Here is a 123,151-nt window from a genome sequence, read left to right on the forward strand (position 1 = left end):
GGAATTACTATCACTGAGAACCTATCTTGGTCATCACACATCACCACTCAGGTTAAAAAAAAGCGCAGAAAAGGCTCTACTTCCCATGGAAGCTTAGGAAGGCTAAATCCCAGAGCAAGATCCTGGTTAACTTCTACGGAGGATCAATAGAGAGCATACTGACTGAAAACACAAATTGGCATGGTTCATGCACGGCCCAGGACAGGAAGACTCTACAGCATGTCATTAAAACTGCCCAGAACATCACTGGTTCCCATCTACAGAGCATCAGTGACCTCGGCGAAGTGAGGTGTCTGCACAGAGCCCAAAAGATATTGAAAGACAGCAGCCACCCCAGCCATAGTCTGTTCACCCTGCTGCCATCTAGAAAAAGATACAGAAGTATACACTGCCGAACCACGAGACTAAGGAGCAGCTTCTTTCCCCAGGCTGAGAGACTTCTCAACTCCTCCTTCGATGTCAAAAAGATGTAGCAAGATTTAGGATCAACTTCAATTGAATTTCTTCTTCTCTTTTCTTTTCTTCTCTAAACCACATTTAAGAAAAATGACAACAAATGTACCTTGTACCTTGTACCTTTTTCTAGAGTGGGCATATTCGGCTAAAATTAAAGATTATACACCTGTCAGTAGAATCTTGAATTACCTGACAAAGACTAATTTTAACAGTTTGTTATCATTTTTATTAAAATTTGTATACTTTCAAAGCCCCCATTATGGTATATCTGCAGTTACCTTGTGCACCTTGTGTTTCACTCAAGATGCATCATCTCTTTAAGTTTCTCCAAATCGGACCGGTGGCATAGTATTTATGGCCTTTGAAAGTTTGATATTTTGACCTTTAATTAAGGCACCCCCTGCCAGGCCAATCAGTGGAATGGCGGAAGCCAAAATATACCATCAGTCCCGCTCAAGTCCAAATCTAAGCAGCAGCCTGATATCACATTTGTGTTAAAAAAATGTGACATTTAATCAGAGCGCCCTCATTAGGTCAATCAGTGCAGTTGTAAAGTGTGTTGTAGAGTAGTTTTATGTCAACCATTTTCATTAGAATAATGAGGGCTTTTGAAGTTTGTTTTTTTATTTGACAAATAAAACAAAAAGGTCAACTTTCCAAAATGTCAAAAATCTAAGTGATAATAGTGATGTGATATCACATATTATAACTGAAGGTCAGTTTGTATAGAATGTATTACAATTACACATTATATGTATTTTAATCAAATAGATTTTATCATACTAGTATTTTGTATTTTATGATACATTTGATAAGCAAGTGTTTGTAATTTGTAACAAGATACATAGTACTTTATGACTGATATTTGTGCCCATCTCATCATCTCATCATCTGCTGATGATTTGATCTTCTTACATAGTGGAGCTAAACATGTAAAGTATGCTATGAGAATGGTACCACAGGAAAAGTCAAAAAGAAAACATCCACAGCAAATGTGAATGCAGTCATCCTGTTGACTACTTTGATACTTAGTGTAAAAGTGAATATTTTGGCCTGATGGTTGCACTGAAAGGTAAAGGGGTCACTAAAATTGATAAGATTTACCTACTGGGGACCATGAATATCCACAGCAAATTGTTCCTCGAAATATTTCCAGAAGTTGTTAAGGTTTTTTAATCCGGTCCACAGTGATGGGGATGACAGTAGTATAAGTATACAAAGATATCGTGTCAGACTGAATTTAGGGGAATGTGTCTTAACTGATGCTGTATGGAGAGCTATTATCACTTGGAGGGGCACGGCCATAACAACATGGACTTTTGACTTTGAATATTTCACTCTGTATAACATTGTAGAGCTAAGTGAACAAGCAGACAGATAATATATGATACTGTCAAACAGTGTGGAAGAAGATGATTTTGAGAACCTCACAGCTCCTTAAACAGGAAGGGTGTGTGTTAAGAGGTTTTAAAGAGAGCCAACCAACTGTAAATCACAATGAATGTTTGAATGAAATATTACATGTGATGTGAAACAGTATAACAGCAAATCTGATCCTAATGGACAGATATGTAAAACCTGGATTTCCCTGCATCTCCTGTCTGTCTGTCCGTCCATCAGTCTGTCTGTCTGTCCGTCCATCAGTCTGTCTGTCTATGTCTGTCTTTCTGTGAACTCTGTATACTGCATATGAACATGGAGGAGGACTCAATAATTTAAGTGAATATGCACACAAGCACACTTTGCATGCCTGTGTGTGTGTGTGTGTGTGTGTGTGTGTGTGTGTGTGTGTGTGTGTGTGTGTGCGTGCGTGATTACGTGCCATGTGTGTATGGATGTGTGTGTATTGCCACAGGGGTTTGGCTGGCACTAAAGATAGGAATTGGGTGGGCAGTAGTTTGTATTGTGTGTGTTTGTGTACATGTGAGTTTGTGTGAGTGTGTTTGCGTGTGTTCGTATTGTATGTGTCCAGCTGGCAGGCTAAGGCCTTTGTATAGCCGTTCATATTGTCTTATCATTTCACAAATAAACTGACAAAGGGAAAAAAACTGTGTGTGTGTTTGTGTGTGTGTTCTGCAAAGCTCAGCTCTGGTGTCTCAGAGGTCTGGATCCGGAGAGAAAACATGACATAGGACCTTATCAAAGCCATGCTTCTATTTTAAGTGATCCCACATTATGTTCTTTTTCTCTCACTTTCCCCCTTCACCTCTGTCTTTCCAACATAGATGCACACATACATACATACACTTTTCTGAACTCCAAAGTGATACAGAAGTATGTGTTTAGGGTTTTCCGGTCAAAATAAAAAAAGGGACAGTAAAACGTATTACTTCTGCTTACTATTTTGTATTAAATCTGGTTATTATCTGAGATGAGCTGCTGAGGTAAAGTGAAATTTCTTCAAGGATGGAAGGTAAATCAGGTTTATGAGACTCCTTTCTCTCCATTTTTTGTGTGCTTTATTGTTGAGAGGTGTAACGTGGGTAAATCCCTCATGGAAGAGGCTATGAGCTACTTTGTCTTAATTACTGGAGGAGGAATAAGTCGCCCCAAAAGCAATCATCTCTGTTTGCTCAAGTAGACTCTACCTGCCCAGACACATTACAGTTTGATCGTCTTTATAGTGTGGAAAAGGAGGACAAGAGACCTTAGGAAAAAAAAAAAAACAGGACAGGAAAGGAATGGAACGTAAAAAAAGAAAAACAAGAGGAGACAAAACAGGACATGAAGGAATGAGACAAGATGAAAAAAGGCCAGGTGACATGATGGAAACAAGAGAAATTAAAAGAAAAGCAAAAACAGAAAGTAAAAGAAGACGAGTTAAATGTGGGGGATAAGAGGCAAGAAAGGGAAGGAAAAGGAGGAGAGGTGACAGAATTACAGTACAGGAGAGGGGACATTAGATGAGAAGGAAGGAAGGAAAGAAAAAGACAAGAAAGGAGACAGTAGGAAAAGAGTTGAGGTAGTGAAAGAAAAGGAGACAAGACGAGGTTAAAGGGAAGGATACAAGGCGAGGAGAACATAGGAAGCTTCCTTGGTATCGCTCTCACTCTCTGTTATCTGACGAGCCTCGCTCAGTCCGTCATGGCTGACTGATTGAGGCGGCCAATCACTGTTGTCACCCCCCCACCCCTTCCTGATGTAAATAACCTCCCCGCTGGTTCAAGGTGGGATGTCACTCCAACTCCATTAGTTTATTTTATGACCACAGAAAGGCTGGGGGTGTAGGATGCATGGGGAGAGGGTGTGGGGGTACAAGAGGAGGGAGAAGATTTCTCCTACAGTGGGACTGAGGAAGGATGGAGATGGGCGATAGAGATTAGCAGAGACAGAGGAGGAGCGAGAGAGAAATAATGCAGAATGATAGAAAGAAGTAATCTAAAAGAGACAGACGGTGGTGGAGGAAGACACGGAGGCTGACAGTTGTTGACATGAGAAGGTGTGTGTATGTATGTGTGTGATGGTGGTGGTGTATCCATGTGGCCGTGGTATACCCGCATCATATATTAATAAGATTCACTACGGGCTGTGTTTGCATATATATTCATATATATATATATATATATATATATATATATATATATATATATATATAATGATTTGATTGATTTAATTTGAGATATCTTGAGTGCATGAATTAACCACAACAAAGAAATAAATAAAACAATCCTAAGGCTCTCAATAGTGCACTCTGAAAATGCAGGGTTACTTGTGGTTCCCGAAGTTTCCAAAAGTAGGATAGGAACCAGAGCCTTCAGCTAGCATGCTCCTCTCTTATGGAACCATCTTCCAGTTTCGGTCAGGGAGGCAGACACCGTATCAGCTTTTAAGGGTAGACTTAAGACCTTCCTCTTTGATAAAGCTTATAATTAGGGCTGGCTCAGGTTGCCTGGACCAGCCCATAGTTAGGCTGACATAGGTTTAACCTGCCGGGGGACTTCCTTTGATACGCTGAGCTCCTTTTCCTTCTCTTAATGCCGCCATCGGAAAATCATGCATGTCTGTTAACTGCATTGCCGTTTGCAAGCTTAGCTTAGCCTCAGTAGTTTAGCTTAGCCTTACATCTGTGATAGCCATGTGGTACTGTCACTACCTGGGGCTTGCGATTACGGAGCCTGGGTCTGTTGAACTGCACTACGCTAATCCTGTTGCCTCTCGAGAGCATTCCTGCTCCCTTGTTTCCTAGTTTTCCCATATCCTGGCCGTAACCTTGGCTGTGCCTGACCGTGGTGATAGCTGTGCTGGTGCTGTGACCCTGCCTTTGGTTGTGCTCGTGCTGTGGCTGTACTGATACTGTGCCCCCCGCTCGCCCTGATCGTGGTCTGGTCCTGGTTGCGCCGGTGCTGTGATCTTGCCTTTGGACACCTCCCTATCAATATATGCATGAGACTCTTATCATCACCCTCAACATCATCATAGAGTGCAATTAATAATTTCACACCTATCGTTATTGTAATATGACATGCATCTGTTTCCACTATTGTTGTGCCTCTCTCCCCCTCTCCTCCCCTCTCTCTTCCTCTTTCCTTTTTGCCATGATTGTATTTCCTTTGTTATTTATCTATTTCACGTCTGTCCGTCCTGGAAGATGGATCCCTCATCATCCTCTGCCGCTCTTCCTGAGGTTTCTTCCTTTTTTTTCCCCCGTTACAGGGGTTCTTTTTCGGGAGTTTTTCCTTGGGTGATGTGAGGGTCTAAGGGCAGAGGGATGTCGTACACTGTAAAGCCCTCCGAGGCAAACCATGTTTTGTGATAAGGGGCTCTATAAATAAAATTGACTTGACCTGACTTGACTAGTAAAGCAAGGCGTCGTTTTAGTAAAACGATGTCAATTTACACGTAATCTCATCTGTTGCGAATGGGTCAGCAGATCAGTTATCCACCCCGCAAGTGGTAAACTGCAGCAGAGGACAAAGAAGACATGGAGAGCACTGTTTTCAAAAACCTTCAAATTTAGAGGGAGGACATAGAGTTAAACATAGTGTCACAGAAAAACTGACAAAAAAGACATCAGTGATTATATATATATGTATAAATATATTTACATTTATGCAATCAGCGTTCACACCTGGGTTAAATGACAAAGGTTTTTATCACCTCCGGCTACAATCAGCATGGATGAGAACACAACACCTGGGTGAACGCAGTAATTTCAGCTTCTTAAATGGCGAGATGCAATGACATGCCATCACTAATTACTGTCTGTGTCCTTCAAAGCAGCGATAAAGCACCGATCCAAATACATCTGCACCTCAAAGACCTCTGTTCCTGCTGCTGTCTACAGTTTACCTGCTCTCCTGCCTGTCTGTGACGTCGCACGGACACACCAACAAAACAACCCACACACACACAAAAAAAGCTGACAGAAAGGCAGACTTGTGCAGTGTTCACTGACAGTGGGAATTGAGTGTGGAAAGCCAGCATTTAGCAGGTTTACCCTTGCTTGAAAAATGCATGTGCACATGCTTATTTTGGTGGAACAGTGGTATTTGTCATGATCAAGTTAAATCAGAATAACTATCATAGCTATCACTTAAAAATAATAGGGTACCACTTAGAATTTTTAAGTTGCAACAACTTCAGAAAATTAAATAAATACAGCTAAATTTAAAGTAAATTTAACAATTAAATATAAAGTCAACATAAATTATGATTAATAGTTATATTTATTTTCCCTTTTCAGTTCTTTTCATCCATGTCCATAATTAATTCAAGCAAGATCAACTTGTCAGCTTTCAGAGTGTGTAAGCCGAAGCAGCGCCCCCATAATGAAAGAAAGTTACAGTAGATCTCTTTGTCTAGTTTCTCCGTCTCTTTTATCACTTTCATGAATTCTGACTATTTATTCTGTTCTAACTGGTCTATGTTATTTATTTTTATATTTATTAACCTTGAATGTGTATACTATTTGATCTTGTCATGTAAAGCACTTCGTGACTGTGTTTTGAAAAATGCATTAAACAATTTATTATTATAATGAATGAACCTACTTGGCATGGTCTGACAGTTTCCACCACTCAGTGTTTACATCTCCTCTCTCTGCTAAATCTTTGTTATTTCTGCCTTTTATTTTACTGATTAATGATTGCTATGTGTTCTAATATAGAAGTAGAAATCTCATTTTCAGATTCAGTGGTACATTGGATCAAATGTGACGACTGGTAACATGATGGTGTGACGCTCTGCTTGCTGTTAGCTGGAAGGCTTCATCTGTGTGTGAAACAGAGGCTGTGAAACACGGCTGCAGCGGAGTGATCATGGTGCTGATAGTGTCGCTCATGCTTCACCTCTTCCTTACTGTCTCTCCTGGCCTGTAATTTATGTTTTTTTTTTCTTCCTCTTTGTGTCAAAGCACAAAGAAATGCCTTCAGTGGTCAGATCTATCTGATCCCATCTTTTTTTTCTCGCTAGCTTTAATGTAAGCAGATTCCCAATCAGCCAGGATCAATCCAATCAAGGCAAAGGGGGAGGCGCAACAATCTAGGGCACTTTTCCCAATGACTGCTGCAGGCCATGAGATTAGAGGACAGAGAGGGTGAGACAGAGGGAGAAGAGGGGAGGGGGTGTAGAGAGCCAGAGTTTCTGTCATGAAAAGGAAGCCTTTCATTGAGCCATGGAACACTAAATCACACATGCATTCATCACCTTCACCTCTATCTGCCCCCCACACCTCCACAACTGCTCTTAGATATAGGAATGCAAATGTCCCTCCTCATCCCCTCCTCGTGTCTTTTTTAAAATTATTTCTGGCATATGGACTCTGGTGAGGATGACTGGGGGTACAGTTTTTCTCAATATCAGCATGGCTACTGGTTGATTTATCCTCAAACTTTTCTCCCCCCCTCTCTCTTCCATCTCTTCATCCCTCCGCCACCAACGCCTGCTGACGGCTCTCCTTCCTCTCTTCTTTCTCCTATTTCCAAAGCTTAACTTCATTGTCTCAAGCCCCACTCCGCTTTCATCTTAAGACAAAGATTTATGTAAATCTTTGGGCCGGGCGTTAATGCGGAGCGCCGTGTAAGAAATAGCATCCCTAAATCGTGGCATTGTTGTTGAAAATGACAAGGCAGGCCCGTTAATCCTACAATGCGATCATCCAAATGTGTCATAATGCCGTGTGTAGGCAGGCGAATCTGAATATCAAAAAGACGCCACGCACCTCTTATGCGCGCCTTCAGTACTTCCACCGCTAACACACTACTTCCCTCTATCTCCCTCTTTCTTTCTCTCTGTCTCTTTTTAAAGGACTCACCCTGCTTGTCACCACGCTTGCATTAAAAAAAGGAATAAAACACATAAGATGCCACAATCTCAAGTTTGTTGCAGAGCAGAAATCACTGTCGCATTTAACTTTCTCTTTATTGTTTCACTTGTTTTCTCCCACATGTGAAAGCTTTGATTCAATCCCATAATAACAAACTCCATGAGCGTAATTGTCTAAGAGGCAGCAATTGTGAGTTGAAATAAATCGATGGCTTCTGCTTTGTCACAGAGATGTATTTATTTCAGAAACAGTGATATGAGGCTTTGTGTTGGAACAATATGCAGATTCAAAGGGAAACAAAGGGCTGAGTCACGTCACTACATGTATGGAGCCTTTCCTAACAATCACTTACCTTGTTTCCTTTATTTCGGGTGTGAAGAGGAGCTTATTTGTGTGCAGTGGTGCTCTCTGGGATCAAACTCAGCCGAGGAGAAGTCAGATGATGATTCATTTGCTTAGGGAAATTGACAGTGGAAGTGAGGCAGAGAGCGAGGAGCATGATAGCTGCTTTTTGGGGAGAGCCATGAAACAGGCATGTCAATCAGTTGGACAGGGACGAGGCTGCTGAATAATAATGTTAATAATTAGCAGCCACGCCAGGGGACTCCTTCCTGATGGGCCATGAAACCTCTGCAATAATGAAACAGCCCGCCACTAACCTTTATATCCCTTTTCTCCCAGCTATACCTCCTGACATTATGACACCTCCTCCTCTGACCCCTTCTCTCTTTCTCCTCCAAACCCCCTCTACCTCCCTCCTTCATTCCTCTGCCAGTCGGGGAGGAGCCCTGCGGGGGGATTTTGTCAGGGAGAATAGCAGCGTTGATCTTGAAGGCTTAAGACCCTACTGTACCTGTCAACAGTGTGGCTTTGGCGCTGACGACCAGCGGCTTAAGTCATTTGAAGTTGCTTCTTTTTTTAATGAGGAGGGGAGGAGGCGCAGCGAGCGCTGACAGCCAGTCAGGGTCTTGAAATAATTCCATACGTCTGAATAACCAGAGGTGTCTGTCTGACTTAATCCAACCCCCCACTCTCTCAAACAAACACGCGCACACACACACACTTTTGAGGTAGTGGAAATAAAAGCAGGTTGCAGGGCTAATAATGGTGGCAGAGAGGAGGTCATCCTCGTCCTGTCACACTGCATGTTGCAGCTCTGCTGGAGCTCTGTGGTCTCACTCTATGAATCAAAAGATCCTTCACCCTTTGCTACCTGAGGAAACTAGCCTAATTTCTTTCAAAAACAAGGGAAGAGGGTGATGAGAAACTTAAACAAAAAACAACAAGAAAACGGTCTCAAGAAAATGCCGATTTGCCAATTTTCAGATCTGGGATCCAAAAGGACATAAACCAGGGCTGCTACTTATATTTTTCCTTTAATGATGGATTCATTATTCAGATGTCTAAGAATACATCTTCAAATGTTGTGTTTTGTCTGACCTACAGTACAAAATCCAAAAGATTCATATTATCATTATCAACATTGAGGACGAAACCACAAAATTGGCCATTGGCTCTCATTACTTCCCACTCACTTTCTTTCTGTTGGTTGGGATAATCCCCCCCTGTACGGGACTTCAAAGTGCAGGCCAGCCGGTAAAAGCCTTAATTAGCCATTTGCCTTCAAACTCAAGCCAAATCACAACTGACTCCGTATTCCTGCCTCCCTCAGACTAATTCTGGGTCTGGATCTCTTTTCCTTTGTCATCCACCACTGTGAAAATAGGAAGATGAACTTAAATTAAAATAACAGAGAAAAATTTGAAATGTTATGACCTTATTTTGGGGTGCAGATTTGACTCCACTTATATTCTTTTCTTTTTTTTTTTTATCAAGACGCAATACTTTGACCCAAAATGTATTCAATGACCCCATCTTTCGAAATTCATGGACTGTGTTGTCAGTCAAACACAACCATAGCAATGGTTTATGCCGCCACAGATGTGTCAGTGTTCTGGTTCTAAGTTGATCCTGAGATGTGTCAATGATACTGAGAATACTTACTGACTATCAATATAGATTTTTGTATTTTCATGGTAAATGATGCTTGAAATGTCATTCAAGTTTTTGTTTTTTTGTTTTTTATTTAGTTTATTTATTTATTTATTTATTTATTTATCTAAATACTATTGGTAATGCACCGTTGAATGTCCCACAGGTCTGGCCTCAGCAGGTTGTGTTTCTATGTAAAAGCTTGACCAGATTCAACTGCATTTAACTTTTGGCAACTATATTCTAAATATATATATATGTGTGTGTGTGTGTGTGTGTGTGTGTGTGTGTGTGTGTTCAATTTGACAAGTTCTGAGTGAGAACGAGCTGGCTGAGTGAGAACGAATGAGTGAGAACGAGCTGGCCGTGAACACAGCTCTGGTCTACTGGCAATGGGAAAAAAGTCTATGGCCTTTTTTAAGGGATTTTCCTGTGTTAAAAAACTCATGTAACACATGCTAAATGTGGTGGAAAAGGGGTAATAGAGACAGACAACCAGTCACACAATAGTCACGTCTACAGGCAATTTAGAGTCACCACCTGACATGCATGTCTTTAGACTGTGGGTGGAATCCAGGCAAAACCTGCCCTGACAATGAGAGAACATGTAGACTCCAAGCATCAAGCATCTTGCGCCTTGAGCTCTTACAAAAGGCAGTTAATAAACAAACTAGAGGAAAAGATCACTCCTGATTGAGCCTCTCTTCAGTAGTTACCAGTAAGTTTCAGAATGATTTTAAGATTTTACTGATTACTTTTAAAGCTCATGATGGTTTAGCTCCCCAGTTATATTGCTGAGAGTCTGCTCCCTCATGAGCCAGTGGCTCAGATCCTGAGGCTGGACTCTGCTGGCTGGCTTTTTAAATAATTTTAATAACTTCAAGGACATAACGGACTGGGATGACCAGACCTAGAAAACAGAGTAGTACTCTGTAGTAGTCTTCTCTGTAATGGGACTGTTACTGTAGGTCTAGGTTGTCTTGAATAAGCTGTTGTGTCATGTTTGTCCATTTGTGTAATTGTTTAATAACTTCTTTATTTTTTTCTGTAACCACAAGAGGATGCCTGGGGGTTGGTTGTGGGTTGGGTGAGTATTTGTTTTATTATGTACATGTTATCTGTTAAATATAAATAATAAGAATATTTAAAAACAAATAAATAAAAATAAAAAAACATTGGGGTCTGTGGGGACTGACTGTTTTTTTGGAGCCAGCCTCAAGTGGCCATTATAAGAACTGCAGGTTTTGGCTCTTCCATGTTGGTTTCAATCAGTCCACAATGACTCCTGTTGTGCTGACTTTTGGAAAAAGTTGACAGATGTGTGTTTTATGGTAAAGCTGACTGTGATAACTGTGATCACTTAAGCTGACTAGACTTTATTCAATTTCACATTCAATGATCATTATTTTATTTTATTTTTTTATGGTGGCCTTTAAAAAAGTTGAAGCCCCACTGATTGATGGCAGGTTCAACATGTTATTGAGCAGCACTTGCTGACACCTTTCAATCAGCGCAGTCAACAAGAGAAAAGACACTGATTTGGGAGGATAAGTGTGTTTACAGTGATTATAAATGAGATGTATAACTGTTTTCACTGAAGGTATCAGAAATACTTCCAGGCACCCTAAAGAAATTCGAATATTCTTACAGTATGTACGTTGACATTATTGCAACTAAGTGTAGCCATTAACAAGAGAGCAGTCCAATGAGATGTGTTCAAGGTCACTGCTCCTAACTATCTGATCAACACGCTGTTTGTGATGTTTTGACAGAGTTTCAGGTGTAATTGTGGATTTCAAAAGAAAACTGAAATACTTACAATATATGTAAGTGAACTGATAGTGGTGGCATGAACTAATTAGTACGATGTTTTAAAGTTTACTGAACTTGGTTTAAACTGGTCAAACTATTGGATAAACAGGAAGTTAAAATAATTTCATTGTATGTTTCTGATTCAGTTATAGAGGTAAGTCAGTCATACTGGTACTTGCCATGAAAACACAAGTATCTGATAACAGTCAACTAAGATATGTTCAATTTGCTTCACCTGGTTTAAATAGAACATATCTGAAAAAATAAAGTTAAGACTTAAAATGTTTTCTCACTGAGGGATTCAGAGTTAAACCTTGGAAACTTAAAATGACATCACTTTTTTGGCGCTTCTCCCAAACACTTTCACAAGTATTTAAACCTCAAACACTGGGCAAATTGGTGCAATTGCTTTTCAAAGCATAAATAAAAGGCAATGAGCAACTTGGCAAGCAAGATAAAAGAAATTAGTAGATTTAGGCAATTATTAAAAAAATTATCAGATTACATATTTAAAAGTTATGTTACATAATTATTAAAGCATTTTTTTTGTCTTGTTTGCCTTTCTTTTTTAAAAAAAAAAGTTTTTTCTTTCTTTAAAAAAATCATTTTCAGGTTATTGTCTTGCTCTTTTTTTTTTTTTTTTTAATAATTTCTCGCTAATTTTTGGGTCATTTCTTCTTTCGCTACTTTTTCCCATGTTTTTGAAAGAAATCAAGTCAATTTGCTCTGGTTCCAAAGGGTTAAATAAGGTAAATTATATGTTTAAAGGAATTCAGTCATACCTACAATAAATATAAAAAGATTTAATTACAGATCCACTCAAGACATTAAAATGTACTTACAGTGTATTGAGTTAATATCCACACTGCAAAGTTAACATATGATGTGCAATGTGAAGGTGCTTTAAAATGCTCAAATTTAAAATATTTATTTTTGCTTTAATTGGAGAGGGAATTGTGTTGATAATGACTGCACCATTCAGAACATGCAGTGTAGCTCTGAACAGGATAACAGTAATCGTGGGATGTGTGAAAAAGCTTTGAGCAGACCAAGCAATCTGAAATATTCCACAGACTCTTCTTCTGTGTACTCATTTGGCCCTATTTAGACAATCTATAGCGTATGGTCTAAAGCGCATGGTCTAAAATACATGGCGCAAATGCATTTAGGGCATGCCAAAGTCCATTTTGCTAGTTAAACAGCGGATAATCTGGGTGCCAGGTGGGGCACACGGCGCAGAGGGATTGTATTTAGACTCTGAATTAGTCATGGGTGTGTTTTGGGCGGAACATGAATGAACCAATCTGTGCATCAGCTCCCATTACTCCCATTATTATTAAAAGCCTAATGCGCCAGGAATCGGCGGATTGCAATCTAAATGACGGATTTGGCGAATTACAGATGTGAGAGGTGTTCTGCAGAAGAAACCAATCTGCTTGTGTGCCAGGTGAAGGCGTGCCAGCAGATAATTTGCGGAAGCAGCGGATATCCACCAAAAGCAGCAGAGGTAAAGCAGGCATCAGAGGACGTGGCATGCAGGTTCCATCATTTTTTTGGAACCTCCAAAACGGCCTTACAATGCAGAAAAGTGTACAGTGATATGAGGAGGAGGGGTAAACAAAGCTAGGCGCTCAGCATACACATGTAGCCTATATATATATGTTATTTAACAAGATAAGAACCCCACTGAGATCAAGATCTCTTTGAAAACAAAAGCAGAAACAGGAGGAGCCAGCTGATCTCTCAGTGTCCCTGTTGCTGCTGGCATATTTGGGTTAACTGGCATCAGCACATGTAGTTCAGCCTGGCACCTTCCTGCATCCTGTAATGTGCCCTAAGTGTGCATCTTGCTTTCTGAATAATCCGCCCTTTAAATAGCAGGAAGCAGACTAGGCTTTTAACTTCAGACCAGGTTTTATTTGGTCAATGGCGCATTCCCTTTCTGTTGCCTCAAAATAGACCAGGGGCGCACAGATGGGCCCAGGTACATTTGTTATTTAAAGGACATGAAAATGACAACTGCGCCGGTCTGACACTGGCAATGACATTTGCGTTGCGCCGTGTACTGCCTTGCGCCAAGCACAAAATAGAGCCCATTGTTTTTATTCTACTGCATTTCTGTGCATCCTGTGTGCTGCTGCAGCCACCAACATTTTATGCTGCACTTCATAAAAAAAGGAGGAGACAGGAGACAGCAGGAGTCTCAAAGTGGTGTTTACTGTAACCAGCCAGTGGTGTCCAATGGCTGCACCTCAGTGACATCATAGAGAACATAAGCAGCCTGTAGGAGTCAGTTCAAGTATTTAAATAAAGTGACATCACAAACAGTATTACATCTCTACTCCAGAAGCCCCTTCCCCCCTCCTCATTATGGAACAGTACAGATTAAAAATGATTAAATGATGATGATTAAAAATTTTCTCAATTTTGGCTAAATGCTGCTTTTTATTTTGATGATTTTTTTAATACAAACATGAGGGATTCTAAATTAAGCAGACTTGGAATGTGGGAGTTTGATTTTTATTGAAGAAGCTTGTGGGAGAGCCAATAAAAACAGGACAGAATTAAGTAAATGCAGCCATACTGAATAAGCTTCTGCTTCTTTTCGAGTGGCGCTGCTGATGGGAAACTTTCAGGGTTTTATCTAAAGCACTAACTATCACCACCGCCATCCTATGAGTTTTAAAAAGCACTATAGGAATGGAATATAGTCAGGCTGTTTCCTTCTTCATCTCGGCACTTCTTTGATTTGCAGGTGTTCACTTGACTGTGGGTTTCGTGGTCAGTGTCAGCAGCCAGAAATGTGTATTTCGCACTAAATAATGCCTGAAACCTCAAGCAGAATTTCAGAGTTTGTGAACAATATTTCAGGTGTCTGTCCCTCAGTGTATGTCTCTGCTCCCTCTCTGTTCAAAAACAAAATGAGACAAACAAGAGGAGGATGAAGAATTGTAACAGCTTGTATTTGTGCTCTGTTCTCATGCCGAGAAATATCAAGGGAGGAGGCATGTGCTTGAAAACTGACATGGAGGTCACAAAGGTCAAACAGAATACCCCACCCCCAACCCCACCCTCAGACAAAGGAAGTCACTGCCAGTGCCAGTTAGAAACCACAAACAAACAAAAAGAAAAAAAAAATCAAACAAATTGAAAACAGCGTAGTCATAGAAAACTATGTACAACCAATTGAGCAGTAAACAAAACATTGTCTTGTGATTTTGTCGCTAAAAGGTCGTCAAACAACCTTTTGGCCCCCTTCTGTACAATGTGATCCATTTCAACAGTACAAATTCACCAGGTGGATCCTGTCCAATGAGAGGACAGAGAGCTTGTGGCAGCCTGTGAGTTGTATCTCATCCCCCTCCCCCCTGCACCTGATAGAAGAGCAAGATGTCCCGAGGTACTCCCAGTACCCTTTTCACAAAAGGATGCACACAGCCTAGAAGTTAAAAAAGACAAGCTCCTTAGGAAAGACAGTAAGTGCCTACACATGTATTTCAAACCATCCATGAAGAATAATCCATTCCAGAAGAAGAAAAATAGATACAAGTCAGGATTCTCAGTGTGTTTTTCCTGAAAAGCAGAATAAACGTTCTGTCGTTTCTCAGGGACAAAACCCATTCACCCACACCCACCCCAACAGCCAGTCCGCCACCAAATCCAAGTTTGTTACAGCACAGTCATTTTTTTAATTTGTTTATTTTTTTTATTTCATTACACCCAAGGCAGAATAAAAGTTACTAAAACTCAAGACTTTTACAGTTACAGTGACAAAACAGTTTAAGAGACCCACAATTTAAATTGGACTGCAAAATAAAAAATAAAAAACAATCTTTTTTCTAGTTTTGTAAAATGCCCAGGCATTCTCCAATATTACAAATACTGGTATACTTTTACAGTAAACAAGAAAAATGTAATATATATTCATATATATTTATATATATATATATATACTAAAACCCCGTCACCAAAAAAAAAAAGAAAAAAAAGGAAAGAAAAAGAATTTACAAATTGCCACTACGGCATTCAGAGAAACTTTAGAAGCAAACCTGGAAAAAAAATAGTTGTTTGTTTAAAACACACATACACACAAATATTATTTTACCCTTGTACTTGTTTCAATACTGTAAACTTATTTTAAGACAGAGTGCACTAAATCCTTTTTTAGTTCTGCATTTCCTGATTTTGTGGAGTCTCTTCCTTTACTTTTTGTGTGGCTTATGTCCACTCCTGAAAATGTCTGTTGTGGGACAGACTCTTGTCCTTATGAATGGAAGTTGATATATATCTATATATAGGTTTGTGCCTTGATATGTACATATGCAAACATATATACACACACAGACACGCTGATATTGTGCTGGGTACTCCTAAACCTAAACTCAGCATTGTTTCATGTGTACCGATTTAAATATTTCTGTTGAAATGTCAAATTTCAAGTTAAAGTTAACACAAATTTCCTTTTTTTTATGGTTCAATTTGATGCTTCATAAAACGTGTTGCATTTGTCTGAGACATTAAATAGAAAGATCATTATTCAAGGCACACTCATGTCAAATTGAATGGCAGTACAAAAACTGTCCCAAATAAATATATATATTTTGTATTTATTTTTTTTAATTTATAGTGCCAGCATTGGGAAAGCCTAGCCTAACAACCCTGGGCACTTCAGCGTCGGGAGATCCCAAGCCCTAGACCCTATAAGTACCTTTTCTGTCCAGCTCTGTGTGTGTATGTGTGTGTGTGTGTGTTGGACGGAAAAATCATAAAGTGCGGGTCTGTTGTTCAGAGCTCTGAATGTATACATTGACAGCATTAAAATCAGATCAGATTAAAAAAGAAACAAAGTGCCATGATGAAGGTGGATGGGGCCTGATGAAAACTGGGGTTATGATATTTAGAAGAAGGAATGGATGGAGCCAACTGATGCAGCCTGTCTAACTATAAGTCGCACTACTTCAGCACACACTGATATTTATATATATTTCCTCTTCTACACAAAACTGTCCCACAACTAACAGTGAAACTTTGAAGGATTCATATTCCTGGAGAGGGAACTTCATTAATCAGATCACATAATGATAGAATCACTATGACAATGTAAGTCAAATTTACTGTATCACTTTTTAAGAACTTGTAAGATATTTTAGCACAAAAATGCATAGGGATGTTGATTATTATAAATCTCAACAATAAAATCTGAGAATTATGAATTGTCTTCAAAAACCTAGTTAAAGTAGTGCCATCTCTCAGATATGCACATACATTTAACAACTCATTCAGTAATAATTAATTAATGTTATAATTTTAATTTAAATGAAAAGTCTAATCACTTGGAATTAAAGATAAAGATGGGCATTAGCCTGATGTGGTGGTGGGGGTGGTGTGTGTGTGTGTGGGGGGGGGGACTAGACGTAAACTGATAGTGTCAGGTTGAAATGCTGCTGGTAACGATGAAATATAAGGAGCATGAGGGTGCCCGTTAGGCGGGCGAGAAGGGAGATGGATGCATCAAACAAACCCAGACTTTGATGCAGGAGTCCAGTGTTTGATTCCTGTGTGAATGTGATGTTTTTTTCTATACCTTTGCCCCTAATCGTAACCATCCTTGCCAGCTCATGCGTATGTTGACATTCTGGCATTTGTTGCCACGTGCTTTTGTTGTCTTAACATGACCATGTGCAGCGTCATGCCACCGAACAAAAAGAAGGATACCTAAAGCATAATATTTAGATGCAGAAGTCCAATGCAAAGCTGCAATATGGGACAACTTGGGATGAGAACGTGTTGAAATGGGAATGCTTCTGAAAGCAAAGGAATGAATGGGTAAATCAAGAAAAGTAGTATAGTTTACCCTGAGATGCCCCTGTGCTAACTCTTTTGTTTCATTCTTCTATCTATCTGAACGCATACTCATATTGCATGGCTTCATGCTCACATTACTCCAAATAAATAATATAGCCTCAGTCATATGGCTGCATGCAAAATATAATACATGGATGTATGAGTGTTGATAAGATGGGGGGTGGGGGTAGTAAAATGAGGGACGGTTGTCATAGCGTAGTCAGGGCTTGGTACGACATACCAGTCAGCAGCTGCCTTATCTAGAATCTTGTGGCTGGAATGATGTTTTCAGGAGGAGACAGGGTTTTTGAACCTTGGGATCCTCTTTGATTTAATGTCAAATATGACGCTCAGTGCTACATATCCAATTATATTAACATGTTTTAAACTTAGTTCATGCTACAGTGCCAAAGGATTGTTGTCCGCGTATCTTCATCACACAAAATAGACTAATTCTAGCATTCTGAGATAACGCCACTTTCAAATTGAAGACTGAATTCAGCTTGTCTTCAAGAAATCACTTAATAGCTTAATATACAATTTCCTACAAGCAGCGGCCAAAAAAGATTACTCAAAATTGACTTTTGTCTTCTAAAAAAATCTCAGGATATCATGTGGGTTTTTAAAAAACAGAGTAACACAAATTTAAAGTAAAACAAAATTTAAAGAAATGCCTAAATAATAATGTACCTGCACATGCCAAAATACAAAATCCAATAAATACAGAAATTATTGCACAGTTAAAGGCTCCACACATGTTATAACTCAACTGACTGATTGTAAAAAGGAACTCCAAATGAGGCAGTTTAGACAGCTTCAAATGGTGTTAGGATCTCTGTTTTCATTTTTTTTTCTCAGTTGGCAGTTTCTTAAAAACACAAAATTAACCCAAAATTAACATTTCAGAAAAAGAGTATCCAGCTACCCCATTTATTTTTTTTTAAGTCAAAGTGTGGCGCAGAGTATGGAAAAAGAGAATCTGGTTTAGGTTCTCTCTGCTTGTTCAATTTTGACCTCATTGGTCATCAAATGTTCTCCATGCCACTTTTTCATATGTTTTTCCAGAGTGCTGTACACGCTGAAGGGCATTTGGCAAATGTCACAGCGGTAGACCTCCTTACCAAGCTGGCCATGTGTCTTCATGTGGCGTGTGAGCTTGGAGCTCTGGGCACAGGCATAGTTGCACAGCTCACACTTGTAGGGCCTCTCGCCAGTGTGACTGCGCCGGTGCACCGTCAGGTTGCTACAGTTTTTGAACACCTTGCCGCAGTATTCACAGGTGTCACATCTCCTGCCATCCTTGGAGCTGGGCCGGCCTGGACCTCCACCCAGATGAGGAGTGCTGCCTCCGCTGGCGGTGCCGCTGCGGCCCGACAGGCCTCCATCCAGCAGGTCACCCGGAGGCGTTGAGAACCGCAGGCTGCCGTTCTCAGACGAGTGCTCAGAGGAGGTTGCGAAGGGCGATTGTCTGGAGTCAGTGAAGCCTAGGAAAGGGTCTTTGATGAAGTGGCGTGAGGCAGCATAGCCCACGAGCCACTGGGAGTAGACGTTCTCAGAGGGAATGTGGGGCGCTGGGGGAATGTCCAAGTCCTTCTCAATCTTGATGCGCTTGTTTGAGGAGTTGGACAGGCTGGGGCTGGTGATAGGGGTTGGCTTACGGGGAAACAGGCCTGAGAATGAGTCGCCAGAGCCACAGTTCCGGCCATTAATGGTTGTCCTCTCTTCCTGCTGGTTGTGGTCCATCTCCCCAGCCACTGAATCCTCATCCCCAGTGTCCCGCTGGCCATCTGAGCCCCTCTTGGAGAAGGGCATCCTTTTACGATTGTCAACTATCAAATTATTGTACTGCTGTATAGAGTGGAGCCCCCCACCTTCCACCATCTTCTCAAGAGATAGTGATGACTTCTCCTCTGAGGGGGGTTTAGAGCCATTCTCCCTGTTTCGGTAGAACTCAGACTCCATGCTGAAGTTGGATTCTGGTCGACTCTCATTCTCAAGTTCCTCCTCTTCCTCCTCTTCATCTTCTTCCTCATTACCTTCCCCCTGGAAGTCCCCATCGCGATTCTTCATGCCCTCCCCTGTGACATCACTGGTGCCTGGCTCTGGGGAGCTTGTGGTGGACAGTCCATCATCTGAGCGCCCTGTCAGTGATCCAGCCTTGTGCATGTGGGTCTTCATATGGCGCTTGAGCTTACTTGCCTGGGAGCAGGCGTGGTCACACAGCTGGCACTTGTATGGTTTTTCTCCAGTATGGCTGCGCCGATGCACCACCAAGTTGCTCTGGAACTTAAAGGTCTTGCCACAGAACTCACAGGATTTGACCTTATTCTGTGTCTGGGGAGGGGTGGTGCTGTTTGGGGGCATGGGTGGTAGGGGAGGGGTGCTCAGAAAGGGTGATTTGGGCCCGGGCTGGAAGGGGTTGGGGTTCAGCAGTCGGTGCATAGGGTTGGCTCTGCTGGGTGACAGTGGTGGAGTGGTGCTGTTGTTGTTCCCCGCCAATTCACGTAACCGCCTGGAGAAATCCATTGACTGGGACTCCATGGCCATGGGCGTGAGCCGCATCACTCTCTCAAAGGCACTGGGGTGCTGTGAGATGAGGCCCATTTCCTCTGCACTAAGGCGTTCCAGCCTATGGGGGTCCAGGTGGTGACGGGGAGGCGGGCTGACGAATGGAGGTGTGTTGGGAAGGCGGTTCTCCATGAAGCCTGGAGGAGGCTCCCGGAGCAGGGGGCCCGCCATCCTAAGCAGATGGAAGGGGTTGTTGTCCCCAAGAAAGTTGGTGAGAGGGGACTGCGGGATGGAGTCGTTGCCCATAGGTGGAGGCATAGTGATGCGCGGGGTGAGGGCAGTGCTGGAGGGATTGGACTCCAGGTATATGCGAATGCCGTGGGTGTTCTGGGCATGCTGCAGCAGGAACCAGGCACTGGGGAAGGGCTGCTTACATGTGGTACATATATAACTGGAAGGCTCATCCCTGCCACCTGCAACACACACAGAGGGAAATACACTGAATATTTTATTTTACTACTGTCTTAAAACAGCAATGAACAAGCACATCTGAAATGAAAAGCATTTTCAAGTTAAAAATCAAACATTAACTAATTTTTTAAAGATTATTAGGTAAAAGTAAAGTGGACTTCATGCAGCAACACTGCTTTTTAAATTTCAGTTTATTATTTTAACACCTGGATTAACACCAGTTTTCCTGTGCTGCGTTCGGACGTCTTTGATGAGCATTTAAACCTGTAAAATGTGAGAAAATTAGTTTTTTTCTCTTAAAAACACGGGAGAAAAGGTAGTGAGCAACCTAACAAGAAATGTCCTGCACATTGCAAAAAGAAAAGGAAAAAAAAAAACAAGGAAGGACTTAAATTTAGCTGGAGGGATTACAGGATATTATTAAAAATGTCCAGAAAACTATGTTAACATATATATTAGCACTTTAAGGTCTTTTTTTTCTTTTTCTTTTTCTTTTTACTTATTTTTAGGTCATTTTCTTGTAACCTCTTACTAATTTCTTGCCCATTTTTGGGCCATTTCTATTTAAGTTGCCTTCCTCCCATGTTTTTGAAAGAATCAACCAAATTTGCTCAGGTGTCAAAGGGTTAAACTTGGTTAGAAAGGCACTGAGATAAGTGTGCATTCTTTACAGTTGGATATTCTACCTAATATACCTCGGAGCTGGAAAGGCCTTGGCTCATCATGTTGTCATATAAATGCTATGTACTTATCATACTTTTGACAAGCGCATTTTCACAGTCACACTGGATCCACATTTGAAGAGGTGCTTAATCTCTTGCTTAGTACAGAGTGAATCTCCCTCTAAAAACTGCTGAATTATTACAGTGTGTGACAGTGTGAGTTTGTGTGCATCTGGGCTTACACATACAATACACATGATGGCAGGGATGTGTGTGAGTGTGAATGATTTTAAAAAGCTGGGAACCCCTCCAAGCAAAAAGTCTGTAACATTTGCCGAGCTAGAGATGCCAAACACATAGTGGTGAAGATGTTGGATATACAACTTAAAACATTATTTAAGGAAGACTAAACACACACCAGCAAATAAAGATTTCAGCTCTTCTGAGAGTGACATTTTTTAAAAATCAGGCAAGAGCAAGAACATAAATGAGCTAAATAATGTATCAAGAATTTTTTTTATTTTTTTTTATTACCAACATCAAAAAGACAATTGTATTTACATTATGAGCTAGTTCAAATAAACAAGTCACAGACTGCAAAAAATATATTTTTGCCAGAAATCATAATAATCCCTTTAGTAGTCTTTAAAAGTGAAACATGTTTAACTCTTTCCTGGGCAGCAGAGGACAGACATCAACACACACAGAGTTCAGAATGGCAAGTTATTTTCAATCATTTGTAATAAATGAGGTGGAATCACAGAGAAAGACTAACCTAATATCCTCCTAATATCGCTCTGTTTAGTACTTAAACCACTAATAAATGCAATTGCTTTTATGTATTACACACAGATTGTTACTATTCAAAAGGGACTATTCAAAAGGCTGAGGAGCATTCCTACAGGAATTACACACACACACACACACACAGATAATGGTAATTGTGCTCTTGTTCTTGCTCTCGTATTTATTAAATGAAAGCGTGTTGTCTTGACCTAGTACACTAATTTCAGATACTAGGGGAAACATATGCTAATTGTTTCAGTGCTTTGCGTGTGCATGTGTTTACATGGTTGTGGTTATTTCTAGTTGCAGCACACGCACACACACACACACACATGCACATAAATACAGAAATGTATGCTTCATACAAATATTGTTTTCATTGTTACATTTGTTGATGTGTTTATGTCAGAGTGCACGACTATAGGAAGAAAATGTAATTTGGTCTATGCACACATCTAAGTTTCCATGTTTCTTTCCATAAGTGCTAAAAAAAAAATACACTGATATTAAATTCACATATAATGCAAAATACAAATGACCAAATTAATAAAATGTATATTTATTAAATATGTATGTAGTAAATTTAAATCCCACATGTTTGAATTGTAAAACTCCCACCAACGTTTACTACAAAATAAATTCGTTTAAATACATGAGAAAATCCCAATAAATTGCCTATCAAAAAATAATCACCAATCAGTGACATCTAATCTATCTAAAAATCTGAAGAAAAAAAATCCAAAATGTTTCCTTGATAATTCAACACTCTGTAATTCAATAATTTCTCTCTCTCTCTTTCTCTCCCCTCGCATGCTCTCTCCTTCCATGTGTGTGTGTGTGTGTGTGTGTGAGAGAGAGCATGTGTGTGAGTTTGTGTGAGTGTGTTAAGGAGGACAGGCAAGAGGCGGAACAGCTGTTCACCTCCACAGTCCTTTTGAGCCTTTTGACTTAATTATAGTGGACAACACACTCACACACACACACACACACACACACACACACACAATGAAAATAACAGCTCCCTATGCCTCAGCTTTTGTATTCACCTTTCTCTCTATGCTTTCACACACACTCACAACACAACACACAAACAAGCTGTTTTACTGCTGAATCTTGAGACCCTGAACACTTCAAAAAAAAAAAAAAACAGCCCCCTCCTCTTTGCTCCGTCTCTATGTTCACTCGACCCATTGATCCATGAGTAAAAAATGGAGGGAGAGAGAGAGCAGCGTCCCTCCATCCTCGCCTTTCAGCTGAACTTCTTGTCTGCTGACAGAAGTCATCGGGGCCCAACAATTAAGAGCACAGGGGGGTGTGTGAGTGTGAGAGGAACACTGACACAGTGTGTGTTTCTGCATTGAAAAGCCATTTCTCTCCGGCCGCGACGGAAGGAGCGGGTTGTGGTTTTGGTTTGGGGGGTAGTGTGTGTCAAGGTCTGTGTGCGTGTGTGTATGTGTGTATGCGCCCTCCCGGGGGAAGGGAGTCCAACGCAGATGGCAAATAAAGTATGCAGCCCGAGGCGAAAGCACATTATGCTAATTCTAATGTCAGCTGTACTTTAATATACGACTCTATTTAATCACCCCATTATTTCCTATTTCCATATGAAAAAACAGAGAGAGAGAGAGAGAGAGAGAGAGAGAGAGAGAGAGAGCTGCTCATCACTTGATTTGGTAAGATGCAGAGACCCATGTTTTATGGAGTCTGTGTGTCAGTGTGGGTGCACTCGCGCATATATATAACAGGGAACATACTCATCGTTACACAGTCACCAACAGGGAACGGCAAAACTAACAGGGGACATTTTTTAAGTCCCCACTTGGACACGCTCTAAATCATCATAAAATCATGTGTTATGGCCTCTGGTGAAATTTTTCAGATTTTGCCAAGAGGGGACCAAAGTGTGTGTGAGTGTTTATATCCATATTCAGAGCTCTCCCTCCTGGTTGGAGCTGGTATTTGAACGACCCATTCACACACGTCGCTTTTAACACTCCTCTCCCCAGCAGCCTTTCAGACTGCAGATGGGCCGTTAAACAGGCTTTAGTAATGTTAATGTGGGTGACATGAAGGCCACAGAATGTAATGTATCAAATATGATACAAATAGCATGATAGGGTTAATAAAGACACCAGTCTCCTGAAAAGTGATTTGTTATTAGTCTTTGCATTAAAATTCAAGGCTTGGCTTTAGGTGATTTCATAAGTTTTAAGCTCTATACTGTATTAAAATAAAGGGCTACCCAGAAGGCAGGAGAGAAATCAGTATTTTAGAGCCTTAAAAAAAGCAAGAAAACTATAATCCAAGCAGAATAAACCTTTACATAAAATGATCAGCAGTAAGATTTTTTCTTTTTAGGTTTAATTATAGCAAAAATGATGTAACATCAGACCTTGACTAGACCTTTAAAGTTGTTCAGTCCCTAATGCGATACTGAGCCTGACCAGTTTTCACGAGCACTGAATGTCAATCAGTTTTTCAATATACTTCAATATACACTCTCAGTCTGTATGCAGCATAGAAATGTAATTTGTTTGTGGGTGCACATTATAGAAAACATGTCCAAACATAGGATAATGCAACATGAGTCCACTGTTGGCTGGTACATAATGACAATTAGTTCCCTCTTGGATAGCATGGAGTGACGTTCACACTCCACCATGTAAAGAATAAATAAAATGAGATAGATAAGACTTACACAACAAGAATCTCACCTAAATAATTCAAAAATTGTTCCTCAACTATGATTACAATGACTGTGATTATTATAATTATAACTAATATTTTATAACAAACTATAAAGGCTCAGTTTTTAGTGGATGGCTTAACCATCTAACTTGACACTGTTTTACAATCACGGCTTCCCCAGAGGCAAGAAATATTTTAAATCTAAAGAAAGGAGAAATAACAATAACAACAATAATAATAATAATAATAATAAGGGTAGGAAGAAAATGTGGAGAGAAAATACCAGCAAGATCTTTACTAATTTTAATGAATTGCTTAAATTAGTTTATTATCAGAATTTAACTTAACCTTGAGATTAGCTCAATCCTCCAAAAACTCCCTTTGAGTTTTAGATGCACTAGAAGCACTAGATTTCTGTCAATCTTACAATGTACATATGTTTTTTCTCTATAATCACAGGAATGCATTTTATTTGCTGATCTACTCTACAGGCAAAGGGTCCACACTTGTGTAGTATAAAGCAACAGGGTCCACAGTTGGCTGGTACATAATGACACAAGTTACTTGTAAATATATCTAAACTAAATCATGTAATTTTTTTTTGCTTCTAAAAGGATCTGTAAGTATGTATTTTTGTAACTGAATATAAAGGCTCAGCCGTTGTGGATGTCTTTACCATGTTTATAGCTTGACACTGTGTTTAAAAGGAGCTACCCCAGTCCATTCTCATTGTTAACTTTTCAAATACATTCCCTCTGTCAGTGCTTTTGGCATACCTGCATCAATCTGGATCATGGCAGGATGATGTGTGATGAGAACATAGCCGGACAGAGCCAGCGGCATTGTTATTATATGTCAGTAGACAGCCAGACAGCACGAGGCACATCTGCATACATCTTGCGTGGCTAGCATCACTTGAGAATATGTATGGACGTACTCAAAACTTCCATTTAACAGTTTTACAAAGCAAAAAAAATGCCATGCAAGTTTTAGGTTTATTTTTTGAGGATTTAAAGTTTTTTTTTCTATTGGGAAAAAGAAAAATAAAAAAAAAATGTTATTTTTTTTTTAAAAAAAAAGGAATAAAGTTTCATCATCATTGAATGATGCCTTTTCAGAGCCAATATTTGCATAAAATGAAGCAAATAATTTAAAAATAGCTTTGCTGGTCCAAAGTCTTCTTTGTAAAACATCAGAGCCACTCAGAAATACTTAGAGGGCAACTGAGGAACTTGGAGTGGATTAGTTGTGGGCAGACATACAGTGAAAATCAGATTTTAACCGGTTTAAATAGTTAAGAATTCTGTATAGTTGCAGTGATTTGACAAAATTGCAGGGTCTCCCAGAATTCACAGGGAATCAGCTGAATTTGGCATTTATTGTTATGGTTGAAATCCAATGTATGTGTGCCCATCTATAGAATCCATTTTATTTGTAGCTCCACATTACAGAAAAGAGTTCCACGCTTGTGTTGTATAAAGTGACATGAGTCCACTGTTGGCTGGTATATAATGACACAAGTTCCATCTTAGATATATAGTATGAGTGACATTCCCATTTCAACATGGATAAATGACAAAGAATAGGAAAAAAAGTTAGATGCATTATTGTTCAAGAAAATAATCTTACAAAATGTAATAATAAAATTATTTATTTTTTAGGAAATTGGAGATAGAAATATCATTTTAGTTTTTTAGGTACATTGCTTTTTGAATCGTGCACCTGAATAAGTTTTTTGAGTTGCTGTTTAAGAGTGTGCTCCTTTTTTACCTTGTGTTGAAAACATTGACAACCATCATGATATAAATGACTAGAGCAATCTTTAATGGTATTTATAATATGGGAGGTTTTGTGAGCAATCAGTTTGTCTCAGTTACAGGGATAAGTCAGTTAGAGGAATGATTAACCTCTGAAACCCTCTGTTCAACTGCTGAGATGAACTATTTCAAATTCTATAGGTTTTGGCTGTACTTTTGGCTGTACTTTAACTTTAAATTCTAAAAAGGAAGAGTCAGTCCACACTTTTAATCCCCTCTTGGCCTGTACAAAATGACACTTCTTGTTTTGTTTTGTTTTGTTTTGTTTTTATATTTTCTCCAATGTTTTAAATTAATCTTAAATCTGCATTAGACAGACAAAATTGTATATACACATTACTAGGTCTCAAGAAAACCAAAACAACTACAACTACTAAAACAACTAAAGAAATATAAAACAGCCAACAATACAAAAACTGCAGAACTATGATCAAAATAGGATTCACTTTCAAGTAAAATAAAAAAAAATAACAGCTGAGAGATTTGGATTGGATTGTCTGCTGTGTCACGACCTTTAAAGTCTTCTGTTGTAGGAGAGGGAACTGAGAGTTTTTAAATGGGTGTACTGGCATGCAAAATTACCAGCACATTTATGGATTGTGTCTTTAACAGAGGCTGACTACTCATTTTGTATTGGATTAAATGATTTGCCATCTCTCTGTGTGCATGCTGCAGTGTCCAGAGGGACTTATTATTATTCAACACAGTTTTGGTTTATGTAAGAAGAATTTCAAATTCCTTAAAGGGTTTTAGTTTATGATGTAAGCATTAAACAATCCTCCACATTGACTGAGTGGAGTGTCCAGCACCCATGTGCCTTTAAGGTTGCCTCTGAGAAATGAGTGACTTGGAGAGGGTGAGGGGTCAGCGTGTGCAGCTCTGTGCCAGGCCTTGATTCTCTGCAGTGTGGGGGTTGGTTTCTTTGTTGTTGTGATGGTCAATAGGCCATTCCACATTAAGCTTCAGAGATGCTAATTTATATTAGCTAGAATGTTACATCCAACTCTGACTGCCTGAGACATGGGTCTGTCCCCTGTCCTGGGTTAAGCAAGTGGCACACAGTGCTTATTTAGCTAGTACAACATCTCTGGATTATTGGGAAGAACATCCTAAAAGTTTACAGATTGGGCATATAATTCTCCTCAAATTCCACTAGCTTGAATACTGATACAAAAGTAGTACTTTTTTTACTGGATAGTTAAATATTTGAACATATTTAATCACCTATAATTACATGAATTTCATGATTGTTACATAGTTTATTTGTGCCAAGTTAACATTTAATTGTTCTAATCATAATAAAAGGTTTGGTTTCAACTATAGGAGTAAAACAAAACTAAAGAGTAAGAGTGATCGTCTGATCATCATGTTAAACATATTCAGGAAACAGAAATAAAATGTCAGGAATGCAACATTGAGCCAAAAGAAAAACATGGTGGATTATTGTAGTTTTTGTAACATAGGTTTTGTTATTGATCTGTAATGTTGAATTTATGTAGTCCATTTTTCACCTCCTGAACCCTTTTCATTTGAGCTGCAGTGATATAAATTTAAAAGGTTTGGTCATAAATCAGTTTGAACTTATATATGAAAATAAATAGTTTTCTAACCTATAAAACATTTAATGGGGAGGCAAGCGTGTATGCATGCTTAACACAAGCGCTGAGAAACAAAAGCATTTTTTAAGTGACTGTAAGATTTAAAACAGCAAATGCAACTTTAAAATGGCCTCCCAAATAATATGTCAAGATCCACTACATGGTATTTTTTAACAGTTTAACAATATACCATCAGTAGTGTATCAGTGTATCAGCGTACCATCAGTAGTTGCAATTTATTTATTAGTTATCAAGTAGTATTGACAAAAGTGAAATTAACAGTCTGTTAACAGCCAGCTTAGGAAAGATGACACTGACATGTAAAATTACCAGCACATTTATGGAGCGAAATGCATCCCTAAAGGAGGTTAAATATTCATTTGTTTGTGAAAAATGTTGTTCATCTCTCTAAGATGTTAAACATTTGATTCAGTGGTGCTCTGCATTATTAAGTAAGCAATCACATGGTGTTATAGATATATTGTTAGATTTATGAGCCTTCAGTTGATGAAGCTGACAAAAATATGTAATTTCCTCTACACTGAAGAGGTGGAGTGACCAGCACCCATATGATTCTCAGATCCTAACTTTGAATGTTGAACAGTGGAGACTGCTGCCACTGAGAAGTGAGTGACCTGCAGTGAGTGAGGGGTTTGACTCTGTGCAAGTGAGTCTGTGAAAATCTGTCAGGCCTTGATTCCCTGCAGTGCGGGGGATGGTTTCTTCTAGCTGACGATGGTCGTTAGCACATGACACATTGAGCTAAAGGTGTTGCTAACTTCTCATATCCAAGATGCTGTATCTGATTTAGACTGACTGAAACGTGGCTTATTCCCCATCCTGGGTTTAACAAGTAGCACACACTGCTTATCTTGGTTAGTACAACATCCCTGGATTATTGGGAAGAACACCCTGAAATTATGCAGATGAGGCATACAATTCTCCACTTTAATTCCCATTTTAAATACTGGTTGTTTTTTTCAAAACTTGTACTATTATGGATATTTATGTAGTTGAACATATTCAGTTACCTAATGATTACATCTGTTATTTCATGACATACCATTTTGATGTTGCACAGGTTATTGCCTCAAGTTTACATTTCATTATTCTAATTATAATAAAAGGTTCTGTTTTAACTAAAGAGGTAAAAAAAATACTACAGAATTAGATACTCTGTAAAGCATCTACAAACATTATTTAGATAGTTAAAATGTTGTCAATGGTCATTGATTGTATGGAGTAAAACTAATTTGGCCCTTTTAAATGTTTTATAGGTGAGCTACATAAAGAGTACATATATGTGTCCTGATTGTGTGATTATCATTTTAAACACATATATGAACAGAAAGTCAATGTTGACATGCAACTTTGAGCCAAAGATAAATGTAGTGGAGTTATTGTTGTTTTGCAACTTTTGTAACCTATTAAAAATTTAATGAAGGGCAAAACATGTATGTATACCTTACAAAGTGCTTAGAAAGACATTATTTATTAAGTGACTCAAAAGATTTAAATAGCAACTGCAACTTTATAATGGTCTTCCAAATAGTATTTCAAGATCTGCTACATGGTATTTGTTAACAGTTTAACAGTTTATTACCATTAGCAGTTTTAACTATAGAAACCATCAAACAATGTTTATAAACAGTTTCAAACCAACTATTAATAGTTAACAAAGTGTTATAAATATTTGGTCTATATCTATCAAGAGATATTTATATTGTATAATTTACTTTTTTTGTTTTTACAAAGGTTTACAAATTAGTTGGAAACCATTAATACTTAGTTTATGTATTTATACAAGACTGTATAAGTCTTGGTATTTGACTAATAAAATAACAATCTATAACATTACTTATAATGGGTAAAAGTTAATTAGTTATCATTTCTTCATTGGTTATCAAGGAGTATTGACAAAAGTATAATTAACAGTCAGTTAACAAATTATTAATGATGCCTATAATACAGTATTGCCAGCTTCAGAAAGATGATACCGACACGTAAAAATTACCACATTTATGGAGTAAGATGCATCCTAAAAGAGGCTGAGTATTCATATGTGTGAAAAAAATGTTATTCATCTCTGTATGATCTATGTACATTTGATTCAATGGCTTTGTGCATTCTTTGAAAGCAATCTGTCTTTATTACATTCACACAGTTTTATAGATATATTTTATATTTACTTGGCCTTCAGTTGATGAAGTGGACAAAAATATGTAATTTCTTCTACACTGAAGAGGTGGGTGACCAGCACCCATATGATTCTCAGATCCTAACTTTGGAGTGTTGAACAGTGGAGACTGCTGCCACTGAGAAGTGAGTGACCTGCAGTGGGTGAGGGTTTGATTCTCTGCAAGTCAGCCTGTGAAAATCTGTCAGGCCTTGATTCCCTGCAGTCACGGGGGATGGTTTCTTCTAGCTGGCGATGAATTCGTTTAGTCGTGAGGACATTACACATTGGGCTTCAGGGTTGCTTACTTCTCATATCCTAGATGTTGTATCTGACTGAAACATGGCTTTTCCTCTTTCCTGTGTTAAACAAGTGGATGTTGGGTAAGATAATGTTAAACTGTAAAAGAGTAGAAATACAAGCAGAATTCCACATTTTATGCGTCAATTGCACAATTGACTACAAGCTATTCAAAAAAGGAGTTAAACATGTTTTTCACGTGAAGAAACATCTGCTGGGAAGTGACATAATAACCACATGTATGTAATATCACTGAAATAATTGAAAGGTAATTATTTATTAGTGGCCCTCTAAAGCAGTAGGGCATCTTGGCTCTCAGTGGCTCTGTTTGTCTGAATTTTAGCATAATGGCCATCAGAAACACATTAACATTAGTTAAACTTTAGAAGTGCTAAGAGTTGTTTCAGTTGACAACACTGGAATGTAAAGACCTGTAAAGCTGAGTGTCAATGCAACCAAGCTTATTTTAGCAATCTCACATGCCTTCATGCACACTCTCTGTGCCGCTTAGTGACAATGCTGTATACCAGCCCTGTATTTGCCAACTAATTTACAACTCTATGTGTTACCAACTATAGTTATCAAAAACAACCAAAAATAGATATAACAATAATAAAAACTTAGTTCTGGGTTGCACAAACCTCTTTGAATGGGGTCAACAGAAGATAACTAGTGAAGGCCCATTCATAGATGTGTATCCTGCTGTGATGGTTTTGAGATGAGGTGTTGGTGGCTCATCACCATTTCAATGCCATCAAAACACTAACATACCAGTTAAACTTTAAGTGCTAAAGAAAGGTTTTTAGTTCACAATACTGGAATTTAAAGTCCTGTAAAGCTGAGTGTCATTGTGAACTTATAGTATTATATATTATTTATTATGTGCCTTTCACTTCATGCACACTCTTTGTGCACTGTGACAATGCTGCATGCCAGTGTGTGTAGTATATGTTATAGACTGTAGTCATTAAAAACAAACATCTTTGAATGGGGTCTAGATTAGATAATGCTAAAATACACTTACAAACACAGGTGTTTCATCCATCACTAAAAAACTATTCATTTTTGAACACAATGGAACACATTACAAAACAAGATATTTGGTGTTCAAATCCATTACCTATCATAATAGCATGAAAAGGAGCCTTGAGAAATACATAAAAGAGACAAGGCTAAAACGGCCATGACCTTTGACCCATAAAGCTGCACTGCATTAAATACCAACATGACTGAAAGGATATCACAAAAATGAGCTCGGGGACACTAAAACCACTGACAGTGGACACAGTTTATCACTGTATCTATAAATGCAAATTAAAGACTTAACTATGCAAAGTGAAAGCCAGATATCAGCAAAATCCAGAAACACTGCCAACTTCCCACGGACCTGAGCTCATCTGTCACGTCACAGTGAATATAAGTTATAAGTTATAATTGTGTTCACATTATAGCCTTTATTTCAAAAAGCTACAATGGCAACATTTCTGGTGCCAATTTACTAAACAATGAAGCTTTACTGAATAGATACATTTTTTGTATTAGATATTTTTCTCTTTACAAAATGCACCTTTCTATTTCTTTTCATTAATCTATGGTGGAGTGTGAATATCACTCTGTCCTATCAAAAGGAACTTGTGTCATTATGTACCAGCCAACTTGGGACCACCGTCGCTTTTATTCTATATGTGTGGCCCTTTTTTTCTGTAATGTTGATCAACAAAGAAAATGCATTCTTATGCATATAAATTGAAAGCAACACATACATTGTAAAAAGAGATCCTGTGCTTGTAATAACTCTTAATGGGAATTTCCAGTAAAAAGTCTGATAATAAATCTATTTTATGATTAATCAGCAAATACTGTTGCTGACCTTTATATCGTTTTGGTCCTTTCGCAGGAAACCCTTCATTGTAAAGGTGAACATCTAAAGTAGGAATTCCAGTATGTTTTTTCCATGGCCAAGGATCAGCCAGTATGTGATATCTCTGATCTAGACACTAGAGAAAGAAGTCTCAGACTTGTAATGTCATGAAGTATAAAGTCTGGAGCTGCTCCTTCTGCTCATCGAGAGCCTAATTTTGGGGACCAACAGAATGTTTGTTATCCCTTAAACCCAAATGAACTTTATTATATTGGTGTTGTCAGTTCTGTAACAGAAAATGTTCCCATATACTTATAACATTGTTCTGGCTGTTCTCAGTGTCATCTAGAAAATCTTTCACAATTTCATGTCAATGAACAACTCTACACTTTATATCACATGACATCACAAGCACTCCAGTTTTTGGATATAGGGGCAGGTTGCCCATGTTTACTAATATTTTAGACTGCCTTAGATCATAGAAATAATATGTATGTATTTTAGAATGGGCATAATTTCCCATTAATGCAGTATCAAGCCATAAAAGGTTAAGCCAGCCACTAAAGTTGAGCCTTTATATTCTGTTACACAAACATACTAACAAATCATATTTGAAGAAGAAATGTAACATTATTCAGATGATTTTTTTTCACAAGTATTATTAAATATGTTTGTATGTGCTTTACATGGTTGAGTGTGAATGTCACTCCGTGCTATCTAAGAAGGAACTTGTGACATTATGTACCAGCCAACAGTGGACTCATGTCATTATATCCTACTCAAAGGGTGGACCTTCTTCTGTAATGTGCACCAACAAACAAGTTGCATTTCTTTAAGTACAGACTGAGAACACAAGTATATTGAAAACTTGATTGACATTCACTACTTGTGAAAACTGGTCAGGTAAGTATTTTGAAATTGAACAATTTTAAAAGGTCAAGTCAAAGTTTGATGTTACATAATTTTAATTTAAAACTCCTTTTTAGTTTTCTTACAAAAGGAAATGGAGTTAATGGACATTTTTTTTCTTTTTAGAGTGCAAAGTTCAAAGAGTACAAACAGAAGTTGACTTATGAAGGCCCATTCATAGATGTGTATCCTGTTGTGATGGTTTTTGAGATGAGTTGTTGGTGGCTCATCACACCATTTCAATGCCCATCAAAACACTAACATACCAGTTAAACTTTAAGTGCTAAAGAAAGTTTCAGTTTACAATACTGGAATGTAAAGTCCTGTAAAGCTGAGTGTCATTGTGAACTTATCGTAACATTTATTATGTGCCTTTCACTTCACGCACACTCTCTGTGCACTGTGACAATGCTGCATGCCAGTGTGTGTAGTATGTGTTACAGACTGTAGTCATTAAAAAAAAACAAACATCTTTGAATGGGGTCTAGATTAGATAATGCTAAAATACACTAACAAACACAGGTGTTTCATCCATCACTGAAAAACTATGTGAACACAAAGGAATACATTACAAAACAAGATATTTGCTGTTCAAATCCATTAACTATCTGCCATAATAGCATGAAAAGATTTGAGAACCTTGAGAAATCTCTGCATAAAAAGGGACAAGGCTAAAAACCAAAATGAATGGCCATGACCTTTGACCCATAAAAGCTGCACTGCATTAAATACCAACATGATATCACAAAATGAGCTTGGGGACACTGAAAACCACTGACAGTGAACACAGTTCATCACTGCATCTATAAATGCAATTTAAGACTCTACTATGCTAAGTGAAAGCCAGATTCAACAAAATCCAGAAACACCACTGACTTCTCTGGACCTGAGCTCATCTGTCATGTCACAGTTTGATTTCTTTCTTTTGGAAGCAAACAGCTTTTAAGGATTAGTCACAGACTTGTGTTAAATCATTTTATAGTGATTAACTAATTAAAATAAATATATTATTTATTAAAATAAGTAATTATATTGCTGATCATTTTATGTATAATGTTACTCGTTTATAGATTTATTTTTCTGAATTTTTGGTGATACATTGGTAGTTACAATTGGTCTGGTCTAAATATACATATATATATATATATATATATATATATATATATATATATATATATATATATATATATACATATATAAAACAAAGACAACAATAAAGTTATTAACAGTAAATAGTAAGATAAAACTGAATTCACAGGATTATGGGAGCCTTCTTTAAAAGATATACTTTGCTTTGGCAAGTATTATTTCTGTAATATTTATTATCACAAAAAATGTTGATATATTGCAAGCAATAAAGTTTACATACCCATTTTTAAAGATACAAATGAAGTTTTAGTGAAAAAGAAGCACTCTATAGGTGAGAGAACCAGGATAAACCAGTTTGACTGCAGTATATGGATGTCCCCCCTTTGATAGGCAGACGTCGCTCAAGGCTTCAGGTCCCCTCTTGGCAATTTCTTTAAAAAATTGTAAAAATCACATTTGCAGTAATATTGTGAAAGAAGACCTCAAAAGTAAATGTTCAATTCTAGTTTTGTATTTTTAAAATGACTGCTAATAAAGGTTCCCTCTTGGATAGTACACTTAGATAGTCCCCTATTATTCATGTTCGCATGTATGTGTGTGTGTGCGTGTGTGTGTGTGTGTGTGTGTGTGGGGGGGTTAACAATTGAGACAACACACTCCCTCTTCTGCATCTGCATTCAGCATGGATACTTTTTTCCTTTCTCCCTCTCTCTCTGTTTCTGTCTTACACACACACTGAATTATGACCTACTGTATGTGTATTTATAGTAAGGACGCAGCTTTGTGTGTGTGTGTGTGTGTGTGTGTGTGTGTGTGTGTGTGTGTGAGGGGGTAGTTCACTTTCTGTTCCTCACATCGAGCTTTCTCTCTTTAGAAGTACCAGTGATTTCCCTCACAGACATACAATCATTCAAACGAGTAAAGACAAATTATAAATTATTATCACCCTCTGCACCATGTCAAGACCTGCACCTCTGTCAGTAAAATGCGAGTTGCCTGAAATGCATTTGCTTCTTATTTAGTCTTACTTTACAATTATTTACGCCAAATGAATAAAGTTTAGCACAATGTTCTGTCTTGTATGGCACTGACTGTATAAACCCTTTTCACAGCTGATATTTGAACTTGTCCAAGCAGATAAAGCACAGGGGTAATTCATACTGACTAAGGCTCTTTTTGCATTAAAAAGCCCCAGGACACCACAGATTATATCTCAAAACTTCTACTGACAAATCTGATCTTGCAAATGAATAATTTGGATAGAAAGGAGAATTTTACAAGATAAAATAGCCTATATATATATGTGTGTGTGTGTATATATATATGTGTGTGTGTGTGTGTGTGTGTGTGTGTGTGTGTTATGGCCTTTTATTTATGTATAAAGCAATAAAGCTGAAATGATCTAAAAATATAAGTAGATAAATGTTGCTTTCATATTTTTCTCAACAGCCTTGCTGACCCTTGTGGTTAAAAAAAATGCCAAAAGAAAGCATTCCTGCATGGCAAAAAGATGTAAAACAACAGAATAAATGATAGAAATCTTTTATTCAGCATATAAACTACTTACTGAAAATATTTGTTTTCACATGTAGCCTTTGCCTTTGTAATTACCAACATTTTTATCATTACTACATTAATTAACATACTTTTTTATAAGCAACTGAAACTGATTTACATTATTTTGTCATTTCATTACAGTAAATACTTACCCATATATATATATATATATATATATATAAATGAAATAATAAATAAATAAAAATCTGTCTACTCGTATTAGTTTATACACTATTTGATATTTGCTATTTATTAAATTTGTTAATTTCAAAAACAGTCTATTATGGTCTTTCTGTCTCTTTCCCAGCATCTCATTTAAATGAAAATACTAGAAATACAAGAACCTTTACTCTTTTAAAACTGATGTAAATTACACAAGTCTATCATAAACTTGAAAAAATTACTTATATAAATAAATATGAAATAATTTATTTGATATTACTGGTACAGTTAACCCCCACACACTTTTGCTCACACAGGTTTGGATTTTCAGATCAGTCCTAAAAATCAAACTCAACTCACCCTCAAATGACAAGGAAAACACACATATACAGATGCTGACAAAAACAAGAAATGTAACATCACATTCACATACACACACACTCACACACACACACGCACGCACGCACACACACACACACACACACACACACACACACACACACACACACACACACACTGCAAACATTTTAACAGCTGAAGTTGTATAAAGAAGAAAATGTGATAACATGTAGTCATACTGTGTATGAATCTGACATTATGGATACTACTTTAGCATTCTGATTTGTGTGTGTGTGTGTGTGTGTGTGTGTGTGTGTGTGTGTGTGTGTGTGTGTGTGCGTGCGTGCGTGCGTGTGTGCGTGTGTGTCCTTCAGCAGCAGCCATATGGAGGATGCTCCTTCAGATGAAGGAGCATTTGAACAGAAACAATATGCGGTGACAAACATACTGCTTTGTTTCCAGGTATCCTCTCCTCTGCGTTGCTCTGTCCTAGTTCAGTTTCATACAGTATAAAACTCTCATTACTGACTGATTCCAGTTTTCACTATGATTCAATTTGCCATAATTACTGAGGCTGCGGCTAATAAAAAAGGGAAGAGAGGGAACGGCTAGAAATCGGTGCGAAGGTCAACTGGCAGTTAGCAGCGTTCATTTTCATCTCAGTGTATTCATCTGGGGCGGCTAATGGCCCAATTCCCACCCTCCCACTCCTCAATAAATATTGCTGGAATTACAGGTTAAATAGCTAAATTAAATCACAGCTATTACAGATGAGGGAGGGAGGAAGAGAGAGACAGAGGGAGGATTAGAGAGCCAGTCTAATCTGTGCAATTACAGAGGAAGTGCAGATCTCCGCAAAGTGTTGGAATAATGTAGCAAGTGTCGGAGAAGCAGTGTCGGATTATTGTGTCAAATTATCACAAACATAATTTTTCTGTTTATTGTGGCCGGCAGCTGAGATGAAGACAGTGGACTAGTGGACTGTGAAAAGCCAGAGCACAGTAAAAACTAATCTTTAATCTCTGACTCCATTTTAACATTCAATATACAGTTTCACTTTTTTTTCTCCTCTTTGCATTTTGGGTTCTCTTATCTGGTCTTTTTTTTTGACAATTTAGTTCAAGGTTTATTGTTTTTTAATGATACAGACAGCAATATACTGAACTTCATCTCTTGGATGTTAATAATGATATCATATGACTCTGAATCACTCATCATCTCCACACTGTCCTCCTGCTGAGTTTGCAGCCTGGCCAGTCAAAGTTTTCTGATGTAAGTAGCAGAGGAAAGATTGAGGAAACAGGACGAGAAGACAGGCACCAGCCACCATCCATGTTATCTCCTGCATCTTTGCAGCCGTATCCACACATCTGCATCAGAGGAAGCGCCATGGGAGCCAAGGCATTAAACACGGGGTTCAGTATCTACCAAGAATCCTGCTAGCCAACGTATGTTGGATAATAAACTGAATGGCTGTCATGTCAGTTTTCAAAAGGATATCAAAAATGCTAATATCATCTATTTTGACAAACATCCCCGAAAAATCCTAAAATACCGAACAGTGCCATTCAACCAGCTGACTCTCTTTTCATATACCGATCAGACATAACTCCACACATCTGCAACCAGATAAACTTAATTCTGTGTTCATTTAATAACTTTTTTCCTCTAAGTTTAGTATATTTTGTCACAAGTTTGACTAAAGTGTTCTGTTCCTTAAACATAGAGACAGTCCTTGCGGAGGGATACACTTGTAGCTCGTTGCTTGAAGTTAAGGGATTTAATATACTTTGTCTCTTATCTTGGAAATTTCACTGAATTGGTCAACCAGGGCACTAGGACTAGGTTATATAAAGGCTAATTGAAATAATTATCGAAGTATTAAGAAAGATATTTTCTACAGACTTACTCCAAACCAGTCGATGAACACATGCTAATCCACATTTCTTTTTTTGTGACATTTCAAAAATTCACTTAAAATTGACAGTTAATTGGAACTTTGACTCATGTATGGAATTTGCTGGTAATTAGCCTAGCTGCATACAGTCAGTACGTTTTCATGATGTGAGACAATGTCAAACTATTGTGTCAGTCCAACTAAAACTGGACTTTTAAACATGTTAGTCTGACTGAAATCAGACTGTGTGAATGTGTGAATCTAATTTCTCAAAGTCGGACTAACACACCTAGATAATGTGGTTGGGGGTGAATGTGCTCTTTCATGTATTCGTCTTAACAGATCCTGAACTGGCCTAGGCGTTCCACGCGTGCTCCGGGCTTTGACCCGGAAGTCGAATTGCATGAATTTGTAGAAGAAAGTCAGGAAAAAACAAAAGAAGAAGAAGGTGGAAGGAAAAAAAACAAGATGAAGGTAAAAAGTAAAGCACAGAGTACATACAAAATTTACAGCACCGAATATCCATGTTGTCACTGTTCGACATGCAACTTGTTTGGTATGTGATGTAATAGGTCAACTGGACATACTTCCATCAGTAAATTGAATCTCCTCTGTTGCTTGTATACTGGGACAAGGACAGTAGTCCAGTGAAATGGCATAATGGAGCTAGAATTGTAGCCCCACTAAACTGCACATGGAAACATAGTGAGTGTCTCTGTCACTGTTCATACACAAACTTTAGATAACCACGGCCACGTATAGAACTGATCACTGCAAAGAGCCCAGCCATAAAGGCTTCAGTATGACAGGTAACCGTGAGACTATGCTCTTTTTTCCCCAGTAAGGGGATTCAATACAGTGAGCATAGCTCTAATCCTGATCCATCAGGCTTTTCCTCTCTCTCTCTCTCTCTCACTCTCTGATTCATCCATCTCTTTCATTGTGTCATACTGTACTGTCCTCCTCCTGTATCCCTTCACCTTGATCTCTCAATCAAGGAGGCTTATGAACACAATGCTGTACAGTAGCTCCCACTGTCCAATCAAAAGTAGATTAGGTGTGCATACAGGAAGTGCAGCAGCAGAGCAGGTTTTGATGTAAGGGTGGCAGTGTCAGCACTGCTGATGCATTTACATACAGAGCAAAGCTGACATGAGCCAAGGGTACAGTGTGTGTGTGTGTGTGTGTGTGTGTGCGTGTGTGTGTGTGTTTTCCCCTCTTGGTCTTTTGTCGCAGTTGTAAAAAGTTTTCTATTTTTTGCATGATTAACCAGCAGTGTCATTAATGTGTAGTGTATGATCTGGAGGTGCCTCACACCCCCACCCAGATACACACACATACACACACACATATGGACCAAGATCCTCATCTTGCATGGCTAATGTCTTGTTTATCATCATCGCATGGCAACAAAAATCACGTGTGTTTCCATCTCTGCAGACAGAGTACACAGTCACACACTGTACATATATCCATGCTACAGTGAGAACTAGAGGAATGTTTTTCTTGTATGCTTGTAGACTTAAGAAGTGTTTATTACGTGTACATGTCTCCTCCTAATGAGATCATTTCAAAAAGCAGAGCTCATTTGGCGCCAGGTTCCTAGTATTCTTTAAGCAGTCTGTTAGTTTTGAATGAAGTGGTTTGTGAGCAGGGTTTTAACGTCATCCAACTGGCTTTTTAAATTGGCTTTAATAGCTCTCAACTAAAATCGCTACAGGACCACACAGCAGCTTTAATTAAATCGCCCTAACAGTACGGAAATGAAAATCTTGCACTTTTCCTCCAACAGCAGAGTCAGTGTAGGCTTTATCTGCTGTCTGAGTCACTGATTCACTACCGCTACTTCACAGCTCCCGAAGCTTCGGTCAGCCAGACGAAAAACTCCTTCTGGGGAAACTGACTCATCTCTGAGCCCAGCTCACCACAGATGCTGTTGGCGTCAGACCAAGAGAGGCAAACCCCAAACTCTTGCTGCTATACAGGCTGTTACTGTCAGCCCACATGCCACGAGCTGGGTTCCTTTCCAAGTTTTTTTATTTTATTATTTTTTTAATTTCATGTGAATTATGATGTGTCGAAAGTGAAAAGCTGAATGGAAATTTCAATACTTGGTTTTGAAAAATATTCTGCTCATTCAGAGTAGAGTTTAAAATTAAGGAGTCTGGGAGCATAAAAAGTAGCGTGTGCGTCTTAACACAAAAACTGAAAAGTGGTTGCTGTATGTTTTTTTCCAGCACAAATCTCCCTTACATTAACACTAAACAGGCCACAAAAGTGAACCCAGAATGTCTGTGTTTCAGAGACTTCGTTTATGGCCTGACCACATTTAAAATTTGAAATTTTGGCTGTTGCCTTTATTTGAGACAGGACAGATACAGCAATGAAAGGGGGAGAGAGAGTGGGGATGACATGCAGCAAAGGGCTGAGGCTGTAATGGAATGCGCGGCCACTGTGACGAGGACACAGCCTCTGTACATGGGGCGCCTGTCCTACCAACTGAGCTACTGGGTGCCCCAATCCTATACCATTTGTGACAGAATTATGAACACAATGAATTAGAATACAAAATAAAAAACATTTTCTTTTAATATTTATCTTATTAGTTTCCATTTCCAAAAAGCACCAGTCTTCTGCAAGTTAAAAGTCACCAGCTTTCCAATGAAAAATGAATGCCCTCAAAGTCATACATATCCCACGTATAGGTGATAGGCTGTGATTATGTGACCAATGTATGGGATTACATGTAAGTGCATGCAAAGGACACAATGTCATTCATGGGGTGCTAATTCCTGTAATATCATACGAACTGTTGTGTGTGCAATTTCAGAGGCTATTATACGAACCTGTTTATGAGAATGCATTGTGAGTGGATATCATGGATAAGGAGAAAATAGCAGTTACAATAATAACTTTTGCTCCATCCCTTTGCTAAAACGATAGTCTTTAATGTCTCACTTTTTCAGATAGAAAGAAACATTTACAAAAGTACTGAGCTACACAAGCTGGAAAAAAAACAGCGGCTAACCTGATTCTTGGACTCTTTCTTGCGTTTTCACTTCATTATTCTGTCTAAAATTCTGTTTATGGTAGTCATTTTGAAAAAAGGGCTTGTTGATCCCTCACTAACAGTAGTGACTATCTCCTACCAACAGCTGATAAAGAAGCAGCAGTAACGGTTGCTAGCTGCATGTTTTCAGAACAATCTAACGTGTTATTTTTTACTACTGTGAGTCAACTTACAAGAAGTGGCAGAGTTGTATTGATCTAATGAATGCTTGGTACCATTTTTTTGCCACTTTCAGCCACCATCTTGCTATCTGTAGAATTTCAACAGCAAAGTTCTGAATGTCTTAGCTGTTTTTCAACCTGGAAATAGCAGTCAGTGAGTACAACACCAGACCTACTTAAACCACTTTTAAAAAGTAAATGCAGGGGTCTAGAAAATTCTGTCATGGTGATAATGGTAGCAGGAAGATTCTGGGACATTTTTCCCCCCAGGAATTTTTTTCAATTGGCTAAGCTGATGGACACCCGCTTAACTCAAAGTTCAGTTTTAGCAGCGTCTCAAAAGTTTTCATCAAACTGACATGACAGTTTGGTGGTAACAAAGCGGGTGTTGGTATCCAGTGGAGCCCACTGATCTCACCAGGACTCGCTGAAATAAAAGGGTTAACAGGTAGCATCTAAAGACTCAACATGAGCTGCATTTATTTTCATTTTCCCTCTGTAATTCTGTCCTTTAATCATTCTCTTCCACACTCCTCGCAACCTTCTTTCATCCCAACACGAGGTGAATTTTAGCATTAGCACATCTTCTCTGCATGTTGCCTCGTCAACAAAGGATCATCATCGTGCAAGGTGTGTGTGTGTGTGTACACAAGCCCTGAGAGTCAAGGCAAGACAAGAAAGAGTGGGAAGAAGGAAGAGAGGGTTGGGGTTTGGTGATCATAACCAAATTCAACTTAATTTAGTTCATGAGAGGAACGGAGGAGCAGCAGGAAGGAGAGGAACTCTGTCTCACATAACATGACAAGAAACCAGCCAGCCTCAGTGCTACCGTCAAAACATGCTGTTGAGATGCAATTCAAAACAAACAGCCGCAGTATATGTGTGTGTGTGTGTGTGTGTGTGTGTGTGTGTGTGTGTGTGTGTGTGTGTGTGTGTGTGTGTGTGTGTGTGTGTGTGCGTGCCCTGTTCACAAATTAGAGGGATTACAAGAACAGAGTGCCAGAGCACACCAGCTAATCCCACACACTGGCCTGCACCACTGCACCTGGGGAGTGTGTGTGTAGAAGTGTGTGTGTGTGCATGTAGGGGGTGTGGTGGCAAGGAGGACTCTGTAGGGACATGGTCCTCCCAAAAACACACCCCCTGGTGCCAATGACCCCCCTTATCCTGGACACACATACACACACCAGGCAGGATGCACCTGATATATGTCAGTGTGTGTGTTGCTGAGGAAACAGTGAGGCTCAGGTCGGGCAGTGGGGCAATATTACAGTTTTAGGGGCCTTTGATTTTTATCTCCACGTGCCGCCTTACAATTATAAGGTTTTATCTGCCTTCTTCTTTTGAGATATTGAGCCAGTCAGTCAGTCATATTCTGTAACCGCTTGTCCTTGTAAGGGTCGCGGGGGGCTAGAGCCAGCCAGCCAGCTGTCATCGGGCGGAAGGCGGGTACACCCTGGACAGGTCACCAGACCATCACAGCACCGACACATATAGACAGACAACCATACATGCTCACAGTCACACCTAAGGGCAATTTAGAGTACCTGAGCTGCAGGTCTTTGGACTGTGGGAGGAAGCCGGAGACCCCAGAGAAAACCCACGCAGACATGGGGAGAACATGCAAACTCCGCACAGAAGGGCCCCCGTCCGGACCAAACCCCGATTTGTACCAGGGACCCTCTTGCCCAGGGACCCTCTTGCTGTGAGGCAACAGTGCTAACCACAAAGCCACCGTGCCACCCAAGATACTGAGCTTCAAAGTTTTTCCATTCCAAATGACATTAAACTTCTTTTTTTTTAGTCCAAGTCCAAAAATGCATATAACTTATAAAAAACGTATTATGTAAATAAGTCGTCACAAAATAAGAATATGCGAATTACTCAGTTTGAACGAACAATGTCAGCAAGAACCTTAGGTGACAAGAGGTCTCTTCCAAAATAAGCAAATGTGAAAGAAATTTAGAGTTTGCAAGGTGTAACCAATTCATGTATGGTATTGTGCAACCAAGAAAGAGGCTATAGAGCTGAGGTTGGTGGCATCTGATGAAGAAATTAAGACCTCACTGCCAACATGGGCAAATCTCAGCCTGGAGCTGTTTTTCATTTTTAGTTGAGGCCATTTAGTTCCAACAAATAGAAAGTTTTCTCCATCTGGTGTGGAAGATCTGGACTTGCCTGCAGAGCCCTGAAACCCAACTCAACACTTCTGAGATAAAGCGGACTGTGAGCCAGGCCATAACACCCAGCAGCAGTGCTGATCTCACCAGTGCTCTTTTGGCTAAATGGGAGCGAATTCCTGCAGGCAGGTTCCAACATCTGGTGGAAAGAGAGGAGGCTCCTTTTGATTTTGTCCAATGCCAACATGTTTACATTAACAATGTTCAATGATATCATGGCAGTCATGTTCAGTTAGGGGAAGACTGTGCAAATCTGTGACATAATGCAAACTCTGGTCTCCTGCATGGAGGTCAGATTCTCTACCATCACCCCAAACTTCATGTTCTGGGGGAATCTACGTCTTACACTGGCTTCAGTTACATGCACACCAATATTTCACTATTATTCAGCATATGACAAAATTCTGAGCTTGATGTGGTTCACATAAACAGCATACTCCATTGAAATACGCTGAATCAAGCTGTTTCGGACTTTAGCATTTTCATGTTACAACGTGGGATATGTATGTTTTTTCAGGTTTTAGGAGCATTATTAGAGTATGTATATAGTCAATTAATATATACATGCTATAATGACACTATAATTAATTAATATTCTTCTCAACTTGTGTTTTCACTGCAGTGTTCAACACACAGTCTGTTGTCTATTTACAGTGGCTCTGTGCGTTGTCATGGATACGCTGTATACACACCAACTCACCAACAGTTTGCAAGGCTGTGAGGTAGAGATGCATGCAAAGAAAATCCAACATTTCTGGTCAAAAGGAGAAACACACCTGCATCTAAGCTTCATGAAAGACTTGAATATCAACAGGTTTTTGGATATGCACAAATGTCGCAGCACTGACCTTTTCAAGAAGGTGAAGTAAGGAAAGAGAGAGTCCAGCAAGTCCGCCCCCATCAGGAAACTTTGAACAAATTCTATTTTGATGTATAGAAGCAAAATGACAAGTTGCGCCAGCTGTTCTATTCCTTCATATTTTGATGTTATGAATGACATGTTGGGGCACATTAATCAGAGTATACTCAGCTGCTAACTGGCTTAGTGGAAAATTCATTTTCATTAGACATGTAAACAGCTTAGTAGGAATATTGTCTTTTCTGGAATATGGGCAAAAACCCTATTCTGAATACTGACACTGGACATAAATTACAAGATGCAGTGTCATCCAATTGGACTTCAAAACTAAAATGCTGGGTTCAATCTTTGGGTGTCCACATACAGTGCACATAAAGTGTTGATGGATGAGGATGTAGGCTGTTCCTTGAACTATGAAATTATATGATGAAAGTGAATATATTTCTTTAATTTCTTTTTAAAGTTGGGGGAAAGCAATGCTATGTTTTGACAAAAGTATATTTTTAATGATGTAATGCAGGTAACCCAAACGGGTTTGAAAATGATGATAATCCTTTTTGATTGTCTAAAGAAAGCACGCAGACTCTCTTGATGAAGTCGGTAGAGATGAAAACATCTACAGTGTTGACTGGACCTGATTGTAACTCATTTTAATGGCAGAATGTATAAGCCGATGGCTCCCTTCTTGGGCGTACTGAGGCAGATGTTCCAGCGAGGACGGCTCCTCTGTGAAGACTCAAAGTGTTTTTGTCTTTTGAGGCTCAGTCATTGACATGTTGTCAGGTGAAGAGTTGGCTTGCTCTCTGTAGCCACAATAGAGAAACTCTGCCATGAGCCTGATTTGAGCAGGACAGCGCTCCAACACATTTTTGGATCCCCCTCTCTCTCTCCTCTATGTCTCCCTGTCGCCTGTCCCGTCCAACTCCTCTCCCTCCTTCCCTCCCCTTATATAAAGCTCGTCCAAATTGCTCACTGCCAAGTGGGAGTCTCCTGGAACACACCACACACACACACACACACACACGCCAGAGCCCCGTCCCAGACTTGTGATGTAGCAGTGCCCCATCCTGTCTGAATAAGACATACAGTATCAGAGCGCTGCCTGACACCGCCGTCCACAAGAAAAGATGTCTCTGTTTTTCTTCCTCTCTCTGCTGCTCCTGCACCTCTCTCTCTCTCTCTCTCTCTCTCTCTTTCTCTCTCTCAATTTTCAATTCAATTCAATTTGCTTTATTGATATGAATGTTTGTAAAACAATATTGACAAAGCCTCAGATACAATTAAATTATGATACAGATAAATACAAGAAAAAAATCAATAATGATATTCAAATCAACAGCAATCCGTTAGATAAAAAAAAAATACATGCATAATTAAAAAGAGCAAGAACATTTTGTTTTTTGTGTGTGTGTGTGTGTGTGGTATGTCTACTGTATAAAGATGTAACAAGAAAACAAAATTTAAAACAAAAAGTGAGACAGGAGTGCAGGAAAAATGGAGTCTAAACGTCATGTCAGGTTGTTGTTCAGGTTGCCCTGTAGGCTGTGACAAGCACCAACATACCTCACTGCTTCTATGACACAGACACTGTTTTCCATCAGTAGAGATGTATTTTTATCTCCTTAGTGAGAGCATCAAAATCTTGGCATTTACATATAATTTGTGTGAAGAACTTTGTTCTAATATCATCATATGTGCTAGTGTGTAATGTAGCAGGAAATATGTCTCTGTCTCCACCTCTCTCTATGGACAGAGCTGACACAACCTGTCTTCACGAGGCAGCCAGGTTTGCCTGTGTCTGCCGCTCTCTATAGCCAAGCTCTCTCTCTCTCTCTCTCTCTCTCTCTCTCTCTCTCTCTCTCTCTCTCTCTCCACACTGCTCCATGTAATCCCATGTTTATGAATTCACATTATGCCCTCTGACCAGCTTCACTTTTCAGCTCTCAGAGCAAAGCACCAATCTTCACTAGTCCATGCATTTAAATCCTGTCCTCTCTCTAGAGGAGCAGATTGGAGCAGACATGTTGGAGCTGACTAACCTCAGCCGTGAAGACAGAAGGAGAAAGAAAGGCTCTGCTCTGCTTAGGTGAAAAGTGAGGTGGAGCAGGGACGGGAAAGTGGGCTGAGAGTGAGGGAGTGTAGCCCGGGTCTGAGTGTTATGGTCAGACTCCACTTGTTTAGACAGAAATGGCAGCAAGAAGTAGGAGCAGGGAGGGAGTGGGGGGCGGAAGGGGGGCAGGTCGGGGAAAAGATCCAGACCAGATGGAGGTTAGAGGAGGGCATGGATGGAGGGATGGATGGAGGGAGAGATGAGGGGACAGGTCTGTGCTGGAGGTCCTTATAAGGCTTGGAGGACTGCAGAGAGCTATGAGGCAGCAGAGCCACAGCAGGACTGTGTACCTGCAGACAGGGACACGGGGACGCCACCTAAAGACCATCAGACTGACAAGTGAATTTGGGATTACCTCCTTTTTTAAATCATACAATCACACAGTGTACTGTTGGATCCTACCTCTTTCAAAATATCATAAACCAACTTAGTTGGAAGTAAAGTGCAGCCAAAATCTGGGTGATCATGTCTCATTGTTCAGGAAAAGTGTGTCTGCCCACCTGTGGCAAGTGTTTTTCAAGAACATCCTCCCATTGGAATGATACATTCTCACGATACATTCAGATTATAATGCTAATAATGCATCTTATTGATCATGTTCACAGAATATTTATCTCTGGAGGTTTTCAGGGGATACTTATAAAAATTACTTAATACTAAATACTTATGAAATTGCTATAGTGCTATATAAAATATAAATGCAATGTGTGTCAAAGCATCACTTTATTTATTGATATGAGTTAACTCTTCGTGAAAAAATAGACTTGAGGGTTTTTTATTTGTTTTATTTGTTTTACTGTTTGGTATTTCTTCATTCAGATTCTAAGTCCATTTGGCTGGACAAAAAAGAACACAAAATAAAGTGTCCTGGTCAAACAAAAATTCTAATTTTTGAGTGCATTAAGATTATAAATCCACCATTACAATGTGTGTGTGTGTGTGTGTGTGTGTGTGTGTGTGTGTGTGTTTAATTGGGCTCTGAATGGGTTAAGGAATGTCTCCAGTATAATGTTATTATCGGCAACAGAAAAAATAAATATGAAATATTGTTAAATATTAATAATGTTAAATATCTTATACATTTCATTTTCTTCCATGATGCTTTAAAATGTGCCTTTTCTGGTAAAGGATAGCTTTCAGACATTCTTTCAGTTGGGAAACAATGTCAGCACTAGATTCACCCAGAAGCACATAGAGTTCACCCATTTATTCATTTTTTTTCTGAGGACCTTTAGTAAATATAAGAAAGTAAGAAGATGCTGGCAGTTGCAGCTCTGATGATCCTTCAAGACTTCAGTCAGAGTATCATTCTGTCTGTTTGTATTAGTGGTCATTAGCACAGCTGTGATCACTGACTGGAGATCCTTCCTTTATTTTTACCATGTGCATACACAGCCTGAAGTCCACATGAATGAGCTGCTTCAGTCTAAAGCTTTAGCGGGATTATTGTCTGTCTGAGTAAGATTAAATTAACCAGGCATGCTTTTTTTGCAGCCAGTCATACAGTGCGAGTGGTCTGCACAACCAATCATCTGCCCGCTGTCAACAGAGAGGACCTGTGAAGACGCTGACATGTGGTGAGAGTTACAGTGGTCAGTGTTGACTTACCCAAAGTACAGTAGTGTTTTGGAGCAGAGACATTTCTGGATATAGAGTTATACAATGTATATATAGTCATTTGAAAACATTTATCTCCCCTTAATACTACAGTTAATTCTGAGGCATGGTTGATGGATGGAATATTCTTGACAAAATGTAAAAGACTTGACTTCTTTTCTCTGAGGAGAAGCAGGGAGGGAGGAGAGAGAAGGAAAGCAGCTCCTGAGTCCTTTTGCTGTCTCCACACTAACTGGAAGCAGGCCTGCTCCCATAACCACTACAATCTGTTTTCATTTGCTGAGCCTCATGCCATCACACACACATGCGCACACACACACACACACACACACACACACAGAGTCTGAAGCAGAGTCTAGCATGGCTGTCCCATCTCTTAAAGGAGAAATACACTTTGTTTTTAACAACCGCTCCACTGTCACATAATCAGTAAACCAAAAGGAAATCCATGATCAGTAAAACATCTAATATATCACCCATAGCAAAATCTGTGCACACATCCACTCATTCACACAGCTGTAATATATGGCAACATGCAGTCACATTCTGCAACACTGTCTCTGACATTCTGGGACATTATGATGTCATTATGATGCTGCAGCACATACTAAGATAAGTCAGAGCATGCTGCAGTTTATGACACACACTACATAAGACATAATTATGAGTGAGACCGGTAAGACTGCAAATGGAAGGAGTGAAGTGTTGGACAAAACTAGAAAAACTGGAAAAAGCTTTTTGTCAAATGAGGACATGAGTGTGTGAGAGGCCTGGCAGGAGAGAGAGCACCGGAGTCTCGGTCAGAGCTCAGCAGTGAAACAGCAGCCAAACACAACAGAGATGTGAAGAGAAAGAAGAGAAAGAAGGGAAAGACAGATGATGAGTAAGAGTGGGGAAAGAATGCTTTTAACTCATCACAACTCAGACACAGGTTGACAACAGAAAATTTTGGGAGAAAGAAATGAATTCTGACTGCTCTGTGGGTTCCCCTCTCACACACACTTTTCACTGCAACAACTTTTCTTAGGACCTGAGGAACTTTTTAACTCAGTAGGCATCCCCTACTTTACTACCTCTGCCTCAACCATCCTTTTGCGTTATCTATCAGTCAGATGACAGATGCTGTCATTATGAAATGAAAGTGTGTGCTCTGTTTAGCAGCAGCAGACTCACAGCACTTCTCACATGACATGAGTAAGGAGAGTTGACCGACAAGATGATGGTGAAGGATTTGGTGTCTATTAGGCAATATTTAAATCTACAGCTGAAAGGAAATGTGATAATGTCAGTGAGTGGAAAGGAGTTGGTTCAATGTGTGCAGGTTCAACAGCACAATGTGGCTGACAGAGAGAGAATAATAGAAGCATTCAAAAAACCCTTTCAGTGGGCTAGGTCTAAATATGCTTCCAGTTAGATCTCTTTTCCTCTCTGTGTCTTTACAGAATTTATATGTCTCTCTCTCTCTCTCTCTCTCTCTCTCTCTCTCTCTCTCTCTCACACACACACACACACACACACACACACACAGACACACACAGTGTGGCTGGTGCCAGTGTTGGTCAGAGCTCAGATCAAAGCCTGCTCCACTGCTCAATAGACTCAAGTACTGACCACTTAGATCAACGCATTCACTACTGGATCTGCTCTGCTTGTCTGAGCGTGTGTGTTTTTATGTGTTATTGCAGTCAGGCTCACACCAGACTACACGGGATGCACTGATCTGATTTCCCTTGCTAGTGAGACTTTTTACCACAGCCAGGCAGATGGCGGTGCTGCGCTGGCAGTCATGACGGGGGGCCCACCAAGGGCCGAGACCTGTTGGCGGCCGGTCACAATTTTTCCGCTGACCAATCATAGGAGGAGAACACTCCTTCAGATCCCAGAGTTGTTGTGAATGCCTTCATGGGTGGCCGCGTGGTGCTGCAGTGTACCTAAGCATCCTGATGACATAATAATGTGCTGTGGGGCAGGGGGAGCGTAAACAATGGAGAAACGCTCTGGTGATTAAGCAGCCATAGACAGGGAGAGAGAAAACACCACGCCCGCCAACCTGCAATTTCCTCCCAGGTATGCTTTTTATCTGCAAGCCTTCAAATGGTGCCAAAGGGCCAGTTAGGAGATCCGATGTTTGGCAGCCAGTGTTGCTAAATGGGCCAAAAATGTAGCTGTGTGTCATACACAGGCAAAAATATGTGTTCAGACACTTTGACACAACACACATGCATTCATGGTCTGGGATATGGGAGAGAATGTTGAGATGTTTCTGGAATTACCAATAAGCTATAGTCAGTGCACAAAGGTTATGGACAGCTTTTGTTTCAAAACTCTGGCTTCATCTTTCCCACTGCAGAAAGTACGAGCAAAGAAAATAATGGATCTGCCTGTTTCTAATCACTGGGGCTGCACTGCCAGTTGTTGGCCCTCAGCCAGCATTGTATACCCCCAACCTCGCTCTGAATGGCAAATTACCCCAGCCATGGGCAATTGTAGACGAACCAACAGGTAGAAAAGACTGTTCCCACATGGCAAGCCCCCCGATCCTCAGACACACGCACTAACTACCTAAATAACAAAGTAGATCTAATTTAAATGCATTATTTGCTTTCCTGGGAAACAGGACACAGGTTGCTTTCTCAGGAGAAAAACTACGCATGTTATTGATTTACTTACAGATGAAAAAAGCGGGATGGCAACAGCTCAGCTCCTCTCCACCGGCCCTCTTTTTGTTATCTGTGATGTTGCCCAGAGAAATCAATAGAACAACTGTAGCTAGCAAGCTTTGTTTATCTTTTCCTCTAAGTGAATAATTCAGGGGTGTCAGTGGGGGTGAGGCAAAGCTTTGATACAAACGAAAGGGTTTGGTGTTCTGGGGGGAAATCTATCCCCCTCCTTATCCCGCTCTTCTTCCCTCAAAAGTCTGGAGGAGATGAGAGATGCTAAAAGCAGCTAAAAACCGGCTTCTGGATGAAAGACAGAGAGAGACCGCCACTCTGGTTTTACTGCACCGCCACCAAGAATGTCCCTCACACCAAATAAATAGATGAATATGAGCAGTGAAGACAGCAGCATCTGCTGAATACTGACTGAAGGAAAAAGCCAATAAAAGTTGTTGGGGTTGCAATGGCGGGGGAGGCGGTGCTTGATGGTTTTAAGAGGTGGTGAGGAGCTTTACACAGTGCTGTCGGATGCTACAGGATTTCAAGGGGCAGCAAAGGCATCTACTGTGTGTTAAAACTTTGTTTGGAGGATGCTAAAGAAGGTGGGAAGGGATTCAAAGGGAACACACTAGTATGCAATAAGTGTCTTCTGAACATGTCTAACACCTATAGATTGGAAGTGTCTATAGTTGTCCTCATTAACCTCACTCAGAGGAAATGCAAAAACCCGAGACTCAACAATCATTAAGTTGGTGCAGAAAACACAATGTGATGAAAGTAGTTGTGTGAAGAATGAAGTAAGTGGTTGTGCTTGTTTTGAAAAGTTGAAAAAGCAGCTCTAGTTGTAACATCAGAAACGTGTTCAAGGTGGGGTGCTTCAGAACTGTTATACGATTAAAAATGCACCAAACTCATAGAATACAGTCCTTAACAAGTCTGAGGGGTTTGTCAAGGCTGCTACAGTCATCTAAGGATTTTCAATGGGGCATATGATGGGACTGCGTCCTATGAAGTTTTAAGCTAAATGGACAGTTCACTCCAAAAGAAACATTGCTGTTGAGTCTCTCAAATGTATTTGTTAGTGCTATGAGCACCACAAACCAAGTGCCATTCAGCTCCATCATTTTAGAGAGAAGGCAGACATCTTTACGGCCGAAATCTCTAAAACTCGACAGCTCACGCCAAAACATCAGTCTAGATAGTTTTGGCGTGAGTTGCTGAGTGGAGATTTAGCTGTAGACATGTCTGCCTTCCCTCTAATGTAATGGACTTGGGAGGCACTCAGTTTGTGGTGCTCAACGCACCAAAAAATACATTTGATATACTCAACAACAATGTTTCTTTCAAGAAATCATAACATATTCATTAAAAAATGCTGTGCTACATAGGGCAACCACACAATGGTTACCAAAATAATCAAGAGCAAATGTAATCATGATTATAAAAAAACTGCACATATGTCATTATTAATACTACCAGCAGTGGGTGTACTGCAGTTCTGCATGTGATGTGTCCAAGTGGTTTTTCTGTACCGTGGCAGAAGCTGTTGCTGAACTGCTGTGGCTACAATCAATGTCATACACTGTATTGTCATTAAAAGTGGAGAACTAAAATGTAATACAAGTATTAAAGTGTAATCATTTCACTTGCTGCATGTATGATTTTAACACATTCCCATCCCATGTCATCACATATCGTCACTTTGTCATTGGACTTTCCCATCTACATATTACGCTCTAGGTTTCCTTTTGTGTCTGCTGTTGATGTTCAGGGATGCTGCAACCAAGGTAGGACATATACAGAAGCACATGGTTAGGATTAGGCTACAAAGGCATGAGTGGTTCAGTTTGGGCAACAGAAGAAAAGCGTGGTTAGGTTTAGGAAAAAAACATCATGGTTTGGCTCAACATTCATAGAGCAACAGGCTCCTTGGTAAAAGTCTGGGGTTTGTTGGACCCATCCACCACCCCTCCTGCGTGCCGTATAGGGACCTTTGTGGTCCTTATATTACACCATTAACGACAGCATTTCAACCTGATGCCGTCCAGTGGCATACAAGTTCTTTCTGGCCGTTTCTCAAGTGACGGTACCCGTCTGAGTATCACACTGTCGCACTAGATGCCAGCGGCGTATAACAACACCGTGAACAGTTCTGTCTGGCTGCATTCTCAGTTGATAACATCTAGTGGCGTTTCATGTGGATGTGAAAGGTGGCTTTTGGCGTCCATGTTTTACACAGGAATCACTACAAAAGCAGTCATATTTGACAACTTCAAAATGTGAATCGACTGGCAACTCACACCAAAACTATCTACATTGATTCATAGCACACACACACACTACAAGAGGAAAAATAAGTATTTTGTATTTTGTTCCTTCAGTAAAGGGTCCTGAAGGGGTTTTGAAGGTGTTTTAAGGGATAAGAGCTGCAGTGGCCAGACAGCATATGACCAAACCATCCTCTGTTTCCATAAGACACAAACAGGAAAGCTTTAAACTGCTGTTGTGTCATAAGCTTTGACTGTCAGCAGTCCCTCTCTGTGCTGTTAGTATGTGAAACTGGGGAGAGTTAAACCCACCTAAACAAGGGGATCAACATGTATTTGTCAGGCTATGCCACCCTCGGCTGCATGCACATACATACACACATAACAACACATGAACGACAAGGCAGCAAACATTTTCAGCAAAGTCGCTAAACCTCAGCATCCCACCTTCACCACGGACACACAAAAGCCCTGAGTCCCTTGTAATTGAGGTTTAAATCCTTTCCTAACATCTCTCCATTCCTCACTCTTCACCAAACATGAATTGCACCGTCACAGGGCCCCTAATCCTTCCCAGTTTAACCAACTGAGAAATTAGCTTTTGTTAAGTGGTGATTTGGCCGGTGCTAAATGCCAACAGCCCATTGTAGAGGAGAGGGGCAGTAATGAGTCCCCCCCAACGCAGCAAAAGACTGTGGTAATCTCATCCTGTCTGTGTGGCTGGGCCAGAGCTCTGCTGACTGCTATTGTGCCATGACAATATTGTCAAGTTATTTTGGTCAAGAGCTGCGTCTGTGTTTTCAAGCATCAACATGTCAGCTTTGCTACAGAGGCTTACCACATGTGCTACCTTTCTCTGAGTGGCGGTGTGTGTGTTTGTTTTGCAGCATCTACAAGAAACCCCCCCAACCACCCACCACCCCCACCACTACATCTCTGACTCTAGAAAATCAAATCTTCTATGCAGAGTTGTAGTGAACGCCACCGGTGTCAGGTTGATAAATGACAAAAGGAACGGCTGTGGATTCAGATCCTGAAAGACGATGAGAAAGAGCAGGCTGCTCTGGCAGTAGCAGCGAGACAAAGCACAGCGTCGTCTCGGAGACTCAGCGGGGAGAACTCTGCTGCAGAAAATCCTTGCCACTTGGTCTCAGTCCGAGCAAAATTCAGGAGTTAATTCAGAGAAGTCTGCGATGGCAGGATGTTACTGTGAAAGGCAGGAGATATTTTCAGGCGATAACAAAGGCAGAAGAAAACCAAAGAGCTGCGAGAGGTTCAGCGATGACCAGCGTGCTAAACATTTTTTATAGCCAATCCCAGGCCAGATGACTGTCAAGTTTATTCCCCCACTGTAGAAGGAAGATATCACAGTTGTAGTGTGCATGGAGTGAGACACAGGGAGTGTGATGTCTTTATGAGGAACACTGCGACTGATGCACTGGTGCACCCTGATCCATACAGGACACAGTGTGAGCCTCCTTCATGTTTGTACAAACAGAAATTCAAAATTTGTTTCTATTTTTGTCTCCATTTGTGTTACATCACATGCAGATAAGCTGTATCCACTGCTGGCACATCCATATAGGCAAACAAGCCATTTGTCTAGGGTAGGTTTTTGGCAAAGGCAGCGAACTGTGTGCCAACTAGTCAAAAATCACTGAGTATCTAATAGCAGTAACTGCATCCTCTTAGCATACTAGGCTACACTCTCAGTAAGCACAATGAACTGTAAAGACGTGTGTCAATCTGCTGCATCTGCCTCCCGCCCCCCAGCTCTAACGAGCCAATGGCAGCCTGCCTGACTGACAGACAGTTTGATTGACTTTGAAAACAAACAAAACTAAATAATAACAATAGTCATGAATATGAGGATAAGAAGCAGGTGATGTTACTGCTGGAAAGTTTTCAGTGTGTCATTGTAGTCAGACGTTAACAAATGGAGAGAGTCTGAAAAGGCCCTGCCTCAGACTCTCCTCTTTGATGCACAACTGCACATCAAAAAGTGGTGTATAGAGAGATTTTCACTGGTATTTAGTTTGAAGAGCTGGAATTGTGTTATTTTTTAGCAATACATAGCTCTATGCTGTCATCACTCTGCTGTATAGAAACTCTGAACCAGGTTAAGAAATGTAATATAAAGATCTATTTTTTGTGTTATTTGTATATGGTTCATCAAAATTCTTCAATGATGAGTCATACAAACTTTCATATTGTTGGCACTTCGAATACATGTTTGTTGCACTGACCATTTGTGTTATGTGTCAGCCATATTGGTGTTTGTTGTTCCTGTTGTTTGCTTTGTGTGTTTGGCATGTTGGTTTTTGTGTGTTATTGCTGGTATGGTACATTGCAGAAAGAGGGGTGGCATAATTGTTTTTTGCCTTGAGCAGCAAAAGTGCATGCGTCCGGCTGTATTCCATGCTAACCACCCAGTCAAACTTTTATTTTTTACATTCAAAGTGGAACTCACTAATAATAAAATAAGCTTTCATATACAGTATGTTGGCTTGTGTGACATAGAAAGCAGTAAAACATACATTCATTTACTGCATATGTAAATATTGTGAATTATTACTTAAACTGCAGATGGCATATTTTTTGTATATGTTGGGATGTGACACCCACCTTCATTCTGTTACTCAGTATGAAATACAGAGTGTGTTGGAGGCATGTTTGAGGTTCACTGTGTAAATGTGTTGAGTTTCTGCAATAACTGATCACATGGAGTTCAGATGCCATGTCTGTCATATTCACAAACATTGCATCAGTCTGCAAACACACATTTAGATGTACTAGATGTGTTTCTTACAGAAAGAGACCACATCTTTACACAACACACACATTATGCACACAAATGCATGCACAACAACACACATATTACCAGCAACAATATAACATAAACACACACTTTACAAATTTGCTCAAGGAAAAATTGCAGCGTAAACACACACATGCACATGGTGTAAACTGACACTAAAATAAAGGTGTATTAATGCACAAAACTCATGCCAGCACACACACGCACACACACACACACACACACACACACACACACACACACACACACACACTGCAGCCTACATTATGTACAGTGGCACTGAGAGTGAGTGTGAGGTGAAGCCTTTCCTGGAGGTACCGCGTCCTGAAATATCATCAGCAGTGAGTCCACATGAATGCAGAGGGAGGTGTAGCTTTGCATCCAGCCATTGTCACCTCCACAAAGCTTCCCAATCAGCCTCCGTTAGCCTTTCTTCTCTCTCTATTCACTTTCACATACTGCCTGCCTGACAACAGCTCCAGGGACACAATTGGGAACAAACTACACTGAGCACTTTATCACTGATCTGATCTCAGAGTCACAAAAGCCAACATGTTATATGACAGTCTCTCCCGTCCACACAGGGATTATTCACCAGGAAACCTACACTTCCTCCAGAGATTAAAGCTCCCTCACAGCAACCACCTTGCTCTGATGACACTGGAGGTGAATGCACTTGATATTCTCATGTAAATACACGTCAGATTTGCTAAATTCTTGTTAATGCAGTAATGTTAACATAATTTCTTCTGCCATGAGTAATTTTAATAGGCGGTCTGTGGGTTTATTTCTGCTTTTAAAAATGACCCTTCAAACATGTTGAGGTGAGTAAATTTGTGTTTGTCAGCAAAGTGATTTTTTAGGTGTCCACAGTGTCTAATCTCTAATAGTAAAAGTAAAAAGTAAAATTAGGGATTGTGTTTCATAAATTGCTTCTGACATTTTCATAACAATACATGATCAAAAGACCAATAACATGAAAAGTTTTTTAACATAAAATTTGTTTATTACATTTTTACAAGATATTTTCATGTGTTCTTGTTAGAACAACAATCCTTATTTATCTTGTTATAACATGAAATGTTGTAAATATAATAACATTGTTACATTTTTGCCTGGCCTGGCAGCTCTACGCTGCCGTACAACACTATGTCTTGATATGGTCATATTTTAAAATATATAATCACATTATTTTAATACAGCTTTTCTATTAATTGTTGCCTTTATTGACATATTTTCCAACATGCTCCCCTCACAGGTTAACCCTTTGAAACCTGCGCTAATGGGCTTGATTTCTTTTAAAATCATGGGAAGAACATAATTCTAAATATGTAATTATGATACTTCCCCTTTTTTCCCTAAGACATTTTTCCTCAGCTTTTGTAAAATAAGTGTCTAAATCTACTCATTTCTTGAAATTTGTGAAACATTTCTGGCCAAGTGGCTCATTGCCTTTTTCCTATATTGCTCAGAATTCAAAGGGTTATATTATTTTTCTATATGCTAACAAATTAATTGTCAAATCCGACAGGGTTTAAATTCCGTGTGAAGTGTTAATAATTAACCTAAAAAAATGTTTGGTTTCTTTAGAAAGACTCAAAGAAACTTCCAAGTGGGAATAGTGCAGCTGTATACATTTTAGTAACTATCTACCACAGGAAAGGCAGAAAGTGTTCTTTTATGAATATATTCTTAGTCAAAAGAGAAAGAGCTGGTGGTTAGCATGAACAGTGACAGCTACCATGGCTGAACTGGTGGAAAACAAGCCCCAGCTTCAGAGCGTACTGGGAGAAGACTTCTCTGTGACTGACAGATGATCAGCACAACATGAAGAGCAGAACAGAAACCTCTCATGAGCTCTCACCACTAAACATGGAGAGAAAACAAACCAAAAAAAAAAAGGATTTTCAGGTTTACCACTTTAAAACCTTTATCCATGACTGCCTGTGATTCATGTCCGTCCTGTTGGAAACGTCTTTGCGTTGGCCGGCGCCCCGGACTCTCCATGCTGCTAATAGCTTCTGGCTTCTGTTGCTGCGTTCAAATAAATTTGAGACCACCAAATGAAATACACATATTTTCTCTCCTTTTCACCAGAGCTCTCTGCTTTGCTACATTTTTTTGTGCCTCTAAAAGAAATATGACACATGACGCATACATTGAAAAGCCCTGTGCCAAAACCTCCAGCAAAAGGCCACAAAAATGATCTGAATAAATGCCTGAACTGTGGAGGGACCATGAAGAAAGTCTCTGACTGGGTTTAGCAGGAGGTTTGTTAAACCTGATCGTCCCTGTGGGGAATTCAAATGAGCTTGTCCTTGAGGGAAAAGCTTTAAATAAACGGAAAGCTTCTAAAATCAGCCTTCGCTCACTTAGATGCCATTTTCATCAAATAAAGCTGATTTTCCAAAGCTATTAAAAATGAAACAGCAAAGCAGATGTCATGTCTCAGTAGCTGCTAAACCAAATGCTTTTCAAAGTACAGTCCAGGAAGCCAGTGTTTTTTCTCCCACAGTGAAGGCATGACCTGCCCTACTCTGCCTCTGATTGGCTAGTATTCATTGGCCTCCCTGGTTGGGTTGGTTGGGTTTAGGCATGAGAAGTGAGAAGGGTGAGGATAAGAACAGCTGCTTTTACACAGAGGTGGCGCTACAGAGCCACAGCAAAGTCCCTTCTTTATACTTCCTTTGCCCAAACGATGGCTGCATCATGTCGCTGCAGTGTGTGATTATAAGCCGCATTACAGCATCCCAAAATCAAAAGAGGCATGACAGGTGTGACGTTTAACACGACAGCATCGGCCTCTAGTGTGACACATAACATAGCATCAGTAGCACTTTCTAAACAATAACATAACATGTAACTAACATGTCAATAACAGACATTTCCTTCTCTGTGGTACGGCAGCTGATCTCTCCCTCTGCTCAAAGGTTTAGGAGCTCCTGAACCTCATTGTTTTTTCAGTTTGTGGACATTTACAACTGCTCGTCTTCTTCTTTTCACTAATTATTAAATCTCCAGTGCTGTGGTCACCAACATAATGGTCATGTCTTCCCGCTTTATGTTTTACACAGACCTTGATTGGGCGCTGTTAATACCTCCTGTCCCCGCTCAGAGGTGAAACCACTCTGACTTTGAAGAAAAAGTTTGAACCCCTGAGGGTCACTCATCACATGTAGCTCTTTTTAGGGTGTTGTATTAAAAACGTCAATGAAATCTGCTACTGAACCATACACACACACACACACACACACACACAAACAAACAAACAAACAAAAACAAAAACAGCAAAAAGAAGGCATCCCAAAGAAGAAAGCATATTTTTGTCAGAAACACAATTCATTTCTAAAATGTTGTGAACATTATCCAGTCCTGATCAAACCAGCAGTCTGAGGAGCTGAGAGCAAAATACAGTCTCCACTGTCTGAGTAGAGGAACTGAGAGTAAACAATAGATTCACAAATGGCTGGCAGCCAGCCTCTGAGTGTGTGTGAATGTGCAAATGTGTGTGTGTGTGTGTGTGTGTGTGTGTGTGTGTGTGTGCGTGTGTGTGTTGTAAAACAAAATTAAGAGCGGATTTTACTGAAAAGCCTTTCCTTTTACTTTCAACAATTCCAAGAGATTTTATAAAAGTTATGGACAGACATAGAAAGACTTCATCATCTCTGCCCGATCTTCATCCTCACTCACACAAACACACAGGCACACACTTGCACAGAGCCTCTTCCTCCAATCTCATCCCTGACGCCAGGACATCAATTTTCGCAAGTCGTCAAAAATTACCATGCATGAATGCAAAAAAGGCTGATCAGGAGTAATTAACACGGCTTCATATGCAAATTTTATTAATGCAGAACTACAAAGTCATTATGCAAATGAGGGTTTCATCGAGCCTCTTGACAAATACTCCCAGCTCCAGCCATCTAGCAGCCGGGATGGATGACAAGTCTGCTCTCTCAGTTTAGACTGGAGGGATGCCTGTGTGTTTTAGTCTAGTTAGCGGATTAGCACTGGTTAGTGCTGGTGGCTAGCCGTCTGTGTGTGTGTGTGTGTGTGTGTGTGTGTGTGTGTGTGTGTGTGTGTGTGTGTGTGTGTGTGCGTGCGCGTGTGCGCACGTGTGTGTGTGTGTGCGCACATGTGTGTGTATGTGTAGCTGTGTGTATATGCATGCATACATGGGTTAGTCTGTGTGTGTAAACTGTGTGATTAGGGAAGTGGCTAATGGCAGCACGGCAGAGTAATGAACCTGAGATCCAGGGGATGGAGGGATGGGGGATGTGGTGGGGTAAGATGATATGAATATGCATGATGCTCACTGGCTTTGATGATTAAAGACAATTTTAATATTTAAATGAGTGCATGCAAAGTGATTAACGCAGCAGAGGCGACGAGGCGAAAATCGCAAAAAGGGATTTTGAAAATACTAAGAAGCACACGAGATGCCAGTTTGCCTTTGTATGCTCTATTAATGGCAAAAACTCTCTCTCTTTCTCTCTCTCTGTGTATCTGTATGTCTTTCTGATGTCTCTTCCAGCCTTTATGTCTCGGTAGTCTTGCTCCAAGTGTCTGGTTTATGTCCAGGATGCTGGATTTACAGAGAAAAGGTAGAGCGCCAGCATAGAATATGTGGATGAAGCGAAGAGAGGAAGGAGAACATAAGGTACAAACACACACACACACACACAAATGCATTTAGCACACACACAGGTCTGAGTTTCAGAAGATATGATTAGTAATATGTGTGACAACCATATTTAGTAGTATAGAATTACATTAATGACAACATACAGGATGGGGGCGTTCCCAGGTTTAGTCTCAGTGTGTTCACTGGCCCGACTGGTCTCAGATCAACATTAGTTCAACTGACATTAGTCCTCTGCCAAAAACAAACAAACAAAAAAAGAACAAAGATCCAAATCCCTAAATTAAAAACCGAACACCTACCCAATTAATGAATATCTGAATAGCCAAATATTTTGGTCCAGTCCCACAGATTAGTCTAATTGGCTTGCTAGCTGTTACTGAGCATACATTTAAGAAGTGGGAGATTGTGAGAACTGTTTGGTTTTACTGCACATTACATTCAGTCTGCAATACATCCAAATCATAGGCCCGTTCTTTGTTAAACCAACCGAATTCCATCTCTACATGTTCCATACAGTGAGCCATACATGCCATGTATGAAATTACCCAGATGATCATCTCTGCTTCTGCACTGTGCAGCCCACCGAGCGGGCAGACCAGAGACTTCAGCCAGCTGAGTGGCTCCTTCCAGCTTAGCACTTGGTTAATCTTGCAGCTCTTCTAGAGTTTTTAATTTTTATCATACTGAATGGATTAAATCTCAATGCAACAATCTTTTAATGTGAGCTGTAATTCTCAAAAGCCATTCATCCACTTGTTGACAGATGTTTCTTTCGTGATGTAGGTCATTGAGGAAAAGTCCCTTTGGGCCCAGTGGCATCATGTGACATTGTAATGACACTGTTTGGCCTCTGCTTGGTATAGAACAAATGACTTATATAAACATGGATGACATAACAGTTCCATACAATAAACACAAAATATTTTGATCGCTACTCTGTGACTGGCTGCAGTTTAGGTCATAAATCCCGCCCCCTCTGTGTTAGCCGATCAGACATAAGCCAAACTAAAAGTACAGGTTAAATAACTTTTTCCCAAAGATGGTTCTTATCACCCTGATGTTGCTGTAAAGTTATTATTTTCTGACAAATTTGGTTTTAATTAGTTATTTGATGGTATAAAAAGAGGATTTGAAGTCATGATTGACAGGTATGTGTGCCAGTCACTATGCCCCTGATCAGTGGGTGTGCTCGGGATTAGCTAGGTGGGTGTATGGTTGGGAACGCACAACCATGCAGATCACTACTGCACAGTCTCTAGCTCTAAGTGATGTCACCAGCAAGATGGCAACAGCCCTTTCCAGAATGTCTTTGTCAATTTTTTATACAGAGGAGATGATGATAATTATGAAAAATTCTATACAAATCCTTTTTATGATTTACAAATCCATGTTACTAGTTACCCATCTCCCTGTGGAGGCTGTGGAGTGAACTGCAATCAGGAATTCATTCAGAACCTTCAACAGAAGAAGCAAAGAGCTCAAATGTTACATCTGTACAAGAACTTTGCCCTCATAAAATACAAAATCCAGTCACAATCTCATGGGTTATAAATCTGAAAAGATGCTGTGGAGCAATAAGTCATATAATCAAATTACTTATTAATTAGTGAGTGATAAATTCCATTTTTTCAATAAACGTATTCAATCCTGTTCAAGACGGGTACAGTGTAGTTTCCTCAGCACTTAATGTGTTTGTGTGTGTGTCCATCCACATCCTTTCAGGCCTATTAAAAATACATCAGAACTGTACTGTGTGAACACGTACACAAACACCCAAACCGAAACTGGCCAAAAGCATGCAGAATACAGAGGGTGAGAGAGGGAGAGAGAAACTGGGAGAGAGAGCGAGCAGCGATACAAACCAGAGTAATTACCACTTCAAAAAGGCCGGCGCTCCATCCGAGAGGCCTCCCAGCTTTATTGAAACAACGCAAAAAAACAAGAGCAGCGGGCAGCGTAATGCCTCTAAAGTACAGGCTGTTATATCAAACACACGCATACACACACACACACACACACACACACACACACACACACATATACACAGACAGACAGTGTGCAGTGGCTCTTTGTTAAGTCTTTGTGCAGTTTCATTTGGAAGATAAATAAGCATATGCTAAATATTTTAGGGACATGCCACTGTGCTTGGTCATTACTTATTGAAGATGTGTGTGTGTGTGTCCGTGTGCATAATATTTACATAAGATTTAAACATGTCCTCTTGAAAATGCTTTATTTTCATTGCGTTTTTGTGTCTTTTTCTGTATATTATCCTTTTTGAAATTCTGTATTAATTATTTCCTTTTTTTGACTGATACTCAACTTAAGTGTGTGTGTGTGTGTGTGTGTGCACGCGCACTTGCGTGTTTGTGTGTGTGTGTGTGTGAGCGAGAAAGAAAGAGAGAATGTGAGTGAGGGACATATGAGAAAGGGAGAGCTCCTTGTCTCGGTGTGTAGAAGTTACCATCTGTGTGTGAAACATGGAAAGATGGAGAGAGAGACAGAGAATGAGCTGCAAAACAAAAAAAAAGTCATCTGGGAAAAAAAAGGTGGGTGTGAAAGCAGAGGTAGAGCTGGACAGCTGGCACACACACACTCATCCTGTCAAAAGGCTCTGTCAGATGAAAGAGCTGTCATCTTATTTGAGTTCGTCAAAACTCCACACCCCTCTGTGCATGCACGTGTTCATGCTTGTTTGTGTATGTGCGTTCCTCTCCACTCCAACTAGACTTAGTTAAACATCTGAATTAAACCTGGTTGATAAGGCTTTACGGGCTGCACAGCAATGTGTCAGGAGGTGTTAAACACTCCTCTGTGATGTGCATACACTGCGTTTCTGTGCGTAAATGATAAATGGCAAATGGACTGTACTTGTATATATTATTGACCACTCAAAGCGCTTTAACACTACATGTCTCATTCACCCATTCACACAGTGGTGGCCCAGGCTATACAAGGCTGTAGAAGGTGCCACCTGCTACTCGGTACTCATTCACACACACTCACACTCTTGGGGAACCCCGCAACTTGAGGTTCAGTATCTTGCCCAAGGATACTTCAACATGTTGCCCGGAGGAGCTTGGGATCGAACCGCTGATATTCCGATTAGAGGGAGACCCACTCTACCTCTGAGCCATAGCCGTTGCTCCATTTGTCTCCAGGCACCTCTGACTCTACCTCTGAACCACAGCCTTTACTTAAAGGCACACACAGTGTATGCCTTTAAGTAAAAATGATGTGAATGAATGATACTCTTTCCTCTAATACATCGTCATGATTCCATCGGTGGAGGTCTATTAATCCTGACTTCAGTGCAAGAGGGGAGGGTGTGTGACCAAAAGGTTGCCTGTTGAAATCCTCAGACCCAAAGACAAGGTTCACTGAGCAGGGGGAGCTGGACTCTGCTGACTTGTAGAAAAGGGGGTAATGTGGGGCACTGTGATAATGTGAAGTGTTGATGAACAACACAAAGCTCTGAGCTGAAATAAAGGAAAGTCTTACTATGGAGGATTTTGACTACTGACTAGAAACATTGTCCCTCCACAGCAGTTTACATGTCTGTTCCATGGAATGTTAGCAAGCTTTGAGTTGACAGCTGTGATAGCCTATAAGCTACAGGGTCACTACTTCAAAATGAGTCCCTTTTTTACAGTCCTTTCTCAAACCTGAAGCATGATAGTTCTGTCTATATCTGACCTATATATATCTAAAATTATACAAACTCTGTTAATTAAATAAGATTAAACCATTATTTTCTTATCATTTGACAACTTCAGTTCCTATGAGTATGTGTGGTATCAAAACAGGTGGAAGACCTGGTTTGATGTCATATTTGGTCATATGAACTGAAATGGAGGTTTGATTGTTTTTGTTGTTGTTTGTTTTTTTGTTTTTTTGTTCGTTGTTTTTGTTATTGTATTTTGGGGGTCTGACAACAGATTTCAGCAGCAATACAGCAATACTGGTATATACACTGGTATATGTCAGTGGTGCTTTATCACATTGTTCACTATCATACTACTACCATTTTTACTATGATTTTTTTTATGATATCATGATATGGCAGTATTATGACTTGTTCATATATTGATGTCATTACACACAGCAACAACAAGCATGTCTAAAGTGAAATTGCTACGTGTTTCACGCAGTAGAGGAGTTACATGCAGGACGGATGCAGGAATCAACATCAAGGTCTTTTGTAGGTCTAATACAAGACTGCATGAAGTATAACAAAAAATACTTAATATGTGTGAATGTGTTATGGAAATTGTAACAAATGCACTTTGTGTGTGAGTGTGCGTCTCTCTGTGTGTGTGTGTGTGTGTGTGTGTGTGTGTGTGTGTGTGTGTGTGTGTGTGTGTGTGTGTGTGCGTATGTGTGCATCCTGGCGGTATGATTGTCAGGCCTAAGTGACACAAGTTAAAGCTGGATGAGCAAAAGAGTAATGGCATGCAGGTACAGGTGGAGAAAAACAAGAGAGAAGCGAGGTAAGCAGTTAGTGTGTGTAGCAGCTGAGGCAGCTGAGGCACTGTTTAGTTTTGACTAAATATTTGAAGGCAAAGGTTATGTTTATGTTGATAAATAAATTTAACATATTATCACCTATTTTGTTGCAATTGTGTGGTCTTGAAATTAATATTAAAATATTTTTTCAGGATTTTGTCAGATCGATAAGAAAATTGTTATCACAAAAATATGCTGAAATATATATCGCCAACCCCTAATGCTTTCACATATTCTCTATGTTGCATCCCCACACGTGATGATACAAACACACACACACACTCACACTCAGTGCCCTACTGATGAAACTGCTGGTTGTGGTTTATGCTTAGGAGACAGGATTAGAGGAGGAAGAAGAGGAGAAGCACAACCATCGCTAGAACGAAATTGCAGTAAAAAAAAAAAAGATTTGTAAATAGTGACTAACATTTAAAAAAAGAGTTGTAAAACATTGCTTCAATTCCAGGGCTAAATACGAAAAACAAACAAACATTAAAATATGTACTTTAGAGAAATATGGCAACCTAAACCTTGATAACCTTTTGGTAAATGGCACCTTTTTTTCTTTTCCTGTGATTTTTATATTTGGCCATGTGGTATTTCCATCACGCAAAGCAAGTTAAGTCACTGTACCATAGACATACAGTGATTTTTATGGTTTTCATGGTGTTTGTTTACTCAATATTAAATAATGTATGGGCTGAGCCTACAGGTTCACTGATGCCTTTACAGACTTTCTCTACATCCAAATGACTCCTCCTGAAACTGTCCCAAGTGTAAAATACTTGGTCCATTTTACATGGAAGGTAAATGGTAGTGAAAAGATAAAAAAAAAAATAGAAAAAAAAAACATTTTTTTCAAAAAAAGGGCAAAGAAAAGTTTGACTGCTGGGAGCAAGTTATGATGCGTCGTCACCAGTTATATTCTGATCGCTTTCCTCCTCGCCCTCTCTCTTCCTGCTCTCCTGCTCTCTGTGCTGTCTCTCCCGTTTCCCTCTAAAAGTAGAAAAAGTGTAGAAATCTATTGGAGGAAAAGCTCGGTCTGACTTAAAAAGGGAAAATTCCACCTGCCATATTTCAATCCCCCATTGATTTTGAGCAGCACTGAGCTGGTTCTCTCCAAATTAAACTCTGGCTGGATTAATAAACCCTTCTGTCCTTCCCCCTTGTTAATAAGGTGCTAGCTGGCCATATTTCATGTGGAAATTGTGAAAAACGGAGGGTAATTTTGAAACATAAAATGTTATTGCAGCAATATAGTTTACAGTTGCCGCAGTGCACGTCCAATTGAGCTGCTAATATGTTTTTGCTTTTAATGTGAAAATTATTGCGTGTTCTGTTATGAAGAAATATTGTGCAATTACAATTTCCATCGTTCCAATGCTGCACATGTGGAGCTGATTTCACAGGAGGACACAATTAGATATATTGCAAGCATTTAAACATGGGGAGAAAAATATACTTATGCACATAAATATAAATAATGACGACCTAATAACGTGACCAACGCCAATCAATTAGTGCACAGGCTTGAGTGCAGCTCTGAACACAGTCTGGGAGTGTACCAGAGCTATTTGCATCCTCCGACTGCTCAAATTGTCATGTATCAAATGTAAAGTCTCAGTGCAGTTACAGAGCTAAGTGCCGAGCTTTCAGAGGTTCAGGTGGCTGTGCCACCTAAAGCAGCACTGTGCAGCTGCCGAGCAGAGTTGTAACAGCCTGGTAAAATATTGATGAAGTTCAGGCCAAAACACAGTGTTTTACGGCGCAGGCCAAACCGCAGGCTGATATGGTCAGAAGAGCGCTGTCCTACTCGAGCACTAAACGGAGAACCAGAGTCCTGAGTGTTACCTGTGAGTGCATCTCCTCATGGCTTTGGGCCAACTCTCCCCTCTAAGTTTAGCCCGGTGCTGCTGAAGAATGACTGAGTGTTTTTGTCCTAATGTTAGGTAGATTTTATGCAAATCTTTGAAGTGGTGCTGTAAATATAGAAAACCAGGAGTGCTGCAAAAAAACGGGCTATACTGCAGGTATAGCAGCATATTTACACATAGGAAGTCAAATAAAATTCTCTTATCAACTATTTATGTTGTATTTTACTCCTTATACAAAGCACTTTCAATGCTTAGTGTTTGAAAGGTGTCAAATAACTAAATTTGACTTTATGGCTTTAAGGCTTTGGTGTGTGTCTAAACCAGAAGGGTTGAACATGCTGTCTTCCATGTTCTATGATGGATGCACACGTACAAGTTATATGGAAAGAAAGCTGGATGAAAATTCCAGGTTAACTTGTCAGTATGGATTTGAAGTTACCTTATCAAAGGAGGCTGGTGATTTAAAACATTGTGGAAGGACAGGAGGAAAACTTAACCACAATGTTATTTTACACTAGTTGGCTGCTTATCTCTACTTTCTCAAGTTAAGAAAACATTAAACGAGCATCATGTTGCCGCACATCCCTCCATGGGTACAGCTCAGAGAACTGATGCAGTGAGGCCCGAGGCTTAGCTTTCCCCAGTCAGTTCCCCGGTTGCATACTGCTAGTTCCGCACCCCCCTGTCCAAATCCACTCTCGCCATGACCTTAACAGCTCTTCAGGGCTTCTGCATCAAGCTAACTGGACCAACATAGGACCAATGTGAGGTCATTTTGACAAGTTTTGGCCAATTGCAGATTAGCATGACAAAAAGTACTTTATATTGGTAAGAGATCTATCGTGCCCCCTACTGTCCCAATCACTGCTTCACACACACTGTCCTCTGCCCTCTCAACTGCCCTTCAGCTAGTGATATTAAAGCATTCGAATCAGAATTTCAAAGATGTATTACTTCCAAAAAAGAGAGAGAGAAATGATTTAGTAAAAGTTCCTGAGATTTGATAATGGCTTATTGAAGCTCCTCTGCCTCTGTGGACCAGCCATCCAGATTCACTGTGTGCTGTCTCATCCAAACAGCGGTACTAGCTTACAGTAGTTAACCAGCCTAAACAGCATTTCATTTCAATTGCACTGCATTTCACGACATACTAAAGTAATTCTTCATTTCTATATCCTTTCTTCTGTGTTAAGTTTAAATCAAGCTGTTGACTCATGGGTAATTTCAGCAGCTGCTGGTTGTTGAGTACCTGTTTGTTGAGAACTGAACTGTAGAGTTCTGGATCTCCAACTAGTGATCTCTGAGAGGCCAGGGCAGGCGACAGGAGTTGCTGTTGCAGACTGGAATATTGTGCTCTTCCCTCTGGCTCCCTTTCAGCATCTTGACTGGTTTGAGAGATACTGTAACTGCTGGTGCTCTTCCCCCCGCAGCTGCTCTCCTGCTGAACGTATTCTTTACCCTTCTGAATGGAGGAGAAACTAGCCTCTTTTTAATCCCTCTCTCTGTTTTTTTTCTTCTCCTTCTCCTCTCGTCATGTTTTTTTCCTCCCTTGCTTATTTGAATTTTAATGAGCTTTTCACCTTTTTAAGCAGATGGCTTAGGCGGGATTTCTCCATGAAAGTCGGGGTGAGTCCCTCTGTCACGTTTTGCACAATTTGTTTCAACTAGCTGAGTCCTTGAGGGGGTTTAGGGCTTTGAGTGGGTAATGTGCCTATCTCTCCCCTCTTTCTCCTCACTCCCTCTGTCTGTTGTCCTCTCTCTCTAATGAAATGAACATCTCTCTCTTTCTCTCTCTCTCTCTCTCTCTCTCTCTCTCTCTCGTGCTGGAAAGAATGAGTTAAGTCTTAACAGAATGCCTCCACAAAAGCTGAAAAGGTAAATTTATGTGTGTCTGTGCAGTTGCATATTTGGTCAAAAAAATGTATTTAAGGTGATGAAAAAGCTGAGGTATTTCTTGAAAGGGTGTGTGTTCATCATGCCTACCTGCTGGTGTGTTCTCCTGCTTGGGGCAAATTCCTTTGATGGGTGTCCTCCCTCCCCTCTCACCTCTTCCCATCTCCTCCTCCTCCTCTGGTGTCACCTGGATGCCAATCTCCACCGGCTCCACGACCTTCCTCAGCTCCCCCTGCTGTGCTTGGTGATGAAGGTTCTGCAGAGTGGGACTCCCTCCTCCTCCCCGGTCGGTCATCTTATCGTAGCAGCCATTGGCCAGCAGCGGTGTTTGGCACTGCTTCTTTTTGTGCTCAATGAAGAGGAGGATGTCGCCCAGCGGGAAGGTCAGCTGGCACTGGCCGCAGGTCAGCAGGTCGTGGTCAGCGTGAAGGCTGGGTGGCAGGGCGTGGGCCAGACTTGGGTCCAGCGGGTGGGGAGGTAGGCCAAGCGGGTGAGAGGGCAGGCGGAGTGGGTGGAGGGATAGAGAGTCGGAGAGCAGGCTGCCATCTGGATGCTCAATGTCCGCTGTCAAATAGGAGAGACAGAGGAAACAGATGTCACATGATGTAACAGTTGGACATTTACAAACTAGACTATGTTTTATCCTCACAATGTTTAGTGGGATCTCTGGAAATGCTAGAGGAGAAAAGAAGCAGATCTAAATTCCCTGACCAGACCAAAGTATGAAATGACACTGATATCAGCTGTTGAGCAACACGATGAAGGAGCAGCTTTTTCTCTTGATTTCACCTGGAATACTGAATGATGTTCCGAAAATGATTGTGAGGCAGGATCCATTGCTTTAATCCCTTGGTAGCAAGTGTGCATCTGAAAGCCTCAGTGTGCTTGAAAGTGTCTGGTTGTCTAAAAACATCTAGAAAGCCTCCTTCTGACATCAGAATCTGGTGAAGAATGAATCCAACTACTTTTGGGTGTACTTTTGTAACTTGTATTGTATTTTTCTGAGGGAAAAAAGAAGAAAAATAAGTGACGAGAACAACTTTGTCCATGTTGGTGGATCCCTACCATTTTGGCCCAAAACAAAGCAATGTCTACTCGGAACCCCTAATCGCAGATCTAGCAAAATACTGGGAACCACTAATACATGTGATATGGGGATATTGCTGATAGAGCTGCTGCAGTCCATTAATATTATTTAGCAAAACCTAGTTTGGTTGATTCGGATGCTGATACAACTTTTCTTCAGTGTAAAAGGTGCCAACCACTAACAGCAGGCCAGTAGTCAACCCTGTAATATTGTTGCAATATTGATATTGAGGTAAGTGCTAAAGAAAATCATATTGGATTTTGTCCTCATCACCCAGCCCTGAGCAAGACCAAAGAACACAGCCATCTCATAAACATATATCGAAAACATTCTTAATGTTTTACAGTTTGTGTTGATAGAAGTTGCACTGTTTGCACTTCATTCGCTCCAAGCATTTACAATCTTTGCCTAAAACCAAAAGATTTGGGATTTTAGGCATTCGATTATCTGTCTCCACACAAATTTTTACTTTGATCAACACCTGGACTGAGACAACAACTTAAGATCACAGATTTGAGCAAGTGACCAATGGTAAGCCTGCAAGCATCAAAAAAGAAGTCAAGTACAGAATTAGCTTTTGTTTTTTTCAAGGTCAGAAATCAACCACTTAGACTGAAGTGGCTGGCCTAAACACACCAGTACTTTGGATTTCTGACCTTGAATTCTCTGTCAAGGAGGCTGAGAGCATAAAAATATTGAGGAAAAGAAAAAATCATAAACTTTATGTCACAGCTATCTCAAAACAACAAAAGCTAATTCTATACTTGACTTTGTTCTCCCATGTTGGACGAGACTCCACAGTGGCTCACTACCGCCTCTCCAGGTACAAGTGGTATTACAAGAGAGGACAAGCAGGCGCTAACTGGTCAGCATGTTCATTCCAGCAGATTTCTCTGCAATACCAGTCATAGATGTCTTTCACATCATGTAAAAACCGATACTCCCTCACACACTGCTAATAATGTTCTCTCTCTCTCTCTCTCTCTCTAATGCAAGGTGATGAATGAGCAGCAGGTTGGCTGTTTGATTTGGGATGATTTGGAATGGCAAACGCAGATGAAGGCTCCAGATGGAACAGCCAAACTCACCACATAGTACATGTTTATAGGTCTGCTTTGAAATACACCATGGCTCAACCTTCTCCTTTTCAGCCTGTAACATATATGTGAATCATTTTTATACATTCCAACACAGTGGTTGTTTCAGGTGGCAAAAAAAAAATCACAGGGCTCAAAATCACCACTTTGGAAATATGCAAAAGAAAATTACACAATTTTTTTTTTTACACATTTTTTCATAATTTCACATTTCGCATATCCTTTTTTTGCTAGCAGTTAGCCATGTTAATCTTGAGAAAAACTCTACGTTAAATCTGCAGTTCTTTCTGACAGAGATGTTTTTTCCAGTAGCTTGTGTGCAGCGAGGTGTATAATCTCAAGTTTTTCTTCTAAAGGCAGATATTCATATTTATACTGTAAAAAATAGTCCTTTTTATTCATTGTGACCGCAGTTACTATCTTTGTTAAAGAAATACCAACATCTGCCAGCTATGAGCAAATGACAGTTATGCTTGGCAAGTAGCCAATGAAACTGCAGCAGGGCAACAGACAATCAGCCCCACATGGCTTGACATTTATGCCATTAGCTTTCACTGCCAGAGGCTGCAGGCATGCGCATTGTTGTTTCCCACATTCAGTGCACTTTCGCGCCAAGCGTGATTAAAACACCATTTTTAAACCCTCTACCACTGACCCTAAATTGTAGAATAATGATAAATAAGAGTAGCAAGCGAGGATTTTTAATCCCGAATTCTGTTCATATCTATGTTATTCATACCTAAACTAAAACTACACTTTTTACCTGCTGCCAGCAGGTGGCCTTTGCCCCACTTGCCTTAAATGACCTGTAGCCTCCACTGATATATGATTCATGTCAGTGGTTCCTGACCTTTTTGGCTCATCACCCCTTGAAATAAAGTCATGCCTACTTGTAACCACACAAAAGCGGTTAGAGCTTTAGGCTGAATCTGAGCAGTAAGAAAAATGTATAAAAGTCATTTTAAAAAAATACACTTATTATTAGAAATACATAGAAATAGAAATACTTTATTTTCTAATACTTTATACATTCAATTATCCTGTGACCTCTCAGAGTTACAGTGGCTCCGGATGCAGGGCTCCAAACTCAAAACAATTATTTCTCATTCCAGTGGTAACAGCAATATACAGAGGACAATAAGTGTAACTTTAACTGCTAGAGGCACCACTTTTACATTTTGATTAAAAAAAAGATGAAGATCGATAGATAGATAATTTTATTATGAAAAATTAACACAAGCTAATATTAAGGGTCACCACTTTGTTAAATATCAAAATAAATCATAATACCTGTAAGAATATTAAAGAAAATTAAAGTCTAATATCATTACAAGCAATATATAAATATAAGAGCAGGCTCTCATTTGTGTTAAAGCTTTGTTATCCTGTTATGTATTATGTATTTTTGTTGCTTCAATGACAGGAAGCAGGTGTGTGTGTGTGTGTGTGTGTGTGTGTGTATGTTTGTGTGTGTGTGTGTGTGTGTGAGTGAGAGAGAACAGGTGTACAGTGTCTGAGCACTGTCAGCCCACATCTTCACACACTAACTGCACTGCTCCTTCTGCATTTGTGTGTGTGTGTGTGTGTGTGTGTGTGTGTGTGTGTGTGTGTGTGTGTGTGTATTACATGTCTTACTGCATGCATCGTCTGTTTGATCATGTTTGTACGTACATGTATACATCATGTGTGCATTGTGAATATGTGTATCCGTGTGTGTGTGCGTGTGTGTGTGTGTTGGTGTGTGTGTATGGCCTGCAGGCTGGAGCCATCTGTCCTACGCTATTGCCATGAGCAGCCATTTACAACAGAGTGTATTTGTCCAGTAATAAACATTAGAGGGAGTAAAGCCAGTGAGCTGACCTGGAACTAACACACTCCACAGTTACACTGACCCCTGCAAACTTGACGTCGACACACAGATGAATGCATATTATAATATAATTTTTTTTAAAACGCCAGCCAAACCTTAAATACACAGCGGGCATCCTGTGTGTGTAAAAACACACTGATCGACTAGAGCAGGCTCTGATTCTGTTGAAACCACAGAATTATGATTGCACTCAGATGCAGAGATGTACGTACAATTATTTCTCATAAATATACTGTATGAATAAGTTCACAGCCAAAGCCAGTTTCATGAGATATTCAAAGACTGCGTCATACAATAAACCTGCATTTGCTTGTGGTTTCTTTACACTGATGACACTGTCGACACTGTGTATGCAAGTGACAGATGCAAAGGGAAAAGCGTCACTTTGGCCTGATTTAACTAATAAGGTAAGTCAGGCAACAGCGTTAATAGGATTTCAGAACAAAAAAATCAAAGGAAATGGAACATCTAAACACCATCTCCAGTATCTGCAGTGACGACAGTGCAACAGGTATTTAGAAAGTTAAAATATGGCATCTGGCTCGTGCCGAGGCTATAAAGGTGCTGCTTTGAATTCCTGTCGTCAGGGTTTTCTTCGAGCAGGCAGCAGTCTCTGGGGCTTGGCTTCCTCTATTCACTGCTTATCACTGTAAATGTGCCGTTAATCCATCTAGACCCTTACGCTCTCCACACAACCGTCAGATAATATTCACAGACACAAATGGGATAGCATATTTACAGCAAGCTGCTTCTCAAATATTTGTTTTCCCCTCTCAACAGATTTTTTTTTCAATGCTCTCACTTTTTCATGAGCACAACTTTCCCCGTTTTGTGTGATGAAAATCTCACCCAGAGCAAAAAAGGTTCTGCCAGTTAACACCAATGACAATAATGTGTGTTTCTGTGTGTGAGAGAGTGGATGATGGAGTCTGGACTGGAATAAAAAAAATGATTGAAACTATAAAAAGTCCATTTTACTGGTACTTTTTTTTTTTTTACTGTTTCCTCAAACACACCAGTCAAGATTCAGCACACACACACTCATCGGAACTGTTGCACGCTCTCAGCATGCAAACACACTTGTAGTATCACACACATTCATCAGTTGCCACACTTCAATATTTCTTCATACCAGAGAAAACTGACTGTCCCTAAACACACACACACACACACACACTTACAGTAAGTGTGTAAGTAGTATTAAATCAGTTTGACTTTTGAGGTCAGCGACAGTAATAATTACAGTATACAAAAGTTTTGAGGGTGCATGTGTGTTTCCATGCCAGGCAGACTTCTTTCTTCTGGGTTCACTTGCTGAACAACACATTGCACAAGTGCATGCTCGTAACTTGCACGCCATATGTAGTGGCCCTCAACACACTGTCTTGTGTTAATGTAAACACAATTTCCTCTTTCTAAAAAAATCCTCTCTTTGGTAAATATCACTTAAATTTGTAGAATCTGAATGCTTTATTATAGTTATTTCCTGGTTTCCTATGAAAACATCCCGCTGCTTCCAAATAAAGCTTCTCAAACACAATATGACATCATGCATCCATGATGCATCTGTGGCGAGGTACAGCAAAAGAGCAGGAAAAAGTCTAAACTGATCTGTCACCTCAGAAACTGCTGGCTTTACGACACTTTCAGTAACAATATTCAGAGTCTCACCAGGAAGCAGCTTTACATCCAAAGCCAGTTTTGAGAATCTCAGGGTTAGGAGTAAGAAATTACACACACTGTAGTCATTGCACTGAGTGGTGTTTTTGCTGTGACTCATTTGTTGAGTATTTTAAGTCATTCATTTTGTCTTGGAAATTACAAAAAACATTGAGCCATTAAGTCAGTGTGTTTATATATATATATATATATATATATATATATATATATATATATATATATATATATATATATATATATATATAAAATGAAAAGTTAAAAGTAACCAACAACATTTACTAAAATGTGTTACATTCTGGGACATTGTGTTGTTGTCAGTGTCATGGCAACATCCTCACACAGAGTCACATCGTCTCCTCACTTTCTCCTTTTTTTTGTCACCTCACTATTTTCAACTATTCATATAAAGCAAAGAAAAGCCTGAAATAATATTTTTATATTAATAATAATATTTTATTTAATTAAAAATATTTAATTATTTTATTTGTACATTTTTTTAAAACTGAATTTTTACTAAAACATTAATTCTACACAAATAGAACATTTTGGTGTTGTAGTAATGAATAAGGCCTTCATATTCAAGCAGAATAGTAAGCAGACTAGATGCAACGTTGAAAGGAAATGTTCTGACTTGCAGCCTATTTTCAGATTTGACTTGATTTCAAATGGAAACCTGTTTACCTCGAAGCTAATTCAAGTTCATCACGAGGTAAATCCCCCACTCGGGTCGAAGTCAGCATTACCACATCGAGCCAATCACATGTGCATCACACACAAATGTACAAATAATTCTAAACATTTGTCTCAGTGTGATTGTAGTATTAGTTGGACAAACGATGATGCAGAGAGTTCACACATGTGAAGGGAAGAGTGTGTGAATGAGCCACCTGTCTGGGAGTTGCTGTGGTAGGAATGAAGTGCGCTTCAGAAATACAGCACAAAGAGCTCCAAACAGCACAGATATGGATCTTAAGTAGTTTTTCAATCCTATCAAAGATTTGATAATTTACCAGTATTAGTAATAAACCAAAGACAAACGAATAATAGTATGTAATGGCTTAATTTATCTAGATCATTTGCAGAGTTCACTGCTCTTTCTGACAGACATTATTGTCACAGCAGTTAACTTAATAAAACTAAACTAAAAGAAGAAAAAGTTGATGTCTTCAAACTAAACTGACAAATATTTGATTAGGAAACAAAAAGAAAAAGCTACATTTACACACAATATCCATCAAAAAAAAGAATGTATAATGGGAAAAATACAGTCCAATCATATAGCTAGAACTCCCTTATGTCAATGCACACACACACACACACTCTGAATGTTACAGATGTCAGCCAGTCGCTGTGATGAAGTTACAGAAAATGGTGTCAATAAAAAGTGCAACAGAGAGAGTGAAGTACACAGTGTGCAGGTGGTGACAGTTAGGAGGTGACTGTGGTCTTTCAGCGCTGATGTCATCTGATTAACACACGCCCGCACACACACACACACACACACGTTTGCACTCTGCTGTCCTTCTCATTGGCAGAGCCAGCGCAGCACTGACAGCCTGAGAGCTCCCCCTAGCAGGAAGAGAGAGAGAGAAAGAGCGAAAAGGAAAGAGAGAGAAGAGGAAATAGAGAGACAGAAGAAAATAAAGGGGGGTTGTTGTTGCAGGGCGAGCATGACAGACAGACAGTTCACCAGGCCCCAGCTGAGCAAACCAAAACTCTGGTATGCAGGCAATGGCAGGGTGTGTGTGTGTGTGTATGTGTGTGTGTGTGTGTGTGCGTGTGTGTGTATGTGTATATATATGTACGTGTGTGTGTAATGTGGTATCAGTAGTGGGAGAGAGTGTTCAACAAAATGAGTTTAGGCATGCTCTTTGGGAACTGGAAGCCCATGTGCACACACATTTAACCCCCCCTCCAAAATAATAAAATACACACACACACACATTTTGTGTTCTTCTTAAAACCATACATTACAAAAGCTGGTATTTATTTTACCCAAATTAGCAGAAAATTTTCTCATGTACCTATTTTACTCAGAAACATTAAATGTGTCCTGCCTACTGCATTTCAAATAATATTGGAGGACTAACAACTATGCAGCAAGGTGTCTTTTCGGAAACAGTGTCTGGGTTACTTTATATAATACATACAACTCACCATCAAAAGTTTTGATATGACTATTCCTTCAGTTTCACTAAAAACATTTTTTTTTGTTTTTGTTTTGTTTTGTGTTTTTGTTAGTATCTTTTTTATTTCATTTTATTTTATTTTAAGTAATGCAAGCCTTAAAAGCTTTACCAGTGTGGTCTCTAAAACTATAGAGGACATATATTAAAAAGAATAAATGATATGACTCTTTGGAATAACATTATGCATTCATTGCAATCAGCTGCAACATTTAATAAGACACATTTATGGCAGTTAAAAAAAATCATTTATAGAATGTTTCACTGCATATGGAAGAAAGGCTTACAAGGTTCTCTCTCTCTCTCTCTCTCTCTCTCTCTCTCTCTCTGTAACAAAGACTTAGCCCCAGCAGGGTGCATGGCTATTTGACAAGCCAAAGGGAAACATGCATCTCAAGTGGGCGACTGCAATTTACACGCAGCTTTCTCTCTCTCCGTGTGTGTGTGTGTGTGTGTGTGTGTGTGTATGTGAGAGAGAGAGAGAGAGAGAGAGAGAGAGAGAGAGAGAGAGAGAGAGAGAGAGTGTGTTTTTGCGGCTACAATGGGAGCTCTCGTCCTGTTTGTGTCTCTTCACACTGTGTCAGCCTTTTGGAGGAGAGCTGGGGTGATTTGCAGTGAATGAGAAGCACCTTCGGGTGTAAACTGTGTCGGTGTGGCAACACCAAAACCCACAGCGAAAGTGCCTGACTAACACAAAATATATCCATTAATCTGTCCCACATGTTTCTCCGAAGACAGATTGTTGCATTAGTCCTACATTTAGTGAGTACATTGAAAAGTTGATTCCAAGTCCATAGCATAGTCCTTTTTTATTAATTTTTAAATCTGTTCTAAGGACACCAGAATGAAAGCAAAGTGAAACAGCTGCATTAGAGAATACTCTTCAACTTCAACAAGAGAACTGGGAATTGTGCAAAATGTGGCACAATATCCCGAATATTTTGAGCACTAAGTGAAAGGTGCACTACGGAGGCCTTGTCAAAGTGCTTTTTTTTTTTTTTTAAATCAGCAATTTAACCTTCAGAAAATCTCTTTCACCTTTGTTAACACTTCCTCTCAATACTGAAAGACAAAAGAGGTGCAGCAACTCTTCCTCTGAATTAAATAATTTATGCACAGTGTCATATTTTGGACTGTCTGATGCATCGTCAAATTAAAAATGCTCCGATTAAAACGCAGGTCAGACGGTTTTTATGACCTGACAGCTTGAGAAGAATTATGTGGAATTTGGTGAGGGGGAATCACGTGCATTTGCATATGTGTGTGTACATATGTGTGTATGTGTGTACTCAAGCATGTTAAATCAGCGAGCATCTCTTACACATAAATTATGGAATGTACAGCACCTTGCTGCAGCCTGAATAGTGATAAATCAGACAGACAGACAGGTCAGACTTGCTCTATGGAAACATCTACCAAACTACATTTTACACTTCGCACACGCTCGGGAGCGCGCGCGCGCACATACACACATACACACACACACACACACACAGTGAGCTTAAAGCAGCTTTGTTTCAATACAGAAGCTCATTTATTAGCTTCCATCTTTGTGCTCTGTTGTCTCTCCACATCTCCAGGCTGTCTGCTCTATGTCTGTCTGTCTGTTTATGTCTTTGAATATATTCTGGGCTCTTTGCTGCAGAAGCTGATGTCCCAGCAAAGCATGCAGCGTGCACAATGTGACCTATTTCTAAAGGTAACCAAGGCCTTCGTACAGCTGCCACACACAAGTTGTGTTAAGCAATCAAAGCTCTTGTCAGGAGATGATTTGACATCTCCGCCACATGTATAGTCTTTAAGTGTGTGTGTGTGTGTGTGTGTGTGTGTGTGTGTATGTGTGAAAGGCCAGGCCTCTCAGCAGAGAAGAGAAGAAGGTAGCGTGGTCCAGAACCCAGGCAGGACGCGTGCTAAGCCTCTGCTGTAAATATGGGTGTTATATTCTACACAAGCCAGTAAAGTGCACAGCCATACATTGTGTGTCAGTGATCTGATGACAAGTCTCCCCAAATAACCTCAAGCTGCAGAACACAAAGTGGGAATATTCACCAAATGTAACATTGCGTCAAAGAGCAGCATCATTTCCTCCTTCTCTGATTTTACTCCTTCATCTGTAAATCACTAACAGCTGCTTTCAGCTGCAGTCACACACTAAATGTCCCTTACTGATATTTGCTGCTTTCAGCAGTTAAAGTCCTGCAGGAGCGTCTGCTGCTCCTGTCAGGACTCATCAGCTGAAACTGATCTAAGGCCAGAAAAACATTTCACTGCTGACAAGTGTAGCGGCAAAAGTGACAGCGCCAAAACATTAAGTGTTTGCGTTCAGTCAGGAGGAAGAGCGATGCGTTTCCTCTGACGATCATTGGCTTAATTTAGGTTTGACCAAAATAATTTAAAAAGAAAGAAAAAATCTTTCTAAAAAAATATATTTCTTCACTTCACCTTCACAAAAAATAAATGCCTTTAATATGGTTTTCATCTTCAATATAACTCCTTCATTTTAAAGTATTTTGTCCTTAAATAGCGTCACTTATAGGCTCGTGCACTCTGCGGGAAAGTGCCATGGGGGAACCCTGGATTTTTTATTTTATTTTATTTTTTTTTTAGCTGTCAAGGCGTGCAGGGTATTAAATAATCCAAAACGAGCATTAATATTACAAAGTATAAGCTTTGCATCCGTGCAGCAGGAAAACACCACGAGCGCGGAGCAACTAATTAAAGTGAAAACACAGAGCGGCTGGCACAAGGCAGTAATGTGTCTATCAAAGATTCAATAAGTGTTAAAGCCGAGACACTCGGCAACTTGGTTCTAGTGCAAGAAGAGAGGAGAATATCATGTGCTTGCTTTATTTTATTTGATCGTTTTCCTGTTCGGTAGCTGCTGATAATCATTCACCTCAGCTGTCTGTTATGTTCATATTAAAATATCGGCCTTTTTGAGTAAAGAAATGTTTGAATTAAATACCGAAAATCATAACTGACTTTTTGTGTGTTTAATCTCATATGAAAGGAACAAAGTTGGTGTTTGCAAAAATCGGAAACATTAAACACACAGTATTAACTGATTTATATTGCTTGAGTTACAATTATTTTTTTATTGCTTATAGAAAATGAAGTGTAATTTTCTCCTAAATGACAGCGCTGCTTATATATATATATATATATATATATATATATATATATATATATATATATGTATATATATAAATGTATATATATTTTTAAAAAGCGCAATAATAATTAAAAAAAACAAAAGTCATGTCTCAATAAACTACCAAGACGAGTCTCTGGCTTCTCCGTGAACTGCTATTACAGGAGAGGTCAAAGACGCATCCGAGAACTTTCACTCTCTCTCTGCTCCCTGTGTTGTAATAATATCGAGTTATTTATAGACTGTAATAATACATGAAGTAAATAATGGACTTTATTTAATTTTATCAGTAAATCTAAGAGGAAAGAACCGAGTTTCAGGACGCACTTTGAAAAACTTTCTGCTCCATGTCTGAAAATGTTCATTTCAACGCACCGATCATCCGTGGAAAAAAAAATCCACTTAACTTCTCAGAAAGACACGGAGAGGAAAAAAGAAAAGCTAAGTGTGTGCTGTGATGGTGTGAATTTCTGCAGGTATACTCACATGTTACTTCTCTCTGGGACAGGTGCTGCGGGTTCCCCTGCTTGCGTCGGGACATCGCCCTGGCATTTACACTGGCATCGCCCGGAGAGCGGCGCTGGAAGGGTCGGCTCTCCTCCTGCTGCTGCTGCTCCTCTACACCGGCCGCAAACTGCCCCCAAAACCGACCGCACGCCTGCCACCCCAAACTGACCGCTCTGCACTGGCCCCAGATGTGGCCCTCGGACTGACCTCCGTGTAACGGATCTCCCTCCAGCGAGCAGCGGCTCCGGTGCTCTGCGGTGACCGGCCGTGGCGCAGCACTGGGCGGCCGGATGCTCGATCGGAGTTCGGTGCCAAAGTGGTTGCGCGCCTCCCTTGTGGCGGTGAGGGAGGGGGGTAGTCCGGCGCTGCCTTTCGCGGCTTTCACACCATCTGTGAGGGGACAGTGGAGGACGGAGCGGCGTGGAGCGGAGTGGAGGAGAGACGTGGCGAGATGCGGGAGGTCGGCGGTCACCTCCTGATGGACAATCGCTGTCGGTGTCCACTCTCCGGCCAACCTGGACACCGTGCGTCCCTGTCCAGAGAAAGCAGGTGAAATGACGCCAAATAACGTGTGAAAGTGTGTCAAATAGGAATCCAATTTCCTTCTTGGTACTTCTCAAGGTGTCGCCAAGTGGTGGGCACTTCTTCTGTTGCACTGTCAGTGGCAGCCAGGCGGGCAGGTTAGACTTTTACTCTTTAAGTCAAAGCCCAGTGCTGGTTTGAGGACAGACTGCCACTTTCTTTTCTCTTTGTGCTAGCTGCAGAGTCCCGCATCCCCGGACTGTGTGCGGCTCTGTGCGGCTCTGTGCGGCTCTCTGGCTTCTACAATGGGAGAAAACTCAAGTTCAAGTGCGGACGTGACGTTCAATCTGCGGTGAGAAGGGAGAGTGGAGACTGAAGAGCACTGGGGGCGACTAGTGGTGGCTTTCACACACACTGACACACACACACGCCACTCTCACACCCTCGCACACACTCGGGCGCGTGGCGCGCACGGCGGCAGTGGTCAAAGTCGCTCAAGACATCCCCTCCGGTGTCCCGTCAGTATCAGAACGAGATTTATTTCTGTTAAAGTGTGACCCGAGGGCTTCCGTAGCTCGTCCTCGGGATGCTGGACACTTAACACGAGCCTGAATTCACATTTCAAACACACGCAGACCTGAAATGATGTTCCGTGTTACACACTCTCCTCATGTGCTGGATAGCGCGCGCACATTTCTCTGGTAAATATTATTTTTACTCATCATTTCATTAACATTTGACTCATTTTAAAATATGTTGTTAGATGTGCGCGTGCAGACACATTTAACACAATAAAGGACTGTCATTTAATGCACCACACTCCTTCACAATTCATTTCTTTTAGCGTCTTTTAAATGCGGGCAGCATAAATAATCCTAAATTAATTGACGGTTTTGAGTGACCAGTTGATTAAATCCAAGTTGTACACGTTTTAAATTTAATAGGCCCACGTGCTTAATATAAAGGCCTTAATTTTATAAAACTGGCTGTATTTTTTATCGGACAGAAACTCACTAAGATGTGCTGCTGGTGGCCTCCATTTGCGCACAACTGTATGGATCACAAACATATTTCAGGCATATTCATATAACTGAATAATAGCCTGTATGTGTGGAGCTTGTAGTTTATAAATACACACATATTCCAGTCTAAATTGTTTTTTAATATAATATTGAGTCAGTGTTATGAATGTCAGAATCAACATAAGGGTTCAACCAAAGAGTTTTAAATGGAGCAGCTTTGTGACCTCATGGTGACCTCAGGGGAAGCACAAAAATGAGAATTAAGGTTTAGCACTGATTTCCCGTTTGAAAGATTTGAAAATATAATTAAAACAGGAGGAAAATTGTGCTATACATGAATCGGTTGCAGCTATAGTATCCTAGTTGGTTGGCACAGTGTGTGTGTATGTGTGTGTGTATGCCATCACAGTAAGTGTGTGCTAGTGTGACGATTGATAACTGGTTTGGTGGTAGAGTGTGTGCATGCTGCTACTGCCTGCCTCCCCAGTAGCACCTACTCTTTAAAAGAGAGGCGGATACAGTGGGGAGCATCTGATTTTCATGCTCACACATCCCTCTGGAAGACAAGAGGGAGACTCAAAAGCAAAACTAAAATTTGGGGACTTAGAGAAACATGTAGGGAGGTGTGTGTGTGTTTATGTGTGTGTGCAAACAAAATGTGTGTGAGAGTGAATGTGTATGTGGCAGTAGCTGCAGAGTGGCATCTCTGTGATGAAACCCCACCCAGCTCTGATTTAGATTAGAGGAACATCAGTGTGTTTTAAAGCAGAGGTGTGAACTGGTGGCCAGTCAGTCTCCACCAGAAACTCTGCCTGCCAACGCCTTCATCCCGACAGCGCTGCATCTGAGCTAGATTAGCTGCTATCACATTCCAAAACCACTCTTTTTTTCTTCTTCTTCTTCATCTAAATGTCTCAACTTCGTCACTCCATCTCTGTCTCAACCTTTGGTTCAGAAAGGAAAAGTGTGTGTGTGTGTGTGTGTGTAGGGGGGTATCAGGCCTCAGGGTTCTTTTTATCCCTCCCTACCTCGCATCGAGACAAGTCTGTAGTTTGTTCCTGGGCCAGGTGTTGTCAGAGCAGCAGATCATCCGGCGAGAACGCCTTTTCCCATCCCTCATTCGCCTGGCTTTGTGTTTGGACTGCTCGCTACTTTTCCTGCATCGCCTCGAGTGCTGCCGCTTCTCTCCGTCCTTCTTCTTCTTTTCTTTCTTTCTATATATCTTCACAGGGGCTCATTTCGGCTGCTCGGGCTGTCTCCCAATAAGCCAAAAGCTTCTCCTTATTTCCGCAGTATACTGTGGGAGGACATAAATAGATTTCCCATGCTCATTTACAAGAAAAAGGAGAGGATGGCAGGTTCGTCCAAATGTCTTTGTCACACACATAACAGAACACCCACTTTCATTTGGGAGGGATACATGCGGCACTTTGTCACAATAACAGCCGACAGAGAGCATTATGTTGAAATGTAAATCATTGTCATTTTTAAGGCACGACTCAGTGCCAGTGTTTTTTTGTTGTGTTTTTCATGAATATATGGGATTAAAACTGCTTTGAGCGACTCGGTGGACGGACGGAGGGAGATATTCAATCCACACACACAAATCAGGGATGCCTGGAAACACACATTTTCAGGTTCACTCTGTTATCAGTTGGAGTCCTGCTAATGTGACAACAAGCTGTAAATCACTTCTTATTGCAGACATAATGTTTTGAAGAAGTACTGTTGCCTTTTTGGACCGTCTTTATATCATCTCAGCCTCCTAAATCCTCACTGTGCTAGAAGCACGGGTGTATTCTGTGGCAATGACACTCCGGGCCAACATCACTACCCGGATGTGCTCCTTGTCCTTGCAACCTGATTGGCTCATTAGTCAGATGGGCGACAGGTGCATCATTCCTACTTTCTTATTGGACATTTTTTGAAGGTGATTTCTCTTCTTAAAGGCCATCAGTGTGAGTTATGGCAGATGGCTCCCAGCATCCTGCTTTTGTCCTTCCTTCTTTTGCATATATATATATATATATATATATATATATATATATATATATATATATATATATATATATATATATATATATATATATATGCGGCTGTTTGTTTTTATGTTAATGCTAAATAGGCCTTTTTTTCCCCTCCCCCCTTCCCATCACAAATGGGCTCAGCTGGGCGATTAAGTTTTAATTAGAGGGATGTGGAGGTGTCCTTTTGAGTTTTAAGATCACTTTCCCAACAACTTTTCACCACTGCTAATATTGATGTTTATGTGTTCAGCTGCATGCTGGGAGATAAGCCCAATGTGAGGAGAAACAAAGATGCACAATGAGTTCACTAAAGAGAAGCAAAGGAATGCTCAATTTAGTCTTTTTTAAGCAATCAGCATTTTTCAGAGCAGGGTTGTCAGCCAGAAACGAACTGATATTCTGGGAAAAGACTGCTGATAAATATTGTTTTAATTTAGCTAGTTTTATTTGCAGAATTGAGCAAATCTCACATGCTGATTAAGACAATGAAATGCAGCTAAAAGCTCTGGAAAATGAGGCAAGTATGACTCTTCTCAATCAAATCAGTATTATCAGATAATATTATTAATCAGAATATTAACTAAGGGTTTAATGTTTATTGTAGACCTTGGAAATACTAGCAGGAGCTCCATTCGGTTGCTGTCTAGAGCTTTTGTTTACATTGCATGATGTTCATCAGCAGAGGGAGTTTGCCCAGATGCCATGGAATTGGTGTATTTAGAAAAAGAGGTTGTGCTTCAACAAGGGGATTCTCAGCTGAGTGTTAAACCCAAAATCCAGCAAGTTTATTAAAAAAAAACTGAAAAGGTAAGCACATCTCAAGTCTTCAAGTCAAAAAGGATGAAATACATTTTACTTATTTATTTGGCTCACATCTCTATAGACTTGAGATATGTTACCCTTCAATTTTTTTGGAATAAGCACCATGGAAACACTGGAAACACACAAGATTTTTTTTTTCTAAGATCTTTGAGAATTTATCATCTAAAAGTTCACTCTTGACCTTGAAAAAAACTTAAAGTATCTAATAAATATCATGTGATGAGGTCAAACGCTCCAGAAAGGTGAGATAGAAAATGAATTTTGCCCTCAGCTGAAGTTTGTTTCACACAGAATAACATTCTGAGTTTGAACATTAAATTAGAAACTTGAATTTTTGTCTAAAGATGGATTGAAGTTAAAGACAATTATTATTTCAAGCCTCAGCAGCTCCCTTACATATAAAACTCTCCTGTTTATCAGTGAGCAGCTAACACATCCTCTTTAACAGCAACCATCACGTTTGAATGTCAGCATCATCCGTTAAAAGGCTGATTCTCTTTTTTATCCCGTCATCAGTGATGAAAAGCAGAGCAGCAGGGCAGGTGTGGATGTGATGAGCTCCGTTCGCTCTCAGCTCTTGTGCTGACCCTCTGTGCTCAGACCTGCAATGCAACACCACCCTCTATTGGTTGGCCACTGCCACATGCGAATAACAAGCCCCTGTGTGTGTGTGTGTGTGTGTGTGTGTGTGTGTGTGTGTGTGTGTGTGTGTGTGTGTGTGTGTGTGTGTGTGTGTGTGCGCGCGCGTGCGTGCGTGCGTGCGTGCGCGCACACTCTCGCTGTACAGGCTGGTTTTATCACTTTACATAGTACCTGGAATACGCTTGGCTTTGGTTGTTGTAATGCTTTATTAAAAATAGTATTGAGTGTTTCTCATTATTAGCCTACAGGTTGTGAATGAAGTGTTAAGTGAAAAAAACGCTGCTGTGATAGTCTCTGCATGGGTTGAAGAGCAAGCGTTTGAGGGCTAGCAGAGAAGCACAGAAGCCCTTAAGCACAATTACGGATATCAAAGTTGAAATTATTCCTTTTAAAGAGAAAATGCTAATCACGGATTTATTTAGAGCACGTTAACAGCAGCACTGAGATCTCATTACCAGCACACACACTCTCACACACAAACACGTGTGCACTCTCACTTCAAGACCTTTTACTCTCTCACAGTCCTTATTTCCTCCTCTTCTCTTTTCAAAGAGATTTATTTTCAGAATAATTAATTCCAACACAATTATAGCAGAGCGTAATGTATATGTTGGTCATTATTCAGAGTCTCATATAACGAGGCAGAGAGGGGAAACAAGAAAAAGGGATGTGTTCTCAGCTCAAAGTGTAGCATCCTAATTAGCTTCACCTTCAATTAGAGACCATAGAAGCCGACCAGTGCTGCCATACCTGCATGATCGTTTTTATACCAGTGAAACCTGGAGCTACAGAATGCTGGTGCAAAAAAAAGAAAAAAAAAGTAGTTAGCCACTGAAATACACGAACACGAGTGTGTTCTGACCACACAAAATCTGAATCCATCTGTTCAAGCAAAGTAAGCAAATTTGAATTTTGAATCTCTTCCAAAGCCAGACCAGTGTCTCTTAATACCTCTGCTGTGGGAAAATGAGTGGTAGAATAACTTACACTTACCTGACTGTTCAAACTTTTTAAAGAAAATGTGATGTCACACCAATTTAGACTTTTTGGGCAGAGGCAGCATCTTGTGTTAAATGAGCAAGAAATTAGTAAAAAGTTACTTTTTCGAGAAAATGTGAAGTTGATGAAAAAAATGAAAAAAAAAATGGCCAGGGTAAAAGTGCAAATAATAATATTAATATTAATAATAATAATAATAATAATAATAATAATAAAAATATTTCTGTAACAAATTTTAATGTTTAATGATAACAGTACTTTTAACTATAGATTTCTGGACATTTTGCCCCAGTTTATTTTTATTTTATTTTTCATCTGATAATTTTCTCTCCTTCTTTCTCTTTTTTTTTCACCTTTTACAAATTTCTTGTATTATGCGGGACATTTCTTTCCAAATGTTTGTTCCAAAGAAATCACACCAATTAACTGACCTTTCAAAGGCGTCTGAATACAGCACTGGAAAACTATTGTTCATCCAGGTTTCAAATGGTTAAGAATCTTTTTTTTCATCACATACAACACAAAAACAAAAAATATATAAGAAAAGCTAAAAGAGAGTTAAGTTTGGGGAGATAAAAAAAGAGAGGGAGAGTGAAGACAAAAACATCACAGGTCAAAGACACGATAGCAACTATAACCTCAGCATGTCTGATGTCTATAATTCATCTTATGAGGAATGAACACTCTTTGTTCATTCAACAATTCAAATAGCCTTTTTCAGTATTAACCCCTTAAACTCAAGAGTGTCTTCAAGGCTTCATATCCCTATCCCTCTGAGTTAAAATAATGTGTAAGTCAATATCATAACCATTGCAATTAATAGAAGTATTGAAATTATGTCATTAAAAAAAAATTACAAAAATCAGACATGTTTTTTCATTAGATTTGACAAAATAAAACACAAAACACATCGATCCAAAAGATTCCTAAATGTAGACACATGAAATACTTACTAGCACTCTACAAGTTATTAAAGCCATGTACATGATTTATTGTGTTGGATTCATTCCTCTGGCACCACCATGCATTTTTGCACCACTTCTAACGTGACGCCATGATGTCATTACAATCGTACAGCCTAAAGAAACCGAAGACGCAAATGTCAGCCTTTACAAAAAAATTGAAGAATAAATGTTCTTACTAATATTATTTTTCATTTTAGATCAGTATATCCAGGGTTATGCAAACAATAATCTCCTACTCACCATCTTTTGTCCTAAAATGGATAACGCTGTTGCTGTTATAGTTCTTATTTTAGATCTATTCAAGCAAAACCATGCAAAAAACAACAGGCATGAGACATGAGGTAAATCGTGTAAAACTTTAATTTAATTTAACTTAAATAGCACAAGCTATTATTTGCTTAAATTATTGACAGGCTTAATTCTGGGACAGGCATCTGTATGGCAGCTGCTTTTATTTTCATTCACACAAAACTGTTGCTCAACAAAGATGGGAGGAAATCAAATAATTTATTTAACCTGGGCAAGTTGGCTTTATTTCTTTCTTTATTTTATTTTTTTCAAAAACAGGGGAAGAATATCATGAGAAACAAAAGCAGAAATGACCCAAGTACAAGAAAATTGCATGAAAATTTGCCAACAAATTCTGAAAAAAGAAAGAAAGCAAACAATGAGGTAGTAAAACAAACAAAAAAAACAAAGCAAGAAATTACAAAAAAAAACCAACAACAACTTAAAAATTAAAATAAATCAGTTAAATAATATTAAATAAATAATTATGATTATTATGAATATAGTTCACTGGACATTTAGCGTTTTTAAAAAATAGTCCTCTACATCTGCTAATCTCATCTCTCTCATGTTTACTATGCCGGTAATACTGTCTTCTTTGGAGCTCACGGTGTCGGTAAAATTAACTGAATGACTGAATTGTAGAGAATCTTACCAAGCTAACGTTGTGTGTAGTTTGTCCATATTGACAAAAGTTTCAACATATACATATTGTATGCATGATTTAAGCAGCTAACTGAAGTTAATGTTACTTAAGGGCTATGGGTAAGGACAGCACAGGGACAATGTCTTTTCAGTTTTTCCGTCACTTTAATGTTCCCTTCATCAGCAGGACCACACAACTCAAGTGAACACACAGCAGGTTGATTGGTCACTTCACATCTCTCGTATCACTCCACAATCTAAGCCATCCTTGACCTTATAGGGAAGGTGCACCACATTCTGTAGTTCCTAATTTAAACTTTAAGGGGAGCACACAATATAAATAAATCACAAAAATAAATCTCATTTTATAATAGATGAACTTCAGAGGGTATGTTTCTGACATTAACAGCAGTCATCCCACACTTTCTCCTTTTGTGGACAAAAAAGCAATACACTGAATACTCAGGGCCAAATCACACAAACAAGTCTAACTCTGTTTTCTGAGAGAGGAGGCTTAATGAGGTTGATTGATGAAAGATGATAGCAGGATATGACTGTCAAAGTGTTTTTCCTGGCGATGAGCAGGCCCAAACCCAATATGTAACTAATACAAGCTTGTTCCTTTGAGTCAGGAGAGCATGGTGGAACAACAAAGATGTACAATCTCACAAAGATTTTCAGGAACACCTGCAGACATTTCGGCAAGGGAAGCAAAGCAGTTTCAGCCCTTGCTCATGCACTAAAAAATTTTTGAGGCTCAATTTTGGAAAACGAAAGAGGTCTGCAGCCTAATGACGATATTTTGTTGGCAAATGAGCGAAGCACACATTTGAACATACAACTATGCGATGAAGTCAAGCTGACACTCTTCTCTCTCTCTCTCAAATTCAAATTCAAATCAGCTTTATTGTGTGCCGACAGTAGGTCCGCCTCCTTAACTAAAGACACAAAATGACGCATAGCCAGGCGAGATTATACCAAAGCCACAGGCAACAAACAGAGCAGGAATCTGACAAGAACATGACCACATGGAAAGTCTCAGAATAGCATGAGGAAGACCAGGCTGAGCTGAAGCAACACATTGGACAGACAAGAGTAACAGAACTGGTGTTTGATAAAGAAGACACACATCATTGATGATATGATGTGTCCAGATTTTCACTCTAAAGGAAAAGCTGAAAAAATCAAAAGAAATAATAAAGGGAAACTCGTCTCCTTTAGACAACACACCCTCACTCCTACTTGTCAAATAGTGATGCTTGGTCAGTGGCCCTACACGTTAAATTCTGACCCCCCAGGTAACCCTCTAATCAGTTTTGAATGCTCAAGGATGATCAATTTCCTTGTTACATTCATATTGTCTTTTCAAAGTAAACTTTTAACATAGGTTTGCTTACTTTTTAGGTTTACTTTGTTAGGTTTAGGCAACAGAAGTAATTGGTTAGGTCTGAAGAAAAGATAATGGTTTGATTTAAAAGTACGTTTGTTCCAACAAGTCCTCCAACCCATACAATTTTAATATATGTGTTTTTATATTTTTGGGTTTTATCTGTTGTTTTCCTACTTGCTGTTTTTAATCACCTTTTACATGCTTCTTTTATAATGTTTTAAATGTGTTTCCTTTCCCCCCATTGTTGTATTTCAATGTTCTGTGTGAAGCACCTTGAATTGCCTTGTTGCTGAAATGTGCTATACAAATAAACTTGCCTTGCCTTGCCTTGCCTTGCCTTGCCTTGCCTTGCCTTACAACCATAAAGGTTGTATGTTCCTACCCTCCTAATAGAACCCACAAGACGTTTCCTAAATTAGCACCCCTTCCAGTGGAGGACAATAGCCCATATATGACTGTTAACAGTGGCAGTCTTAAATACATGGTTTACAGTGCAAAGCAATAGTCCTGTGTTTGTTTGACCCATCCATCTCCCTTCCCTCTGACCATTCACAAACTTCCTCATTCTTTATAATATGTTGCCTGACGTCCTCATTTACTTTGGTTATAGTTATTACAGCCACTACCAGCTGCCACCTAACAAAAATGTAAATATAGACCATAATTTCAGCTTTTAAAAATGCCCTCTGAATTTTTTTTAGAGGAGTATAGTTTGATTTTTTTACTAACATAGCGTAACATGACATGCCATGTGACACCACCCTACAGGAACTTTCTCGTTTTTTTACACCATGTCAGTTATTCTAAACATATAAAATGAAGCAGCACAGTGCATCTCATACAGACACCAGACTAGGTGCATTACTGACCAAGTCTCTGTACTTTACAAGTTGAGAGTAACAAGGGTTGAAAAACACAGAAAAAAGTGACAGTGAACTGATTGGAAACATGCAAACAGCTCTACAGAATGATTATTCCTTCAACATAGATTTCTAAACTACAAAAGCAATAGTGGTTGAGACAGTGTTTTCTAGAAAAACTCATTATCTGTGCCCAGACTCAACAAATGTTAGTTTGAAGCATCGGGATAATTCAGTTAAAAAATATCCAATACACCCAGTTGGACTAGATCAACTCTCTATTCTCAAAAACTACATGTTGAAGTCCTCAAAAGCAAAAAGTCAGCTCCATCTGACTTTCTGGATTGTTTTGCTGAAGGTGCTCTTGTTTGATCTAAATTTTAAAATGGATGCTCCCTCTAGTTTTTTATTTGGTGTTGGGTGCAAAAAATGTGCAGAGAGGAGACTCATGCAGTCGCTGTGATTTGACAGTGGACAACTGCTGCAAGAGCCTACAGAGATTTGTAAGTGTGCAGTTAGCTTCCACAAGAAGCTGTTCAAGAATTCAAGAGTTTTGAGAATTTCCCTGTGGAGGCAAATGCAGAGCTGGAGGCGTAGATCTCTGCTGAGGAGCTGATGCCTGGAGGGGCAAGGCCCCTGGGACAGTCAGTCTACCTGCAGACTTTTAGAAAGCTTTCTGGCCCATAATTGGTGAGGAAGTATTAACCATTTTCAGAGACCATGTCAGTAAGGGGCAGGTGGCTCTGAGCGGCAGGAGGGCAGTCCTTCTCTGTCCCTGTCTCTCAGTGTGGGCTTGTGAAGCAGCTCTGCTTCGTAAATTGTCCTCCACTGCCCTCTTTTGGTCACTCTGTCATCAATTTGAACATGAAGTATAATGAAACAGTATTTGGTACTTTTGTTTGTTTTGTTTTGTTTGTTTGTTTGTTTGTTTGTTTTATTGTTTATTCACATAGTCCATAAAAATGTAAATACAAACATGATTTAAGTGAAATTAGATGCATGAAATGGGAAACCCTCATAAGCTATTCAAAGCTTGTAATAATAGTAATACAATACATGAAAACAAATGGCATATTCCTCATATATATATATATATATATATATATATATATATATATATATATATATATATATATATACATATAACATATTTTAGTAGCAGCTGTTGTCTTAAGCTCTTTTTAAAGACCATCAAAAATATAGACATTTTTATTGAGCTTTCATGTTCATTCCATATCTGTGGACCTCTGCAGGTCACACTAAAACTTGTTCACTTGAGCTTGCATTTCTTACCCATTAAAAAAATGCTTTTTCCTTGTATTATGTGCGTGAGAGAAAATGTAAATCGGGATAAATTAACAGTCTGTCACTGAGCCTAAATACTACAGTGTACATTACACTGGCATTATGAAAAGTGTTGTATTCAGTAAGTTTAAGTAGTTTTTGGTCATGAAAGCAAAGGTCTGAGGGACCATTTATTTTGGACCATGTTATTGCTCTAATAACTTTCTTTTGAAGGATCTGTAGATTCTTGTAGAAACAAGGATATGGATTGCAGCATATAACATTACAATAATTTAAATGAGGCTCAAATAGTGACTGATATAAGGTTAAAAGAGCTTCAAGTGGACGAAAATGTCTCAGTTTGAAAAATAAGCCAACAAATTTGAATTATAGTTTTGTTAATGAATCAATATGCGTTTTAAAGTTTAGACATTCATCAATAAAAACCCACAGAAATTTTATGGATTTCACCCTGTCAATAGCATTGTCATTTATCTTGATGTATACTTGTTCAACATTATTTTGGTTCCTATTTGAGCGGAATACTATAAAATGTGTTTTGCTTGTATTTAGGGATAATTTATTACATTTAAACCAAGTGTCTATCTTAATTAATTCCTCATTCATATTATTTTGGAGATGATCATAGTTTTTGTTAGATTAAAAATAAATTTGTATCATCAGCAAATATTACTTTGTGTAAGATACTGGAAAAAATTACAAAATCATTTATATGTAAGATGAGAAGGAGTGGTCCTAGTATTTATCCCTGTGGGACCCCATTTTTATGGTTTTATTGATCTGATACCATTTACATGTACATATTGCTCTCTTCCATACTTAGAACTTCTGAACCATCAAAGTTGTGCCCCTGACACCATAATGATGTAGTTTGCCTTGGAGGGTTTCGAAACCAATAATATCAAAGGCTTTCGATAAATCAAGAAAAATCCCAGTGTCACACTCACCTTTATCTATAGCATGACTGATTTTTTCATTAAGGTCTAGAATTGCCCTACAAGTAGGCCTCAATTTTCTAAAGATAAGACAAGAATGTTCAATTCATCTAAAAATCACTGAGTCTATAAAAAACAGTTTTCTCTAAAAATGTAGAGTGGGCAGTATAGCTATAGGCCAGTAGTTATGCATATTATTTTTGTCACCACACTTAAATACTGGGAAAAGTCTGGCAGTCTTCATCATTTTGGGTACCACCTCACTACGCAGAGAAAGGTTGAAGGAATAAATAAGTGGATTCACAATATCATTCACAATGGCTTTTAAAATTTTACTACATATACCACCTACACCTGCTGTATGAGAGCCTTTCATACTTCTAATGATTTTCGAGACTTCATTTTATCTGTTGGTGTCAGAAAGAAAGAATTTAAATATTAACCTTGAAGGTATTTTTTGTAAGTGGTGCCCTCTGGTGGGCTGACAGACAGATTTCTCCAATAGATGTGAAATGATCATAAAAACTGTTTGCAAGGTCACTATAGTTGGAAGTAGTTATTGCATTTTGCATGAGTTTGGTGTCAGGAAGAGCATTTGTTCTATGCCCTGGCTAAGGACTTCAATGAGTACCTTACAGGATTACTTTGGGTCACCTCGAGAAGCTTTAATAAGTTCAGTGTAGTGTTTTCACTTGTTTAGTCATATTACATGTGTAAGTTTTTTCTGTATTTAATATGATTCTTTATTTTCATCACCCATGTTTTCGAAGGCTTTCAGATCATTTTGACAAGATTTTTACATTAAGTTCTATTCGTTTTGTTCATCCATCCAGAATGAGAAAATCCATAAATGAACTTTCATTAATGTTTCGCTGCAGCCAATGACATCAAATCTACGGCCTAGACTTGCCAAAAGGGAGATGTAACAATGAATATGAGTACTTGTTTATGTTTTTTATATGTTTGAGTTTGTCCGGTAAATAATTAAAACATTTAAGATTCTCATTGATGTCAAAGCAGATCTGTTCAAGTCCATCATAATTTATTTCACTGGTTATGTCATGAAAGCTCATATAAAGAGTGTTGTGGTAAAAACCGTAAGTGTATGATGATTTCAAAAAGGCAACAATGAACTACTTTATACAACAATATATCTGAGAGCACTTCTGTTGATTTATATAGCCATGTTTCATATAGGACAATAATAGAAAGACTTTGGACATTCAGTTTTTTAAGTAGCCCTGCTTTCCTCGCAATATCTGCATTTTTTTAGTGAGGTGTTCATTAATGTAAACATGTGAACCTTTAAGTTTCCTTCCCTGCCTAAGTAGATCAACTTTGTATTTCCTGTTGGCTAAACGAATGATAATAGCAGGTATGACAGATTTGTCTTTCTGATTCCTCACTGGCAGTGTGTGACAGGCCTTAATATTTTTCTTTTGTCAATAACAATGTTTTTGCTCTGAAGCAATGCAGTTACCTGCTCCTCAGGTGACTCTTCATGCTCTGTAGGCTACTGCTTTCTGACCCGGTTTCTCTCACAGCCTTAAGGTAATTATTGGTCTGGTCACCAGACCTGAGATCAAAACATTGTTCAGCCGTGAGTATTGCTCCAAGTCTGACACTCGGTTTTCTAGAAAGACAATTTTCTTTTCTTGTTCCATATTCTGCAACTCACGCTGCTTATAAATCATTGTTCATCATAGCCGACCTGTTAAATGAAATTAATTAATTTCAGTTAAACAATGCAGGCTTGCTGTTGTTAGCAGCCGGCTAGAAATTCTGCTGGTGCAGCTACAATGAGCCAGGTAGCTTGGCTTGTTCCATCTCCACGCTGCTCTGGTCTGCTGGTCAGAACCCCAGAAGTGGAGCAGTGGCTCCGTTGACACGGCTCCAGAGGGTCGGAACGCCTCCAGGCCAGCCAAGTGTGCCCGGCTGAGTTTCAGATGTTTTGTTTGGTGTAGCCTCTCTTTGTTCGGTGCTCACGTGTTTTAATGTTGACTGTATCAAGTTGATTTTCACCGTCCACTTTTAAGATTTAAGTGAAGAGCCAAAAATACTTCCAAGTAACAACAAAAACTTCTCAGTCAGTCAGCCGCTGCTACCTCTCATCCGCATAATCCTCTTTTATGCCTCTTCTACATGGCTGATGTTTCCCATTATGTCCTATTACTGAGATTTACTTAAATATTTAGTTTAATATTACTTTTTTACAGTATTTTACATTAATAGCTTCATGTGTGACACTGTGCTTGAAAAGACTTGACTTTGAACTAAGTTAAAACTAAGGTCTTAAAACAGGAGGAAACTACTTTTTTTCACTTGCCTAAGGCTGCGTGTCCACATAGCGGGGGGTTTTTTTGGACAAAAAGGCGCTGGTGGAGTGCTCGGTAGTGTTGGAATGAAGCGCTTGAGTGCTGAGAGAAAAAGTGCTGGTTGTCAAGAGAAAAAAACTCTTGACAACCAGGTGAAACACTACAGCGGCAGATTAACACAAGCGGCCTACCTGTCACCTTTTTACACTAGTTGTGACACTTCTCTCTTTTTGCTGTGTAGCTGCGGTAACATGCGGCTCCCACTCTTCTAGTTCTGCACCGTTCAAAATGGCGTGTTGGCACGCCCCATTCCTCGGCCACTACGTCAAGGTTGCTGCTGTCCTGGCTCGGGTTGTGTTGCGGACCAAAGAAGCTCCATCGTGTTTGGGGTTTCCGCAATTGGTTACAGCTCCAGGTCCACTGTGAAGGCGTGGTACCACCGCATGTGACCACGCCACAGCGATCCTGCTTCCAAGCCAAATTGGCTCATCTGTCTTGTTTTAAAAATTAATATTTTCTTTAGTGAATTCATTTATTAAAAAAAAGCACGTATATTGAACATTGTTTGGCTGTTTAATTTAAAGGGTATATTGAGTTTAGTATCCTCTGTTAGTAGCTTAGACTGATTTGTGATGTAGGTTGTGTTGGTCTTGGTCATTTATTAGTTGACTAATTGTGTTATTTGCTCATCTTTTTCTTAACTGTGTATGTGCCAGATGTCCCCCAACTGTGCATCGTGTTAATATTCTTTTTCATACTTACAACAGGTGCTGTGGGCCCCAGCAAGCAGCAGCCCCTCCCCTGGTGGTAATGTTTCACACGGTTTCTGTTGCAGTGCACGGTGGTTAAGTTCCCTGCCGCCATGGTAAGCCCCAGCCCTGATTGGTTCTTTTGTTTTCCTCGCCAGTGTGGTGGCTCCATCTGGGTACATCCCCTTCCCATTGGTCAGTCCATTTCTCATCAACCCCCGACATCCCGTTCTAAAACTAATTTTTAAAAAGTTAATAAAATGTTAGTCTTGTTTTGAAACACAACTTATGGCCCTTGTGTGATCTGAACCTGTGCCGGCCTTGTTTGGCGATTTCTTGGGTCGAAACCCTGGGTGGCGTTGTCGACACCACACACTACACATCCACATACATGCACACACCAACAACAACACACACTCGCACACACTCACACCCGCTGCCAACACATTTGTTAAAAAAATCTTTTTTTTTCCCACTATGAACATCAAGCAGAAGATCCTTTCCCTCATACTTCGTATAGCTGATGAACCTGCTATTACTGCTCCAGCGATCAGACACAAATCAAGGAGATGTGGGTGCACGAGAAGATTCATAGGAGACAAAAATATAGTAAATGTCACTGCTTTGTCCAGGAGCTGTTGTTAAATGAAGACCGCTTCCAGGCCTATTTCAGGCTAACCAAGGGACAATTTGAGTTATTGCTCCAGAAAGTTGGTGGGACCATCTCTAGGGCACATTCGAACTTTAGGGAGACTATCAGCCTCGCAGAACGTCTGTGCATCTGCCTGCAGTGAGTTCACAACCTGCTCAATAATAATAATAATAATAATAATAATAATAATGATAATAATAATAATAATAATAATAATAATAATAATAGCAAGTACTTGCTCTAGTAACCCCTTTTATTGAGTAGGGCTGAGATCAATGTTCATTACAGAAAACATTTTGGCGTACAAAAGATGTACTATAATTCAACATAAATATAGTTTTAAAAAAAAGTTATGAACACAACCACTTTCCAACAACCTCAGTTTTTGAAAAGATTTAGATTAAACGAAAACATACCTGACAAAATAATTGTTACCTTTTTAATTTTATTTTAAATTTTGTTTCATTGTTCATATTTTTAATTTCCTTAAAATGCAGAAGTCCATTAGTCTTTTTGCACTTCTGGTTCCCCCGTCTCAAAGTCTATGGGTTTTTTGAATGGGTTTTTGGTAAAATGCCTTCAATAAGGTCTGTGTTTTACACAGGCTAAATATATTTAGATGTTTTGTTGTGCAACATAAAATACAAACTCAACTTTTGAACTTTTAAGGTTTTACGCATCTCAAAAAAAGGCGATTGCTAACAAGTGGCTAAATAGGACTACAGTGTTTGTCGGGGACATTAGATGTCATCACACCGGACACAGAAACTTATTTAACCCACTTGCCCGCCTTCACAGCTTTATAGCAGCAGTCACGCTCATACTAGTAGATTTATGTTTAGATTTAAGATTTAAGTTTTACATGTTTACAGTGAAACTGAACGATTCTGGGTTGTGATGTTTAAGATGTGCAACCACAATGTATTTCGTTTATAGCCTAACAATAGCTTTTTGCTTCTGGCAATTTCATTTATGCTTCTAAACACACAAAAGTGGTGTCCCTCTGTGAGAGATTCTAACACTGAATAAAATGTGTAAGTATCATAGACTCGTGTTCGTCACAGAGCTTATTTTTGGCAATAACTGAAAATCCCATCCAAAACTGTAAGGTTTTTGGAGAGGGAACCAGTGCAATGCCAACTTCCTGGTTGGTCTACAAAAATATATTTATTGTGAAGGATGTGTGTGAGGCAATATGGAGCTGCCTTCTGGACAGTGTTGCCAGCTTGGCGACTTTGTCGCTATATCTATCAACTTTTCAGACCCCCTTGGCGACTTAATTAACTTAACTTAGTCAAAAGCAACCAGTGACAAATCTAGCGACTTTTTCTGGTCATTTGAGGAGTGATTATGTTGACAAAGCTCTGCATAAAAAAGCATCTAACATATCCCATTCCGTGGTTCACATTACAACTAAGCTCATGAGAGGGTGGCTGCTGTCTCCTCCTCCTCACCACTCACACAGCAATCATGCGGTCAGTCTGACCAGCAGCCCGGCAGTCCCAACCTGCAGTGGACTCTGTGACCACTCTGAGCAAGAGCTGCCTGCCCTGCAAATGAATCATGCGTGTGCAGCTTACAACCAATCACAGATGATGATTTTGTACGGTTACAGCAGAGACATTATGTTTTTGTTCAAATATTCACTCTTTTTTAGTTTCACACCCCAAAATAAATAATGAATGTATTATAGACGAATCCAGCGACCAGTGGAGCAGCTTAAATGCATTTTTCTAGGAAAATCTTTCACTAGTGGAAAGAAATATCAAAATTGGTACAAATACTCTTCGGGTATTGCTCTTTTGGTAAAACCCATTAGCCATGCAAAAATAAAGATGGCTGCCACTTTTTCAACATGGCCACCATTTCTTGGCTGGGACTACAATTTTGGGGGAGACTTTGTGTAGACTTGTCCAGTATGTGTTACAACTGGTGAACCAGGAGGAAATGGACTCAAACGCACGACTCAGAAGACAGTTCTGGTAAGTAAAAAGTCTTTACTGGATGAAACAGCTTTGGTACACACAGGATGATCAATGAGGCAAAAGTATCCAAAAGGAGCAAGGCAGAGGCAAAGTCAAAAAACAGGCGAAGTCCAAAAAACCAACAAAGAGACACAAGGGAAACACACAGGAAGGCTAAGACGAACTGGCACAGAGAGGAAGCAAGACACACACTAAATACTGTGGTGAGGGGAAGGATAGGTGAGCCTAATCAGGGCGGGACAGACAATCAGACACAGGTGAAGCCATCAAAAAGGAGGGAAAACACAAAGGGGCAGGAAGTGAAGTGATCTGAAATGAGAGGAGATGTGAGTTTCAAAGTAAAACAGGAAACAACATGAATGAATGAAAACAACCTAAGAAACCTAAGCTGTGACAGTATGCTTGATTTTGCTATCAAACCATACATTGTTTACCTCGGAAAAGTCTGCAAATGCATCCTTATTAAAAGTCAGTGACACTGATGTTCTTGTCATATTGGTCAGTGCCCTGCCAACCCTTCAAGAAATGGGTCTTCAGCAACTACGAATTGCAGAGAGCTGCCAGCAACTAACCAAGCGTGGATGCAAATTTGAATGTCGTGGACAGTGCAAATGCTACAGCTTTGGTCTTGTTTGCACAGCATTGTGTAGCTGCAGATGTGAAGTTTAGGCACTGTTTCCAACCCAGACTGACAAGTGTAACTGTTGATCGTGGAATGTTCTGGTTAATCACGTTACAGTTATCTTCACCGTGAAAAACATTCATTGATCCTAAAGTGTTCATGTTACACAACTGCATTTTACATTTGTTATGCAGTCATGCCCTCTAAATAGAAACTCTGTAAGAGAGTATTCAAATCTCCTAAGTCTATAAGTTTATAACTCTTGAGAGGCTAAGAAGCTTCCTTCCCCCATTGTTCCAGCCACTGAAAGGAACTGAGTGTTGGGTTGCTTGGCAAAAATGGCAGAAGCTTTCAAGTTGCACTGTGTAAAGGGTTAAAAAAAAAGTGCTTATCTAGCATAATTATTTGTTTTCAATGGGTTAAATAATACAAGTAAAAATAACTAACTAATACTACTAATATAAATACATATGGGAATTAATGATGGCATGAAAAGATCTTAAACAGTCATTGGTAAGGTTCATTGCTAAAACAAAAAAGGACTTAAATATGTTTAAAAGTAGACATCTCTACATTTTACAATTTTTTAAAAATTTCTGTCTTAAATTGTGATTAAATGCCAATTTCACTGCACCCTACTTGTAATCGTGTTAATGCAATACTAAAACAGGCCATTATATTGGCGCAGAAAACTGAGCCGAACGCAAGCTAACAGTTTCCGCCTCTTTATTTCTACATACAGGCAAGGGTAGTAATCCATCTGCAGAAGATTTATGTACCTATAGCATGTTCTAATTCACTGCTACAGTGTAATGGTCAAAAATATGGCCAGTGCCATCTCACCTCCAGTTGCATCTACATGGCATACTGACTGGAGCAAATGTTGCCTCTGTCAAAAGGAAACAAAGGAAGCACTAAAATCACCGCCAATACACTATTCAAGTCAACATAATGGCTGTACCATGATTGCCTCCAATGTTCCCCTTTTTCAAGCCATCAATGATCTCCCAATTGTTCTTGACCCTGCAAGACTGGATGAGGATAATGGCATCCAGAAAACACTTAAAAGGAATGAGGCAAAGTACCATCAGACCTGTCACCTTTTCCTCAACAATACAAAACTAAAATGGGCACAAAAAAGGAGAGTTGCTGGTCTAAGTAATTAGCCAACACAAGAGCACAAAAAGCTGAGAAGAGCCAGCCATAAATTTGGAGTTTCAGAATGCTTCCTATGTGAAAGAAGTTCCAGCATCTTAACTGAACCAGGTGATGACAGTGCATCTTAATGAAAGATTGAAAGAATGTGCCCAGAGTCTGAATGATGGAAAACTTCTCGCAAAACTTGGTGGTGAAGATGCTATTGCCCAAGAGCTGAAGTACCATGTTGCCTGTTTGACAGCTCTGTAGAGGACACACTTGAGAACCATCACAAGACAGCAGCAGTATGTGGGAAGTAACAATCAAGATGCCCACCCTCTAGCATTTTCAGAGCTAGTAATCTACATAGTAGAGACCAAATCGAACTCTGATGCTCCCATTGTCTTCCAACTAGCAGACATGGTGAACCTATACAAGCAACGTCTTAGACAACTGGGTGTGGAGACGCCAGATATTAACTCCACAAGACTGAAGGAAAAACTTTTGGCAGAGTTATCTGAAATCCAAGCACACAAGCAGGGAAGAGATGTCATTCTGGTTTTCCAGAAAGACAAAGGCTTGATATTATCATAAACTTCTGACTGCAGTGAGGCAGTTATTCTTGCCAAGGTAGCAAAGATTTTGCAACGGCACATGCTCAACCACAAGTCTAAATTTGATGGAACATTCCACAAAGGATGTATTGAGGAGGCCATTCCACCCAGTCTCCTTCAGTTTGTGGGAATGGTTGAACATAGGGCTGATATTAAGTCTCAACTTCGACTTGGTGCACCAAAAACAGACTTAGCAATTGCACAGCTGCTGCAGTACAATTGCTATGCAACATACAGAGAAGGCACAGCAACACAGACACTCAAAAGATCGGGAAACCCCTTTTCCTATTTACATTGGATAGATACACAATCTATGCCAAGACCAGGAAGAGATTGTTGGTGGAACTGCTTCATGAGCATGGCATCAGTATGTCTTATGACAGAGGGCTGGAGAGATCTGCACAGTCAGGATCTGTTATCATTGTACACAAAAGACATTGGCCACGCCAGCGCAGCCAAACTGACCACTACACATTATGAGAAAGGCAGAGCCAGATTTCAAGAGTTTTTGAAGGGATTGGAAGAAAACGTATCAAGATTCTATGAACCGATCAAGAAAAATCAAATTCACTTTTTCAGACAGGAACCAGTTTCTGCTGACTCTTTGAAAGAGAAGGTCATGAAGAAAGACTGCCAACTGTCCTCTAAGTTGTTCATCTGATGTCAGAGCAGAGAATGTGATCTCAGTGAATTCTTTCGAGAACAGTTGAGAATCAGATACAAGAATCATCCATTCCCTGCTGCTTTGAGTGATGGTGGAAAGCTCCATACCTGTCAGAAGTCTCAGCTCACTGCTATTCTTGAGATGCTTGTTAAGATCCCAGATATCAGACCAAAAGCTGATTGCATCATAATTGATGGTTCAGCATTGGTCAACAGTTTGCCACCACAAACTTAAAAAGTATTTAGAGACTATGCAGCACTGGATGTGTAGTCCACTGTACAGGCATACTCCACCAAGTACAAATGGACAGACATTGTATTTGATGTATAAAACCCTTCAAGTCTAAAAAGTGAAACAATGGCAAAAAACGGATGTGGAGTCAGACACAGAGTGACAAGCACTGGTAAAGTCTGGAGGAACTTCCTGATAGACAGTGGCAACAAAACTGAGATCTTCAACTTCTTGGCTGACAAGATAGCCCGGATGTCTGCAACAAACATGATCATTGTGACCAGAGAAGAAGGTGTTGCCAGCAATTGCTCGATAAGCCTGGCTAAAATAGCTCCCTGTAGTCATGTGGAAGCTGACACATGGATATTTGTGCATGCCAGGCATGCAGTAGAGGGCTGCAAATGCATCCTTATTAAAAGTCAGTGACACTGATGTTCTTGTCATATTGGTCAGTGCCCTGCCAACCCTTCAAGAAATGGGTCTTCAGCAACTACGAATTGCAGAGAGCTGCCAGCAACTAACCAAGCGTGGATGCAAATTTGAATGTCGTGGACAGTGCAAATGCTACAGCTTTGGTCTTGTTTGCACAGCATTGTGTAGCTGCAGATGTGAAGTTTAGGCACTGTTTCCAACCCAGACTGACAAGTGTAACTGTTGATCGTGGAATGTTCTGGTTAATCACGTTACAGTTATCTTCACCGTGAAAAACATTCATTGATCCTAAAGTGTTCATGTTACACAACTGCATTTTACATTTGTTATGCAGTCATGCCCTCTAAATAGAAACTCTGTAAGAGAGTATTCAAATCTCCTACTCTTCTTGGCGATCTAACATTCTCGATGCCAGGTTAAATTTTGCAGGTATATCCAGGTGTTACACCGATATTGTGTGTCAGCTTCAGCTGTGGATGTGAAAACAAACTGTGCAAAGACATCATCGTCAGTGATGTCAGTTTTGAGGGCAGGATCATAGAAGCTGGAGCCCATCTTAGCTGATAGAGGGCAAAGCATGTGATCACTGGACTCATCAACATCAATATGTTACTTATTGAAGTGATAAGAGCAACACATCTGGTCACCAAGAAACCAAATGTGATGGGGGATAGGGGAGGCAGAGAAGATGACTAAAGAAGTAAAAAGGAGAATTATAATTCCTGAAGAATATGAAGGCCAAGGCCCCTATTGTCAGCATGATGGCTTAAATAGCATGTCAGGTAATGATACAAGACTGGTGTCAGGCAAGTATGCAGTATGTGCATAAATGTCCCTTCCAAAACCATTTCCTGTTTGCATACATTTGTAGATATTTAGTATGAAAAAAACGACCTTGCGTTTGAAAGTGGTAAATATTAGTTTAGCCACAACTAAAGGGGGGGGGTCAGTCTTTCCTTTCCTTCCATCCAGGGAGGAAAGCTGTCAATCTCTTTATAGCAAGAAAATCACAGGTGTTAAAAATGCCCTCTTATGTTGCCTACAACTGTGTAAATCAAACAGATGGGAGTAGATCCAAGATTTCTAAGCAGATGTGCTAGCAAGCGAAATAACGCCCCAGCTAACATTATTAATACTTGTAACAAGGTACAAGGTAACTTTATTGTGATTTTTCTTAAATGTAGTTTAAGAAGAAATGAAATTTAAGGTGATCCTAAATCCTGCTACATCTTTTGGCATCGAAGGAGGCATTGAGGAATCTCTCATCCTGGGCAAAGAAGCTGCTCTGTAGTCTGGTGGTTCTGCAGCGGATACTTCTGTATCTTTTTCCAGATGGCAGCAGGGTGACCAGACTGTGCTGGGGTGGCTGCTGTCTCTCAGTGTCCTTTGGGCTCTGTGCAGACACCTCACTTCACCAAGGTCACTGATGCTCTGTAGATGGGAACCAGTGATGTTCTGGGCAGTTTAAATCACTCGTTTAGACAGTTTCCTGATACTGGAAGTGGTCATTGCCAACTGTAGTGCGAAAAACAAACCCACGGTACTGTGGCAGTTTGATAGACCGTGACCGACATAGACCAGTAGTTTGTCTTCCAAAATAATAAAAGAGTGTGTCTCAGGGAAGAAGACATGACTGTGCATATTTCAGGCAAGGAAAAATAACATGAAATAAATACTCCACAATGTACAGCTAGCAGCTAGAAATAGTAGCTAGAGGTTGCTATACAAAATATTAAAACACTTGAAATTAAAGTGATATGAGTTTATCATAATGTAATTGAATACATTCTACATAAAAAAGTCATGTTAGTTTAACCTAAGGTAATTATTAGGTATATATGAAAAAACATTACCACCCCCATTACAGGTTTTTATGGGGGGAGTTTTTCTTTTGATGATGTGAGGGTCTAAGGTCAGAGGGATGTCGTCTGCTCTAAAGCTCTCTAAAGCAAACTGTGTTTTGTGATAATGGGCCTTATAAATGAAACTGAATTGAATTTAAATTGAAACATTAATGTTAATTTAACATAGGGTAATTGAATGTACTTTAAATAAAAAGTCATGTTGGCTTAACAAATAAAAATTTCACTTAATAAACCAATGTACATATTTATTTTATGTAAAGCCAAGACTTTTTTTTCAGTGAAGTTAAGGTATGTAAGGAAGAAGTTTAATACTTCTATGACTTTATAGTGAACTTATTTTTCATCTCCACGTACTTTCCCCTCCATCCCTCCGTCATCCTTACATTCCTCCATTCTTCTCCTCTCTTCAGATATTTGGCCTGACAGTCAGACTACTGGGCAGGATAGCCCACAGTGCCAAGAGCCATCATGTCACACTCACACACACACTCACACACTCTGTCCACCTGAGCAGCCAGGGCCACAGTAATCATGGATGTGGTCAGAGGAAGCACACACACACACACACACACACACACACACACACACACACACACAGGGAGCTGGGCGGCAGGACTGAAAGATTCTGGGTCAGGGCTTGGGAGATCTGATGAAGATGAGGTGGGACACAGACACTGGGCCTCTTCACCGCTCACTGGTCAACTCACTGTGCAACCCGTGTGTGTGTGAGGGGATCAGGTCTGATCTGAGCTGATTTTGTCGTCTCTGGGCCCTCTCAGCGACATCTCCTGACAGGCCATCACACCATAACCAGGAGAAAGGTGGATGATGTGGAGGTTCAGGGGGGTGGAAGGGTAGAGGTAGGCTAGAAAGTGAAGTCACTCTGTGCATCTCTATGGCCTGCTTATAAACTCTGTCATTGCAGAATAGATGCAAGTTTTTTCATCATGAAACTCAAAGTTGAACTGAAGTTGGGGATGGTGTATCCTGAGCCCACCCCCCAGCAGCTTGTTTATATTTCCTTAGCTTAGTACATATGCGCTTTCCAAAGAAGAACATCATTTTTTAAATGGGTATTAAAATTAGGCTATGTTTAAGGTTGTGCTGGCTCCAAGTGCACACAGAAAACTGTGGTTAGCACTGTTGCCTGTTGAATGGAGTTTGCATAGTCAACTGGCAAATCTTGAGCAATATTTTCGAAATGTCAATTATCCACAATTGCGAGATGAATGTGTTTCCATTAAGTGATGTTCTGTGACTTTTTCTCAGGTGACAACATTCCAAGAAGCATGGTGATGGATGTTCAAAACATTAGCAGCTTTATTTCTATTGCAGCCTCCACCCTAGCCGTCATTATTTCCAATAGTTTGGGTGATAGTCCACAATTTCACAGAGGAATTGTGGATTCAAAACTTTGGATGATCCACCCAACTTTTCGAAAGTTATGCAATGCATTAACACATCTTGTAGTGCCTAAGTGTATCATGCCCAAGGGAGCCAGTTCCTATTGATGGGCACATAGCCATAGCATCATGTGACCTATTTAAGCCAAAAAAGTGTTTCCATTGCAGTTTTGTCAAAAATGGCTTTTCCAAATCGCCTGAAATACCACCTCATGTGAGTGTAAAAACTTTTTTGTGATTAAGAGGATTTTTCATTTGATTCACGTTTCCATTAGGCAAACTTTATATTCGCAATTTCAATTTGCGCAGTTTGAGGGTTAATTGAAATCCGTCCTCTGATGGCACCTACAATCATCTCCTTCATTTTGCTGACATGCTCATTGTTGACACCAGCAAGTCTGTTCCTTTAAGGGTTGAACAAAGAAATGGTCCTTGTGGTTGAAAGTTGTACTGTCTGCACTGGAAACATGCAGGTACTTTCCCCTACATGGGATTTTATTCCACTGCCCATCAGATACCCAAGCCCTCCCATTAAGGCCATCAGTCCCAAACATAAGCTATTGAGAGTACCTGCTAAGGCACAGCAGTGTGCACTATTCTGTATCTACTATCTTACTTTGCTATTTTTCTGACAGCAGTCAGGGCAAGCATGGGGCCTGCAAACATCCATACTGTAGGAGCTGCATTTGTGTTTATTTTTATCCACATAATTTATGGGTTTTCTTTATCTATGCACCCTCCTGATGTGGTAAGGGCGCTGTCCTTTAAATTGGTGGTGCATGGTGGAGAGAACACAGGTGACAGCAGATACTGTCATAGACCTCAGCCTCAGCTCAGCATCACCACACCCCTTAGCGTCACTGGTGAATGGAACCTGTGAACGCTTCAGTTATATGATTAAAGGACACTAAAATCACTGCAGCATATTTGTTTGTTTGCAAAAAATAGTAAGCCAAAGTCAACTGTGAATCTTTATTTTTATTAAAAAGGCTGCGAGTCTTACACACTGTGCCCACACTCCTTATGTGCTAAGAACAAAAGAAAAGTGGAACAGGGGTTAAGGGAAAAAACAGATCTTAAAGGTTTTGCCACTACACATTCAAATGCCGTTGTTCAGATGTTAGTTGACACATTTTATCCCAATTTGAATAAATCCTTAAACCAACAGCTGAAACAAAGTTATTCAAAAGAAATATCTGGCTTTGACATAAGTTCACTTTCCTTGAATATCTATCCAGCATGAAGGAATACGTTGACATGCTGTGAAATATGCACACAGACATGAAACCCTTCTTATGTGTGTGTGTTAAATTTAGAGCTGGATTCAGGATGTGATTCATCCACCATGGCCTCAAAATCAAAGGCATGGCTTGTCCAAAGTATAATCAAGAGAAATGGTTTGCGTATAACTTCCTCTAAAACAAGACATTGTCATTTTTACATTTCTCTTTGGGAACTGTATGGCTTCCACAAAGGCGATTCTACATAGTTTCCCACTCATCGTATTTTAATTTTATCGTTTATTTGCGGCAGGCTGTCACAATTAGAACTTCTGCCACCACAAATAGATTTTCTATTTTTGGAGCTGATCTGGTCATTAGGAGCATACTGGAAAATATACCGTGTTTGGTTATTTACAGCATCACGCTGTCAGAGCACACTCTGGGCACAGATGGAGCAGCAGAACGTCAGGCACATTGGAAGTCCATAACCGTTCACTCTGCTGGATCTAAGTTTGCTATCATTCACAAACATCAGCGCCTCTCATCCATCGATCTGATCTGCTCAGATCAGCAGTAAACTGATCAACAGATGAATTATCCACCCTGTTAGTGAAAAAATAACTCATGGACAGCTCTCCCTGTGCTTCATCCACAGACCTGCAAAAACCTCCAAATTTAGAGAGGGGACACAGAATGATTAAAAAATACAGGCATTTAACAGAAAAGGAAAAAATGCAACACATAAGGACCTTGCACTTTGAACAAAGCCAGGCTGTGTGCTTGCTTTCAGCAACATACAGAGATGAGATTGATATTCATTGTTCTTGGAAAGAAAGAAAATAAATATATTTCCAAAAATGCTGACATGTTCTTGTTAAGATCATGTTGATCTTAATGGCGCTAATGATCCGTTTGTTTTTTTTTTGGGGTCCACAATTTGTAGTATGAATTTGTTGTTACCAGGTTACCAATATTATCCAAACTGTATACAGTATGCCATACGTATATCAAGTTATACTATCTCCTTTACACTAAACACACACACACAGAGTACATGACAAGGAGGAGGGCTCCTAGCTTCCATCACCAGCAGCACAGCAGATCCATCAAACAGACAGTAAGCGACTGCCACATGCAAAACAAGGACATCACCTTTGTGTGTGTTTGCGTGTATGTGAGCATGTGTGTGAGTGACTTGGATGTCCTCCAGTGCAGACCCACATTGCTAAGAGTAGCCTATTAGAGATAAGGTAAGAGATTGATCTACATGTTAGGTGACTAAGTGCTGCTTCTGTCCACACTTCAGGGCAATTAAAAGGGTGTGTGTGTGTGTGTGTGTGTGTGTGTGTGTGTGTGTGTGTGTGTATGTGTGTAAGTAAGTGAAAGAAAGGGAAGGAGAGAATAGGAGTTGAGTGCTATGTCTTGAGGAACTCAGCGGCACTAGCATAGGTCGAAGTTTATTGTGACTCATATCTTTTTTTAAGATAGTTTTGTGCATGTTTTGCCTTACTGACAGGACAGTTGAAGAAATGTTGGGGAGAGAGGGGGAAAGACATTCAGCAATGGGTTGGAGATTGGAATCAAACCCACGCAGCCATGGCCTATATGGGGCACACACTCTAACAAGTGAGCTGGAGGTCGACCCTTACTCATATCTTAAATTTTTAGAGCTGTGGTGGAACTGCACGCAAAAATCCATCAGCCTTGGAATAGTCTCTACACACAGTGGCGGTGCCTAGGGTTCTGCCAAAATTGCACCCAGAAAAAAAAATTATGTGAGTCATCACAGTCTAACCAATGAATGATGTGTGAGTCAAGAGGACATCAGAGGGCCTGTTTTCTGGCAGTTTACAATATACCCACAGCCACAAAGCCACTGGAATATATACAAGAGTATACCCACTTCCTCCTCTGTAACATGCCAATCTACCTGGTAGTACACCCACCTCATTATCTTACACCACTGAGAGGAGTGTCAATGGAGAAGAAGAATATGAAAAAAACAACACATCCATGTTACAATTGGCAGGAGGAGCAGAGGTTTTATTGAGTTACATTGTGATGCATTCAAGCTCATTCAGTAAAAATGAGCATGTTGTTTTATTGTTTATTCTTCTGATCTAGTTTATTTGTAATATTTTTGAGTTTCATGCATTTTTTTGAGATTTTTTATTAATTATTGATTTGATTTTTCTAACGAATGTAAAACATGTTACTTGCAACTACTTATTGTTTATTTGCATTTTTTGTTGGCATGGCTGAAGGTAGGGGGGTGGGGGCTCCTATAACTGCCACTGTGGTCAGAGTAAGGTGCCTACGAGAAACTTACAGGACTCCTGGGTAATGTAGTCTTACACTGAAACTTGGGGAAACTACAATTAGCACTTTGCAGTTGTACACCTTCGCACACCAGTCAGCTCAAGTTGCACTTACAGTTTACATCCATATCTGTGAAAACATGAATGCTTTATACATATCTTCCCCTGCAGCACAGTTTCAGGCACTCAGTTTCTGACCAAATGTCTCTCTTTTAGTCTCTGAGATATAATGTTGAGAAGTTGTTCAGAAAAGTGTTTTTGCTTGGCTTTATGAGCAAAGTGTCAATTACAGCCAATCACTCATTTATCAAGTTGTGCAAAATTTTCACAATAAAATGCCTTGTGTCAATGTCTGTTCTGTAGAGGTTATATCACCACCTGTTGCTTTGGCGTGTGTTTGATATCACTTGACAGCCTGTGTTTGCGTTTTGATGTGGACAGAGATTTATTTTCATTTTTTTACTGTTGGTTTGGATGGGAATTTTTTGGTAACTGGAGGAGGAAAATATGTGTTACGTGTGCATGTGGACTAGGCCTACAATAAGGGAGACAATGAGACACACTCACATTAGGGTGGGGCAAGTAATCACAAAGCTGGGAAACTTGACAGGAATCAGGATCTGAGATGAGACAAGACAACAGTTACCAAAATAAAGCAGGAAACACAGGGATGACAAATAAAGATGAATTCAGGGAGCTGAACAGGACATGACTGTTATGAATCCATCTGCCAGCTTAATATCAACAGTAGTGACATGCTGGTTTTGGTAAGCTTACTAGAAAAATATAAAAATGTCAAATGTCAGAAAGTGGCCGAGTTACTGGTCACAAAGTGACAGAAACACTGGTGCAGTACTTTCACTTTCACCTTCTCCTCCTCTCTCTCTCGCATACAGGCACACATGCGTGCCGCAGCATTGAGTCTGTGCAGCCCGTTCTCACTCCCAACTCGTTAAACACCGGCCTTTCACCAATGGATTTCATAAAATGACTGTGTCTCTGTCTTCAGTCCTGACAACTGTGCTGCTATAATGCATCAAATTTGTGGTTTGTGGGTCCGGTCCTAACCCAGACAGGTGCAGAGGTCCCACAGAACAGTGTCCTAGAGGTTCGCACTGAGCTTGCCGATCTGTTTGGACAGCTCAGTAACATTTAGGAAGCTTGACAGGTGTGAGTCCTTCTGCAGCTCATTCTAAAGCTGCTAAATTTCCTCCTTAAGGTCAGCTATCTTTTTTTGTGGCACACTACTGTCCTCGAGACTGGCATGATTGTAAGCCCCAAAAGAAAACCGACAGTAAATTACACTGGCTAGCCTAGCAACTGAGCTGAAATCAAACCAGGTAGCAGCAGTGGGGGAGTGGTCATATGAATCGTGTAGTAAAATATCGAATCACCTGATTAATAAAAAAAACATATACCAGGTTGAAACACTTACATAAAGCAGCAAGGCACTAGAGAGAGTATCATAAGATTATATCTGGATAAAATAATTAATGACAGACTGTACTTGCATCTGGAAGCCAAGCCATAACACATAAATTGCTGCGTAGGTGGAACAATTTGGATAAGTGAAGCTAAAATATGAACTGGCGTCTTTATAAATGGGATGCTGCTTGGGCCATATATATTTGATATTTTAAAAAATATCAAATATAACTGATAAATGTTGTGTTTTAGTTCAAATAAACAAAATGCAAAATGCAGAATAGCAGGCAAGTGTTAAACAGTGGGCTATATAAATAAAATTGACTTGACTTGACTTGACTTAAACAATATGCAAACTATATATATATATATATATATATAAACCAGGCTTTGTTCGAGAGGATGTGGCTAAAGTTATTCCTCTGTGTAAAGCTGATGATCGCTGCTTCTTTAATATCCATAGACCCATACCTATTTTGCTATGTTTTTCAGAAACATTAGGAAAAAAATGCTAAACAAAAGAATTGTTTCTCATCTCTATTCTTTTTTTGGCATTTTTGCCTTTATTAGACAGGACAGAAGATCGATAGCGTGAAAGGGGGAGAGTGAAACAATGACATGCAGCAAAGGGCCACGAGCTGGAATCGGACCTGCGGCCGCTGCAGCAAGGACATTGCCTTCATTTATGGGGTGCCTCCTTTATCCACTGAGCCACCCAGCACCCCTCTATTCTAATTTTGTTCTTGACAAACACCAGTATGGTTTTTGAGGAAATTCATTCCACTTACATGGCTCTACTCCAATGGATTGATAAAGCTAAAGGTGCAAAATAGAAGTTTCAAAATAATCTGCTCTCTGGTGAAAGCGGTTACTGTTAAGTGAACTGCAGTCTGAAGCATGCACATGAGCCAGTGCTCACCTGTTGGGGTAGACAGAGAAAGACAGAGATAAATACAGACAGATATAGAGATTTGGACTTTATTGGCCTATCATTGTTGAATTCAATCATTCAACCATTCAGTTCATTCAATCAATAATTGTTTGATAATATCATACAACTATCTCAATAATATCAAACAAATGTTATTATAACGACAACAAAATAAAATGTAGATGTATAATGTATAAGATAATGTGAAAAATAAAACAATATGTTAAATTAGAGCATATAGGTAAAAAATAAAACTAAATGTTAAATAAGAGCTCTGACTTAGAGGAATCCAATTTATAAAAGATGGAAATTCATTTCAGCTGTTCTTATTGAATCTGCACTGCCTAACCACCAAATTATGGGTTAATCCACCACCTGAACCTGACCAGACCGGCAAACCACAAATTGTATGCATTAAAGCAGCACAATTGTCAGGACAGAGAACTGAGACATAGACAAAGCAACAGTCATCCGGTGAAATCCACTGATAAAAGGCTGATATGTGACAAGCTGGGAGTGCGGGCTCGGCGCTGTGGCTGGAGAAGGGTGTATCTGCAGGCTTGCAGACTGCAAAACTGGTGATTTAGTAATTATAATGTTAATTCTTTCCGGTAGCCTCCATAAATTTCCAAAGATAAAAGCATGTCATGATCTGTCTTCAGTTATCAGCTTACATGAAATAGTAAAGCCTAAACTGCAAGTCACTTTGCCACTTTTTGACAATTGATTTTTAAATATTTTTCACAGACAAATTGGACATTTTTTTTATAGGCAATGGCGAAAGTCACAGAAGGACTATTTTCATGCTGCACTGTAATCTATAGACACATTGGCATACAAAACAATTGATAAAACATTTCAATTCTGCAGAATCTTCCATAAAGCACCTTTAACGCTACACTTAATAATAATGGATTTGCCTGTAGTATTTTCATTGATCTTTAAAAGCTTTTGATACAGTTAACCATATTTTTTGCAAAAGTTGCAAAAATATGGTGTTCATGATCTTGCATTCAAATGGTTAAATTATTGTATATCTAATAGAAGACAGTTTATTTATCTTAAGGGTTGCTATTCCAACAACAAGCCAGACTGCTTTGTGGGTTCCCGCAGGGGCCCACTCTTTGACCATTATTATTCCTCATTCATAGTAATGACTGGTCTAATGCCTCATAGGTCCTCTCTCCAATAATATTTGCAGACGACACAGCCTTAGTTGTCTCTCATTTAAACTTCATTTCTTTGATATAAACTGAAGATGTAAACGCTGATTGGTTTAACTGCCTATACTAAATGGTTCAAAATAAATAAATGAGCATTTAATATTAAAAAAAATATTAACTTTATAATTTTCAGTGGCAAAAAACATAATAAAGTCTGTAGAGATGCTTCAAGTGTTAGAAACAAGAATCTTGGGAGTTATTGTTGATAAGAGTTTGAGTTTAAGAGAACAAAATGACTGGGTTAGCAGGGAAATAATTATATTTATTGGTATAATAGGAAAGCATTTATGACATAAATATATGTCACTGGGGGGAACTACAACACCATACAGAGCGAAACCAGATGTTTTCCTAATTGTTTAACCTCTGACCTGCTATTCAACTTTTTTATTATTATTATTATATAAAAACTCAATCAAAACTAATCATAATGTAATATTGAAGGCAGCTGTGTTGTAATAACCTGAGCTCAGATAGTGTGGCCATGGCTGTCACAGTGAATTGTGTACAAGGCTGTTGGTCAACACAGTGATGTGGCGATGTGATCCTGCAAGCCAGGCTGCAGCGTATCCCCCCTGGGCACCGAGGCCAACGTGCTGTCTAGAAGCCTCCATCAGTCCCAACAAATGAGACGCTCTGCCTGGCAGGTGGCTGCATCTCCTGCACTTCCTCCCTCTTCTGCTTGGTGAGAAATGATCCTGGAAAGGGTTAACCCCCACCTCCAAACACACACACACCTCCCCCTCACTCTCTCACATCCCTCCTACTTTTCTCCTCTTCCACTTTGGCTGCCCCTGACTTTGCTCCCCCCAAATCCCCCACAGTTCCACCCAGCCATCCTCCATCTCCCTACATCCATTTGCAAATGATCTGGCTTGTCTGCATATTGTCAGTTGCAGCCGGCCCGGCCATTCATCACCTGTCGGCGACTCTCAGCGCCCTCCACAGTTAATTGTTCCCTGCCTGACCTGGAGAATAGAGAATGATGTTCCCCTCCCAAGGAAGAAAGATGGAGGAAGAAAGAAAGAAAAAAGAAAGAAAGACAAAGAGAAAGAAGGAAAAAAAAGAAAAAGATGTAGACTGAGAAGATTTAGGTGGGTGAACAATGCTGGTCACTCTCCTTGCTTTTTCTATTTCTCTTTCCCTCTGTTTTTTCCTCTATTCATCTTTTCTGTGTTTCTAAGTCAGATAACAAGAGAAGTTAAGAAGAAAGGAAAGGACAGGGAGAGGAGACAAGGAGAGGAGAGGAGGAACAACCAAAACATTTGCACATTAGTATGCAGCAGATATGTTGGAACTTGGAATGTTTTTTTCACAGTGCTGTGGTTGCCATGTGCTTAACTTTAGGTACATAAATCACGTGGATATAGTCAGGAAAAGATCATGTTTTGCCTTGGTGGAAACACATTTCAGGAAAAAAAACATTACTTTTTGTGGCACTACTACTGTTAGAAATATAGCTATGTCTCAGTAAAAAGCAACTGCTTTCATGGTGCTGTCCCTGGTCAAAAAACAGTAAAAAGAACAACTATGTTTGGTAGCTAAAAAGCTGCAGGAAACACAACGATGACTCGCTAAGTTGTTAGTGCACTAGAATAGACAGAGTACTGACAACAGAAGTTGAAAATGCTTGAGCGTCACGTGACTCACGTAGACTTCAGATAGTTCCTGTAAGTCTTTGGTGGGCCATTTGAATACATACGAAAAAAAGAGACAAAACTCAGATTTTTGTTAAGTAGCAGTCAATAACTATTTTGATTTACAGTATACAAGGAGCACATTGTATGTTGTAGCGGTTATTAATAACTACGTTAGAATTTAGATTTTGCACTCGTAAAAGGGGCACCATTCTTCACCATCGCTTTAATCAATCTCATAATCTGTACCATTTATCCTATATACATGGATCTTGTTTCTCTCATGAATTAATGTCCACAGAGAACGACTTGGTGACTCTGATCACTAGAAGATGTTATTTTGCCCACTTTTGCCGACTTGAATAGACTTCTCCGGGGAGGTCCAGGTGGTCGCTCCACTCCAGCAGAGGGCTGTTATGCGTCTTCCAGACATGGTGACCCCACTGAAAGGCGGTGGCCGCCGGACAGGTGGAGTTGGTGCGCGCTGCTCTTTTACTGGCCTCGGTGTCCGTCGCGGCAAACCGGTAAAAGTCTTTAAACAAGTCTTTAAGGGCGGGCAACAGACGCTAATAGTTTGTGCAGCAGGTGCCGCTTCTAGATCCTTGGCAGAGTTGATGGCGCATCGCGGAGTGTCCTTCTCAATTAAAACTCGCAGAAATAATCAAAAGTAGTCCCGTTGGGCTGACGAAGTCACTTTTAAATTATTATCTTGAGTTTACTTGAAACAAAAGTGAAACAAAGAATGTCTTTACTGACCAAAAACTGGTATAAAGAAAAGCGTCAAAGAAATTCAAAATAGAAAAGGCTTCAACTTCAGTTACGGCTCCTCTTGTAAAATTGAAGAAAAAGAAAAAGAAAAAGGATGCGAGCGAGGATACACAAGAAGCGCCACGATGAAAGGGAAAGTAGAAAGAAGCACTGAGCTGAGAGCTCACTAAGTTTTAATTTATGAATTTTGGGGTGCCAATGGGAGGCGGGGTAGCGAACCTTGGCGTTTATTTTTAGAGAATCTAACATGATTTAGGAGACATTTATTTCTTGTAGCTACTTGGTGATGAATCACTCAATTTGACCCATTACATACAAAGTCATGTATCTCATCACCACTATGGTCCCATTACAGTAATTTCAAACACATGCTAGGAGACCTGAAGGCAACTATGAATGTAACACACAACTTTGAAGATTCTTGGTTTGACCTTATTAAGTAATCATAAGTAATGTATTAGGTAATGTTATCCAACGGATTATAAAGAATTTAGTAATTACTTAGATATGGGATTGCCATTTAACATTATACAATGAATGCAAAACAAGATATATCTATAAAGATGATTACGAAATTACTAATAACTAAGGCCACTAGATGGCAGTATGGCTCCATCACAGAAAAGGAATAAAATATGATTTTACCTAACCTCCCTCAAATTAAATAATAAAGACATGGGAGTTGGTTCTACTTACTCATTAAAACGCAGAGATGAACTTTGATCTTCTAGGAAAAAGATAAGGGAACTAGGTTTACCTTAATTCACAATTTTGGTCCAAGTGGTCATGTTAAATGCTGGTCTTAACAAAGAGAGGAAGAGAGAGAGAGAGAGAGAGAGAGAAAGAGAGAGAAAGGTAGACAGAGGATTAAATTTCAGAATGAGGATCATCATTTAATCTTGTTGGCACTTCTCAAATTCTTGGTAGAAATGTGTCTCCACTCCTCTACACCAACCTTCAGTCCTTGTGTCAAAGAAGGGGGTCATCAGGATGTCTTAACACCCTGTTGTGAACTCAATGAGACCCCCAAAAACACCCATCTCTCATGGCATCTTGAGCAGGAAAGTGTCAAAGGCTAACACTTTTTGTGGCTTAAAAGCAGAACCTTTTTGCAGATGTCCACGAGTCTCAACAAAGTTAATTTAGAACCCTCCGTTAACTTCTCTGGGTTCATAAAACAGTTTCTCTTGACGTGTCCCCCACTTGTATAGGGAAAGTTGAGCTCTAGAGTTCCCCAAAGGGAAAATGAAAAGACCACGCCAAGGCAGTCCACAACAATGTAGTATTAACGTCATTATGTTGCTTTTTAAAGTAAAATGTGCTAACATTTGAAGATTAATGTGAACAGCTAGTCCAGAAAGTATTCAGGCTCCATTGAATCCTGTGTTGCTCTTTTGCTGAAAGAGAGAGGAGAAAAGGACAGGAGAGAGGGTCAGACAGTGTTTGTTCCCCAACTTCAGTTATGGAACTTTGTTAGTTGTGTTAAGTTTGCGCTTATTACCCACATGAATTACCCACATGGAAATTAGCTTTTGCTGTGCTAACTTCAGCATTTGTCTATAGTGTTTTATATGATAGGCCTACAAATATTGATCCTTTTTTAATAATTTATCAGACTTTGATCCTTTGTCAGCCTGCCCATCCCTGTGTCCAAGCTTCTTCCTTTGTTTAAATAGGTCTAGGCCACTTAATTGTTGAGTGATTTTAATACAAAGTGTAAACCACTGTATGCGAATGTATGAATTAATCAGATCTGCGCTCCAGAGGAGAGCCCTCATTACGCTGTGTAATATTGCCCACTACTGGATTTATACATTAATGTACTGCATTAAATTGGGTTGTCTGTGTTTTTATAGCCTGCTGTAAAACAGCATGACCTTCTCAGCTTTTATTTGAATGAAATAAGTTACTGTGCAATAATACTCTCTGTGGAGAGTAATGCATTACACAAATTTTGCATTACTTTCATTAAAATTACCTCAGAAGAACGACGAGGCATTATAAAATGTAACTACTAATATGCTATGTATAACATTTTTAAAGTAACTTGCCCGGCAGTGTATATCATATATTCAGTAGTATTACTTCTGTCATTAATATAAAATGAAGTATAATAGGCTAACATTTGAGTGTGATTCCTTATTGCTGGAACTATTTGAAACATACTTAAAGTTTTCAGTTCCACAAAGGTTCACTCAACATTGATCCACAACATCGTCTATCACATAGCAGTCCATCCATAGCCGTTCCTCCAGCACCCAGTGCTCCTATAGTAGGTTACTAATATACAGTAACAAGATTACACCAACATCATAATAAAATATATGTTCAGCATGATTAAAAATACAGTAGTGTAACAATGTCAGTATTTAGAATAATTCCCCATTAAGCCTAGTATGTTTCATTTTTCTAAATGACTTACTCTGTGTTTAAATCTCGTTCAGGTCTTTCAGCTTTTCTCCCTTTGCCATCAATGGAAAATCAGCTGAGCTGTCACATAATATAAACAAATTGAGTCAACAGAATCACAAAGCTAAAAACATTCACCCTTAAATTACATTTCTGTTTACAGTAATGTTTTTGGGGTTTTTTACAATCTGTTTAGATGTCTCAAATATGCACTCTTAATCCAATATCAGGAAAACCAAATGAAAGACCCACAAAGCAAGTACAGGTAGAGTAGCAGTTCAGGATATTTACTTCAAGCAAGGTTGGTACACAGTTAATCAGTCCACAGGCAAAGGTATCAAAAACGGCAGGCAAAAGAGTAGTCAAAAAACAAGCTAGGATCAATATCAAGATACAAAGAACTCTGGGAAGAATGCTGGAATGCTCACACAGGTGGTAAAGACAATCAGGCACAGAGGAGTGGGAAGATAAATTGTAAAAACACTAGGGCAAGTGAGACAATGACACACAGGTGAAACACATTAGGGCAGGGCAGGCAATCACAGGGGAGGGAAACTTAACAGGACGTGGGATCTGAAATGAGAGGAGATGTGAGACACTAAAATAAAACAGGAAGTGCAAGAATTGACAGAAATGATGAATAGCAGGAACTTATCTAAGAGTGGGGCATGACATCATTATCAATACTAATGTTCCACAAAATAGCACTCTGCTAGCACTGTGTTATATTTAACAAAGCTGACATGTAACTCACACTGACCTTCAAAATAAATTACGTCCCTTTTCTCCCCTTTAACTCCCCAGTGTTAGATGAAATTATTCAAGAGCAGGGCATTTTAAATTAACAGGATGGTTATGGTTAATGTTATGTGTACAGTATATACAGTACAGTGTCATAACTTTAGCTTACTCTGTTACCATATCTGTTATTGTTTCAGAATTCTATTAATTTAGCAGGGGATAATCCAATATCCAATTTAGCAAAGACATGCTGATAATATAAAAAAATGATTCTTTCGACGTCTTACCCTTTAAAAGCCCATCACAAATGGTCTTCTCTGCTGTAACTCCACTGCGCTGCTAGCAATTAATGCTACTTCCGGAAAGTATGGAGATGATCCACGTTCCACTATTGCTGTGAAAAAAACGGTCCATTGGAGTAAACTGAGATGATGCGACTCGCTCCTAAAGGGCTCTGGTTTTGGTGGTTTTTACCAAGGAGGAAGTAGGTGGGCTATACTCTTCTATATATTCCAACTTCTTTACTTACTTACTTCCTTATTACATACTTCTTTATAATACATCCATGATTCCAATGGTTTCTTGGCTGATAGGTGGTTATACTGTTAAAGGCCAGATAAAGGTCCTCAGACACCCACTTGTTCAGACTGATGACAACTTTTTTTTCTGGGCACAATTATGGCATCCCTCTTGGGATAGGCAGCCACCTTTATCACCCATGGCGCTGGTGTTGTTGGTGCTATTGGTCTGGAACAGTGGTCTGCAGCTTTGCAGGTGTCTCACTTAGGTGTCATATGCTACATCAGTTAAGAAAAATTGATGTTACACATACAATACATACCAATGTAACATATCCATGGTGTGCAGAAATGTACAATGCCAACATATTTCCTGGCAACTGGGCTTCAGGGGGAAATAGATGAAATCCTAGTTCTTAGCTACCAATCCATTATCCTATGTTTAATATGAAGGCCTGAGAGCAGGTGTGTGGCTATGGTGGGGAGGACTTACACATATATGCATGCATACACATACACACACACACACACACACACACACACACACACACACACACACACGCAGACATGCACACACAGAATTTGTGCTTTCTTATCAGCATGCCATTTGGATCTGTGTTCAGCTGGTTAGAGCACGTGTCCCTTTATCTTCCTTCTCTTTTTCTTGTATCATTCTCTGTTCCAAACCTGTCTGCTTTATTTTGGCTTACTCTTCCTGCTTCGGACAATCTCATCTTCTGTTATTTCTCTCCATTCTTACCCCCTGTAACTTTTAATACATTTCTATTTACGTTTAGGCATGAAACATTCCAGAATCACAGAACCAACAGTTTTATGTGAAAAGCTTGCTGTATATATGTAGCCTGGCAGATATCAGGCCATGCCTTGTCTCTCTTGTCCTTATTTTCTTATTTGCAGTTGTATAGCAGAGATTATTTTGGGACCTCATTGGCCTCAATGAGCCTCTACTCATCCTGCCTTGGCTGCTCCTAACATGACAGAGACATCTTTAGGACCCTACAGATGCTTTAATCGGCTGCCTCTCAAGAAATGTTTGGCCTGGTCTCCTAAATTCGAACTCTACTAAATACAGGCTCATTATGGATATATATTGTCATTTTTTGTGAAGGGGGTTTGATGTCATGAATGATAGCTGAGGGTGCAAATCAGTATCACACCTACTGGTCAATGGGAGACACATTGAGGGCACATGCTTCAAAAGCCTAGTTAAAAATACTCACTGAATGTGGTTAAGTTTGGACAAACTGTCACTGTATTTAGGACCATATGTTGCCAAGGACAAGTGAACTCTACCTGTAATAAGCCATGGCCACATGTGTTAATCATTATGACACTTAAGATCCTGGTCAGTACTTGCTCCCAGAGCATATGGACAGAATTTGGTGAAAAATTGAACCATCAGGTTTCAAGGTACACTTTTCTGGTTGTTTTGATCCTCTTTGGTTACTTCTGGGCGTCTCAAAAGGTAAACGGTCACAAGACATGAGCAAGTTCCTGTGCAATACCCGTCCCTTATTTATTTTTTGGTCTCACTTGATAAATTTGCAGGTAAGACTCTGTCTTTCTACTGTGTAAACTGTGTCCTATCAATAGTCTAGTTTCCCAGGACCTCCTCTTGGGGTCAAGGTTTTTGATCAGGACTCACTCACCAGGTTGCAGCAGTGAAGTCCAAACTTTTATGTCATCATAATTTTCATTTGCAATGGTGTATGCTTCCTGCATATCCTGTCAAAATTTCTCCACATACTCTCGCTGGTTACTGTAACCTGACTTTATATAGTTCAACAGGATAATATAATTCCTAAAATGCAGTTCAAGCTTTTTGTTTCGGTGTGCCACCCCAAGATTTTCAATGGCCACCATCTGGCCACCTCTATGAAAGATTTCTGAGGTTACTACTGCATTGCATGCCATCATCACAATTAACAAGTGAAGTGAAGTGAATCATCAAGCGTCTGTGTTCCCCTCGTAACCTTGCTCTCACCTTCGTCTGATGTGCTGCTGCTTATGTACGCATAATTTCTTCTGTTTAAATGTTGAAGAGAAACCCATACCAGTTGCTCTCATCTCAACCATCACACCCACTTGAGGAGAGTGTTGAAGGGGGGGCTGTGCTCATCCCCAGAGTCCTCTTCTCCATATTCACTGTCTTCCCAACCAGTCGATTTACATGCCTTCATTCCTCAGTTCATCCGCACTGAAGACCTCTCACACCAGACCAAAGAATTCTCCATACCTCTCCCATCTACCCTCCGTTTCAATAATAAATGCATCCCTCCATTATGAGCTGCGTAGAGCACTAGATCACACTCAGTCGGGCTCTGGGGGGACGGGGACGGCTCAGGGATGGCATTGGGGTATCTCTGCTGAAATGTCAAGCTGGCATGCTATCAATGCAATGAATACCCATGTATGGAATATTTGTACATTCCATTCCGTACATACGTTTTATTGAAATTTTTTGGAATGTATGTATACTGTGAGAACATTAGCAAGATATATTTGGGGGTCTAAGCAACAGCCAGACCGCTGTTAACTGAAAGTCTAAATATGACCAGAACAGTATCACTTCCTGTAGCACCTGTGGTACAGACATGGACAGAAGTTAGAAGTGTTACATACAACTGTACTGACTGTCTCCTCTGTGTAAGTACAGCTATACAATAAAATTGGCCATCAATTGAGGTTTTAACCACATAGGTCTTTCAATTGCAGTTATGAAACTGTTAACTTTCATATTCCTATTTGTAGACAGCTGGGCCTGTTATACAAGTGCTAAAACCACAGTCATTAAATGCACTGTTACTGCATGTGGTTACAGTTAACTTAATGCACGAGTCCTGTCAGTAGTACACATGGGTGTGGCAGAGTTTGAATAAAGCTCTGTTATACAGTATGTACATATGCTGGATTTACCTGTTACTAAAACTGCCTCCCTAAGTGGTTTTATTATGATGTTTAAAAGACTTCAAAAAAGGCTTGCAGTGTGATTCAATAAGTCTGTTTTTCTCTTCAACAGGCCAAACCAAACACCAAACTTCTATATGTTTTAGATGACGGAATAGATGTTGTTTTATGTCCAGGGATTTCTATAGCTGTCCATTATGTCCCTAACAAAATGCATTCAATTTATCAGAATGTAACAAATTTGGAGAATGCACGACACACTTTTTAAATCTTACTAGATTTTTAGATTTCACTCATAGATTTATGTGCTGGCCGCACAAGGTAAAGTTGTTGTGAAGCTGGTTGTTAATAATATACACATACAATGAATAAACAGGATGCTCGAGAATAGATATCAGTATTATTTGATTGTGATGATGATGGTTATTGGTTAAATAAGTTAATGAAAGAGGTACAATTTGTCATTTTTTCTATACAAGACATGTTTAAATAACAAGAAAAATAAGTAAGTGTTTTTGTTTCATTCTTTCAGTTGACAGTTGGTGGCACTGAAGGCTGATACCTGTGACTAAGCAGCCACCTGGAAAGGATTATCATGTTGAAATATTATCTAGAGAGATATAGATATTGTTAAGTTCTACACTAGAATCAGTCACCTTGGATGGTACCATTTAGTGAAATTCTGGCTTGGGTGCTCACCATGTTTCTACAGAAAAAAGAATGAAAAAACTCACAGAACCTGTTTATATAGTATGTACAAATCTTAATATATAATATATATTATTCATGTGATTTAAAGTTAATTATTGCATATATTGGTACACAGGATCTTACCATAAACTGCACACAAATTTACTGTATGGATACGTCAAAGAGATAATGGCAAAATAATAATTGGCCAAAAAAATGTGTAAAAGTGCTCATTTGAAATGGTATTCAAGTTTCAAAGTACTTGCATAGATTTTTCCACCTTAAGAGGTATCAGATTTTAACCTGTCCCGTGGAGTGCTCTGTTGGCAGTATGCGTGGATTTCAGTAGTGTGCTGGTCAAAGCTGAGTTAATTCTCAAGGGTGATTCCAAGGTACTTGAAGCTCTCCACTATTTAAACTGGTGGCACTGGGTTCATTGCAGGTTTTAGTGCCTTAAGTTCCTCTCATTCAGTATTAGGCAGTTCACTGAGCACCACCGAATGACGTGGTAGAAGGTGTGGTTGGACTGATGGCTGCTGGTAACATCCATCGCCACTAGCTGTCAGTCATGAACTACTGAACATCGAGATTAAAATGCCCCCCCTCGTTTTCACATGGGTTTGTGGTGGCACTAATGGCATTGATTGTGTGCTTGAAAAGTATTGTGTGCATTCTGATTATCTATCAGATGAACTGTAGTCTACCAGATGAACTGTAGTCTACCAGATGAACTGTAGTTTGTTCCTGCCATTGTGAAGATTTGCCACAGTCACTGATCACATCCGCTGGACTGACTGCTTTTTTCTGTCTCTTTTATTTCACTGGG

At 39.7% G+C, this 123,151-nt stretch overlaps 1 protein-coding gene across 1 annotated transcript; it reads right to left on the reverse strand.

The window, feature by feature from the left end:
• Nucleotides 1-13,721: 13,721 nt before the first annotated feature.
• Nucleotides 13,722-81,568, reverse strand: bcl11ba (BCL11 transcription factor B a). The gene is made up of 3 exons (XM_042500610.2): nucleotides 80,403-81,568; nucleotides 68,936-69,409; nucleotides 13,722-20,349 (listed from the first exon to the last, which is right to left on the reverse strand). The coding sequence occupies exons 1-3, from the start codon at nucleotides 80,455-80,457 to the stop codon at nucleotides 18,353-18,355; spliced, it is 2,526 nt and encodes an 841-aa protein (XP_042356544.1). The 5' UTR covers nucleotides 80,458-81,568; the 3' UTR covers nucleotides 13,722-18,352.
• Between the last annotated feature and the right edge of the window lie 41,583 nt (nucleotides 81,569-123,151).

This window comes from Plectropomus leopardus, chromosome 14, assembly GCF_026936395.1.
Source record: "Plectropomus leopardus strain MGB_pleo_1.0 chromosome 14, ASM2693639v1, whole genome shotgun sequence".
In the NCBI taxonomy this organism is placed as follows: Eukaryota; Metazoa; Chordata; class Actinopteri; order Perciformes; family Serranidae; genus Plectropomus; species Plectropomus leopardus.

What these genes read in the sequence shown, in the direction of transcription:
- bcl11ba (XM_042500610.2), bottom strand. Translation starts at nt 80,457, where the DNA reads ATGTCCCGACGCAAGCAGGGGAACCCGCAGCACCTGTCCCAGAGAGAA. An exon ending in GTCCCAGAGAGAAGTAACAT is followed by an intron (nt 69,410 to 80,402) that starts GTGAGTATACCT and finishes CCTATTTGACAG; the next exon opens with CGGACATTGAGCATCCAGAT. An exon ending in GCAGGAGAACACACCAGCAG is followed by an intron (nt 20,350 to 68,935) that starts GTAGGCATGATG and finishes TGTGTGTTGCAG; the next exon opens with GTGGCAGGGATGAGCCTTCC.